The sequence below is a fragment of the Sturnira hondurensis genome, unplaced genomic scaffold (assembly GCF_014824575.4).
Source record: "Sturnira hondurensis isolate 20B ecotype Veracruz unplaced genomic scaffold, ASM1482457v3 Scaffold0017394, whole genome shotgun sequence".
Classification (NCBI taxonomy): Eukaryota; Metazoa; Chordata; class Mammalia; order Chiroptera; family Phyllostomidae; genus Sturnira; species Sturnira hondurensis.
The window spans coordinates 557,625-701,803 of NW_028090025.1; the positions used below are offsets into that span (position 1 = coordinate 557,625).

The window sequence follows — 144,179 nt, forward strand, 5'->3', positions numbered from 1 at the left end:
CAAGGGTCATACATATAAGTTCTTTGACTTCTCTATTTCCTACACTATTCTTAACCTCCCCCAGTCTATTGTGTGCCTACCAATTATCCTTCTTATTCTTTGAACTATTTCCCCCATTCTCCCCACCCCCCTCTCTGCTGATAACCCTCCCTGTGATCTCCATTTCCCTGATTCTGTAACTACAACCTAGATTACTCTATTGAGTAAAGCTATCATTTAGAATGTAAGGGCAGATAAAGTGCTTCGCAGATAAGGTCAAGTTAAAAGAGTTCATCACCACCCAAGCTCTTATTATATGAAATGTTAAAGGAGTTACCTAAGAAAAAGATAAAAAATATGAACAGCAAAATGACAACAAACTCACAACTATCAACAACTAAACTGAAAAACAAAAACAAAGGAACATTTTTAGTTTTACACATTCTCATCCAAGTGCTGATTTCAGATACATTCTATGGATACTCTTGACGTGAGCATAGTTCCAAAATGTATACGTATCATTCCCACAGATTTGCTATATGGCTTTGCATGTCTGACTCAATGGCATGTCTTTAGTTCTTTTCTTGAAATTCATTCATTAATGGTGCCAACTCTAAGAGTCAGTAGTTTCCTCAGAAGCTTAGAGTCAGCTGGGTCCCAGTAATAGCCTATGTTCTGGAGTAACTGGCTGGCACACCTCCTTTCTGCTCAAAGTTGAGCTTTGGGGCTTCTCATGCTGGTCATATTTACTATCCCTTTTCAGGTGTTTTATGTCAGCTGATAAAGACTGTTCTCTGTGGGCTTATACCATCATCACAGGAACAAGGACTATGATACTTAGAGCATTGCATCTGGAAAACAAAAAAAATTGATTTCTTTAACTTGTCCAATCACTAAATCTTTCCCAGGAAGATGGGATTATTTTTATTTAATGCTTGATGTTGAATGTCAGCATAAAATGGAACACCAGGATTTTCCCCTTCAAAAAATAATGATAAACTAGCAAAAACTCTTAGAATTGACCTTTTAGGAAATCTCAAAACTAATGAAAGGCTTTTAGCAGGATGAGGAGCACTTATGCAAGAAAAACAGCTGATTCTCAGAAAAAAAACCAGCAAGTTTTTCTGGTGTTTTAAGTTACTGTACACCCATGCCTTACCATGCAGCTCAGGGTAGCCTGGAAAATAACAGCCTACTTTCCCAATACCAGAGGGAGAAGAATACACTGTATTCACACACACAAAAAAAGCAATATTTACCATAGCTATAAAGTGGAAAGACTCCAAATGTTCAACAACTGATGAATGGGTAGCAAAATGTGCTACATTTGAACAATGGAATATTATTCAGCCATAAAATGACTGCAGTACTGATACATACTACAGCGTAAATTAACCTTGAAAGCAGTATGCTAAATGAAAGAATGCAGATACAAAAGACTACATGTTGTATGATTACATTTATATGAAATGTCCAGGCAAGGGAAATACATAAGGACAGAAAGTAAATGAATGGTGTCTAGGGAACAAGGGGAGTAGGAATTGGGAATGACTGCTAACAGGTAAAAGTTTCTTTTTGGAAAGATAGAAATGTTCTCAATTTAGATACTGGTGATGATTGCACAACATTGTGAATATGCTAAAAACTTTGTACATATTAAAATAGTAAATTTTGTTTCATTTGAATCTCCATTAAAAATTGCTTTTGGGGGAAAAATGGGGATACTATACTAGTTTCAACAACAGAAATAAGGTTAAAAATTGTGTGCACACACACACACAAAGTTCAAGGAGATCCATAACTTACCTATATCCCTATTAACTGAAGCTTCATGATTTCATCAACATAAAAAATCTGATTAAAGTTGTAGTAATTAGTAGAATTGTTTGTGAATGTGACTAAGATGTTGGCATGTAGAAGAAAGTGTGTAAGGACTTCTGGCCAAGTTGGAGACATAGGTACTGTGCCTCCTCACACAACCAAAAAGAAGGACAACAACAAATTTAAAAACAAAAATAACCAGAACTGCCAGAAACTGGAATTGTATGGAAACCTGACAACCAAGGAGGTTAAGAAACATTCATCCAGACTGGTAAGAGGGGCAGAGACAGGCAGCTGGAGTGAAAAGGATGCGTAGCTAGGTGACATCTGGAGGATCTGGGGAAGTGAGGTGCTGGCTGGCAGGTCAGGCACTCCAACATTTATTTGCAGATAAATTAGGAGAAAAAACAGGGGAGTGAAACAGACTGCTCAACCCAGGGTTCCAGTATGGGAAAATAAAGTCTCAAAACCTCTGACTGAAAAAACCTGTGGGGGTTGTGGTGGCACAAGATACTCCCAGCCTCACAGGAGAGTTCACTGGAGAGACCCACAGGGTCCTAGAACATACAAAAACCCACCCACTCAGGAATCAGCACCAGAAGGGCCAAATTTGCTTGTGGGTAGTGGGAAAAGTGACTGAAAACCAGCAGAGAGCAGAGCAAGCTGCATTGTTCCCTCTTGAACTCCTTCCCCACAGACAAGGTCACAACACAGCAATGTGGGTTGCTCAGCCCTGGTGGACACCTTATGTAAGGGCTTCATCCCTTACTACATAACAGGCACACTGAGACAAAAAAAAGGCCCAAATGAAAGAACAGATCAAAGCTCCAGAATAAATACAACTAAGGAATGAAGAGATAGCCAACCTATCAGATGCACAGTTCAAAACACTGGTAATCGGGATGCTCACAGAATTGGTTGAATATGGTTGCAAATTAGATGAAAAAATGAAAGCTATGCTAAGTGAAATACAGGAAAATGTACAGGGAACCAACAGTGATGGGAAGGAAACTGGGACTCAAATCAACAGTATGGACCAGAAGGAAGAAAGAAACATTTAATCAGAAAAGAATGAAGAAACAAGAATTCAAAAACATGAGGAGAAGCTTAGAAACCTCCAGGACAACTTTAAATGTCCTAAGATCCAAATCATAGGGGTGCCAGAAGGAGAATAGGAAGACTAAGAAATTAAAAACTTATTTGAAAAAATAATGCAGGGGAACTTCCCCAATCTGGTAAAGAAACTGGACTTCCAGGAAGTCCAGAAAGCTCAGAGAGTCCCAAAGAAGTTGGACCCAAGGAAGCACACACCAAGGCACATCATAATTACATTTGCCAAGAGTAAAAAGAAGGAGAGAATCTTAAAAGCAGTAAGAGAAAAGGAGGCACTTACCTACAAAGGAGTTCCCATCAGACTCTCAGCTGATTTCTCAAAAGAAATCTTGCAGACAAGAAAAGCTGGAAAGAAGTATTTCGAGTCATGAAAGGCAAGGACCTACATTCAAGATTACTCTTTCCAGCAAGGATATCATTTAGAATGGAAGGGCAGATAAAGTACTTCCCAGATAAAGTCAAGTTAAAGGAGTTCATCATCACCAAGCCCTTATTATATGAAATGTTAAAGGGACTTAGCTAAGAAAAGGAAGATAAAAAATAAGAACAATAAAATGGCAACAAACTCACAACTATCAACAACCAAACCTAAAACAAAACCAAAAACAAACAGCAAACAACCAGAACAGGAACAGAATTACAGAATTGGAGATCACATGGAGGGATATCAGTGGGGGAGTGGGTGGGGAAAGAGGGGGGAAATGTACAGAGAATAAGTAGCATAAATGATAGGTAGAAGATAGATGGGGGAGGTTAAGAATAGTATAAAAAATGTAGAAGCCAAAGAACTTATATATATGACCCATGGACATGAACTAAAGGTGCATGGGAAGGGGTACACAGGGCAGAGGGGAATAAAGGGGGGAAATGGGACAACTGTAATAGCATAATCAATAAAATATATATTTTTATTTTTTATTTTTAGAGGTATTTTTTATTTTTTAATTCTTTTTTTAAAATTTTAATTTAACTCTTGTTCAAGTACAGTTTTCTTTCTTGTATTCCCAGCCCTGCCCCACCCCAGTTCTCCCCACCTCTCTCCCATTTCTGTCCCCCACCTTAGTTATTGTCCATGTGTCCTTTATACTTGTTCATGTGAGTCCTTCCCCTTTTCTCCTATGATTCTCTCCCCTCTCCCCTCTGGTCCCTGCTAGCCTGTTCCGTATTTGAGTGTCATTGGTCATATTTTGCCTGCTTGTTTGCTTTGTTGTTTGGATTCCTGTTAACAGTGATATCATATGGTATTTGTCTTTCACTGCCTGGCTTATTTCGCTCAGCATAATGCTTTCCAGTTCCATCCATGATGTTGCAAAGGGTAGTAGTTCCTTCTTCCTTTCTGCTGCATAGAATTCCATTGTGTAAATGTACCATAGTTTTTTGATCCAGTCATTGACCGATGGACATCTAGGTTGCTTCCAACTCTTGGCTATCGTAAATTGTGCTGCTATGAACATTGGGGTTCGTAGGTTCTTTTGGATTGGTGTTTCATGGTTCTTAGGATATACTCCTAATAGTGGAATTGCTGGGTCAAAAGGCACATTCATTTTTAGTTTTCTGAGAAAATTCCATACTATTTTCCATAATGGTTGTACCAGTCTGCAATCCCACCAACAGTGAACTAGGGTCCCCTTTTCCCCACAACCTCTCCAGCACTTGTTGTTTGTTTCTTTGTTTATAATGGCCATTGTGACTGGTGTAAAGTGGTATCTCATTGTGGTTTTAATTTGCATCTCTCTCATAGCTAGCGATATCGAGGGGCAAAGGACTTGAACAGACACTTCTCCAAGGAGGACATACAGAGGATCCAGAGACACATGAAAAAATATATTTTAAAAAAATTACATTTTGTCCTCTAAAGGCAACCACAAGGCTGATGTAGCCCCCAGTGAAAATGAGTTTGATATCCCTGAACTGTAGACAAAACAGCCTTAGGTTGAAAGAAGACGCTATCTATGACTTTTGTAACTAGAGAGTAGTCAATGCTTGGCTTCAAAGCTTCAAAGGACAGGCTGACTCTTGTTAGGGATTAGTGCAGCTGGTAACTTTAATTTGAAGCTAATGCTCATTTCCCATTCCAAAACCCAGGTCCCTTAAGAATGATCCTAAATCTACTCTGCCTATTCTCTATAAATGGAACAACAAAACCTGGGTGACAACACATTTGTATATAACATGGTTTACTGAATATTTTAAGCTCATTGTTCAGAAACAAATGCCTTTAAAAATATTACTGCTCATTGATAATGCAACTGGTTACCCAAGAGCTCCAGTGTTGATGCACAATGAGAATAATGTTGTTTTCATGCCTACTAACACTACATCCATTCTGCATCCTGTGGATCAAGAGTAAATTTGACTCTCAAGTCTTATTGTTTAAGAAATATTTTATAAGGCTATAGCTTCCATAGATGGTGATTTCTCTGGTTGATGTGGTCAAAATAAAATGAAAACCTTCTGTAGAGGGTTCACCATTCTACATGCCATCAAGGACATCTGTGATTCATTGAGATCAAAATATCAACATTAACTGGAGTTCATAAGAATTTGCTTGCAGTCCTCATGGATGACTTTGAGGGGTTCAAACTTTACTGGAGGAGTTAACTGCATATGTGGTGGAAATGGCAGGAGAACTAGAATTAGAAGTGGAGCCTGAAAATGTGACTGAATTGCTGCAACCTTAAGATAAACACTAACAGATGAATTGCTTCTCATGGATGAGTAAAGACAGTGGTTTCTTGAGATGGAATCTAGTCCTGGTGAAGATGCTGGGAGGATTGTTGAAATGACAGTACAGAATTTAGAATATTACATAAACTTAGTTGATAAAGCAGCTCCAGGGTTGAGAGGATAAACTCCAAATTTGAGAAATGTTCTACTGTGGGTAGAATGCTGTCAAAGAGTATCTACTGCCAATGAGAAATCATTCCAGAAAGGGAGAGTTAATTGATGCAGCAAATTTAATGTTGTTTTAAGAAATTGCCACAGCCATTCCAACCTTCAGCAACCACTGCCCTGATCAGTCAGCAGCTATCAACCTCAAGGCAAGATCCTTTACCAGCAAAAACATTATGACTTAGATGATTAAGTCACAGATGATGGTAAATATATTTTAGCAGTAAACTACTTTTTAAAAAATATTTTATTTATTTATTTTTAGAGACGGGGGAAGGGAAAAAGAAAGAGAGGGAGAGAAACATCAATGTGTGTTTGCCTCTTGGGTGGTTGCCTCTTGTGCACCCCCTACTGGGGACCTGGCCTGCAACACAGGCATGTGCCCTGACAGGCTACTCTTTGGTTTGCAGCCTATGCTCAGTCCACTGAGCTACACCAGCCAGGGCAGTAAACTACTTTTAAATGAAAGCGTGTACATTGTTTTTCAAATACAGAAGTGTGTTATTGCATACTTAACAGACTATGGTATAGTGTAAACATAACTTGTGCATGCATGCACTGGGAAACCAATAAATTCATGTAACTCAATTTATTGCAATATTCATTTTATTGGGGTTGCTGGAACTAAACTCACAATATCTCTGAGGTATCCCTGTAGTGGAACATTCAGGTTACCTCAACTGGAACCAAATGAACATCACTAGGTGCTAAGTGTTGAACAGTATGCAACTCCTAATGTGACGCAATAGGAAATATACAGCACCATTTACAAGCACTCCTGCTTTTAAAAATGCACTGGAAATTAATGAAGTCTTTATAATTTATAGTTAAGTTACATTTATTCCCCTAACAAGAAGTACAAGCTAAATGACAACACAGAGGCTCAAATAGACAAATAAGAATGCAAGCATTCAACAGTACAAGTGACTGTTGACCCTCAATTCCAGCGTTGCCTGCCAGTCCACCCTTGTGCTCTCCAACCTGAGCACGACTGTCTGTGTGTGCAAGAGCAATCTTGTGGCAGCCAGTGCTTTCTAGCTCTCTAACTAAAAATAATCAAATTCATGTGATAGGGAGGGAAGATGGTGACAGAGTAGGACAGAGTGAATTCTACTCCCCACTACGCATGGGAGAAAAACCTGGCTAATCTATGGAGGAGCAGAGCCCCAGCATATATGAAAATAAGAGACCAGAAATTGTAGCGGACACAGAAAGACCAAACAGTAAGGAGACGACTGCAGGACAATAAGGACCAAGGGAGCAGATCAGAGACAAGCCACAGCCTCCCCCCCCCACCCCCCTGCACCTTGGCACACGGCATCCAGTACTGTGTCTACCACGGACTCTTTGGGAGACAAGGGCCAGCTTCAGGGTCCTTGGGAGAGAGCAGGGTCATCAGCTCTCTCCTTCCCAGGCCAAGCATGGTTTGAGCAACACAGAGAGAGATCTGTTTGCTTGAAGTTGCAGAGAGGGGAATAAGAAAGGCAAACACAAGGGCCGTAATCGCCCCAGAACCTGTGGTCACCAGCTTGGGAGAGTTGAGAGTCCAAGTTTCGAGCTCTGAACCCGATGGTCACTGGTCTGGCTGGAGAATTGGGACAAATTTCTCAAAAAGTAAACTGTTTGGGGGATCCTCCTCCTGTGACGGCGGCTTGGCCTACTCCCCAACCAGCCTGGCAGCGATTCCAAGGTTGGGTGGAAGGCCTTGTGTTTCCCCATAGCACTGGGAAGAGTTTGCACCCAAACTTGCAGGACCCAGGCAGCCTGCCCGGGTGCGCACCCCCAGCCCAGCCCACTGCGATGACTCCTGGGAAAGGAGTGCTCTGAAGAAGACCTGATCCCCTGAGTGAGGCACTGGGGATAGGCACCAGACTACCTCTTGGGAGTGTGCTCTGGAGACTGGCTGAGTACACATTGGGAAGGGAGAGGGACCACACCAATCGCCCCTAAACCTGCTGAAGCCAGCAAGACCAGAAAAACCAGTTTGGCCAGATGGAAACCAACAAGAGGTTTTTTTTTTTTAAAGTAACCTTTTAGTTTTTAAATTTTATAATTGTTTTATCTTCCAATACCTTTTTTCTCTCTTTCCTTCTTTCTTGTTTTATTTCTTCTTCCTTTCTTTCCAAACCTATCACTTCTTCCTCCCTTCTCCTGGCTTTTTTCCCCCCACAAGTGAGACAAAAAACTTGGAACTGTGAAAAGGCCAGAGTTGGACCCAAAGAGGGGGCATCCCAACAGCAGAAACAGAGAGACAAATTTCACTTTGCTATAGTAGAGAAGCTACAAATTACTGCATATTTGTACTATTATTTTTATTATTCTTACATCTTTTATTTTAATAGTATCTTTGTATTTCTCCTCTTTCTGTACAGTCTTCTTTGCCTTGGCTGGTTATATTGTATCATTTGACAGGTTTCTCCTGTTCTCTCTTCCACAGTGTATTGCTAATTTACTATTACTCACATCAAATTGCGTTCCTTTAGCACACTACTCAAAGTTCTATACCCCCTACTCATGTTATCCAGATCACATAGATTCTGTCATATGATTGTTGCTCTAATATTATTGTAAATAACAGCTGTTCCATTCAATTGTAAATACTGCACAACACCCCTCTCGGATCTTAGCCCACTTCACAGTTTCCTGAACTCTATTACTATACTGGTTAACTCTATTCTCTCACACACTACACATATTTACTGTACTTTACTCTCACATTACCCCAGAATCTGACCTCCCACAACCTCACTGCTTTCTACATCAAACTCACAATCCTTCCCTCACCAACAAGAATCTTATCTTCTTTCCATCTTTTCTAAAAAAGTGGCTAGTTGGGTTGAAGATTACAGTTAACACTATACATAGCCTAAATATCTCCTATCTCTTCTCTACTTGCTGCTACTGTAAATATCATAAAATACTCTACTGCTATCATAACCATTTTGCCTTCCCATCCAACCGATCACAAAAAAAGAGTAGGTGGAAGTGGCGAACACCAGGATACCCACTGGAAGTGGAAACCCAACAACAAAGGAACCACCAAAAGATAGCAACAGAAGAAGGTGAAGGAGGGAGTGGAAACCACACAAACCTCAATCCAAGACCTATCTGGAAATACAACTAAACAGTGAAGAAACTACCCAGTGCAAACAATCAAACAAGAGCAAAGAGAATCCTCAAACCTTGTACACACGGAAGAACTAGCTTCAAAACAACCTGCCATCACCAGCACAACAAAGTCCATGAGGTAGTGCAGAGAGTGACCCTCAGTTAACCAGCTGGTGGGAAGGACCCACAAAAGAAAACCCCCCAAACAACCAAAACCCAAAGACAAACACAGAGCCAACTTAAAGGACAGACCAAGACCAGTGAGCTTAGGAGATCGAGGAAAATAAACCCCTGAATATCACAGATATTTTACCACAGAAGTTCACATGACAGACCCAGGAAGCCAGAACAAATCAATTTAAGAAGCTGAAGCTAACAAGAAGAGTCTCACAAACAATGGGAAGACAAAGACACAATCCCCAAATATAAGGAAAGGAGGAAGCCTCAGAAAGAATGCTAGATGAACTAGAGGCAAGTCAGCTATCAGATATTCAAAGCACTGGATGAATTCAAAGCACTGGATATCAAGAAGTCCAAAGAGCTTACAATGAGCTACCAGAAACTACAGGGGAAACTACAGTGAACTCACTGCAAACTATACCAACATGAAAAAGGATATAAAAACTATCAGCAAGGGCCAAGAGGAAATGAACAACACAATTTCTGAACTGAAGAACACAGTGGACGAAATCAAAAGCAGGTCCGTAAAGCAGATGATCAGAACAGTGAGTTGGAGGACAAAGGAGAAAAAAAAACTCCCAGAAAGAGCAAGAAAAAAAAAGAGGCTCAGAAAAATGAAGAGGGATTAAGAGAAATGCAAGATAACATGAAATATAATAATAAACAAATAATAAGGACACCAGAAAGAGAAGAAGAAGAGCAAGGGATAGAAAACCTATTTGAAAAATACAACTTGAAAAAGTAGTGATGGAAAACTTCCCTAATTTGATTAAAAAGTCACACAAATCCAGAAAACACAGAGTCCCAATCAAAAGGAACCCAAAGAGGCCCACTTCAAGACACATCATCATTAAAATGGCAAAATTTGAAGACAAAGAGAGAATCTTGAAGGGAGAAACAAGAAGTAACATACAAGGGAGCCCCAATTAGGTTAGCTGATGAGTTATCAATGGAAATGCTCCAAAGAAGAAGGGAATGGCAAGAAATCTTCCAAGTAATGAGAACCAGAGGCCTGCAACCAAGGGTACTTTATCCAGCAAGACTCTCAATCAAGATAGGAGGCCAAATAAAGGGCTTCTAAGACTAAAGAAGTATAGAAGAATACACCTCCAGCAAACCAGCTCTGCAAGAGATGCTAAAGAGACTGCTATAAGGAAAGGAAGGAGAAGAGAGAGACAGAGAGGAACATAGGCAAAAAAAATGGCAATGAATAAGTACCTACCAATAGTAGCCTTAAATGTAAATAGATTAAATGCCCCAATCAAAAGCCATAGAATAGCTGAATTGATAAGAAAGCATAACCTACACATGTGCTGCCTACAAGAGACCCATCTCAGGACAAAAGACCTACACAGACTAAAAGTGAAGGGGTGGAAACAAATTTTCCAAGCAATTGAACAGAAAAAAAAAGGCAGGGCAGCAATTCTCATATCAGACAAAACAGACTTCAAAAAACAGGGCCATGAAAAGAGGCCCAGAAGGTCACTTCATAATACTCAAGGGAAGAATCCACCAAGAAGACATAAACATTGTAAATATATATGAACCCAACATAGGAGAACCCAAATATATAAAGAAAACTTTAGAGGACTTCAAGAAAGATATTGACAGCAACACAATTATACTTGGGAATCTTAACATTCCACTGTCAAAAATGGAGAGATCTTCCAAACAAAATATCAAAAAAGATATTGGGGCATTAAACAACACCCTAGATGAAATGAACTTAACTGATATATATAGAGCCCTTCATCCCAATGAAGCTAAATACACATTCTTTTCAAATGCAAATGGAATATTTTCAAAGCTAGACCACATGATAGGACACGAAATAAACCTCAACAAATTCAAGAAATTTGAAATCATATCGAGCATTTTCTCTGACCACAAGGGATTGAAACTAGAAACCAACCTCAAGGAAAAACACCCAAAACAATTAAAATTATGAAGATTGAATAACATGTTATTAAGCAATGAATAGGTAAAGAAGCAGAATGAGGAGGAAATAAAAAAAGTTCTTGAAAACAGCCCTGGCTGGTGTAGCTCAGTAGATTGAGTTCGGGCCTGCAAACCACATGATCAGGGTTTGATTCCCAGTGAGGGCACATGCCTGAGTTGCAAGCCAGTTCCCAGCAGGGGACTAATGAGAGACAACCATACATTGATATTTCTCTCCTTCTCTCCTTCCTTCCTCTCTAAAGATAAATAAATACAACCTAGAAAAAAAGTTCCTGGAAACAAATGAAAATGAATTCACAACAACCCAAAACTTATGAGACACAGCCAAGGCAGTCCTGAGAGGAAAGTTCATAGCAATACAGGCCTACCTAAAAATATAGAAACATTTCAAACAAACAACCTAACCCTACACCTACAAGAACTTGAAGAACAACAACAAAGACTGCCCACAGCAAGTAAAAAGAAGGAAATAACCAAGATCAGAGCAGAATTAAATGACATAGAGACTAAAAGCACAATTCTAAGGGTCAATGAATCCAGGGGCTGGTTATTTGAAAACATATACAACATCAACAAGCCCTTAAGCAGGCTCTTCAAGAAAAGAAGAGAGAGGACTCAAATAAACAGAATCAGAAATGAAAGAGGAGATATTAAAACTGACACAAGAGAAATACAAAGTATTCTAAGAAATTACTATGAAGAACTGTATGCCAAGAAATTTGAAAACCTAGGTGAAATGGACAAATTTCTAGAAAAACATAATCTTTCAAAACTCAAGAAAAAACAGAAAGCCTGAACAGACTAATAACAGCAGATGAAATTGAAGCAGTAATCAAAAAATTCCTGTCACACAAAAGCCCTGGATCAGATGGTTTCACAAGAGAATTCTACAAAGCATTTAAGGAACAGCTAACCCCTATTCTCCACAGACTATTGCAAAAAATTTGAAATGATGAAAGACTCCCAAACTCTTTTTTATGAAGCCAGCATCATCCTAATTCCAAAACCATATAAAGATACAACAAAGAAAGACAACTTCAGGCCAATATCCCTGATGAACTTAAATGCTAAAATCCTCAACAAAATATTGGAAAACCACATTCAACAATACATTAAAAAGATCATACACCATGACCAACTGGGATTCATCCAAGGGATGCAAGGATGGTTCAATATTCACAAATCAGTAAATGTAATACATCACATAAACTAAAACAAAACAAAAATCACATGATCATATCAACAGATGCACAAAAAGTTTTTGATAAGGTTCAACACCCATTTATGCTTAAAAACACTCAGCAAAGTGGGAATAGAGGGAGCATTCCTCAATGTAATAAAGGCCATCATATATGAGAGACCTAAAGCAGATATCATACTCAATGGGCAAAAACAAAAAGCTTTTCTACTAAGATCAGGAACAAGACAAGGTTGTCCACTTTCACCACTTCTATTCAACATACTATTGGAAGTTTTAGCCACAGCCATCAGACAAGAACAGGAAATAAAAGGCATCCAAATTGGAAAGTAGGAAATAAAAGTGTCATTGTTTGCAGATGACATGACAGTGTACATGGAAAATCCTATAGAGTCTACCAAAAAACTGCTAAAACTAATAAAGGACATAGAGACTAAAAGACTTTGTCAAAACAGCCGGTTACAAAGTCAATATCCAGAAATCAAAGGCATTTTTGTATACTAATAATGAATCAATAGAAGCAGAAATCAAGAAAAAATCCCATGTGATATAGCAAAAATAAAAAATAAAATATCTGGGAATAAATCTAATCAAGGAGGTAAAAGACCTGTATGCAGAAAACTACACAACACTGAAGAAAGAAAGCAAGGAATACACAAACAAATGGAAACATATACCATGCTCATGGATTGGAAGAATTAACATCATCAAAATGTCCATACTACCCAAAGAAATTTACAGATTCAATGCAATACCTATTAAAGTACCAATGGCATATTTCACAGACATAGAACAAACACTTCAAAAATTTATATGGAATCATAAATGACCCCGAATAGCAGCTGCAATTTTGAGAAAGAAGAACAAAGTAGGAGGCATCACAATACCTGATACCAAATTGTATTACAAGGCCACTGTAATCAAACCAGCCTGGTACTCGCATAAAAACAGGACCAATGGAACAGAACAAAGAGCCCAGAAATAAACCCAAGTCTCTATGGTCAATTAATATTTGACAAAGGGGGCAGCAACATAAAATGGAGTAAAAATAGTCTCTTCAACAAATGGTGTTGGGAGAAGTGCACAGCTACGTGCAAAAAAAATGAAACTTGAGCATCAGCTTATGCCATAGACCAAAATAAATTCAAGGTGGATAAAAGACTTAAATATAAGCTGTGACACCATTAAAGTCCTAGAGGAGAACATTGGTAGGAAAATCTCAACTATGTCACGGAGGAACATTTTTACTGATATGTCTCCTAGATCAAGGGACATAAAGGAAAGAATATACAAATGGGATCTCATCACACTTAAAAGCTTCTGCACAGCTAAAGAAAACAGTATCAAGATAAAAACAGAAGCAACTGTATGGGAAAACATATTTGCCAATGATACTTCAGACAAAGATTTAATCTCCAAAATATACAAAGAACTCACTTGACTCCACTCTAAGAAGAGAAGCCACCCAATTAAAAAGTGACTGAAGGACTTGAACAGACACTTCGCCAAGGAGGACATACAGAGGATCCAGAGACACATGAAAAGATGCTCAATACCGCTAGCTATCAGAGAGATGCAAATTAAAACCATAATGAAATACCACTTAACACCAGTCAGAATGGCTATCATAAACAAAGCAACAAACAACAAATGCTGGAGAGGTTGTGGGGAAAAGAGGACCCAAGTTCATTGTTGGTGGGATTGCAGACTGGTACAACCACTATGGAAAATAGTATGGAATTTTCTAAGAAAACTAAAAATGAACGTGCCTTTTGACCCAGCAATTCCACTGCTAGGATTATACCCTAAGAACCCTGAAACACCAATCCAAAAGAACCTATGCACCCCGATGTTCATAGCAGCACAATTTACAATAGCCAAGAGTTGGAAGCAACCTAGGTGCCCATCAGTGAATGAATGGATCCGAAAACTATGGTACATTTACACAATGGAATTCTATGCTGCAGAAAGAAAGAAGGAGCTCTTACCCTTGGCAACAGCATGGATGGAACTGGAAAGCATTATGCTGAGTGAAGTAAGCCAGGTGGTGAAAGACAAATACCATATGATCTCACCTTTAATAGGAACTTGAACAACACAATAAACAAGCAAGCAAAATATAACCAAAGACACTGAAATACAGAACAGGCTGACAGGGACCAGAGGGGAGAGGGGAGAGAATCCCAGGGGAAAAGGGGAAGAATTCATAGGAACAATTATAAAGGACACAGGGACAATAACTAAGGGTGGGGGGTGGAAATGGGAGGGAGGTGGGGATCACTGGGGGAGGGTTGGCAGGACTGGGAATATAAGACAGAAAACTGTACTTGAACAACAATGAAATAAATTGAAAATAAACAGAGAGTGAGGAGAGTGTGCTGGGATGGTGTTACCTGGGATCTGAACCATAGTCAAGGCTGCTGTGTCTCTCGTCCAGGGGCCTGGTACAGGATGTGGGGAGGAGAGTTAGAGCACCAGCTCCCTCCTCTACCAGAGCAGGGAGGGCAGCCCAGCACTAGGAGGGACCTGGGTGGTACAAGTCACTGGGGGAAGTAGAGATGAAGTGGGAGACACACAGAAGTGGTACACATCTGCTGGGACTGTGGACGCTGGCACCAGAGAAATTGAGGTGCTGGGCAACACCTGGAGAAAGGAGGAGTTGGGCCATGTTGTACCCTGACTTGGATAGTCTCTGACTAGTTGAAAAGCAGGGCTACGTAAAAAGCTGTGTGCTTGTTAAGAACAGAGGGCAGCTGCTCTGTAAGGAACTCTCCAGAAGTGGCTGGAGGGCCTCGAGGGATATTTCAGAATGGCAGAGGGGAACCATGCTCCTTGCCTGTCTGGCACAGAGCACCCAGAGCTAGTAGCCAACCTGAGCCATTTACCTCGCCTGTCTCATACTGCATGCAGCCAGAGTGAGTGGCAGAGGGTAACTGTGCATCCCACTAGTCTTTCACTGCACACCCACAGACAGTAGTAAAGGGGAACCACGTGCTGCACTTGTCTCAGGCTCCACGCTGGAGATTGACTCACACCATAAGCAGCTGAGTGGCTGATTTGAGCCTGGAAGCTCACAGGAGATTTGGGCCAGAGGTGGCCAGGAAACTGTGAATAGTGCTACCCAAACCTGGTCTTCATCTTCTCAGAACAAAAGGAAGGGAGAAAAGCAAAGTGCAGCCCCCTCTTCCTGTAGCATCTAGGAAGACCAGCAGAACTCACTGAACAGGTTAGCAGGAGGCTTATTATTATCTTTTTTCCCCTTTTCTAGTTGGACCTTCTCTTTCCCCACCCTCCACCCTTTTTTTCTTCTTCCAAGTGAGATGATAAGACGCAGAGTTATAAAGGTCCAGAGACAGATTGAAAAGTGAAGCAAAGGCTAACCCCCAAAACTGAGAAACAGACAAATTTCACTTTGCTATCCCACAGAGCTGGCATTTTATTGGGTATGTGTATAATTATTATCTTGCAATTATTTTTTACCACTTTTATTAGTATTTTTTATTTCTCTTCCTTATGTTTAGTGTTTTTTTGTTTTTTTAAAAATAATTTTTAATTTAACTCTTGTTCAAGTACAGATTTCTGTCTTATATTCCCAACCCTGCCTGCTCCCCACCCCATGCTCCCCACCTCCCTCCCATTTCCACCCCCCACCCTTAGTTATTGTCCATGTGTCCTTTATACTTGTTCATGTGAGTCCATCCCCTTTTCCCCTATGAATCTCTCCCCTCTCCCCTCTGGACCCTGTCAGCCTGTTCTGTATTTCAGTGTCTTTGGTTATATTTTGCTTGCTTGTTTATTGTGTTTTTCAAGTTCCTATTAAAAGTGAGATCCTATGGTATTTGTCCTTCACTGGCCTGGCTTATTTCGCTCAGGATAATGCTTTCCAGTTCCATCCATGATGTTGCAAAGGGTAGGAGTTCCTTCTTCCTTTCTGCAGCATAGATTTCCATTGTGTAAATGTACCATAGTTTTTTGATCCGGTCATTTACTGATGGGCATCCAGGTTGCTTCCAACTCTTGGCTATCGTGATTTGTGCTGCTATGAACATTGGGGTGCATAGGTTCTTTTGGATTGGTGTTTCAGGGTTCTTAGGGTATAATCCTAGCAGTGGAATTGCTGGGTCAAAAGGCACGTTCATTTTTAGTTTTCTTAGAAAATTCCATACTATTTTCCATAGTGGTTGTACCAGTCTGCAATCCCACCAACAGTGAACTTGGGTCCCCTTTTCCCCACAACCTCTCCAGCACTTGTTGTTTGTTGCTTTGTTTATGATAGCCATTCTGACTGGTGTTAAGTGGTATTTCATTGTGGTTTTAATTTGCATCTCTCTGATAGCTAGTGGTATTGAGCATCTTTTCATGTGTCTCTGGATCCTCTGTATGTCCTCCTTGGAGAAATGTCTGTTCAAGTACTTTGCCCATTTTTTAATTGGGTTGCTTGTCTTCTTTGAGTGGAGTCAAGTGAGTTCTTTGTATATTTTGGAGATTAAATCTTTGTCTGAGGTATCATTGGCAAATATGTTTTCCCAAATAGTTGCTTCTCTTTGTATCTTGGTACTGTTTTCCTTAGCCATGCAGAAGCTTTTAATTTTGATGAGATTCCATTTGTTTATTCTTTCCTTTATATTCCTTGCTCTAGGGGATATATCAGTAAAAACATTGCTGCGTGGAATATCTAAGATTTTCTTGCCGATGTTCTCCTCTAGGGCTTTAATGGTTTCACGGCTTATATTTAAGTCTTTTATCCACCTTGAATTTATTTTGGTGTATGGTGTAAGTTGGTGCTCAAGTCTCATTTTTTGCATGTAGCTGTCCAGTTCTCCCAACACCATTTGTTGAAAAGGCTGTTTTTACTCCATTTTATGTTCTTGCCCCCTTTGTCGAATATTAATTGACTGTAGAGATTTGGGTTCATTTCCAGGCTCTCTGTTCTATTCCATTGGTCTATGTGCCTGTTTTTGTGCCAGTACCAGGCTGTTTTGATTACAGTGGCCTTGTAATACAGTTTGATATCAGGTATTGTGATACCTCCTACTTTGTTTTTCTTTCTCAAAATTGCAGCTGCTATTCGGGGTCTTTTATGACTCCATATAAATTTTTGAAGTGTTTGTTCTATGTCTGTGAAATAGGCCATTGGTACTTTAATAGGTATTGCATTGAATCTGTAAATTACTTTGGGTAGTATGGACATTTTGATGATGTTAATTCTTCCAATCCATGAGCATGGTATATGTTTCCATTTGTTTGTGTCTTCCTTGATTTCTTTCTTCAGTGTTGTGTAGTTTTCTGCATACAGGTCTTTTACCTCCTCAGTTAGGTTTATTCCCAGATATTTTATTTTTGGTTTTGCTATATTGAATGGGATATTTTTTCTTGATTTCTGCTTCTGCTGCTTCATTGTTGGTATGCAAAAATGCCCTTGATTTCTGGATATTGACTTTGTATCCCACTGTTTTGCCAAATTCATTTATTAGTTCCAGCAGTTTCTTGGTAGAGGCTCTAAGGTTTTCCATGTACACTATCATGTATTCTGCAAATAATGCCAGTTTTGTTTCCTCCATTCCAATTTGGATGCCTTTTACTTCCTTTTCTTGTCTGATCGCTGTGGCTAGAACTTCTAATACTATATTGAATAGAAGTGGTGAAAGTGGGCAACCTGGTCTTGTTCCTGATCTTAGTGTAATAGATTTTAGTTTTTGCCCATTGAGTATGATGTTGGCTGTAGGTCTTTCATATATGGCCTTTATTATGTTGAGGAATGCTCCCTCTATTCCCACTTTTTCTGAGTACCTTTATCATAAATGGGTGTTGAACCTTATCAAAAGCTTTTTCCGCATCTATTGATATGACCATCTGGTTTTTGTCTTTGCTTTTGTTTATGTGGTGTATTACATTTATTGATTTGAGTATATTGAACCATCCTTGCATCATTGGGATGAATCCCACTTGGTGGTGGTGTATGATCTTTTTGATGTATTGTTGGATGCGATTTGCTAATATTTTATTGAGGATTTTAGCGTCTATGTTCATCAGCGATATTGGCCTGCAATTTTCTTTCTTTGTTGTGTCTCTATCTGGCTTTGGAATTAGGGTGACGCTGATTTCATAAAAAGAGTTTGGGAGTTTTCCCTCCTTTTGGATTTTTTGGAATAGTCTGTGAGGAATCGGGGTTAGTTCTTCCTTAAAATCCTTGTAGAACTCTCCTGTGAAACCATCTGGTCCAGGGCTTTTGTGTGACAGGAGTTTTTTGATTGCTGCTTCAATTTCATCTGCTGTTATTGGCCTGTTCAGGTTTTCTGCTTCTTTTTCACTGAGTTTTGAAGATTATATTTTTCTAGAAATTTGGCCAATTTACCTAGGATTTCAAATATCTTGGCATACAGTTCCATATAGTAATTTCTTACAATCCTTTCTATTTCTGTGGTATCAGTTACAATCTCTCCTCTTTCATTTCTGATTTTGTTTATTTGGGTTCTCTCTCTTCTTTTCTTGATGAGCCTACTTAAAGGTTTGTCTAACTTGTTTATCTTTTCAAAAAACCAACTTCTGGATTCATTGATCCTTAGAATTGTGCTTTTAGTCTCTATGTCATTTAATTCTGTTCTGATCTTGGTTATTTCCTTCCTTGTCCTTTCTGTGGGCTGTCTTTTTTGTTGTTCCTCGAGTTCTTTCAGGCGTCAGGTTAGGTTGTTTGTTTGAAATGTTTCTATTTTCTTTAGCTAAGCCCGTATTGCTATGAAATTGCCTCTCAGGACTGCCTTCACTGTGTCCCATAGGTTTTGGGTTGTTGTGAGTTCATTTTGTCTTGTTTCCAGAAGCTTTCTGATTTCTTCCCTAATTTCAATCTTGACCCATTCGTTGTTTAATAGCATATCATTCAATCTCCATGGTTTTGGGTGTTTTGGGTTATTTCCTGTGGGGTTTGTTTCTAATTTCAGTCCCTTGTGATCAGAGAAAATGCTTGGTATGATTTCTATTTTCCTGAATTTATTGAGACTCGTTTGTGTACTATCATGTGATCTATCTTTGAAAATGTTCCATGTTCATTTGAAAATTGTATTTAGCTTCTTTGGGATGGAGGGCTGTATATATATCAATTAGGTCTATTTCATCTAGGGTGTCAATTAATGCTGCAATATCTTTGTTGATATTTTGTTTCGAAGATTTGTCCATTTTAGACAGTGGGGTGTGAAAATCCCCTACTGTAATTGTGTTGCTGTGAATATCTTTCTTGAGGTCCTCCAGAATTTTCTTTATATATTTGGGTGCCCCTATGTTGGGTGCATATATATTTACGATGTTAATGTCTTCTTGGTGGATTCTTCCCTTGAGTATTATGAAGTGACCTTCTGGGTCTCTCTTTATGGCCCTTTTCTTGAAGTCTATTTTGTATGATATGAGAATTGCTACCCCAGCTTTTTTTTCCTTGTCCATTTGCTTGGAAAATTTGTTTCCATCCTTTCACTTTTAGTCTTTGGTGGTCTTTTGACCTTAGGTGGGTCTCTTGTAGGCAGCATATGTGTGGGTCATGCTTTCTTATCCATTCAGCTATTCTATGTCTCTTAATTGGTGCATTTAATCCATTTACATTTAAGATTATTATTGAAAGGTACTTATTCATTGCCATTTGTTTACCTGTGTTCCTCTCTATCTCTCTCTTTTTGTTCCATTCCTAAAGCAGCCCTTTTAGTAATTCTTGTAGAGCTGGTTTGGTGGAGGCTTATTCTTTTAGACTTCTTTTGTCTTGGAAGCTCTTTATTTGGCCTTCTGTGTTGATTGAGAGCCTTGCTGGGTAACGTAGCCTTGGTTGTAGGCCTCTGTTTCTCATTACATGGAATATTTCTTGCCATTCTCTTCTTGCTTGGAATGTTTCCATTGAGAAGTCAGCAGCCAACCTTATTGGGACCCCCTTGTATGTTGCTTCCTTTTTCTCCCTTGCTGCCTTTAGGATTTTCTCTTTGTCTTGGAGGTTTGCCATTTTAATGATGATGTGTCTTGCAGTAGGCCTCTTTGGGTTTCACCTGATTGGAACTGTCTGCGATTCCTGAATCTGTGTGACTTTCTCTCTCCTCAACTTAGGAAAATTTTCTGTTATTACTCTTTCAAGTAGGTTTTCTCTCCCTTGTTCTTCTTCTTCTCCTTCTGGTATTCCTATTATTTGGATATTATTACATTTCATGTTGTCTTGCATTTCTCTTATATTCTCCTCATTTTTTCTGATTCTCTTTTCCATTTTTTGGTCTGTCTGGGAGATTCTATCCTGTCTTCTGTCTCACTTATGCGATCCTCCGCCATATCGATTCTATTCTTCATACCTTGTACTGTGTTCTTCAGTTCAATAATTGTATTCTTCATTTCCTCTTGGCCTTTGCTGATGGTTTGTATTCCCTTTTTCATGTTGGTGTAGTTTGCAGAGAGTTCACTGTAGGTCCCCTGTAGTTTCTGGTAGCTCATTGTAAGCTCTTTGAATTTCCTGATAACCAGTGCTTTGAGTTCAATATCTGATAGTTGGCTTGCCTCTATTTCATCTAACATTCTTTCTGAGACTTCCTCCTTTTCTTTCATTGTGGATTGGTTTTTTGTTTTCCCATTGTTTGTGTTGCTCTTCTTGTTGGCCTCAGCTTCTTAAAGTGATCTGTTCTGGTTTCCTGGATTTATGGTGTGAACTTCTGTGGTAGGATGCCTGTGAGATTCAGTGGTGCAGTCTCCTGCAGGTATCTTGGTCTTCTCAACTTCCACCTACTCCTCTTGTTGGTTTCCAGCTGGTCAAACCTTTTCTTCTGGTCTCACTAGCTGCAGCAGCCTGAGGGGCTATTAGTGTAACCTTCCTCTCATCTCAGTGAAGTTAGCTGGTCTCGCCAGTGCCCTCCCAAGATCCCGAATGGTGAGCTCTCACGTGCCCCGCTGAGAGCAGGTTTTTCCCCAGGCTTCCCAGCTCTGGCCTGTCGTGAGGGTGCACATTTCCAGCCAGTCTTTCCTGGTCTGGCAGGCTTGGGCTTGGACCTTTCCCAGTGCTATGGCTGCACACACAGGGCAACTCACAATTCTTCCAAGCCTGCAGCCACAGCCTGACTCCTGGTGCTTCTCAGTCTGCGCCTGGCTGGGTAGGGAGGGTGCTGGTGACTGGTGCTCTTCCAGGGGCACTGCCAGTATCCCGAAGCTCCCCGAGACTGTGGGAGCACCGGCTCAGGCTTCTGGGAATGCCAGGCCCACTCAGTTCCCCAAACTGGCAACCACAGCCTGACTCCATGGGTTATCAGAGCTCTCTGGTTTGCTTCCCAATGCCCACTCCTCTGTCTGCCACTACAGGCAAACTGATCTCTCCTGGTGTTTTCCAATCTGTGCTCTGCTGGTTAGAGAGGTGACTACTTTTCTCCCAGGGTTGTTGTTGTTGCCCGCCTTGAGCTCTCAGAGATCAAGGCGGCCCAGCCAGGGCCCTGGTGCGGCCTGGCGGAGGGCCTGCAGCCTCTGCGCTGTTCCTTCATACCTTGTTGATCTGCGGTCGTCTCCTCTCCTCAACCTCTCATCATTCAGTGTCCGCTATACTTTCTGGGGTCCTGCCTTCCCATATGCTGGGTCCCTGTTGGGTGTTCGCTGTGCTCCTCTGCAGAGCATCCCGGTTTTTCTCCGGCGCATGAAGGGAAGCGAAATCCTTTGTCCTACTCCGCTGCTATCTTCTTCCTCCGAGTTGTTTGTTTGTTTTATTTCCCTGATTAGTTACATGGCTTGACTGGTTTTCTTTATTCTCTCTGTATTGTATTTTAGTTTTCCTTCTTTCAGTTCACTCATGTTCCAATAACACATGATTCTTGTTTAGGTACTTTCTATTCTGGTTATCCAAATCATATATTTCTTGTCTTATTATTGTTGTTGCAATACTATTGTAAATAATTGTTGTTCCAAACAGGTGTACATACTACACAGCAACTCTCCATGATCTTAGCCCACTTCACTTTAATCCTGAGTCTTAGGATTGTTGTGGTTAACTCTATTCTCTCTCACACTACATCTACTTTCCACACATTCATCTTACCATATCTCATCATTTAACCTTTGAAAAGCACTCTGTTTTCTGGATTCAGCTCACAATCATCCTCCCTTGTAACAAGAGTCTTATCTCTCTTTCACCTTTTATAAAAAGTCTCTAATTGGGTGAAATATCATAGTTAATGCTACACTTATCCAAAGAATCTCCTATTTTATCTCTACTTGCTCGTACTTTAAATCCCATAACATACTCTCCTGCGGTCTTAATACATTTTGCCTACCCCCTGCCATTGATCACATACAAGAATAGGTGGGAACTGTGAACATCGGAATACCTGGTGGAGGAGAAAAACCACCAATAAAGGAACTACCAAAAGGTATAAGCCCAAGTACAGCGAGAGAGCCCACACAAACAGAAGAAAGGGCAAACCTAAAGTGTCTAGTCAAGGAGATCAGAGACCACACCACTGTACCTCATAGAATTCCTACCATAGAAGTTCACCCTACAAAGTCAGCTAACAAAGCAAAACATCAGGAAGCCCAGAAACAAACAAAAAGTGTCAACTAAAATGGTGAGACAAAAAAAAAGAACATGAAGTCAAAAGGGATGGAAGGCTCCCCACTAAAAGAGCTAAAGAAAATGGTGGTAACCAAACTATCAAATACAGAATTCAAATTAATGCTTATAAAGATGCTCAAAGAGCTCACAGACAACTACAAGGAACTGAGTGAGAACTACATGAGCATGAAAAAGAAAATACAAACTATAAACAAAAACCAGGAAAAAATGAACAACACAAGCTCAGAAATAAAAACACATTAGAAGGAATTACAAGTAGGCTGGATGAAGTAGAGGCTTGAATTAGTAAGTTGGAGGACAAGGTAGGAAAAAAAAAACCTCCCAGATAGTGCAAGAAAGAGAAAAGAGACTCAGGAAGAATGAACGGGTGGTAAGGGAACTGCAAGACAATGTGAAACATAACAATATCCAAATAATAGGGATACCAGAAGGAGAAGAAGAAGAGCAAGGGATAGAAAACTTGTCTGAAAAGGTAATAATGGAAAATTTTCCTAATTTGATGAAAGAAAAAGTCACACACATCAAAGAAACACAGAGTCCCAACCAAGAGGAACCAAAAGAGGCCCAATAAAAGACATATCACAATTAAAATGGCAAAATTCCAAGACAAAGAGAGAATTTTAAAGGCAGCAAGGGAGAAAAAGGAAGTAGCATACAAAAGAGCCTTGATAAGGCTAGCAGGTGATTTTTCAATGGAAATGTTCCAAACCACAAGAGAATGGCAAGAAATTTTCCAAGTAATGAAAGCCAGAGTTCTGCAACCAAGATTACTCTAGCCAGCAAGGCTCTCAATTAAAAAGGAAAGCCAAATAAGAAGCTTCCCAGACGTAAGAAGTCTAAAAGAATACACCTTCACCAAATCAACTCTGCAAAAGATGCTAAAGGGTCTGCTTTAAGAAAAGGAAGGAAAAGAGTGAGAGAGAGGAACACAGGCACAAAAAATGGCAGTGAATAAGTACCTATCAATAATAACCTTAAACATAACCAGGTTAAATGCTCCAATCAAAAGACACAGAATAGCCAAATGGAATAGAAAGTGTGACCCACACGTATGCTGCCTACGAGAGACTAACCTCAGGACAAAAGACCTACACAGATTGAAGGTGAAGGGCTTGAAATAAATATTTCAAGCAAACGAATAGGAAAAAAAAGCCAGTGTCTCAATACTCATATAAGACAAAACAGACTTTAAAAAAAGAGCCATAAAAAGAGACCCAGAAGGTCTTTTCATAATACTCAAGTGTGGCGGATCCTGGCCTGCAGGATCCTTGTATGTTGTGGCTTCTAGAGAACAAATACACATGGACTACAGAAGTCCTGTGGAGAAAAAGGGATGGCATGGCCACTCTCTGAGAGAGAGCGAGCTAGAGGCCCTCAGTCCCTGCCTGGACAGGATTTCATTGCTTTTCTGGGTATATTACATGAAGGGTAGTTCTCATTTACTATGCACAGGTTCACTGCAGGGGACTACCGTTTACAAATAACAAAGGAAAGAATGCTGCTAATTACTTCAAAGAGAAAGATGTTGCAGAGGAGAAGGAAAATGGTTGAACAGGTCACACTCCACACTTGGGAGGTTTAGCACAGACTTCAGAAAGTTACGCTAAGTACTTTCTGCCTCAATTCAGGGAGTTTTAGCAAAAACAAGTCTCATAGCAGTCTAGGTACAATGAGGACTGATTCCCCACGGGAGAACCTCTCCATGGGCGTGGTCCTGCGTCCCACTCACTCCCCACTGTTTTTCCACATGAGTGCTGAACTACATTCCCATGTCACGCTAAGCAGTTTCCTACAGTCAAGGGAAGAATCCATCAGGAAGACATAAACATTGTAAATATATATGCACCCAACATAGGAGCATCCAATACATAAAGAAAATCTTGGAGGACTTCAAGAAAGATATTGACAGCAACACAATTATAGTAGGGGGTTTCACCACCCTACTGTCAAAATTGGACAGATCTTCAAAACATAACATCAACAAAGATATTGTGGCATTGAACAATTTCCTACATCAAATGAACTTAACTGATATGGAGCCTTTCATTCCAAATAAGCAAAATACACATTCTTTTAACATGCACATGGAACATTTTCAAAGATAGACCACATGATAGGACACAAAACAAGCCTCAATAAATTCAAGAAATTTGAAATCATATCAAGCATTTTCTCTGACCATAAGGGACTGAAACTAGAAACCAACCTCAAGGAAAAAACCCCAAAACATTTAAAATTATGAAGATTGAATAGCATGTTACTGAACAACGAATGGGTAAAGAAGGAGATTAGGAGGAAATCAAAAAGTTCCTGGAAACAAATGAAAATGAACTCACAACAATCCAAAACTTATGGGACACAGCAACGGCACACCTGAGAGGGAAGTTCATAGCAATACAGGCCTATCTAAAAAATACAGAAACATTTCAAATAAACAGCCTAACCCTATACCTACAAGAACTCAAAGAACAACAACGAAGACAGCCCAGAGCAAGTAGAAGGAAGGAAATAACCAAGATCAGAGCAGAATTAAATGACATAGAGACTAAAAGCAAAATTTTAAGGGTCAATGAATCCAGGAGCTGGGTCTTTGAAAAGATAAAAAAAAACCTTTAAGCAGACTCATCAAGAAAAAAATGAGAGAGGACCCAAATAAACACAATCATCAGCGAAAGAGGGGAGATTACAACTGATACCACAGAAATACAAGGGATTGTAAGAAATTATGAAGAACTATATGCCAAGAAATTTGAAAACCTAGGTGAAATGGACAAATTTCTAGAAACATACAATTTTCCAAAACTGAATGAAGAAGAGGCAGAAAGCCTGAGTACATGAGTAACAACTGATGAAATTGAAGCAGTAATAAAAACAAAACTCCTGACACACAAAATACTCCGGGACAGGAGTATTTTACAAAACATTTAAGGAAGAGCTTACCCATATCCTTCACAGACTATTCCAAAAAATCCAAGAAGATGGAAGACTCCCAAACTCTTTTAATGAGGCCAGGATCATCCTAATCCCCAAAACAGATAAAGACACCACAAAGAAAGAAAACTTCAGGCCAATACTGCTGATAAACATAGATGCTAAAACCCTCAACAAAATATTGGCAAACCGCATTTAACAATACATTAAAAAGATCATACACCATGACCAGGTGGGATTTATCCCAGGGATGTAAGGATGGTACAACATTCAGGAAATCAGTAAATGTAATACATCACATAAACTAAAGCAAAAATAAAAATCACATGATTATAGCAATAGATGCAGAAAAAGCATTTGATAAGGCACAGCACCGATTTATGATAAAAACACTCACCAAAGTGGGAATAGAGGGAGCACTCCTCAACATAATACAGGCCATACATGAGAGACCTACAGCCAACATCATATTCAATCGGCAAAAATTTAGAGCTTTCCCACTAAGATCAGGAACACAACAAGGTTGTTTACTTTCAGCACTTCTATTCAACACAGTACTGGAAGTCCTAGCAACAGCAATCAGAGAAAAAAAGAAAATAAAAGGCATCCAAATTGGAAAAGAGAAAATGAAACTGTCATTGTTTGCAGATGTCATGATAGTTTATACAGAAAACCGTATAGACTCCACTAAAAAATTGCTTGACCTGATACATGAATTTGGCAAAGCAGCAGGATACAATGTCAATATCCAGAGATCAAAGGCATTTTTGTATACCAATAATGAAATATGAGAAACAGAATTCAGGAAAAAATTCTATTTGATATAGCAACCAGAAAAATAATATACCTAGGAATAAACCTAACCAAGGAGGCAAAAGACCTGTACTCAGAAAACTACACAACACTGAAGAAAGAAATCAAGGAAGACACAAACAAATGGAAACATACCATGTTCATGGATTGCAAGAATTAACATCATCAAAATGTTCATACTACTCAAAGCAATTTATAGATTCAATGCAATCCCTATTAAATTAGCAATGGCATACTTCACAGATATAGAACAAGCACTTCAAAAATTTATACGGAACCAAAATGACCCCAATAGGAGGAGCAATTTTGAGAAAGAAGAGCAAAGTAGGAGAAATCATAATACCTGATATTAAAATGCATTACAAAGCCACTGTAATAAAAACAGCTTGGTACTAGCATAAGAAGAGACACATGGTCCAGTTGAACAGAACAGAGAGCTCAAAAATAAACCCAAGTCTCTACAGTCAATTAATATTTAAAAAGTGGGCAGCAGCATAAAATGGAGCAACAATAGCCACTTCAATGAATGGTGTTGGGAGAGCTGGACAGCTACGTGCAAAAAGTGAAACTGGAGCACCAACTTACCCCATATACAAAAATAAAATCAAAGTAGATAAAAGATTAAAATATAAGATTTAAATATAAGTGACACTGTTAAAGTCCTAGAGAAGAACATAGACAGGAAAATTTCAGATATTCCACACAGCAATATTTTCACTGATATTATTTATGTCCCTGGAGCAAGGGACATAAAGAAAAGAATAAACAAATGGGGTCTCATCAAACTAAAAATCTTCCACATAGCTAAAGAAAACAGTATTAAAATGAAAAAAGAACCACCCATATGGGAAAACATATTTGACAATGATACCTGGGACAAGGGTTTGATCTCCATAATATATAAATAACTCATACAACTCCACTCTAAGAGGATAAGCAACCCAATTAAAAAATGGGCAAAGGAGTTGAACAGACATTTCTCTAAGGAAGACATCCAGAAACATATGAAAGGATGCTTATTATCACTGGCCATCAGAGAGATGCAAATTAAAACCACAATGAATACCACTTCACACTGCTCTGAATGGCCATGATAAACAAAGCAACAAACAAGTGTTGGAGAGGTTGTGGGGAAAAGGGAACCCTGGTGCACTGTTGGTGGGTTTGCAGACTGGTATAACCACTGTGGAAAACAGTATGGAATTTCCTCAGAAAACTAAAAATGGAACTGTCTTTTGACCCAGCAACGCACTACTGGGATTACACCCCAAGAACCCTGAAACAGCAATCCAAAAGAACCTATGCACCCCAATGTTCATAGCAGCACAATTTACAATAGCCAAGTGCTGGAAGCAACCCAAGTGCCCATAAGTAAATGAATGGATAGAAAAACTATGGTACATTTACACAATGGGATTCCACGCAGAAGAAAGAAAGAGGGAGCTCCAACATTTTGCAACAGCATAGATGGAACTGGAGAACATAATGCTAAAATGAGCCAGGGGAGGAAAAACAAACACCATATGATCTCACTATTAACAGGAACCTAATCAACAAAACAAACAAGCAGACAAAGCATAGCCAAAGACTTTAAAATTGAGAACAGGCCGGACCATGGCTAGAGGAGAGAGGGGAGGGAATTTCAGGGAGGAAGGATGAAGGGTTTGCAGAAACAAGTATATAGGACACATGGACAATAACAAGGGGCGGTGGAAATAGGGGAGGGAGGCAGTGAGTGCTGGTATGATGGGGAGGGGTGGTGGAAAAAGGCAGAAAACTGTACTTGAACAACAATAAAAAATTTTAAAAAGAAAGAGATACAAATATACAATCAACATCTGAGAAATATTCAACTTTACTGGTAGTTGGAGAAATGCGAATTAAATAATAAGGAAACACTATTTTCATTTAAAACATTGGCAAAATAAGATTGGTTAGATTAGATCAGTATCATCTAATTCTGACCATTTCTGGGGAGGGGGTCAATTCTTCTCCTAGAATTTATTAAGTATAGAATTAAGCATTTATTAAGAGAAAACATGATATTAGACACAGCAATACTCTGTAGAAATAACAGTACCAGTAATTAATGATGTATACATGAGGATGTCTGAAGCAATGCTTATTGTATCATCAAATGAAAGTTGAAAACAACCAGAATTATCATAGAGGAATGGTCAAATTATGGTTCATCCATATCAGGGGACATTATATTTTTTTTTAATTAAGAAAACTTTTTTTTGTAAAATCAAACAGTGTTGTGTTTAATAGTATAAAATTTAGAAAGTACAAATAAGAAATAAGGGGGGGAAAATCAGAATTCCAGATCTGGAGAGGTTATCTTGGAGTACATCATTTCAAGGGTTTTTCAGTGTGTGTGACTGTGTGTGTATGTGTGTGTGTGTATGTAGGCATATGTATGTATTGTTTTTCCAATACTTTATTTACAAATAAAAAGGTATCACTTTACACTGTTGTAACCTCTTGTTTTCATTCTCTCAGGAAAAATTTCCACCTCAATATTCACTCTGTAACTTAAACAATCGCTATGTTGGGGTATTTAAGTGCATTGCACCTTCTTATTTTATAAACAGCCTATCTCCAGGCTTGCAAACTCTTAAGATGATCTGCCAATTGCCTTCTAGAAAGTTCTGGGTGTTTCCAGAAGTATTTGAGCCAGACTAGTCAGAATACTTTCTCCTCACGTGAGCCTGCTATCTACCTAGATGGCTCAGGGGGCTGTGGTCTTCAGAACTTGTAAAACCTGTCTCATCCTGCCGGTTAGCCCTGCAGCCCAACTGAGACTTGGTTCCAGAAATCCCTACACCGTCTCCCTCCCCTCGCCTCATTCCCTCCTTCCCGCCCCGCCCGGCCCCACGCACTCGCCCTCCTCCCCCCACGCTTTCCCGCTGGGCGTTCTGGCCTATTGCAAACGCCAAGAATTAATTAGGGGCGGGGATCAAGGAGCTGCTGTCAGGAGGTCGCCATATTTCTGTACAGCCCAGAGGATTTCAGGCTAACCGTGGGTCTGGGAAGGTGCTAACTGGGCGGGGCCGGGACTCAGCTTTGCCCGCCTCACCCCCTCCGGCCTGGGACAGGTGGCTGGAGCGAGCCCAGGTGGGAGTTAGGGAGGGGGGCCCGGGACTGTGGCCGCCAGCTGCTAGTGCCAGAGAGTGAGCTCCAGCCCCTGATCGCCCAGCGAGTAGTCCCGAGGCAGCAACCGAGTATCGAGTATCGTGGCGGCCAAAAAAATGCTCCTGTACCGAAGGGCTCCCTCGGGCCCTGGCACGCCAGGCAGCGGGCTGGCTCGTCCAGGCAGCGGCCCTCAGGCGTTTGGGATCCGTCTGAGCACGGTATGTCAGGAACCCTAGGGGCCTGATGCACGCACAAGCCCCAGGGATGCCGGGGTTGCGAAGGGAGGGCCCGGCGGGCCGAGGCCTCACGCGGGACGGGACCTTCTCTCGCCCCCAGATGAGCCCCCGATACCTACAGAGCAACTCCAGCAGCCACACGCGACCCTTCAGTGCCATCGCGGAGCTGCTAGGTGAGTGGCGAGGGCGGGCCTGGCCGAGATCGCCCAAGGCAGTGGTGCCAATACTGGTGGGGCAGACCTGAGAGGAATGTGCGGAGCGGCACAGTGTGGGCCAGGGCTGGAGTGGGGGCATCGGGACTGGCCCCCATTCCGCAGGCGGTAGAGGGGGACGGCTGTCTATCCCGGGACAAAGTTCCTGGAGTAAAGTTGAAATAACAAGGGGTGTCCAAAGAGTTAGGACTCCTGGGAGGTTTTTCTCTCAGTCTCATGTCCAAGTCATTTTAGGAGAGGTTAGTTAATAATCGAAAGGACCTGGTGCCCCTAGGCAGCTGGGCTCCACAGAGACTGGCTACTGACAAAAGATGCCAAGCTACCAAAGAGTAATTGTAGTGAACACAGTAGGGTCATGAGGAAAGGTCTGGAAAACAGAGTTCTTTAACTTTGGGGACCTGAGAATCTGGGAATGATGGGACATCTCTTAAAAGATGACACGAGTGCACTTGGCTCCCTGTGACAGCAGAGCACTGGGTACGTGGTCCATGAGCGCCCTCACACCGCTGGAATGAATACTGACCACTTAACCTCTCCTCTCCTTCCACGGATGTTTGCTTTTAAAGCATTTCCAGTTGATCCCTTGAAAGCAAGTACACCAGATTTTATAGTACTGTGCTTAAATACTGTGTGGAAAGCAAAGAAAAGCATTCATGGATAAAATGCAGCAGTGTACAGAGCACACTATAAATTTTACAAAAATACTTAAAGGAGGGAGAGAGATTTGTGGGGCAAGGTTTGGTTTCAGAGCTCCCCAAATGAGCTTCAGTTCCTAATTAAACAATCGCTGTGGCCATGTAGTGTGAGTTGTCTTGGGCAAGAAGTCAATGGGCAGCAGGAGGAGATAGATGGTCAGGAGAGTAATTTGGAAGAGTGACAGGGACCTTTGATGATTACTTTGACAATAAAACAGAATGCCTACAACAGAATTCTTACAAGTGAAGAGGAAAAAATGACAGTGACACATTCTGAATCCTAGAGAACAGGAACTATATCTTTAACGTTGTGCACCATGTGTTGAGTAAACTGCACAGTGGAGAGAGATCTATGTGCATGTAACTAAAAAAAGAAAAGAAAAAAGACAGGAGAAAGTAATAATTTGCTTAGTGGAGAATGGGAGGCAAATGTATTTTTCACTCAGCTCATAGTGAAGCTGTGCAGAACCATCTATATCTATTGTGTACTAAACTTTATGGGTGATTTGTAATTTTGTATGCATATGACTTTTTAAAAGTCATTAACTTAACCTAAGCCTGGCCTAAGATGTCTCATGTGAATACAAATTTTTATTAGTATTTTATATATATATTATATATACATAAACACATACCTACACACATATATAAAAACACAGAGATATTAAAACCAAGTCACAACTATTTGTCATCATATTAATAACAGGGAAAAGAGAGACCAAAGTGTTAACTGGTAATCCAAAAGTTTCATTGTAGGTTTTCCTTCAACAGTTTTCTCCACCTGTGCATTAATTTTCTAGTGTAAAACCCATTAGATACTTACCGACTACTCACTGTGGGCAAGGCCACCATGGTAGGTACAAAAACGTATTCCTCTAGTAAGGGAGATAAAATATATACAAAAGGTTTATGATTTGTGTAACAACAAAATAAAAAGGTACGTATCAGTGAAGATATAACATTGATTGTTCTGGGAGTTCAGTTGACAGAGGGATGACTTTCAGCTTACCAGGAAGAGGAGGGTTAGGAAGAGTTTTGTAAGCATGACATTTGAGCTGATAATTTGAAGGATTAGGACATGTGGATATGGGTGTGGGGAGGGAAGGGCATCCCAGGCAAAAGTAACAACTGCATGAACAAAGCCATGAAGAACACTGAGTAGTTGAGTTTAACAATAGTGTGAATTTAAAAAATAGTCCAAACTCTAGATTCTTAGAAAGCTTTCAAAGAACTTTCACAAATACATTTTTGACTTTACTCTTTGAGGTAAATAGTATTACTGTTGTTGTTGTTGTTCTCATCCTGCAGATGAGGATACAGAGTTTCAGAGCATTTAATTGACTTTTCCAAGGTTACATGAGTTACATGTGTAGTAGGTGGCAGATCCAGGTCTTTTTTACTCCAAGTACCAAGTAGAAGATGAGGTTAGAATGGTCCAGTGGGACCAGGGTGTGACTGGGAGGCTTGGATATTTGGCCTTTTAGTCTGACATTTTTGGAGCAGGAGGATGTCGTGATATGAGTTGTGCTTCAGGAGTTAATCTTGCAGCAGTGTTATAAGATGGATTGGTGAAGAAAGAGACATGACTTTAAAACACGGCTGAGTAGTTCATCACAATAATCCAGATAAGAAGGAATAAACTCTCTAAACTAAGAAAATGACAATGGGAATAGAAACAGCAAGATCTGAGAGAGTTTAGGAATATATAGGATAAGAGAGAGGGGGGATAAAAATGACTTCTGAATTTCAAACTTTTGGTACTTTGAATTCTGATATTCTGTGTCTTTGTGTCTTTGTGTGTGTGTGTGTGTGTGTATGGTTGGAGGAGGAAGAATAGGTTATGTCAGAAGATGATCTTAAATTTATTTTTATGTATTTATTTTTAAAAGATTATTTATTTATTTATTTATCTTTAGAGGGGAAGGAGAGAGGGAGAGAAACATCAATGTATGGTTGCCTTTTGTGCGTCCTCTGCTGGGAGTTGGCCTGCAAGGAACCGGCCTGCAACCCAGGCATGTGCCCTGACTGGGAATCGAACCGCGATCATCTGGTTCGCAGGCCCGTGCTCAGTCCACTGAGCTACACCAGCCAGGGCTAAGATGATCTTAATTTTAGATGAGAGAATACTTTTAGATACTTGCAGGATTTCTGTAGGGCAGCAGCCTAGCCATGATAATTTTAGGAATCCATGTAGGCCATCCTTCTGGGACAGGAGAAGATGGAAGACTTGTGAAGCACTACCTCAAAGCCATCTCCCCAGGGGGCATAAGTGGAGGTGGAAGGAGACTTGACTTGGACTGGTCAACACACAGTACAGTGTACAGATGATGTGTTAGAGAGTTGTATATCTGAAACCTATATCATTTTATTAACCAATGTCACCCCAATCAAGTCAGTTCTTTTAAAGGATTTTATTTATCTAATTTTAGAGAAAGGAAGGGAGAAAAATATCAATGTGTGGTTGCCTCTTGTGTGCTCTCTACTGGGGACCCAGCCCACAACCCAGGCATGTGCCCTGACTGGGAATTGAACCAGTGACCTTGTGGTTTGCAGGCCAGCACACAATCCACTGAGCCACACCAGCCAGGGCTGATTCAAAATTTTTTTAAAGCTATCTCCCCACTCACCAGCCTGTCTCTTGAGGGAGGCTGTCATGGGACAGTTTCTCATTGTTGTCCAGGTTCTGATGAGGAATGAGGCTTCAGTTACAATGCTTTTTTTTTTTTATTAGAAGATCAGGGAATACATGGACCAGGTTAGGGAATAAGATAGATTGTCTGCAATCTGGTTTTTCATGTTCTTGCCTATGTGGTAGGTAAGGAGAGGTAAAGATACTGTCCTCCCACTAAGGGTAGAATGGGCCAGGTTAGAAGACATGAGACTGCTTGGGATCTGGTAGCACATGAAACTATGTGGGCCAGATTAAAGGATAAAGACATCTCAGGATCTGCTAGTGCAGCTTTTGCCCAAGTAGTGGGAGAGGAGTAGGAATTCTCTCATTGTCCTACCTGTTCATAAGCCTGGGTGGGTTGGGCCATGGGAGAAAATAGATTCCCTGGTATCTGGCAGCCTAAATTTTTGGAAGGTTAAGCAGCAAGATATAGGATTGAAATCAGCCATAAGATCGGTGCTTTATTATTATTATTTCATTTGTTGAGACCAAGTGAAAGGACACTTAAAACTGAAAGTAAGTGCAAAGCTGAATTTAACCACTGTGACTGCCTCACTGATCTCTTCCCTGATGCTCCAAATTGACTCTAGTCTCTTGCATGCTCCTTCCTCTCCTGCAAGGAGATAAAATATCTAGCTGCTCTTGGTAGCTGCCTTGTAACTCTTAAAGTGCCTCTATTGAAAACTCTTTGGTGTGTTCCTGTAAAGAAGCACCTAGTAAAGTTTGGGCAAAATTTGCAGTAAAGAGGGGAAAAGTAAAAGTAATTTTAGAAAGGGCTGCAAGCTGATTTATTGAATGCACTGCTGTGTGAACATGGAATTGGGATTGATATGTTACATGTTTGAATAATGAATATTCAAGTGTTAGAAAAATAATTTCTCTACACATGAAGTTTTAAAATAGACATAATGTCCTGTTGGTTGACAAGTTAAAGGTATCATTCTCAATGGCTCTGGCTTTTTGCCAGCAGGAGTGACTGCTGGTAAAAAACAATTAGGTCCTAAAACAATTCAAGGCCTGCTTGCCAAGAAGTTTCTTGAAACAATGTAGGCAACTTCAAAATGCTGAATCCTTCTGTCAGTGAAAAAAAAACACCCTGCCACCTCTTATACAGAGTAAAACATGTATTTCTAATAAAACCACTTTTGCACATCAAATTTATAATTCCTGCCAAAGTTGGCCCACTTGATCTGCCACATAACACAGGATTTTGGAGCCATTGAGTCCTTAAAGATTGACTCCATCAGACCCTTTAACCCCCTTCTGAGATTATCAGTGATGCCCTACTGCTGTTGTGACTCTTTTAGGGTATAGTCAGTGACAGTTTTATCACTGATTCTGGCAACATCATTGTGGCGCTTGATATTAATCCATGTCTTGTTTTATTTGATGGGCATTTCACACATCCAAGTGGTTATAACCTATACTGTTAATTGTATTGTAAAAATTGATATTTTGAATATGTGTAATACTTCTCTTGCTTGTTAGGGATGTTCCCAGTGGATAAATCCCACAATTTGAATAGTGGTAATGGGACCAGTATATAGCCAGCCCCACACTGGATTGCTCAGTCCAGCCAGCATGGTATCGGTAAAGCAGTATAGTCTGCTAAGGAAAGGGAAATGGGTGGAAGGGAAGATCTCAGTCTTGATTAAAGAACTAGTAGGGACAGGAGTGCTTAAGGAACCTATCCAACAGATTGCATGAGTTGCCCTCCCACTCAGGCCACTGAGTCAAAATGAGACAGTTGCACCACATGTATCAGCGACTGACAATTGTGTGAACTGGCACCTGTGGCAAAAATATGTGGCCAGTAGACAAAGGCTCCCCCTAGGGTCGTGAGCATGCATATGTTAGAATATGGTTATATTTGCCATATTTAGAGTCTTAAATAATTAACCTATTATGAGAAACTAACTCAGGAGGAACTGTGAAACATTCTCTCTATATTTTTTCTACTTTAGTTCTATGTTCTCCATTTAATGAGGGTTGGACAGTCTCAACTTTGAGACTATTGCAGAATACCTCGGCAGAATCATTCTTTCTTACCAAGCCTGTTACCATCACTGGGGTCTAAACAGGCAATTAAGTGTTCTGATTTTAACCTCTAACTCTTTTAATGCCTCCTAGGCTATAAACAGGGATGGTGATAATATCCTGGTTCTTTAAAAAAATTTTTAGAGGGTAAGGGAGGGAGAAAGAGAGAGAGAGAGACAAACATCCATGTGTGAGAAAAACATCAGTTGGTTGCCTCTCACACACCCCCAAATAGGAACCTGGCCCGTCATCCAGGCATGTACCCTGACTGGGAATCAAACCATCAATCCTTTGGTTTGCAGGCCAGTGCCCAATCCACTGAGCCTCACCAGCCAGGGTACTGTATTCTTTAATGGAGGAGGGTGTGAAAAAAGTAGAAAATAAAATTTTCACAAGCAAATTGTAATGTGTGTAATATGCATCTATTTGTACCAAAATTGTGATTTAGCTCTTCTTTAGAGCCACATTTACTGTGTGTATTCATGAGCAGTAAAGTGGCTAAAAGACAGTAGTAAGATGAAAACAGAGCAAAATGCTTTCGTACAGGAAGAGTTATGTTTCTCACAGACCTTGAAGATTGAAGGAAGAAAAGCAGTTTGCAGATGAGGCATTAAAATCAGCTTGTAACCACATCTGCCATCATATTTATTGTTCTCTATATTCTAGTATGTGCACTACCATTAAGGCTTCCTGACCATCTTGTGGGACATCTGTGGGAAGGGAATAAGGGACATTTTCTATGTCTTAGGTGCACTGAACTAGAGATTTTGATAGAATAGTAGAAAAAGAGATGTAATATCACAGATTTCTACGTTTTGCAGATAATGCTGTAGATCCAGATGTGTCTGCCAGGACGGTCTTTATAGATGTTGAGGAGGTCAAGGATAAATTTTGTTTGACCTTTACTGATGATGGATGTGGAATGACGCCTCATAAATTACACCGAATGCTCAGGTAAAAATGTCTTCATTTTTTGTCTCTTCTCTTGGGTTCGTGAACAGTAGTTAAGGCTTAATGATTTTCTTTAATATTTTGCTTTCCCTTTATTCATTCAACAAATATTTATCGAGCATCTATTATGTGCCAGGGTACTGGTTACAAAATAGACACTTTTTGCTTTCACAGAATGTACAACCTAGCTGGCAATTCAGACATTTAAGTAGTAACCATAATAAAATGATAAATATAATGATAGGAAAGTATAGAGTGCAATGGGACAAGTGAGCAGGGGAACCCAATCTAATCCAGGAGGTCAGGAAAAGCGTCATAGATGAAGTGATATTTAAACTGAGATCTAAGGGTAAGTAGTAGAGTTTAGGTCAAGGACAGGGGGCAGGGGATGAGGATTTAAGCAAAGAGAAGAGCAAGTGTAAAGATGTGAAGGCTGCCACTGGTCTGAGATCTTCTGTAATTTATATTCACCTAAATTTACTCTTAGATTAGAAGTATTGGAATTGGGATGATCTTTTGATTAAAACTATGAATGCGCCTTGGTATAATCAAGGCCCATGAAAGATAAATAGAACGCATTTATACATGCAGTCTTTGAAGGCTTTACAGTAGAATTTCAAAGTCAGGAAATTATTTTTTCCAGCAGCTGAGGCTGGTGATATAGCAGTTCATCTAATTACTTGAAAAGGTTTCCAGTTGAGAATGTAAGTTTGTACTTCATTGTATTCACATGTCACTCAGTGAAAGATGAGTATTCTCTTAACTCTTTCCTTCTCTCTTCCTTTTTTAGCAGATGAGATTGATTGCTTTCCATGTGGCTTCCTGAGCTAGTGTGTGAAAGATGAGTAACGATGGAGGAGGGAAAGGGCTTCAAACTATTCAAATAGAAAACATTCATTTTGTTGTATTTCTCTTTGTAGGTATTCTAATTCTGTAACCCTGTTTGTAGGAAAATCCCTTTGATCCATCAAAGAAATGAAATTTGGGTGTAACCAATTATAAACTTGGTTATGTTTTGCCACTCAGTGGTCTATGTACCTTGTGTACCTTCATAATTCTTTAGAAGTGATAGAATGTGTCTAGAAGTGACAGAATGTGGCCAGTATGTCAGTGAAGCTATGGAGCTAGCCCTACCTTTTAACTTTTATCTCCTAAAATTAATATCATATATTAATGTAAATACAACTTTAGATGGTATGGAACCAAAATATGTATATGTCTAATTCTGTATGTACTAGTTTTTTTCTAAATCACTTACCTTCTTACTGACTCCTTCCATTCACACCTTATACCAATGACGTGGGTGTCAAATAGTGGGCTCAGCAGATGTTACCACTTTCCATTTTGTCTGTGGAAGTACCTCTGTGAAAGTTGGTCTTTAGAGTTAGTTACAAGGCAGGAGGAAGAAGGAGGATGGTTTCAAAATAATTGCAACGATTTTTGTTACAGATTCATTCAACATGTTTTTACTGAACACCTATGTGAAAGTCACTGGAGATAAAGTGGTGAACCAAACAGACATGGTTCTTGCTCTCAAGGGGCTGACAGTTTAGAGAAAAACATAGAAAAGGATTGACTAGTACTAATACAGCTAAATAGGCTATCCCACCTAGTAACTGCCATGAAGGAAAAGTACAGTTTCTATGAGAGAATATAACAGAGGGATCTGCTCTAATTTATGGTCTCCAAGAAGGCTTCCCTGAAGAAATGATGTTTGGGTTGAAATGTGGAGGATATGCATCATTCATGTAAAATTTCATTTCTTTCCTAAGGAACAAAACAGAGCTAAATAGGCAGAAGCCTCTTTAGACATAGCAGGTCTTTTTTTGGTATTATCATGTCAAATATGTCTTCCACTAATCTGAGCTGGGAAATTGTTCCTCATATTTAAAAGTTAATTTTAGAGAATTTTTAATGACCCCTGGTTTATGTATATGTGCTGGATTTTATTTCTGATTTTATCTTAAAACAAACTTGAATCTGTTAGAGGGTCCCATTTATTTAGAAGAGATCATTTAATCCCATCATAATGTCTACCCAAGGATTCCACTTACCACAATTTCTTTTTTTATTTATTTTTAAAAATTTATTTATTTTTAGAGAGGGGAAGAGAGGAAGGAAAAGAGAGAGAGAAACATCAATGTGTGGTTGCCTCTGGTGTGCCCCATACTGGGGACCTGGCCTGCAGCCCAGGCATGTGCCCTGAGAATTGAACTGGCAACCCGTTGGTTCACAGGCCCATACTCAGTCTATGGAGCTGCACTAGCCAAGGTTCTTTTTTAAATGTTGAATTTTAGAGGTACTTTTGCAAATTATTGTTAAGTATGTTAATTTTTCTTTTATTGGTTTGGGGGCATACTACTTTTATATTTGGAAAAATAATAGAGGTGGTTATGTAAAATGATTAAGCCTACAGAAGTTCTATTTGATTTGTAACATTTTTATTCTTTTTTAATTGTATTTTTCATTGAATATTACTTTGTGTTAGTTTTGGGGATACATAGTGGTTAGACAATCATGTACTTTACAAAGTGTTCCCACCATATCGCAGCACCCAGCATACACAGTTGTTTGAATATTATAGACTATATTTTCTATGCTGTAGTTTATACCCCTGTGACTACCAATTTGTATTTCTTAATCCCTTTACCCTTTTCACTTCCCCCATCCTCCCTTCTATGGGTGTTTCAATTTTCTTTGTTTATTTTGTTCTTTAGATTCCAGATATAAGTGAAATCATATGGTATTTGTCTTGCTCTGATTGGCTTATGTCGCTAGCATAACAAAAAGGAGCATTTCTATACCTGGAAAAGGATTTTGGGGAGCAAATCCAAGAAAATCTCACATCCATCTCAGTACCATCCTTATTCAGGTACCATTCAATTTCCTCAGTGTCACTGCTCCTACCAGCTCGCTCACTATGCCCTGTCCCATTACTAACCTCTGTTCTGGGCATGCCCTTTGCAGCTTTTTTTTCTTTTAAATATATTTTATTGATTATGGTATTACAGTTGTCCCATTCCCCCCCCCCTTTATTCCCCTCTACCCTGTACTGCCCATTCCCACCCGCCTTACCCCCCTTAGTTCATGTCCATGGGTTATTCTTTGGTTTCTACATTTCTTTCACTATTCTTAACCTCCCCCTGTCTACTATGTACTGTCACAATGCTTCTTATTCCCTGTACCTTTTACCTGTTCTCCCCTCCCATCCCACTGATAACCCTCCATGTGATCTCCATTTTTCTGGCTCTGTTCCTGTTCTATTTCTTTGCTTAGTAATTTTTTTTTAGGTTCTGTTGTTGATAGTTGTGAGTTTGTCGTCATTTTACTATTCATATTTTGATCTTCTTTTTCTTAGATAAGTCCCTTTAACATTTCATAAAATATGAGCTTGGTGATGATGAACTCATTTAACTGGACCTTATCTGGGAAGCATTTTACCTGCCCTTCCATTCTAAATGATAGCTTTGCTGGATAGGGTAACCTTGGATTTAGGTCCTTGCCGTTCATGCCTTTGAATAGTTCTTGCCAGCCCCTTCTTGCCTGTAAGGTCTCTTTTGAGAAATCCACTAACAGTCATGGGAACTCCTTTGCAGGTGACTGTCCCCTTATCTCTTGCTAATTTTAGGATTCTCTCCTTCATTTTAATCTTGGCTAATGTAATTATGATGTGCCTTGGTGTGTTCCTTCTTGGGTCCAACTTCTTTGGGATTCTATGAGCTTCCTGGACTTCCTGGAAGTCTATTTCCTTCACCAGATTGGGGAAGTTTTCCTTCATGATTTGTTCAAATAAGTTTTCAACTTCTTTCTCTTCTTCTTCTCCTTCTAACACCTCTATGATTCAGATGTTGGAACTTTTACAGTTGTCCTGGAGGTTCCTAAGCCTCTTCTCATGTTTTCGAATTCGTGTTTCTTCATTCTGTCCTAGTTGAGTGTTTACTTCTTCCTTCTGGTCCAAAGGTTTCCTTCCCTTCACTGTTGGTTCCCTATATACTTTCTTTACTTCATTTTTTCATAAGCTTTATTTTTTCTCTATTTTGTGACCATACTCAACCAATTCTGTGAGCATCCTGATTACCATGTTTTGATTTGTGCATCTGGTAGGTTGGCTATCTCTTCATTGCTTAGTTGTATTTTTTCTGGGGTTTTGATCTGTTTTTTTCATTTGGGCCATATATTTTTATGTTGGTACACCTGATACAATGTAAGGGGCGGAGCCTTACATGTTTACCAGGGCAGGACAACCCACTTTGCTGTGTATTGGCACTGTGTGTGGGGGAGGGGTCCAAGAGGGAACAATGCAGCTTGCTCAGTTCTTGCTGGTTTTCAGTCACTTTCCTGGCTACCCACAATCAAATTGGGCCCTTCCGGTAATTCTCATGTGGGTGGGTTTGCATACATTCCAGGACCCTGTGAGTCTCTCTAACAGACTCTCCTGTGAGGCAGGAGTTTCTCCCACTACTGCCATCCCCACAGGTTTTTTCAGTCAGAGGTTTTGAGGCCCTATTTCCTCATGCTGGAAACTTGGGTTGCACACTCTGTCTTGCTTCCCAGTTGTTCCTCCCAGTTTATCCACACACAAATATTGGACCTCCCATCTGCCAGCTGTAGCCTTGCCAGGAGTCCTTTCCATCCCACCTGCCTGTCTCTGCCTCTTCTGTCAGTCTGGATGAATGTTTCTTCTTTAACTTCTTGGTTATTGGACTTCGTATAGTTCAATTTTCTGGCAGTTATGGTTGTTCTATGTTTGTAAATTTGTTGCCCTTTTGGTTGTATGAGGAGGCACAGTGTGTCTGCCTATGCCTCCATCTTGGCTAGAAGTTCACTGGTTTATAACATTTCTTATAATCCTTTCCACATTTCTACCTCTTTATGCTAATCTTCCTATTTTCTGGCTAATAAAATCATTATGTAATTGCAGCAACAGTCTTTCCCATAAATGAAGAGTCTCATGAAAATTGGATTAAAAAGGATAAGCCAATCATTGGCTTTCTTTACAGTTCACAGTTGATTCTCTTTAGCTTCTACAGGTTAGTGTGTGAACCAGCTAGTCTATATATTCAGCTGCCTTTTTTCAGCAAGGTGGAAAACCTCTTCTTTCAGAGGTCAAGGGTTAGCCACAAATCCATGGATTGAAGGTATTTGCAAACTCTACTCAGAAGTACATTTCTTAGTAGGTCTTTTCTAAAAGAAAAACCAGAGAAGAGTAGTATGCATAGCAGTCTTTCGTGTTTTCATATTGTATATTATATCACCAATATATCTAGGAAACAGCAGTGCTCACCCTTGTATGTCCATGGATTTGCTAAGGTTTGTTTCATTGGTCAGAGTCCCACTTTAAATTCACCTCTCTATAGTCTAGAATCTTGACATTTTAATAAAGTCAGGAGCAAGCTGCTGTCTTCCTGGATTCTACTCAAAGAACTGCTATCCAGACCCCTTTGATGTATAAACACTGTTGTCTCTTACATGAGAGGATAGAATAGGACTTACTGAAGAGAAACCACCTATCTAAGCCCAGCTATCTCCATGGGAAATGACTATAAAATTCATCCTACAATTGTATTATTTATTGTGAGGGCTTTTATTTTAAATAGTTATTTGATTTGTATCTGGCATCCATTCTGCAATTTTCAGTTAAGTAGAATACCTAACATGGAACTATTAAGTGCAGACTAGTTCAGCCACTATGGAAAACAGTGTGGAATTTCCTCAGAAAACTAAAAATGGAACTGCCTTTTAACTCAGCAATTCCACTGCTGCGATTATACCCTAAGAGCCCTGAAACACCAATCCAAAAGAACCTATGCACCCCAATGTTCGTCACAGCACAATTTACAATAGCCAAGTGCTGGAAGCAGCCTAAGTGCCCATCAGTAAATGAGTGGGTGAAAAAACTGTGGTACATTTACACAATGGAGTACCACACAGCAGAAAGAAGAGCTCCTACCTTTTGTGACAGCATGGATGGATCTGGAGAGCATTATGCTAAGTGAAATAAACCAGATGGTGAAAGACAAATACCATATGATCTAACCTATGTTGATTAGTGGAACCTAATCAACAAAACAAACAAATAAGCAAAATATAACCAGAGATGTTGAAATAAAGAACAAATTGACAATAACCAGAGGGGTGGGGGGAGAGGGATAATGGGGCATAATAGGTGAAGGCCCATCAAAGAACATGTATAAAGGACATATGGACAAAGCCAACGAGGGTAGGATCAAGGGTGGGATGTGGAGATGGGTGGGGTGGAGGGGCATGGTAGGGTGAAAATGGAGACAAATGTATTTGAACAACAATAAAGAAAATTTTTAGAAAAGAACACATAGGAAAAATGAAGTTGAACATAACAGCGATATCAAGAAGCTTCCAGATTCTCTCTTCTCATTATTCTTATCCTTTTCTATTTCTGGTTCTGTCCCTCCCCTACTACTTACTTTCTCAACCTCGTATCGTCATTTGGTCTTCTAAAACTAAGTAACACAATCAGGGTTTATACTCACATAGAGGGAAAAGATGATAGGTGGCAGAAAAGGCAGGAATGTCTAGGAAATGAAGAGAGTACTATATAGTTTCTCTACTTTCACCACTTGCCCTTGACCACCTAATTAAAGCTTTTTGTAGCATAAGAGAAGGTTTAAGTTCCAGTAACCACACAGATTCATTTAATACAGTATGTTACTCTTTATACAGAGCCCTGAGTTTTAGATGTGATATTAAATCTGAGGTAGAGCTAGGGGAGATAGCACCTGACAATTCTCAGTAACTTCTAGAGTTAGTTTAAAATTTAAGTTTGAATACTACTTTATAATATATTGTACATACAGTATATGATTTAATCCTCATAATGACTGCATCTTTTCTAGCCAGTTTTCATAAGAGGAATAGAAATATCTGAATCTTACCAACTTCTCTAAGTTTATTTCCTGGAATACTAAGGGCCATAGTCAGCAGAAATGAAACATTCTTTGGGGATTTTCAAAGGTACTACTGCCCTAGAAATTACTTTTCTGTGTGGTTAGATTTACTTGTAGGATGCACAAAGCTCTTGTAACTCGTCTACTCTAGAAGGACTTAATGGTATTATTGTATAATGCTTGGAAATAGAAAATTGAAAGGTAGTATTCCTTCTTAGGAAATAAACACAGGCCACAGCCTTCCAGAAGTGGAAACCAGGCAACTGAATCCCACTCAGATGTGTAAGAGCCAAGGCTACACTGTTCACACATGCCATACAGAGTGTCTATTTTATTGATGTTGGAGAAGCATTTATTCTGCAATATATGAAAACTTTCCTTAGACTGTAAACCACAAGGGCAAGAATCATACCTTTCTTATCAACAGTTTTGTCTCCAGTATTTAGTATAATGCATGGCACATAGTAGGTACTTAGTAAATATTTATTGAATGAATGGTATATAACATTGTAAACTTAGTCAATATGGAGAGAAACAACCCTTAAAATTAGTTTTATTTGTAGTGAGGGAAGATATATAAGGAAGATAATCATCATTTTCTCAATTTAATATCTTTAATTTTTTGGTTCTATTATTTTGTTGCATGTCTAAGTGGAATATATGTTTTCTAATAATTTTTTATTTAATTCTTGTTCAAGTACAGCTTTCAAAATGTCCATACTACCCAAAGCAATTTACAGATTCAATGCAATACCTATTAAAGTACCAATGGCATATTTCATAGACATAGAACAAACACTTCAAAAATTTATATTGAACCATAAAAGACCCCGAATAGCAGCTGCAATTTTGAGAAAGAAGAACAAAGTAGGAGGGATCACAATACCTGATATCAAACTGTATTACAAGGCCACTGTAATCAAAACAGCCTGGTACTGGCACAAAAACAGGCACATAGACCAATGGAATAGAACAGAGAGCCTGGAAATAAACCCAACTCTCTATAGTCAATTAATATTCGACAAAGGGGGCAGTAACATAAAATGGAGTAAAGATAGCCTCTTCAACAAATGGTGTTGGGAGAACTGGACAGCTACATGCAAAAAAATGAAACTTGAGCACCAACTTACACCATAAATGGAATATAAGTTAAAGGGAAAGGATCTGGCTCCCAGATTAAGCTGACCATAAGGTGCTACAGAGATTGTTGGGGTGACTCAGTGAAATGCCTTTAACAGAATAAGAGAGACTTTATACTGCAGCTGTTTGCTGATATTCAGAGGCAGAACTACCTATTTTTATCCCTTGGCCACATTCCAATGAACTGTTCCAGCACATGGAGCAGAGGGTAAGAATTGAAAGGTTATCTTTCAAGTGGATAGTTGAAATTGCTAAGATATGTAACCTCTGACTCAGATTTGTAGAAGGTGATACAACCAGGTTTGGAGATACCTAGTCTGGTGCCTCTGACCAGTGCAGCTATCTGGTACTTTTGTTACCCTCTATACAGTGTACTTAGCTAACCACCCTTTTCAATGTACCCTAAACTTACTATTAGCAATCAAAGCCATTTTCTCCAAAAAAAAAAAAGGTAATTACCCATGGTCTTCAGCTGTTTTTATTAGCGAAAAGAAGCCACCTTTACGTTGATAAAATGTGAGTCTATTATATTGGAAGTGTTTATCTGCACACAAACCACACAGGAAAATTAGTTCCATTACCCCATAGTAATTTCCTGTGTTTTTAACTTAATATTTTGGCCAGAAATATCAAAAGAGAAAAAAGGAGGGACTTTTTACAAGTGTTAATGCATTCATAGCTAAACATTCTTCCTGCCGCCTATCTTAGGATGCTTTATACCTTTCTGGTTTCATTTTTTCTGATTTCCTCTTCCTTGTGTAATTACAGCTTTGGATTTACAGATAAAGTAATAAAGAAGAGCCAGTGTCCGATCGGGGTCTTTGGTAATGGTTTCAAGTCAGGCTCCATGCGACTAGGAAAGGACACTCTTGTCTTCACCAAGAATGGGGGTACCCTCACTGTTGGACTCCTGTCACAGACTTACCTGGAATATGTCCAGGCCCAGGCAGTTATTGTACCAATTGTTCCATTCAACCAGCAAAACAATATCCTTTCTGGAAATGGGGAATGTTGGTTTAAAATTAGTCTAATTTGACATTTTGATAGAAACCTTTTCAGGTCAAATCCAGCTATCAATTCAACTGTCTGAAATTTAACTTGAATTTCCCCTATTAAACATTTAAAAATATATAAGTGGACTATTGACAGAAACTTATAAATGTTTTTGTTGTATAAAAATGTCATTTTTATATTATTGATCTCTATCTCTCCCCCTTCATCACTCCCTTGGTAAAGTATCTCCTTTTTTATTTTTCTCCAAAGGGTAGCTACATTTATATCACACTCCTAGAAACATACTACTTATCAGTTTATCTGATTGCAGAATCATTCACTTTCCCATTCCTGGACAAGCTATTATTTCTGTTAGATAACAGGTCATCTTGACCCACAGAGTATATCAATAAAGTTTGAACTTATTGCTTCCAAAGAGTCTAAAAGTTCAGCCTTTGATTTATTTTTTAAATATAGAACTGTCTTTTTTTACATTGTATCTTTTAAGCTATATTCTGCAGGCGTAAGTAATTTTTGTATTTGTTTCTATAACCTTTTTTCATTTTGCCTTTTTCTTCTGTAGCAGTAATGCCCATGTTTTATATCTCTGTGTCTGTTTTTATCTAAACATGCAACTCAAAAGGCAGATCTTTCTAACTAATAGCATTCTCTTAAAGTATTATTTTTTCTTTGACTGTATTTGATTTTACAAAAAATGATTATTACTGAGGATTCCTTGCCCAGCCTAGAAGCCATCTTGAACTATTCAATTTTCAACAGTGAAAATGACCTCCTGTCTCAGTTTGATGCCATCCCAGGCAAAAAAGGCACTCGTGTTATTATTTGGAATATCCGCAGGTAAAGTACTTCATGGGTGAAAGATTCTGTTAAGCAAAGGTAGTATGATAAAGTATACTTTAATAAATCTTTAGAGACGCAGAGTAGTTAAATTTTGTTAGATATTTATATCTTAATGCATACTTTTTAACTTTCTTACAGCCACAGCTCTGTTTGAGATAGTGGTTCTTTTTTTAAAAAAGTTTTTTTAATCCTCACCCAAGGATATTTTTATTGATTTTAGAGAGAGAGGAAGGGAGAAAAAAGAGAACCATCGATGTGAGAGAGAAACATCGATCGGTTGTTTCCCATACGCGCCCCGACTGGGGATTGAACCCGCAACCTAGGTATGTGCCCTGACCGGGGATTGAACCCACAACCTTTTAGTGTATGGGATGACACTCCAACCAACTGAGCCATCCAGCCAGGGTGAGATAGTGGTACTTATTAGCAAAATGTGGAGCTTGATAAGGTGGAAACATGAATATCCTAAGGCTATTGCCATAAATAATCAAGACATTTCAATGTTATTCTAAAATCTTTAGAATCCATTATAAATATCTATTTTATATTCATGGACACTGTTTTGAGATAGGTAAATGATAGTCATTTAACTTATTTGACAATGAAAATAAAGTATGAAAAAGAGACATTAGGATAACGAAGCATGGCATGACCTTCAAAACTAAGGACCTCTGTGTTAGTGCTTTAGAGTAACTGAGTTAGAAGTAGAAAAACCTTTGCAGTAGATAAATTTGAACTGTAATGAGGCCAGCTTCAGGTCATGTGTTGAACACTAACAAAACAGTCTAGAAATACTCTAGAATACGTGATTTGTTTAATCTAGTTATGTCAAATGGAATATATTTAAGTGTCCACTAAAACCTAAAAGCCTTTCATATAAAACAGGTGTTTTTTATGTTTAATAGAACAGAGTATGAGGTATATTATATTTTTCTCTTTAAGTTAAGAATTTCACCTCTGTTCTTAGCTGGGCTAAACTTATATAAAAACCATGCTGGTTTGTATAGAAAGTACTTTCAACTAAAAACAAAAAAAAGTAAGGAGGTTTTTTCACACATTGCTAATTTAGATCTTCCTTTGTCCAATTGGGAAAACCTCAAAAATATTATTTATCTTATAAAGGATCATTTTTATGAGGTATTTTCAGTGGTTTAACATATTAAGTAGGCTTTTTTCTTTGTACATTGTTTCTCAATTACATAGTAGTAAGTGTTATGTAAATAAAGGATTCCATGTTCACCTAACTTCAGGAAAAGCTGGCTTGAACAAAGTTTGCCATGTTGCTTTATTGCAGCACTTCTCAGAGGCTTTAATATGCTAATGTTATTTCAATATGCATGAAAATATGCAAGAGCAATATAATATGCAGTATTACCCAATTTCAAAAAAATTTTCTTAAATCCTCTTTCCTTTGGATAGTGAATAGTTAGGGGCAAAGATAGAAAACCTCCTCAGTGTATGTATTCGAGTGGGGTTGGGTACTAAGAATCAGGATTATCTCGAAAAATCCAGAATATACTATTATAATGACATGGCCTTTATAAAAGCTACATATCATAATGGCCCTGGTTCAGCCTTGAAGAAGGAGCTACATTTCCATCACAGCAGCTCTGCTCTTGCAAGGCCTGAAGTATTAGAAAGGTATCATTAGATCTTTGAGGTGGCTCTGGGGGCCTGGAATTGTTTTTCAATTGTTTTCATTCATGCATCCAAGCTACCTTTCCTCCCTCTGTCCCTCCCTTCCTTCTTTGATTACTTCCTTCCTTCCTCCATTCCTTCCTATTTAAGAGTATTTTGGGGGACTACTGTTCCACAGGACAAATTTTGGAAACTATTGTTCTGATACATGTTTTCTCTGTAACCCATCAGGAAACAAAGATGGGTCTTGACTTTTTTCCCTGGCTGTTGTTAGTGGTATAACCCAGGATCTGGGAATAGACTGCAGCTAAGTGACCCAAAAGGATTATGAGAAGAAAATTCCTTATGAAAAGAATATGATTACTATAATATTTAAATGATAATTCCATAAATAATACTCTATAAAACTAGCAAATATATGCTATTTTTTAAAAAAAAAATTAAAGATTTTATTTATTTATCTTTAGAGAGGAAGGGAAGGAGAAAGGGAGAGAAATATCAATGTATGCTTGCCTCTCGTGTGTCCCCTGCTGGGAGCTGGCCTGCAACCCAGGCATGTGCCCTGACTGGGAATGAAACCTCGATCCTCTAGTTCACAGGCCCATAGGCCCTCTGGTTCGCAGGCCTGCACTCAATCCACTGAGCTACACCAGCCAGGGCCAGAAGAGCTTTTTTAAAAAGTTGTTCAATTACAGTTGTCCAAATCCCCTCACCTTCCTCTCCTCTGCCCTGCCCACCCCCCCTTGAAGAGCTTTTTACTTAGTACTGTGGTCTCTGGCCCTCAGCCAGTACTGAAAGTCATTTGTTGTGTCCTTGGGTTGGCAGAGCTGCTCCTGCTACAGTGCTTTCTTGAGTGCTCTGGAAACCCTGGAATGGACTGCAATGCAAGGCTCTGTGGGAGGGGAGGGAGCCCCCTAATAGACCTAGCAGCTCCTTCTTCTAATCACCTTTACTAATGAGGTTGAGAAGAGGGATTGCCATTCATCTCAAATGTTACTGCTACTTTTTTAAAATTTATTTATCTTTAGAGGGGAAGGGAAGGAGAGAAGGAGAGAAATATCAATATATGGTTGCCTCTCATGCATCCCCTGCTGGGAACTGGCCTGCAACCCAGGCATGTGCTCTGACTGGGGATTGAACTGTGATCCCTTGGTTCTCAGGCCCATGCTCAATCCACTGAGCTATACGAGCCAGGGCTGCTATTTCTATAATAACCTTTTTTTCCTTCTAAGAAATAAGATCTGGGGAAATCTCGGTATCTCATTAGTCCTTCCATAATTGCTGAAATTAGAAGAAGTAGGTTTTGATTCATCTGTTTATTCAGTTAGGGAAAATGACCTACCCAACAATACCCAAAAGTTGGGATCTATTATAAGGTCCTGCTTCAAGGATAGCAGACAACCATTTGATTTGTCAGATCACTTATACACATACCATCCTTTTTTTTCCTTTTGTACTTGGCATTACCACCTCTGTGAAACATAGCAGATTTGTTTAGGTTTGAGATACCCTTAATATTGTGTGGTCTTCAAACTGAGTGATTTGTAGCTTAGCACTGGTAGTCAGGGAAAGAAATAGATATGTGAGTTTTGGCTCATATTGTTTCTTTTCTCTTGGGTTCCTAGTGCATTTTTGTCCTTTGGAACCAGTTTTTGTTAGATTGGTACTTGTCTCTTTTACCCAGAAATAAAGATGGAAAGTCTGAGTTGGACTTTGATACAGATCAATATGACATCCTGGTATCAGACTTTGGCACAGAAGAAAAAGAGACTGGTGGTGTTAACTCTGAACTGCCAGAAACAGAGTATTCCTTACGGGTGAGTAAAAGTGGTTTTTCTTCAACAATGAGAGGTAAGAATTCTTGTAACATGAAAATCTATATAATAATATCTCATTTTAGTTGTATAAAAATGGCCACCTTTCAGCCCTATGTTAGGTTTCTTTTTCACTGCCTCCGCCAAAACAGCTTAGTGAATAGATTTAGTATCACTTCAGTATGGTAGTTGACAGTATAACATAGTGTGGAAACTGAGCCAAATCTTTGTCCAGAATACATCTCAGTTGCTAGCAATGTTTTAAGGAGATATCAATAGAATTGGCAATATTGTATAATAACTTTCCCTTCACTGTTCCATAGGCATTTTGTGGTATTCTGTATATGAAGCCACGAATGAAAATTTTTCTGCGTCAAAAGAAGGTGACTACCCAGATGATTGCCAAGAGCCTGGCCAATGTAGCATATGATATATATACACCTACTTTCACAGTATCCTTACAACTACATGAAGTTGACCTCTTCATTTCAGGATCAGATTTCAACATTGGCACAGAAAAACAAAAGCCTTTCCTTTGCATTTGTTAAATGCTGATCTATGTACTATTATTTATTTATTTATTTTTTAGAAACCACCTGGACATGATTAAAATAATATGGTCCTGAGACTTTGGAGATTCTGGTTCAGTAGATTCTGAAATCTCTTTTTTTTTAAAAAAAAATAAGGAATATTATGTATTTTTAAATTCTCAGCTGATTCTAATGGGTATCCAGGTTTGAGACTCTCTGCTTTAAGGTCCACACCATTTGATTTGTATTGGAATTTTGTTATATATTACATTGATTGAAATAAGCAAAATGTTGTCTAGAAATTGATAATCTTTTGGACATAGCATGATTTTCTTCATGACAAGTCCACTCTTACATTGATAGAAGTTAGGAAAGTGGAAATTAAATCTTCAACAGGTTTGATGTGGATTTCCTGGTACTTCTCATAGTAGCAGCCGCTCAGAGAAGTAAGTACTCATTTTCACTTCTATCTGCCATTGCACTAAAAATAGATTTCAGATACTTGAGAAAATCTTAAGATTATGGAGATCAGGTCTATATTTGTTAATAGTTTTAGGGCCAAAAAAAAGCCTTTGAGCAGCTGAGAACTCATAAGCAATTATGAAGAATTGCTGTTGTAATTTATTTTCTAGTATATAAGCACAGCTCTTGGAGTAAGAAACACCGTTTATCAAAAGTGTTATTTATCTTGCTTTGTCTTTCTTCCCCTGACCAAAAATTAGAAATTGTTTCTTTTTATAAAAAGCTACGTAGTTGTTACTATAAGCAGATTGATTTTCTCCTTTTGGAAATAATACATTATCTATTAGGAAAGTTTTTTTTAAGCCTTAAACAAGCCCAGCTTATAAAAGCCAAAGATAGTACCGTTAGCATCTGTAGGTAAATTAGTTATATCACTGTATGTAGGTTAGGATATTGGTGCCATAGGTTTAACAGAGCCAGTCTAAACAATTGTTTTCCAACTGCATATTTTTCAAATATGCCACATTTCTGTCACCAGCTTCCATTTTTTATGGGTTTCTGGGTTTCTATCAGGGTGACTCCTATACACACATTCTATATGTACCTTAACTCTTTTTAGCTGTCCTTCTAATTAAACTAGTTACCTTCTCTAATAGAATTTGGGCTAAACAAATTCACTATAGAGATGAGTAAAATGAAACTCCTAATAACATTTCCTCCAAGGTCACTGAGGGACAAGATCACTAACGCTGATTTATTTATTCCCCAGCTATCAAAGGCCTCTTCTCTCTTCTTGTCTTAATTTGAGGACTTTCCTTACCCCAGTTTACTCTCTCTCCATAATTAAGAATTATAAAAGTATACCATAGAAATAAAGTATTTAACAATCTTTATATTAAAAATGTTAATTTTTTGTGGTGGCTGGTGTGGCTCAGTGGACTGAGCACTGGCCTGCAAACCAAAGGGTCGCCAGTTTGATTCCCAGTCAGGACACATGCCTGGGCTGCAGCCTGGTCCCCGGTGTGGGGAGCGTAAGAGGCCACCACACATTGATGTTTCTCTCCCTCCTTTTTCCTTCTCTGTAAAAATAAATAAATAAAATCTTTTTTTCAAAAGAGTATTTCAAAAAAACTATTACTACAGGCTTTTAAAATTCCCCCTAGAAAGGTTGTTCCAATTTATATTGGATGTTCTTTGTTATAATAGAATGCAAATTTTTTTTTCTGAGAAAGCTGTGGGCATTTGTCTCCTTAATGATTTTCTTCTCAGAATAAGCAGGTGAAAATAACTTTTGGCTTCTCTTGCAAGAATAATAACCAATTTGGAGTAATGATGTATCACAACAACCGGCTCATAAAGTCCTTTGAGAAGGTGGGATGCCAGGTGAAGGTGAGTGATTAACGTTTTTTTTGTTGTTTGTTTTTTTGTCACAGAAGGCTGAAAACAATAGGAAGAGGATTTAAAATTTGCAAAGGGGATTAAGTCATTAATGACTTTTTCTCCTATCTTATGTTGGTGGTTAAATCTTACCGTAGAAGTTTATGTTACCAGTGAACCATCTTGTGTTGAAGAAATCTGCTTTTCATTCTCCATAGATATCAGTCAACATGGAAACTTTACTGCATGCATTTTCTAGGTAGCTGTTAATAAGAGAATCAAAACACCAGCAACTCTGTCCTGTGTAAGTTTATTAGTGGTAGCTTTTTATATTTTCTTGAGGAGACAATAAAGCATAGTGAGAGATGCATAAAATTTAGTGGTTGATGGCCAGGATTTGATTCCTGGCTTCTGTACTTAAAAGCTGTGCAACCTAGGCTAAATCACCTAATTTCTCTGAGGCTCAATTTCTTACCTGTAAAGTGGGAACAGCAGTAATAATTTTACCTGTTCTTCCTACCTTAGAGTTTACACAGTTGAGAGATTTAAATTGGATAAATTATATAAAAATACTTTATAAACTGAACCATACAAATATTACCATCATCTTTAATGTTTTAAAATATATTTTATTGATTATGCCATTACAGTTGTCCCATTCCCCCTTCATTCCCCTCCACCCTGCACGCCCCCTTCCCCACCATCCCCCCTTTAGTTTATGTCCATGTGTCATAAGATTTTTAGCTTCTACATTTCCCATACTATTCTTGCCCTCCCCCCTATCTATTTTCTACCTACCTAGGTAGTTTTCTATGCTACTTATTCCCTGTACCTTTTCCCCTTCTTTCCTCCTCTCACTCCCCTGTTGCTAATCCTCCATGTGATCTCCATTTCTGTGGCTCTGTTCCTGTTCTAGTTGTTTGCTTAGTTTGCTTTTGTTTTAGGTGTGGTTCTTAATAGCTGTGAGTTTGCTATCTTTTTACTGTTCATATTTAATGTTTTAATGACAATTTGAAGTGGAAATATCCACAAATATTCCATTCATTGCTATTTTACAGATAAGATTGCTGAAGCACAAAAATGTTAAAGTGCTTTATATTACACAGTAGAACAAACTTATATTAGACCCAGAATATCTAGTTTTCAGCCTATGTTGATTTTCCTTGTTATATCATCTCCACACGACTCATGTTTGTGTGCTAGTCTAATTATACTTAGTTCCTTTCATTAAAGAATTTTAAGAAAAGATTTTCAACCCCCAAATGTCTTGTATCAACTTGTAATTAATAACCCTTCACATCTGACTCACTTTAGTAGGTTGGTGGCCTACATATATGAAAATTATTTATTTTATTAGAGTGTGGTGGTGATGTAGCATCCTTAAAATATTTTGAGGTGAAATTTGGTTTCAGTACTCTAAAACAGTAGTGTATAACTTTGATTTTTTTAGCTGTATCACTTTTTGTTCAAACGAAATCTTATGGCAATCCCAGAATATAAAACAGTTGAAAATGGAGGTAGTGTTAAAGAAGTAGAGATGGTTATTAATACTTGGAAAATCTTAGCATATCTTTAGATCATAGTTTGAAAATCTTGCCCTAGAATTCGCCAGAGGTTCCAGTTCAATGTAATATTTGCTGTCTATTGAAGTATATTCTGAGTGTTTCTCTAGACCTTGCTGGTCTTACTTTGCCCATAAATGTTATATAACCTTTCTGTTATTGTTTGGAATCAAAAGGAAATACATCCAGGTAGTCAACAGTAATTTGAGTGTTTAAATTAATATTTTTTCTAAGCCAACTCATGGAGAAGGTGTTGGAGTAATTGGAGTCATTGAGTGCAATTTCTTAAAACCTGCGTACAACAAACAAGACTTTGAGTACACCAAGGAGTACCGGTGAGTCATTCTCAACCTGAGGGATTTCTGATAGTTTGTTCAGAAATGATTATGATTATGACAATAGATATGATTCTGTTCTATGAAACCTCTAAAAGCATCTCTATAACCCAGATAGATAAATTAACTGAGAATTTCTTCAAATCTATTTTCTAGGATGAGAGAAAAAATGTTTTGATTTTTATATTAAACCTTAATGATACATGATATATGGAGCTCAATTGAGATAAACCTTACCTTTAAAAATTGTATAAAGAGCATAGAAGTCATTTAGTAAAATACTTCTGGCAAAACAAAGAGCCTTGAAATTATGTTTTTTAAAAAATACATCATATATATTGTATTGTGTGTTCACCACCCAAAGTCAAGTCGATAAGGTTTTTCTTTTTTTGCTTAATGCCTTCACCTTTTTCACTCAGCCCCAATGCTCCTCCCCTCTGACAGCTTTCAGTCTGTTCTCTATCTATGAGTCTGTTTCTATTTTGTTTTAGTTTATTTTGTTCATTAGATTTTTATTTTATGTTTTTAAATTGTATTTTATTATTTATGGTATTACAGTTGTCCCAGTTTTACCCCTTTTGCCCCCTCTACTCTTTTCCCTCTCTCCCCACTCCCTCAGGCAATCCCAACACCATTGTCCATGTCCATGGATCATGCGTATATATTCTTTGGGTACTCTATTCCCTATGCTATACTTTACATTTGCATTACTATTGTGTAACTACCAATCTCTCTTTCTTAATCACTTCACCTTTTTCACCCATCCTACTGACCCCCTCCCATCTGGCAATCATCAAAACATTCTCTGTATCTATGACTTTGTTTCTGTTCTGCTTATTTTACTGAAAAGAGATGAGTGGATCTGAAGTTATTGAATATAATCAAGGGAAAAGCAGCAGTTTGAAGTTTGTTCTAAAACATTGTCTTGAAGCCAGTGAGTAGATTGAGAGGAAACTAATGGAGCAGCAGGAAAGACATGTATGTTCTCATGGAAGGATCTAGATTTAATAGGTAACACAGTAGGTAAGAATGAGAAAGGACTGGGCATTGAGGCCAAGCCAGCAAGGATGTTTTTAGGAGACCAAGAAAGGAGTTGTTGAAGCCAGGATATAATAGTTTGTTTTAAAACTTTGGGGAAGGAATGAGTCATTCATTTGTTCAAAGTTCATTCATCATATAGTTTGAGATATCTCCTGTGTGCCGTGTACTAGGGACATAATAATGAAAGAAGAATCCTTGATGTCTATGAACAAATGGGATGAAGTACATGCAAATAAGAAAGTTAAATGCCTATAAAATAATTGCTTTAATGGGGGAATATATGCAAAATAGGAAGAACCTTTAAATATTTCTATAGGAGTTGAAGAAGTCTTCAAAAAGCAGATTATATTTGAGCCTAAATTTTAAGGAAAATTGGAGTTTTCTAGGTGGACAAATAGGGCATTCTAGGCAAAGGGAAGTATATACAAAGACATGAAAGAGCATGTGGTATTCTAGGAGTATGGAGAAATAAGGTATGAGGTGCCGTGTTTGTTTTCCTTGAAGTCTCAGTAGCAGTTTTTTCTTAAATGTGGGAAAAGTAATTCCCCAAATCTCCTTTTTTGTGTGTTTGTGCATGCCCCAAACTGTTAAAAATTAGATAAGTCTTGTACCTTAATTTATGTGGAACCGTAAGAATTTCAAGATTAGTGCTTGACTAGCAGACAACTATTTGGATGGCAAACCGAATTAATTTTAGGGTAATTGGTTCTTGGTCAGTGGTTATGGTGACTGTGTGTCATCAGTTTTAAGTAAAATGGTCTTTTATATATGAGTCTGGCACATCATGGAGATCTTTGACTAGGACATGACTCTTAAGAGTGAAAGTTTAGAAATGATATTGGTTTGACAGGTGTCTCAGAGTCAAAGTCATTTTATTTCTTTTCAGTAAAAGGAATAGTGACTTTCTGGTGATTAAGCAAGTAGTTGTGATTTTTGAAATCCAACTGTTAAGATATCAAAACTTACTTAACATCTTCCTTAAAATTTTTTTAAACTTCATCCAAGGATATATTTATTGATTTTAGAAAGAGAGAGAGAGAAAGAGAGAGAGAGAGAGAAACATCGATGTGAGAAACATCAATCAGTTCCTTGCCTCCTGTGTGTGGCCAGACCAGGGATTGAACCCACAACCTAGGTATGTGCCCTGATTGGGAATCAAATGCACACAGCCCTTTGGTGTATGCGATGATGCTCCAACAACTGAGCAACCCAGCCAGGGCACTACTCATATTTCTTATATCACCTGTGTCAAACCCAATGTACTTTTTAAATTTTAGAAGTTTTAGACCCTTGGTTTGTGATGTTTATTTCAGTAAGAGTTTGTAGTGATTGCAGGGGATCCAGATGTAGTTCATCCACAGTAGGTTTATTTAGTTAAACATATAGAATTTCTGGCTTAAGTAGCTTAATAATCCGCTACACATTTTATTAAAAACAGAAAACTAGTATACTATTCTGCATATAGAATCTTTTGAGGATAAAAATTTATGTAACTCCTGTTCCATTTCTTGCATCAATTTCCGTTTTTACTCAATATATTTTATATAAAATGAAAAGGTGTTCATTTTAAAAATAAGGAAATTTCCCGGATGGTGTAGCTCAGTGGATTGAGCATGGTCCTGCGAACCAGAGTATTGTGGTTCGATTCCCAGTTGGGGCACATGCCTGGGTTGCAGGCCAGTTCCCAGCAGGGGACTCATGAGAGGCAACCATACATTGATGTTTCTCTCCTTCTCTCCTTCCCTTCCCCTCTAAACATAAAATAAATAAAATCTTTTAAAAAAATAAGGAAATTTGATTGGAGCATTAAAGAAGGTTGTCTGCTATCACAAATTTATCCTAAGAGTATGATAGATGTGAGAACTGAAAATAGCAACAGAGATAACCATCATACTGCTGGAATGTCTTTAAATAAATCAGCTATAATATCAGTTTTAATAGTTGTGGATATCAGATTTCAACAGCAACTATCAGGGCTCAAACTTACAACATTATTAGAGTAAATTTCAGCTTCACAAGTACAGTCAAACCTGGCCAGGTGGATCAGTTGGGAGCATCATCCTGTGCACCAAAAGGTTGCAGGTTTGCTCCCTGGTTGAGGTGTGTTCAGGAGGCAACTGATCAATGTGTGTGTGTCTCTCTCTGTCCCTTCTCTGTCCCCGCTCTCCTTCACCCCTCTCCTTTCTCTCTATAATCAATAAACATATCCTCAGGTGAGGATTTTTAAAAGTTCAGTCAACACGTATTGAGTACCCCAGTTTTGCATGGCACAGTGGCTGGGCTTTGTGGAATTTTCTGAAGAATTAGGGGAAAGTACATCAAAGAACATGTATAAAGGACACATGGACAAAGCCATAGGGGGTAGGTTTGACAGAGGAGGGAGGGGATGGGTGGGGAGCAGGGCGGTGGTGGGGTGAAAATGGAGACAACTGTACTTGAACAACAATTAAAAAAAGGAACTACTATAAAGGACACATGGACAAAACCAAGGGGGAAGGTGGGAGCTAGGGACAGAGATGGGTTCGGCTGGCGTGGGAGGGAGTGGGGGGAGAAAATGCAGACAACTGTAATTGAACAACAATAAAGTAATTTTAAAAAAGGTATGGTTCCTGTCCTTGAGGAGTTATAGTCTATATGTAATAGTGGATTATCACATACATGAAACAATTTAGAGAGTAATAAAATGGCTGTTTGATCAATCAAAACCTAAGTGGTATGGTGTAGGAATAATGTCCTGAGAAAAGAGATAGGGAAGGTTTTAGGTAGAAAGTATGACTTAAGATTTTCCTTGAAGGACACAGGATTTAGACAAGGAGGGAAGAGAACTCCAGGATGGAATTATAGCATGAGCTAAGGTAGTGACATGAATTCAGAATGGTAAAAATATGGGGAGTATGAGTAAAGGGATACAACTGGAAGTGAGGGAAATAAAGGCAAATGGATAGAGTAGGGCCATATTTTAGAGCATGCATTGGTAAACTTTTCCTGTGAAGGGACAGGAGGTAAATATTTTAGGCTTTGTAGGCTATGTGGCCTCTGTCACAACTACTCAATTCTGCTGCAGTATGAAAGCATCCACAGGCAAAAACAGGCGGTGGCCTGGATAAGGGCCACAGGCTGTAGTTTGCTGACCCCTGTGCTAGAGCCAGTCTCTAAACTATGTGCTGAGCTGTACATAATGAACTTGCAGTGGAGCCATAAGATATTTTAATTTTTTGAGGGAAATGCAGTGATATTTGACTTCTGTTTATAAACAATAGAAATTGTTTTCTATTGCTGTCATAACAATTACGACAAACTTAGTGGCTTAAGACAACATTGATTTTATCTTAGAGTTCTGTATGTTAAAAGTCCAACACAGATCCCATTACTCTAAAATCAAGGTGTTGGCAAGGCTGCATTTCATTCTGAAGGTTAGGAGAGAATGTATCTCTTTGCCTTTTTCAGCTTCTTGAGGCTGCTGGTATTTTTTAACCCATAGCCCTCTTCCTCCGTCTTCAAAGCCTGCAGTGGTAGGCTGAGTTATTCTCACATCGCATGACTCCAGTGACCTTGCTTCTGTCATCATATCTGTGATTCTGACTCTCTGCCACACTCTTCCACTTTTAAGGACCCTTGTGATTACATGACAATTCTATATAATCTCTCCATTTTAAGGCCAACTAATGAGTAACCTCGATTTCATCGGCAATCTTAATTTCCTCTTTCTATGTAACCTAATATATTTGTGGATTTCAGGGATTAAATGTCATCGAAGGACCCTTATTCTGCCTACCATATTTCACCCTCTGCCCCCCTAATATCTCATGCAAAATACACCCCATGCCAACATTCCCCAAAGTCTCAACTACTACAACTCAAAGTCTGAACTCTCAATGTCATCTGTTCAAAATTCCAAAATCTCATAATCTAAATGAGGTATGGACGATTCTCTGAATCTGATGCATCATGGAGTAATATCCCTCTCCATCTATGAGCGTGTCTTTTTAATTTTTATATTTTGCTCCCAAAATACAATGGAGGGACAGGCATAGGATACCAGGTATAGGTATTCTTGTTCAAGTGGGGAGAAAATTGAAGGAAAAAGGAATCTCTGGTCCCAGACAATTTCAAAATCTAGCCAAGTTAACTCCATTAAATTTCAAGGACTTGGAGGAATGTTCTGGAGCTTTCACCTCCACCCTCTAGATTTCTGGGCTGATGGCTCCACCTTCAGCATCATCATTCATTTTTCATGAAGGGTAGCATGTATTTATAGCTGATATGTTTCATCAGCCTGTTTCCTGACTGTAGCCTTCTTTCATTTTATGCTCTTTTCATCCCTTTCAGTCAGATCTAGCAGCTTTTGTGCTAGTATGCCATTCACTAGAACCTTGTGGGTCTCATAGGTATGTTGTGTATGTTCACTCCATCACACAAGGGGTTTCTGATAGGTTTTTCCTAAATAATCTTATTTTTTTTCTAGTTGCACTGGGGTTGCTCTGGAGATTTGAGTTACATGCTTAATCTTTTGAAAAAAGAGCTTTTTGTGTGACTGAATACTCTGGCCTTTGATCTTTCTGGAGTATTAGCAAAAGGCTGTCCAGTCACAGCCTTGTCTTTTTCCCTAGAGCATACTTTCCTGATAGTGAATCTCAAATTTTAGCATTTTTTACAGTCTGAATAGGCTGAAAATTTCCACACTCATTAAGTCCTGACTCCTTTTTGTTGAGTACCATATTTTGCTATGTATAATGCAATCCCCTGTATAATGAATACCCACACTTTTGGCCCAAACTTTCAGGGAAAAAATGTTTTGTTATAATTTTTTCACTCAATTATTTATTTATTTATATTTAGGAATGAAACAATTATCATATTCTACACTATTATTTTGCATACAGATATTGTTATTGCTTTCTAGAGTTGTGCTTTTAATGCATAAGCATAAATATAAGGATTAAAAGCATTTGTATAGATACAAAATTATTACTACCCATGTATCAATGCACATCCTCATTTTTTCCTAAAAAATTTGGGCAAAAAACGTACTCATTATATATGGCAAAATATGACAGTTGTTCCCTAAGTTTATTTCTTGCATCTCACACTTTACATAAACATCAAGAAGACACCAGGCCACACTTTCAACACTTTGCTTGGAAATCTCAGCCAAATGTTTCAGCACTTGTAAGTTCTGCTTTCTGTATGACTCTGGGACACAACTCTGCTAAGCTTTCTGCCACTATCACCTTTCCTCAAGATTTCCATCAACACATTCCTCATTTCTCTCTGAGCCTTGACAAGCAACACCTTTAACATATGTAATTGTACTAACAGTCTGTTTACAATAATTTTGATATTATCTAAGGGAATTTGTGTTTTTTTCTACCATGATCCTCACTTCCTTCAGAGCCTCAAATTCTTCCACCCTCTGCCCACTGTCCATTTCTAAAGTAACTCCCACATTTTTAGGTATTTGCTATAGCAGTGCCCCAACTTTCAAGTACCAAAATCTGCCGTATTTCTTTTGATTACACCATATGTTTGTGAACCTGGGCTTTCAGCAGTTGCTGTGAGACGAAGCAAGTACCATATTTTTTGGACCATAAGGCACACCTAGGTTTTAGAGGAGGAAAATAGGGAAAAAAATTTTGAAACAAAAAACGTGGTACAGTATTTAATAACAAATAACATAATATTTCACCAATGTCGATGTAAAGAGAACTCAACAGCAGCATTAACAACCATTATTCCTCCCAAATTTTGGGAGAAGGTGCATCTTATAGTCTGAAAAATACAATAATACATGACAATACATGACTATGAAATGAGGGAACCTGTGTCCAGTTTGATCCCAAGGTTTGAGATGTACATTACCCAATAGGCATACACATCCCATTAGTAGATAATTGTGGTTAAGAATAAAAGAGAAATCTTTTTCTAACTTATATGTATTTTTTTCAAATGGGTTCTAAATTTGAATTGATAAATACTTACTAAATTGTTTATTCTGGACTATGTAATAAATTGAAATAGTACATATTTATTTTCACTTGAGAGTGCCATGAAAAACTTGAGACATTAAGGGTGCCATGAACCTAGAAGGTTTGAGTATTTCTGTTTTAGAGGGACAGAAGGTAGAGTGGTTGATGCCTTAGGCAATAAGAATTCATTGTATGTTCTTAAATAGGGGAGTGGATGAAATGCTATCTTAAGAATCTAATACAGTCAACACTTAAACTATGAGGGGTTTAGAAGCCCAGACCACCCATGAAGTTGAGAACCTGCATACAACTTAAGTTGGCCCTCCAGATATACAAATTCCCACCTACAGATCAAAGTTACAGTTGGCCTTTGAACAATGCAGGTTTGAACTTTGCAGGTCCACTTATATATGGATTTTGAACAGTGTGGATTTGAAGTGGACCTTCACAGTTGAAGCCCACATTGTTCAAGGGTCAAGTGTATATTATACTTATGTATAGCTTTATGGTTTATACAGTGCTTTACACAGACTACATCAGTTGATAAATCTGACAATGGTGTAAGGTGTATTAAAGGTTACTAGAGTAATCTAGGTGTGAGGTGAATGTCTGAAATAAAAGTAGCTGTGTAAAATGAAATATATGGTAAATTCTATTAAAAAAATCAGAAAATTTTGGAAATTTATTGATAATGGGATATGGGAAATGGCAATACATTTTAATAACCTCCCAAATAAATCCCTTGTTCATTAGCAGTCACTCCACATTTCTCCTTCTCTTAAACCTCCGGCAACCAAACATCTACTTACTTTTTTTCAAATTTTTTTTTGGTTGTGGCAAAATACACATAACATGACCATCTTAACCATTCCTTTTTTTAAAAAGAGATTTTATTTATTTATTTTTAGAGAGAAGGGAGGGAGGGGAAAAGAAGGAGAGAAACATTGATGTGAGGGAGAAACATTGATTGGTTGCTTCTCATATATTACCTGACCAGAGACCAAAATCACAACCCAGGCATTTACCCTGACTGGAAATTGAACTGGCAACCCTTCACTTTGCAGGACAACACCCAACCAACTGAGCCACACCAGTCAGGGTTTAACTATTCATAAGTATACAGTTCAATGATATTATGTACATTCATATTGTTAAGCAACTGTCACTACCATCCATCTCCAGAACTCTTTTCATCTTGCAAAATGAAACTTTATACCCATGCAACAATAATTACCCACGCCCCACCACCAGCTCCTGGCAACCACCACTCTACTTTCTGTTTCTGTGATTTTGACTATTCTGAATACCTCATATAAGTTAAATCATACAATATTTGCCTTGTTGTGACTGGCTTATTTCACCAAGCATAATGTCCTCAAGCTTCATCCATGTTGAAGCGTGTATCAGAATTTCCATCCCCTTTTAAGACTGAATAATATTTCATTTGTGTGTGTGTGTATACACATACACATACATACATACACACTACATTTTGCTTTTCCATTCAACCATCAATGGACGTTTGGGTTGCTTCCATGTTTTAGCTATCATGATATACTTTCTACAGTAGTTCCCCATTAACCATGGAGTATATGTTCCAAAACCCCCAATGGATGCCTGAAACCATGAATAGTACAGAAGCCTATAAATACTGTTTTTTTTTCCTATACTCACATACCTATGATAAAGTTTAATTTATAAATTAGGCACAGAAAAAGATTAATAATAATAAAATAGAACAGTTATCACAGTATACTATAATAAAAGTTATATGGATGTGGTCTCTCTCAAAATATCTTATTGTACTATACATACAGTGTAGATATACTGATTGCTGGACAAAGGGAAGATTCATGTCCTTGGTAGGATGGAGCTGGACAGTGCATGATTTCATCCCACTACTCAGAACAGTATACAATTTAAAATTTATAAATTGTTTACTTCTTGAATTTTTCATTTAATATTTTTGGACCACATTTGACTGTGAGTAACTAAAACTGTGGAAAGCAAAACTACAAATAAGGGGAGGTACTACTTCCTTTTGTCTAATATGTATTAGTATAGCCATCCTTGCTGTCTTTGAGTTACTATTTACATGGACTATTCTTTTTCATCCTTTCACTTTCTACCTATTTATGCCTTTGCATCTAAAATTAGTCTGTTGTATCCCTGGCTGGTGTGGCTCAGTTGGTTGGGCATCATCCCACAAACCGAAAGGTTGGGGGGTTGATTCCAGGTCAGGGCACATGCCTAGATTGCAAGTTCAGGACCCATTTGGGATGCATATACAAGTCAACCAATTGATGTTTCTCTCTCACATTTTCTCTCCTCTTTCTCCCTCCTTTCCCCTTTCTCTGGAATCAATAAAAGAAAAAAAATAAAAATAATAAGGTTAGTCTCCTGTAGATAGCATATATTTGGATCATGTTTTTTTTTATTCATTCCACCAATCTCTGTGTTTTGTTTGGAGAGTTTAATCTATTTACATGTAATTACTGATAATGAGGTACTTCTGTTATTTTACTTTTTGTTTTCTATACGCTTTATAGATGTGATCCTCGTTTCCTGCATTACTGTCTTCTTCTGTGTTCAGTTGATTTTTTTATGATTAAACATTTAAATCTTCTCATTTCCTTTTGTGCATGTTTTATAGCTCTTTTCTTTGTGGTTACCATGGGGATTACACGAGCCTGTGATCAGAAACAGCACACAGCTATCAGAGCACAGATCCCTGATATCTGAAGGACAGAGTTCTTTTTGCCCCACCCTAGCTCCTGCAAGCTGCTGTTAGGACAGCTGCCTGTCATGGGGCTGGGGCAAGGGATGGTGTGCTGAGAGCTAAAATTTTACAATTTACCATCCAAGCCTTCCCTTGGAAGTTTCAATCCTTCAATAGACTCCACAGTTCCAAATAATTACATCAGATAGAGTCAGGCAGTGCAGTTGTCCAGGTGGAGAGTAAAATTCTTGGTCTTTTGACTTCACCATCTTCCCAGAATCTTGTCTAATTTATTTTTAAGTAGATTTAAAGTAGAATATTAATATAAAACAAGGAACAGTTCTTTATCTGTGGCTTGAGGTAAAGATATAAACATAGAGGTAGGAATATTATTTCATTGGAGGGGAAAAGGGGAGCTCATGTATAATAACCTTGATCTTCTCCGTGTAGTCAGAATCTAATTTAATATAAGTAAGGGGTTGGGGGGTAAGGAAGAATTCCTATTATGGAAAGAACAGGTCTATAAAAACCTTGGGAAACAATCCAGAGAGTCAGGAGATTTTAAAATACTAATTGAGTAATATTTCATGTGTGTACAGTTGTACATGGAAGTTATAAATCTGGGTTGTAGAATTAAATAAGAGTTAGTCATTGGAAATTGACAGTTTTTAAAAGTAAAGTTCTGGTTTTGACTTTATATACATTATGTTTTTGACCCTGGGTCTGCTGTTGTTAATTTGGGAAGAGAGCTAAAGGAGAAAGAGTACAGCCAAAACTGGGGTATAGCTTCCACCAACAGCTATGTAGTAGAAGGTTGAAGAGGACTTTGTTGCCCATTGGTGCTATAACTGCTCTGATCAGCATTTGCATGAAGAGGAACTGTATGGACATTTAAAAATTAATATTTGACTGACTTGTAATAGATAAGATGTAGTTTTTGATCCTATGACTTTCAGCTTGGTCCTGAATAGTTTACATGTAGTCACATGACAATCAAATAACATATCAGTGTTTGGCTCTCTCCTGTCTCTGAAATTTAGTCCTTTATTTCTCTAATGTCAACTCCTCACTCCCCTGTGATTCCAAAAACCTCGAAAATTTGGAGAACATGGTACTTTTTAGGACTTTTGACCATTTTACCTTTTTAATCAAAGTGACTATTCAGCATTCTGACTGTCATTTTGACATGTAATTTGAATGGTAGTGGATTCCCATTCTAGTTGCTATAAATGTAGTTGTTTAAACCTGAATTTTTGGCTTCTTTTAGATGGGAGTATCTCATAAGTCACAAAGTTGTTCAATAAATTCTCACTATTGACATGCTTCTTCTTGCTTTTTCTTTCAGGTTGACCATAAAAGCCCTTGCCCAGAAGCTCAATGCTTATTGGAAGGAAAAGACTTCCAAAGAGAATTTTGAGACCTCAGCCATAGCCAGGACAATACCGTGAGTAGCAATTATAGAATGTAAAAGTATTAAGGGTAATGTCCATAGAGCAAATGGAAAGAACAAGAATAAGATGGTTCTCTTCACTTAAGAAAGTTTAGTTAACTCAAACTGGGAAATCACAGGTACTAATTTTATTATTCTCTAGACCTCTTCATTCTGGTTTAAGACTTGTGTGGTTTGGATTATAAATATGAAGAATTTAGTATGTTCAGTTTATGCTATAGACAATATGATATAGACCATGATGGCCATTTAAGTCAGGTACTCCTAGGTTGGAAATCTGGTTCTGCTTCTTAATAGTTGGGCAAGTTTGGGTAAGTCACTTCACCTCTCTGAGTACAATAAATTAGATGTTAAAACATTTTTAGCACAGCACCTGGCATATAGTAGGTATTCAGAAATGTTAGCAAACTTTCCTTCTCTTTATTCCTAGAGGACATTGTTGGAACTGTACCATGGAATTTGACAGCAGAAGTAGAAAATCCGGCATATCAGAAAAAAGGTAGAATTTATTAAATCTAAGATAGGGAATAACACACAGAACTATGCATCAAGATGAACTGCCCCAGTAGACTGGGGAAAGAACATAAAGAGAGGATTAATATAGAATGTGTAATTCACATATGTAGTCAGTTATACCATCATTAAGGCAGAGATTTGGGTGTTAAAAGTGCATTTTGATGTAGGTACCCACCCGTGTTTATTTTTAATGAAAATTATCAAGAAAAGCTATGATATAACATTTTGTTTCAAATACAACCTAATTGCTTTATGAATATCACCATCTTATTCTAAATATCTTATTCATATCCAACTTCCATGGTTTTCAAAGACATGAAAATTAAGATAAGATGATATTTTTTGCTCTTTCAAATCAGCAATGATTAATTCAATAAAACAGATGTTTGTATATTGCTGGAATGTATATATGTATGTTATGAAATTTTGCTGGAAGCCGAATTGTAATAATCATTATTCTTTATTGACTACTTACTTATATACCAGGCACTGTTCTAAATTCTTTACTTGTATTTACATGTATTGGCTCATCAAATAACTGTATGAGATAGAGATTATTTCTTCTTTGCAAATGTAGACAGTGATACACTGAGAGCTTAGGTAACTTGCTGAGGATTAGACAGGTATAAAGGGGCAGAGCTAAGGTTCAAATATAGGCAGTTCAGTTCCAAAACCCACTATCCATGATGCCTTTCTGAAACAGTGCAATGAGGGTAATATGGTGTAGCCCCTTCAACTACCTATTTATCGCTAACACAAGCTAAAAAGCCTTTCTTGTCTGCCTTGATAGAAGTATCTACTATGGTCTGCATGTAATCTGAGGCAGGGAGTTTCTGACTTTAATATTTGTCCTCAAGAGTGTAATATTGACATGCTTCTGCCAAAGACTCCTCTGTACATGTGCATGTAAAACCAAAGCTAATACGACCTTTCTTTTTACCTCCCACTACTGCTGAAACTGCTTTTTGCTACTCTGGCTTTGAACAAAACAGTGGCTTTATAGAAATATAGAGACACCAGAGGTCAGGCCTGAGCTTAGAGTTTAGCAGTTGCAAGGCTGGAGCAGCCTGGAGCTATGAGATAGGAAGCTGTATACCCCAAAATATGTATGAATTCTCTGTTAAAACAGTTTTAAACAAGAAGAGGATATTGTATTTGAGTGGCAGAATTATGAGTGTCTTTTCTTTTTATACTTTTCTGTATTTTATAGCTTTTTCTATAGTGAGCTGATACTACTATTAAATTTAGGAAAAAAAGACTATAAAGATAAGAAACATATTGAATAAGACATAAAAAATCACAGCATTCTATTGATATATCTAGTATAAGAGCAATATAAATGTAACACACAGAACCGGCCCTAGGCTTAATTATGTTTTTCAAATTGGTCCTAGGTTCCCTGCTACCCTCTTTCTGTGTCTTTTCTCCAGCCTTCCCCCTTTCCACTCCTTTCACACCTTTGATGCTGACTGTTTTTATTATACATGGACCAGCTTCTTTCACAGAGAAACAAATTTTCTTTAAGGTGAAGGTGACTGGATATGCTTCCTAGGCAAGGGTGGGGAGTGGGAGAGGGTATGTGTATTAAGAGTAGAACTCTGGAAGAATTTATTTTAATAATTTAACCCAATTGTTGGGCTGGAGCCACTATTTCTAGTTATAAAATTTAATCAAATTTATATTACTTTTAAAGATTAACTTTAAGAATATCAACATAATAAAATTTTGATTAAAGTATACACAAAGACTACTTTTGAAAGGAAAAAAAGGGATTCTGTAGGGAAATGGAGAGGGAAAAGTTTTGATGATGATTCTTCCATGACTCCCACAATTGCATTTTAAACTTGTCACAGGATTGCATAGAATCAAATAAAATGATTCTGTGGGTTCTATTTCTTAGAGATATATATTATACACATACACACATAAATTTTTTGTTAATTAATTTTAGAGTTAAAATTATCTTCTTGCTTGCTTACTTAGATCAAGAGATTCTAGGATAAATATTATTGACCTCCATAAATACTGGTAGCTCACCATATTAATATTTTTACTACTTTTCATATCCATACCTGGCATAGTTCTATCATTTTTTTCTATGAAGTTCAAGATGTATACATTTTAGACACCTAGACTATAATAGTTATAACACATTTCATATATAAAATAGTGTTATTTCACTTTTGGGTGTGCCTTTCTAATGTAAGACACAGTACAAAGCTAGGGCGCACACAGTGATACTTCTGTTTTCCTTCGTTCAGGAAGATTCCTGACCAGACGTGGGTACAGTGTGATGAGTGTCTTAAATGGAGGAAGCTTCCTGGCAAGGTTGATCCATCTACATTACCTGCAAGATGGTTTTGCTACTATAATTCCCATCCAAAGTACAGGTATGCATAGGACTCAATATTGTGCCAGGAATAACTCCTGATTTCTCTCAACATTCTAAAACATTTTTCATCTCAAGTCCACATTCTTCAGCCTGGAATTCCAGCCTCTGTGCCAACTGATCCCACCCTCCCAATCCAGCTTTATTTTTCATTTATCATAACACAAACCCTATGCTTTAGCCAAGCCTGTGGCTTCACTATTCCCCCCATAAGCCATACTTATTTCCTCCTCCATGACTTGATAATGTCATTCCACTTCTTCTATAATGATTTTATGCATTCCATCTGCCTATCTAAATTGTATCCATCTGGGATGCTTAAGTATTTAGTGTAATACGTCTCCTGTTGACAATAGTTTACAGTATTTTACTCTGGATTCCTGTGGTATTTAATTCTTGACATTTGTTCACATAATGTGTTATAATTTTACAATGTTTTTCATATGTATGTACTTGGACTCTTCAAGATTATAAGCTATTTGAGAACAAGGGCTTTACCCTTTGATCAAGTTGATGGATTTCTTCATATGCTTCCTATACCTGAATCTCTTCTAGTACCTATTATACATAAAATGTTGTTTGTTTTAATGTCTGTCTTTTTCCCCATTTTCACCAGAGCACGCTCCACCCACTACCCATCCCTGCCTCCCACCCTCAAACCTACCCCCTTTGGCTTTGTCCATGTGTCATTTATACATATTCCTTGACGGCCCTTCCCATATTATCCCTTACTACCCATCTCCCCTCTCCTGTCTGATTACTGTCACTTTGTTCTTATTTCAATATCTCTAGTTATATTTTGCTTACTTATTTGTTTTGTTGATTAGGTTCCACTTATAGGTGAGATCATATGGTATTTTTCTTTCGCCACCTGGAATACTTCACTTAGCATAATGCTCTCCAGTTCCATCCATGCTGTTGTAAAGGATAGGAGCTCCTTCTTTCTTTCTGTGTAATAGTCCATTGTGTAAATGTATGACACTTGTTTGATCCACTCATTTACTGATGCGCACCTGGCTTGCTTCCAGCACTTGGCTATTGTAAATTGTGCTGCTATAAACTTTGGGGAACATAGATTCTTTTGAATTGGTGTTTCAGGATCCTTAGGGTATAATCCGAGCTGTGGTATTGCTGGGTCAAAAGGCAGTTCCATTTTTAGTTTTATGAGGAAATTCCACACTGTTTTCAACAGTGGCTGAACCAGTCTGCTTTCCCACCAACAGTGCACTAGGGTTCCCTTTTCTTCAAATCCTCTCCAGTACTTGTTTGTTGATTTGTTTATGATGGCCATTCTCAGTGGTGTGAAATGGTATCTCACTGTGGTTTTAATTTGCATCTCTCTGATGGCTAGTGATATTGAGCATCTTTCATATGTCTCTGGGCCCTTTGTATGTCCTCCTTGGAGAAGTGCCTGTTCAAGTCCTTTGCCTATTTTTTAATTGGGTTGTTTGTCTTCCTGAAGAAATCCTGTGAGTTCTTTATATATTTTGGAGATCAAACCCTTGTCCAAGGTATCATTTGCAAATATGTTTTCCCATATGGTTGGTTCTGTTTTCATTTTAATGCTGTTTTCTCTAGCCATGCAGAAGCTTTTTGCATGAGGTCCTTTTTGTGTATTTTTTCCTTATGTCCCTTGCTCTAGGGGACATATTAATGAAAATTTTGCTGTGTGGAATATCTGAGATTTTCCTGCCAATGTTCTTCTCTAGGACTTTAATGGTGTCACGACATATTTAAGTCTTTTTTCACCTTGAATTTATTTTTTTGTATGGCATAAGTTGGTGGTTGAGTTTCATTTCTTTGCATGTAGTTTCTTTGCATGAGTTTCATTTCTTTGTCCAGCTTTCCCAACACCATTTGTTGAAGATATTTTTACTCTATTATATACTTCTGCCCCCTTTGTCAAATATTAATTGACCATAGAGACTTGGTTTTATTGCTGGGCTCTCTATTCAGTTCCATTGGTCTATGTGTCTGTTCTTATGCCAGTACCAGACTGTTTTGATTACAGTGGGCTTATAATATAGTTTGGTGTCAGATATTGTCATCCCTCCTATCTTGTTCTTTCTCAAAATTGCTAAAGCTATTCAGGGTCATTTATAGTTCCATACAAATTTTTGAAGTGTTTGATCTATGTCTTTGAAATATGTCATTGGTATTTCAATAGGGATTGTGTTGAATCTGTAAATTGCCTTGGGTAGTATAAACATTTTGATGATGTTAATTCTTGCAATCCATGAACACGGTATATGCTGCCATTTATTTGTGTCTTCCCTAATTTCTCTCTTCACTGTTGTATAGTTTTCTGAGTACAGGTCTTTCACCCCTTGGTTAGGTTTATTTCTAGGTACTTTATTTTTTATTGTGAAATAGGAGATGTGTGATTTCTTGTGACTTCTGATTCTGATCTTTTGTTGTTGTTGTATAAAAAGGCCTTTGATTTCTGAATATTGAGTTTGAACCCTGCTGTTTTGGCAAGTTTGCTTATTAGGTCGAGTAGTTTTTTGGTGGAGTCTGTAGGATTTTTTCTGTATACTATCATATTGTCTGCAAACAGTGACAGTTTTGTTTCTCCTTTTCTATTTGGATGCCTTTTATTTCCTTTTCTTGTCTGATTGCTTTGGCTAGGACTTCCAATTTTATGTTGAATGGAAGTGGTGAAAGTGGACAACCTTGTCTTGTTCTTGATCTTAGGGGTAAAGTTTTTAATTTTTGCCTGTTGAGTCTGATATTGGCTGTAACTCTCATATGTGCCCTTTATTATATTGAGGAATGTTCTCTCTATTTCCACTTTGGTGAGTGTTTTTATCATAAATGATTGCTGTACCTTATCAAATGCTTTTTCCACATCTACTGATATGATTATATGATTTTTGTCTTTGCTTTTGTTTATGTGATGTATTATGTTTATTGATTTGCAAATGTTCTACCATCCTAGCATCCTGGGGATAAATCCCACCTGGTCTCTGGGTGGGATCTATGATATATGATCTTTTTAATATATTGTTGGATGTGGTTTGCCAGTATTTTGTTGAGGATTTTAGAGTCTATGTTCATCAGCAATATTGACCTGTAGTTTTCTTTCTTTGTTGTATCTTTATTTGGGTTTTGGGATTAGGATGATGCTGGCTTCATAAGAAGAGTTTGGGAGTCCTCCCTCTTCTTGGACTTTTTGGAATAGTCTGAGAAGGATAGGGGTTAACTCTTCCTTAAATGTCTTATAAAATTCTCCTGGGAAACTGTCCAGTCCAGGGCTTTTGTGTGCCAGGAATTTTCTGTTTACTGCTTCAATTTCATCAGCTATTATTGGTTTGTTAAAGCTTTCTGCTTCTTCTTCATTTAGTTCTGTAAGATTATATTTTTCTAGAAATTTGCTCATTTCACCAAGGTTTTCAAGTTTCTTGGCTTACAGTTGTATGTAGTAATTTCTCCATTGTATCTCCATGGTATCAGTTGTAATTATTCCTCTTTGATTTCTGATTTTGTTTATTTGGGTCCCCTCTCTCTTTCTGTTGATGAGTCTGCTTAAGGGCTTGTGAATTTTGTTTATCTTTTCAAAGAACCACCTCCTGGATTTGTTGATACTTTGGATTGTTCTTTTAGTCTTTATGTCATTTAATTCTTCTTTGATCTTGGTTATTTACTTCCTTTTACTTGTTTTGAGCTTTGTTTTTGTTTTTCCTCCAGGTTTTTTAGATGTAGGGGTAGGTTATTTATTTGAAATGTTTCTATCTGTTTTAGGTAGGCCTGTACAGCTATGAACTTCTCTCTCAGGACTGCCTTTGCCTGTGTCCCCTAAGTTTTGGACTGGTTGTCTGTTCATTTTCATTTTTTTCCAGGTACATTTTGATTTCTTCCTTGATGTCATTCATAACCCATTCATTGTTTAATAGCATGATATTCAATCTCTATGAATTTGAGTGTTTTTGAGTTTTTACCTTGAGGTTGGTTTCCAGTTTTAGGCCCTTGTGGTCCCAGAAGATGCTTGATATAATTTAAATTTTCTTGAATTTGCTGAGGCTTGTTTTGTGTCCTATTAAGTGGTCTATCTTTGAAAATGTTCCATGTGCATGGAAAAGAATGCATATTTTGCTTCTTCGGGATGAATGCTTCTATATATATATATATCAGTTAACTACATTTGATGTAGGGCATTGTTCAGTGCTGCAGCATCCTTGTTGATATTTTGTTTGAAAAAACTATCTATTTTTAACAGTGGGGTGTTAAAATTCCTTACTATAAGTGTGTTGGTGCCTATATCTTTCTTTAAGTCCTCAAAGATTTCCTTTACGCATTTGGTTGCTCCTATGTTGGGTGCATATATGTTTACAATGTTTATGTCTTCTTGATGGATTTTTTCCTTGAATATTATGAAATGACCTTCTGAGTCTCTATGGCACTTTTTTAAGCCTATTTTGTCTGATATGAGTATTGCTACCCTGGCTTTTTCTTCCTGTCTATTTGCTTGAATTATTTTTTCCAACCCTTCACTTTTAGTCTGTGAAGATCTTTTGTCCTGAGGCAGGTCTCTTGTAAGTAGCATATGTGTGGGTCATGCTTTCATATCCATTCAGCTATTCTATGTCTTTTTAAAAAATTTTTTTAAAGATTTTATTTATTTATTTATCTTTAGAGGGGAAAAAGAGAAGGAGAGAAACATCAATGTATGGTTGCCTTTTGTGCGTCCCCTGCTGGTAGTTAGCCTGCAAGGAACCAGCCTGCAACCCAGGCATGTGCCCTGACTGGGAATCAAACCGCTATTGTCTGGTTCGAAGGCCTGCACTCAATCCACTGAGCTATGTCAGCCAGGGCTATTCTGTCTTTTGATTTGAGCATTTAATCCATTTACATTTAAGGTTATTATTGATAGGTGCTTATTTATTGCCATTTTGTACCTGTGTTCCTCCCTGTCTCTCTCTTTTCCTTCCTTTCCTTAAAGCAGTCCTTTTAGCCCTTCTTGCAGAGCTGGTTTGGTGGAGGTGTATTCTTTTAGACTTCTTTTGTCTTGGAAGCTCTTTATTTGGCCTTCTATCTTGATTGAGAACCTTGCTGGTGAAGTAGCCTTGGTTGTAGGCCTCTGTTTCTCATTACTTGGAATATTTCTTGCCATTCTCTTCTTGCTTGGAGTGTTTCCATTAAGAAGTCAACAGTTAACCATATTGGGGCTCCCTTGTATGTTACTTTCTGTTTCTCCCTTGCTGCCTTTGAGATTCTCTCTTTGTCTTGGAATTTTGCCATTTTAATGATGATGTGTCTTGAAGTGGGTGTGTTTATGTTCCTCTTGATTGGGACTCTGTTGTTTCCTGGATTTGTGTGACTTTTTCTTTCATCAAATTAGGGAAGTTTTCCATCATTACTTTTTTCAAATAGGTTTTTTATCCCTTGCTCTTCTTCCTCTCCTTCTGGTATCCCTATTATTTGGATATTATTACATTTCATATTGTCTTGCATTTTTCTTAATCCCTCTTCATTTTTCTGAGCCTCTTTTCCTTTTCTTGCTCTTTCTGGGAGTTTTTTTCTACTTTGTCCTCCATCCTGCTGATCTGATGTTTTGCTTCATGGATCCTGCTTTTTATTCCTTCCACTGTATTATTCAGTTCAGAAATTGTATTCTTCATTTCCTCTTGGCCCTTGCTGATAGTTTCTGTTTCCTTTTTCATGTTTATATACTTTGCAGTAAGTTCATTGTAATCCCCCTCTAGTTTCTGGTAGCTCATTGTGAGGTCTTTGAACTTCCTGATAGCCAGTGCTTTGAAATCAATATCTGATAGCTGACTTGCCCCTATTTCATCTAGCATTCTTTCTGAGGCTTCCTCCTTTTCTTTTGTTTGGGGATTTTTTGTTTGTTTTCCCATTGTTTGTGAGACTCTTTTTGTTAGCTTCAGCTTCTTAAATTGAATTGTCCTGGCTTCCTGAGTTTATTGTGTGAACTTCTGTGGCATAATACTTGTGAGATTCAGTGGTGTGTGTTCCTTTATCTCCCCAGGTCACTGGTCTTGGGCTGTCCTTTAAGTTGGCTCTGTGTTTGTCTTTGGGTTTTGGTTGTTTTGGGGTCTTTCTTTTGTGTGTCCTTCCCACCAGTTGGTTAAAAGATGGTCCCTCTGTCCACCACCTGTTTCAATTTGTTGTGCTGGTGATGACAGGTTGTGTTGAAGCTAGTTCTTCCTTGTGTACAAGATTTGAGGATTCTCTTTTGCTCTTGTTCAGTTGTTTGCACTAGGTAGTTTCTTCACTATTTAGTTGTATTTCTACATAGGTCTTGGATTGAGGCTTGTTTGGTTTGCACTCCTTTCTTTACCTTTTTCTCTTGTTATCTGTTGGTGGTTCCTTTGTTTTTGGGTTTCCACTTCCATTGGGTATCCTGGTGTTCACCGCTTCCACCTACTCTTTTTTGTGTGTGATTAGTTTGAGGAGAAGGCAAAATGGTTTATGACAGCAGTAGAGTATTTTATGGTATTTACAGTAGCAGCCAGTAGAGAAGAGATAGGTGATCCTTTTGCTAGTGATGTATAGTGATAACCATATTCTTCAACCCAAGTAGCCAGTTTTTAGAAAGGATGGATAGAAGATAAGACTCTTATTGGGGAGGGAATGTTTATGATTTGGATCTAGAAGGCAGTGAGCTTGTGGGAGGTCAGATTCTGAGGTAAGGTGAGAATAAAGGATAGTAAATAGGTGTAGTGTGTGAGAGAATAGAGTTAACCACTACAGTGATATAGTTAAGAAAACAATGAAATGGGCTAAGATCTGGGAGGGGTGTTATATAGTATTTATGATAATATGAAACAGCTATTGTTTACAGTAATATTAGAGGAACAGTCATATGACAGAATCTATGGCTAATCTATGGGATACCAAGAACAGGGAGTATTGGACCTTCAATAGTGTGCTAATGGATCACAGGTGAAGTGAGGCACTGTAAATTAGCAATATACTGTGTATGAGAAGACAGGGTAAACCCGTAAAATGGTACAATATAACCAGCCAAGGCAAAGAAGCCTATACAGAAAGAGGAGGAATACAAAGATACTATTAAAATAAAAGATGTAAGAATAGTGAAAAAAGTAATACAAATATGCAGTACCTTGTAGTTTCTCTGCTATATCAAAGTGAAATTTGTCTCTCTGTCTCTACCTTTGGGTAGAGAGATGTCTCTACTGTTGGGTCAATGCCCCCTATTTGGGTCCAACTCTGGTCTTTTTGCGGTTCCAAGTTTTTTGTTTCACTTGTGGGTAAAAAAAAAGGCAAGAGAAGGGAGGAAAAAGTGGTAAGTTTGGAAAGAAAGGAAGATGGAATAGAACAAGAAAGAAGGAAAGAGAGGAAAAGGTATTGGAAGATAAAACAATAATAAAGTTAAAATAAAAGATCACTTAAAAAAACCCACCTCTTGTTGGTCTCCAGCTGGCTAAACTGGTTTTTCTGGTCTCACTGGCTGCAGCAGTTTGAGGGGGATTGGTGTGGCCTTTTTCCCTTCTCAGTGTACTCAGCCAGTCTGGTGAGCACTCTCCCAAGATTCATTCCAGCACCTCTCCCCAGCGTCCCACCCAGGGATTCCAGGTCCTCTTCAGAGCATTCTTTCCCCAAAGTCATCACAGTGGGCTGGGGTGCAGGCGGGTGTGCCTGCCCAGGCTTCCCTAGTCTGGCAGGCTTGGGAGTGAACCTTTCCTAGTGCTCTGGGGGATGCCAGGCCGTCTGCCCAACCTCGGGATTGCTGCAAGGCTGGGTGGGGAGCAGGCCAAGTGGCTGTCACAGTTGGATCCCCCAAGCAGTTTACTTTTCAAGAAATTTCTCCCAGTCAAACCTTCTACACAGGAGCAGGCCAGGCAGGGAGGGAGCTGGTGATCAGGCTCTCTCTCAAGGACCCTGCTGCCGGCCCTCAGCTCCCATAGAGTCCATGGCAGACCCGTGCTGGTTGCGGATGCCGTGCTGGTCCCTCGGACCTCATTGTCCTGAAGTCATCTCCTCACTGTCTGGTCTTTCGGTGTCTGCTACAATTTCTGGTCTCCTATTTTCTCATATGCTGGGGCACTGTTGGCTATTTGCTGTGTTCCTCCACAGATCAGCCAGGTTTTTCTCCCATGTGTGGGGGGAAGCAGAATCCTCTCTGTCCTACTTCACCGCCATCTCCCAGTCTCTCTCGGTCATGTTTTCTTATCCATTTAACTACTCTATGTCTTTTGATTGGAACATTTAATTTATTATCATTTAAAGTTATTGTTGATAGGTATTTATTCATTTTCCCTCTTTGTATCTGTGTTCCTCTCCTTCTCATTCTATTCCTTTCTCTTCTTATAGTAGTCCCTTTAGCATGTCTTTCAGTGCTGGTTTGGTGGAGGTGTATTCTTGCAGCCTTCTTTTGTATGGGAAACTCCTTATTTCACCTTCCATTTTAATTCAGAACCTTACTGGGTAGAGATCTCTTTGTTGCAGGCCTGTGGTTTTCATGACTGGGAATATTTTTGCCATTTTCTCCTGGCCTGTAGTGTATGTGTTAAAAAAAACTTCTACTAGCCTTATTGGACCTCCACTGTATGTTGCTTCTTGTTTCTCCCTTGCTGCTTTTAAAATTCTATTTTGGTCTTTTAACTTGGCATTTTATTATGATATGTCTTGCAGTAGACCTCTTTGGATTCACCTTGTTTGGGACCTGCTGTGCTTCCTGAACTTGCATGTTTTTTCCCCTCTCCAAATTTGGAAAGTTTTCCATCTTTATTCTTTTAAAGAGGTTTTCTATCCCTTGCTCCTTTTCATCTTTTTCTGGTATTCCTATGACTCGAATATTGTTGCATTTTGTGTTGTCTTGCCATTCCCTTAAGCTATCTTCATAGTTTTGAGTCTTTTTGTCTTGTAGATGCTTTACCTGCATGTTTCGTTTTACCTTGTCTTCCAGCTCACTAATTCATTCCTCTGCTTCATCCAGTCAGCTTGTAATTCCTTCTAGTGTGTTTTTTTAATTTCAGAAATTACATTCTTCATTTCTTCCTGGGTCTTTCTCTTTTGTTGAAATATTTTATTTATTTTTTGGGCAGGAGGGAGGGAGGGAGAAAGAAATGGAGAGAAACATTAATGTGTGGTTGCCTATTGAACGTCCCCTACCGGAGAGCTGGCCCGCAACCCAGGCATGTACCCTGACTAGGAATTGAACCAGCAACCCTTCGTTTTCAGGTTGGAGTTCAATCCACTGAATCACACCAGCAGGGTTTGGTTCTTGTTTATAGTTTCTATTTCCTTTTTCTTTTTTTAAAAAAAATTATTGTTGTTCAATTATAGTTGTCTGCATTTTCTCCCCACCACTCCCCTCCATTCCAGACAAACCCAGCTCCCTCCCTTGCTTCCATCCTTCCCCTTAGTTTTGTCCATGTGTCCCTTATAGTAGTTCCTGAAAACCCTTCTCCCAACTGTCCCCTTCCCCCTCCCCTTTGGCTATTGTTAGATTGTTCTTAATTTCAATTTCTCTGGTTATATTTTGTTTGCTTTTTTCTTTTGTTGATTATGTTCCAGTTAAAGGTGAGATCATATGGTACTTGTCCCTCACCACCTGGCTTATTTGACTTAGCATAATGCTCTGTTTCCTTTTTCATACTATTGTAGTTCTTACTCAGTTCCTTGTAGTTGTATGAGAGTTTTTTGAGCATCCTTATAACCATTCTTTTGAATTTTATTTGATACTTTGCTTGCCTCCATCTTATTTACCTCTTTTAGTGAGGAGTCTTCCATTCCTTTTGATTGCAAATTCTTCCTTTGTCTCCCCATTTTAGATGACTGTTTTTGTTCCTGTGCTTCCTGATGCTCTGCTTTGCTAACTGTCTTAGTAGGGCAAACTTCTGTGGTAGAAGTTCTATAGGATTCAGTGGTGTGGTCTGTTTGATTTACTCATCTGGATACTCTAGGGTTATCCTTTCTTTTGTTTGTATGGGCTCTCTTGTACTTGAGTTTTACCTGTTGGTGGTTCCTTTGTTGGGGGGTTCTCACCTCCAGCAGGTTTACTAGTGTTTACAATTCCCACCTTGTCTTGTGTGTGATCAGTGGCAGGGGGAAGGTGAAATGGAATAAGGTAGCAGGAGTGTGTTCTATGGAATTTACAGTGCCCACAAGTAGAGAACAGATAGAAGATCCTTTGGAGAAGTACAGTGATTACCATGATATTTCACCCTCCTACCTATTCTTTATAAAAAGTGAAAAAGAGGCCCAGGTTAGCGTGGCTCAGTAGATTGAGTGCCAGCCTGCAAATTAAAGGTTCACCATTTTGATTTCCAATCTAGGACACATGCCTGGGTTGTGGGCCTGGTCCCCCAGTAGGGGGACCACACACTGATGTTTCTCTCCATCTCTCCCTCCCTTCCCCTCTCTCAAAAATACATAAATAAAATATTTTTTAAAAGGTGAAAAAGAGATAAGACTCTTATTAGAAGGGAGAAAGAATATGAGCTGAATCCAGAAAACAGGGCACTTGTGTGTGGTTAGATGGTAAGATATAGTGAGAGTAAGGGATAGGAACTAGGCATGATGTATGAGAGAATAAAGTTAACCACAAGAGTAGTAAAGTTCAGGAAGACAGTGAAATGGGCCAAGACCAGGGAAGGGTGCTGTGTAGGATTTACAATAATATGGAACAACAATTACTTATAAAATTATTTATAAAATTATAGAAACAACAATAATAGGACAAGAAATATATGATCTGAATAAAAAGAATAGAAAGTAAAAGACCAAGGGTAGTATGTTATTGGAATACAAGTGAAGTGAGAGAAGAAAAATTAAAATGCAATGTAAAAGGGAGAACCAAGAATAGCAAACAATGCAATTAAACAAACAGATTGAAGAAAATTAAACCAAATGAAGAGAAACAAAAAAATAATAAAAGGAATAATAATAAAAATAAAAATAAAAAATAAAATGTAAGTTCTGTAGGATAGGAAAGTGAAATTTGTCTCAGTTTCCCATTTGGCATTAGACTTCTGATCTCTTTCTGGTTCTGTCTTTGGTTCTTTGGTCCTTTCACAGCTCCAGGTCTATTGTGTCACACTTAGAGCGGGGGAAAGCCTCCTGCTGACATTAAACCTGCCAAGCAAGTTCTGTGTCTTCCTTTTTTTCTATGGGTGGGCAGAGGGTGGCTGGGCTTTGCTCTTTTCTTTTCCTGTGGTTTTTCAAGGATAGAGGCTCAGTCTGGACTGCAATATTCCCAGGTGCCCAGCCTCCAGCCCAAGCCCTCAGAGTGCTGCACTGCAGCCACTGTCCATCTGAACCAGGCTGGCACCTTTAAGCCACCACGTTGTGCCACCTGTGAGGTTCACTGCTTAGGACCAACTTGAACCTCTCCTCCTTCCTCTTTGCTGGCTTAGGTACTGTACACTCTCACATCCTTTTAGGGCAGTTTAGTTCTCTATTAAATTGAGTTTCCCTGAGGAGTCCTAAGTCTCTGAACCCTTGCTGCCCTCCTCTGATGTAGGTGCCCCTCCTCCTCCCTGTTTGCTGGCCCGACTACTGAGCAGGAGAGATCCTTGCACAGCATCTTCATGCCATTTTCTCTGAGCAAATTTTGCCGGGTTACGGTTTGTGTTCTTAATAAGCACCTCGCTTTTCACATAGCCCAACTCTCTGACCAATCCTGAGACTCTCTGGGTCACAGTCAGTCACAGCCCAACACTTCTCCCATCCCTAGGTGTCTGCCTGCTCCCCGCTTTCTCTGGCACTGTCCTGGCCAGCGACCAGAGTCCAAGGTAGGGAATACCCCTGGCTGTGTGTCTTGCACTGCATCTTTATCCTCCCAGCGACTTTAAGCATCCAGGTCTTTCCTAGGCAGGACTGGCTTCTTTGCTGTCGGAGAGGAGGGAGCTGCAAAGTTAGGATCACTAACCTGGTTTTCCTCCAAAAGTCCTATAGCAGCAGGGATGGGAGCCACAGCCACCAGAGTGCAGTCCTAGGTTCAGAGCCCGGTGACTATCCCATCTGCCTACAAACTTTCCTTACCCTCAGTTTTTTAATGCCCTCTTCAATTTTGGCCTCCAAACTTCATATAAGCTGGGATTCCATTTGCTGTTCACTCTGTTCTTCGGAAGATCAGCTAGGGGTCCCAGTTGGGTATAGGAGAAAATGGGTTAAACTCCCACCTACCTTGCCGCCATCTTCCAAGTACCCCTACATGTTTGTCTTCTTAATGTTCTATATGTTCCTTGTAGCATTGAACATCTAGATAGTGCCTGACATATCCATGGGCATTCATTTCAATTTAACAGATATTTTTTATTTGATTCAGTAGTCACATAGGTTTAAAACAATAACTCAATTTGCTTCATTTCAGCTGAGATGCAGTTCCTTTTCTCCTCAGGACAAATGCTTATTGAAAAAAAAAAGTACTAGGTGTTCTCATTCCCAGGAACACAGCCAAGGCCATTCTTCCCTGTCAGGCGTGTACCTCATAAACTCTAAGGGTTTCCTAAACTTGTAACCTGGGGAGCAATGGGCAGTGGCAGCTCATCCTGAGCTAAGCCCCTGAACCTGTCTCCAGGGCTCTCTTTTTCTCTGACTTTCCATTGAGTCAAAGCAGCCCACCTAGGATATCTCCTGTTGCTTTTTCTATTCCAAGTCCTTCCTTTGTTTTGCTGTTCCCAGCTTTAATAAGAGTACTCTCAAGATTACAAAAAAAGAAAGAAAAATAAAAAAGGTACTAAAACAGAGTATGTATTTTAGAAAAAATGTTTCAAGTGCAGGAAATTGAGTAAAGAAAATCTAGGTCTGTAATGAGTAAGCATTCCTTCATATTCTCCAGCTGTGTCTAAGCATCTCTCCATGGAGAGAGCAATTGGGATCCTGATTAGAATATGGGACTGAGTGCTTAGAAGTTTCATTTCTTGAATCCTGTCTCTCCTATGGGTTTACTCTTAGTTCAGGAAACAGCCTTCCAGGATACTTTGCCACCCTATAAAATGGGTATAGGACAGGTTTTCCAGTTATTAGTAATTTTTATTTGTTTCTAGGATTTCTTTTGACCATTTAATGTTTTTTCTAGTACTACTTTGTTTTTACTCCTCTAAAATCCTCCTCATGCTTTATATATAGCAAATATATGTATATCTTCTCATTTATAAAATTCTCCTTTTTCTTCTCTTTGCTAGTCTCCCTCTGTTCTTTTTATGATATAAGCTCTTATTTCCTTATTGCTGCTTTCTATCAAAGCCTTTTCTTTTCTACTATAGGTATCTTTACCTGGTTTAGGAGTCCTCATCCTTGTAGCCTGAATCTTGGGAATTACTTTCTTAGTACAGGAGAGGCAAGAGCAATATTCTCTCTGTATGGAATCTCAAGCAAATATGTCATGTGCTTGAACTTAAGTGTATAGGAGTAGAAATTATGCTTTGCCATATCCACAATAATATGAATGTTGTAGCTGTCAAGTACTTTGAATATCTGGGGAGACAAGTGATATATACCCCCCCAAATAATTAGATGGTGCTATGCCTTGAAATAAGAATTGCTATACATTAACCTACGCACAGGTATTTTTTATTTAATTATTGTTCAAGTACAGTTTTCTGTCTTATATTCCCAGCCCTGTCCCCCCTCCCCTGCTCCCCACCTCCCTCCCATTTCCACCCCCCACCCTAGTTAGGGTCCATGTCTCCTTTATACTTGTTCCTGTGAATTCTTCCCCTTTTCCCCGGTGATTCTCTCCCCTCTGCCCTCTGGTCCCTGTCAGCCTGTTCTCTATTTCAGTGTCTTTGGTCATATAGTGCTTGCTTGTATGTTTTGTCGTTTAGGTTTTTGATAAAGGTGAGATCATATGATATTTGTTTTTTACCACTTGGCTTATTTCACTCAGCATAATAGTTTCCAGGTTCATCCATGATGTTGCAAAGGGTAGGAGCTCCTTCTTCCTTTCTGCAGCATAGAATTACATTGTGTAAATGTACCATAGCTTTGTGATCCATTCATTTACTGATGAGCATCTAGGTTGCTTTCAACTCTTGGCTATAGTAAATTGTGCTGCAATGACCATTGGTGTGCATAGGTTCTTTTGGATTGTTGTTTGAGGGTTCTTAGAATATACTCCTAACAGTGGAATTGCTGGGTCAAAAGGCATGTACATTTTCAGTTTTCTTAGAAAACTCCATACTGTTTTCCATAGTGGTTGTACCAGTCTGCAATCCCACCAACAATGAACTAGGGTCCCCTTTTCCCCACAACCTCTCCAACATTTGATGTTTGTTGCTTTGTTTATTTTTTGTTTTTATTTTTTATTTTTTATTAAACAAATTTATTTTTAATGAAAATAACTGTAAACACCATGAGCAACAATACAATATCTTTTCTTTCAGATTTCATGTCCTTTTTTAAATTTTTTTAAAAATTATTTAATTATTTTTTAAGAACAGTATTCTGTCCACTACTCCCATCCCATCCCACACCCCATGCTCACCCCCTCCCTCCCATTTCCACCCTTCTCAGTTGTTGTCCACATATCCTTTATATATGTTCCTCTAAATCCCTCCCCTATTTCCCCTGAAACTCCCTCCCTTCTGGTCATTGTCAGCCTATTCTCTATTTCAGTCTCTTCGGTTATATTTTGCTTGCTTGTTTGTTTTGTTGTATAGCTTCCTGTTAAAGGTGAGATCCTTTGGTATTTGTCCTTCAACACCTGGCTTATTTCACTCAGCATAATGCTTTCCAGTTCCATCCATGCTGTTGCAAAAGCTAGGAGCTCCTTCTTTATTTCTGTGGTATAGAATTCCATTGTGTATATGTACCATAGTTTTTTGATCCATTCATTTACTGATGGGTACCTAGTTTGCTTCCAACTCTTGGCTAATGTAAATTGTGCTGCTATGAACATTGGGGTACATATGTTCTTTGGGATTGGTATTTTAGGGTTCTTAGGATACAAACCTAGCAGTGGAATTGCTGGGTCAAAGGGCAGGTCCAATTTCAGTTTTCTGAGAAAATTCCATACTGTTTTCCATAATGGTTGTACCAGTCTACAATACCCCCAACAGTGGACTAGAGTCCCCTTTTCCCCACACCCTCTCCATTTGTTTTTTATTCCTTTGTTTATACTACTCACTGGTGTAAAGTAGTATCTCATTGTGGTTTTAATTTGCATCTCTCTGATAGCAAGCGATATTGAGCATCTCTTCATGTGTCTTTGGATCCTCTGTATGTCCTCCTTGGAGAAGTGTCTGTTCAAGTCCTTTGCCCATTTTGTAATTGGCTTGCTGGTCTTCTTAGAGTGGAGTCGGATAAGTTCTTTGTATATTTTGGAGATTAAACCTTTGTCTGAGGTATCACTGGCAAATATATTTTCCCAAACAGTTGCTTCTCTTTTTATCTTAATACTGTTTTCCTTAGACATGCAGAAGCTTTTATTTTGATGAGATCCCATTTGTTTATTCTTTCTTTTATATCCCTTGCTCTAGGGGACGTATCAATAAAAATTGCTGTGTGGAATATCTGAGATTTTCCTGCCAATGCTCTCCTCTAGGGCTTTAATGGTTTCACGGCTTATATTTAAGTCTTTTATCCACCTTAAATTTATTTTGGTGTATGGTGTAAGTTGGTGCTCAAGTTTCATTTTTTTGCATGTAGCTGTCCAGTTCTCCCAACACAATTTGTTGAAAAGGCTGTCTTTACTCCATTTTATGTTCTTGCCCCCTTTGTCGAATATTAATTGTCCATAGAGAGTTGGGTTTATTTCTGGGCTCTCTGTTCTCTTCCATTGGTCTATGTGCCTGTTTTTGTGTCAGTACCAGGCTGTTTTGATTAGAGTGGCCTTGTAATACAGCTTGATATCAGGTATTGTGATCCCTCCTACTTTGTTCTTCTTTGTCAAAATTGCAGCTGCTATTCGGGGTCTCTTATGGTTCCATATAAATTTTTGAAGTGTTTGTTCTATGTCTGTGAAATACACCATTGGTACTTTAATAGGTATTGCATTGAATGTATAAATTGCTTTGGGTAGTATGGACATTTTGATGTTAATTCTTCCAATCCATGAACATGGTATATGTTTCCATTTATTTGTGTCTTCCTTGCTTTCTGTCTTCAGTGTTGTGTTTTCTGCATACAGGTCTTTTACCTCCTTAGTTAGGTTTATTCCCAGATATTTTATTTTTGTTTTTGCTATATTGAATGGGATTGTTTTTTCTTGATTTCTGTTTCTGCCGCTTCATTGTTGGTATACAAAAATGCTTTGATTTCTGGATATTGACTTTGTATCCCATTGTTTTGCCAAATTCATTTATTAGTTCCAGAATTTTTTTTGGTAGAGGCTCTAGGGTTTTCCATGTACACTATCATGTCACCTGCAAACAATGACAGTTTTGTTTCCTCCTTTCCGATTTGGATGCCTTTTATTTCCTTTCCTTCTATGATCACTGTGGCTAGAACTTCTAATACTGTATTGAATAGAAGTGGTGAAAGTGGGCAACCTTGTCTTGTTCCTGATCTTAGTGGAAAAGCTTTTAGTTTTTGCCCATTGAGTATGATGTTGGCTGTAGGTCTTTCATATATGGCTTTTATTATATTGAGGAATGCTCCCTCTATTCCCATTTTTCTGAGTACCTTTATCATAAATGTGTGTTGAACCTTATCAAAAGCTTTTCCCACTTTGGTTGATATGCTCATGTGCTTTTTGTCTTTTCTTTTGTTTATGTGTTGTATTGTATTTATCGATTTGCGTATATTGAACCATCCTTGCATCCCTGGGATGAATCCCACTTGGTCATGGTGTATGATCTTTTTGATGTATTTTTGGATGTGATTTGCTAATATTTTGCTGAGGATTTTAGCGTCTATGTTCATCGGCGATATTGGCCTGTAATTTTCTTTCTTTGTTGTGTCTGTATCTGGCTTTGGAATTAGGGTGATGCTGGCTTCATAAAAAGAAATGGGGAGTTTTCCCTCCTTTGGGATTTTTTGGAATAGTCTTTGATGAATAGGGGTTAGCTCTTCCTTAAAAGCTTTGTAGAATTCGACTGTGAAACTATCTGGTCCAGGGCTTTTGTGTGATGGGAGTTTTTTGATTACTGCTTCAATTTCATCTGCTGTTATTGGCCTGTTCAGGCTTTCTGCTTCTTCTTCATTGAGTTTTGGAAGATTATATTTTTCTAGAAACGTGTCCATTTCACTGAGGTTTTCAAATTTCTTAGCACACAGTTCCACATAGTAATTTCTTACAATCCTTTCTATTTTTGTGGTATCAGTTGTAATTTCTCCTCTTTCATTTCTGATTGTGTTTATTTGGGTCCTCGCTCTTCTTTTCTTGATGAGCCTACTTAAAGGTTTGTCTATTTTGTTTATCTTTTCAAAAAACCAACTCCTGGATTCATTGATCCTTAGAATTGTGCTTTTAGTCTCTGTGTCATTTAATTCTGCTCTGAACTTGGTTATTTCCTTCCTTCTACTTGCTCTGGGCTGTCTTTGTTGTTGTTCCTCAAGTTCTTGCAGGCGTCGGGTTAGGTTGTTTGTTTGAAATGTTCTCTATCTTCTTTAGGTAAGCCTGTATTGCTATGAACTTCCCTCTCAGGACTGCCTTCACTGTGTCCCATAGGTTTTGGGTTGTTGTGAGTTCATTTTAATTTGTTTCCAGAAACTTTCTGATTTCTTCCCTAATTTCAGTCTTGACCCATTCATTGTTGAATATCATACCATTCAGTCTCCATGCTTTTAGGTGTTTGGGTTTTTTTCCTGTGGGGTTTGTTTCCAATTTCAGTCCCTTGTGATCAGAGAAAATGCTTAGTATGAATTCTATTTTCCTGAATTTATTGAGACCCGTTTGGTGTCCTATCATGTGATCTGTCTTTGAAAATGTTCCATGTGCATTTGAAAAGAATGTATATTTAGCTTCTTTGGAATGGAGGACTGTATATATATCAATTAGGTCTATTTCGTCTAGGGTGTCGTTTAATGCTGCAATATCTTTGTTGATATTTTGTTTGGAAGATTTGTCCATTTTAGACAGTGGGGTGTGAAAATCCCCTACTATAATTGTGTTGCTGTCAATGTCTTTCTTGAGGTCCTCCAGAATTTTCTTTATATATTTGGGTGCTCCTATGTTGGGTGCATATATATTTACGATGTTAATGTCTTCTTGGCGGATTCTTCCCTTGAGTATTATGAAGTGGCCTTCTGGGTCTCTCTTTATGGTCCTTTTTNTTTTTTATGTATTTTTGGATGTGATTTGCTAATATTTTATTGAGGATTTTAGCGTCTATGTTCATCAGCGATATTGGCCTGAAGTTTTCTTTCTTTGTTGTGTCTCTATCTGGTTTTGCAATTAGGATGATGCTGGCTTCATAAAAAGAGTTTGGGAGTTTCCCATCATTTTGAATTTTTTAAAATAATCTGTGAATGATAGGGGTTACCCGTTCCTTAAATGTTTCATACAATTCTCCTGTGCAGGCATTTTGTTTGTCAGGAGATTTTTGATTACTGCTTCAATTTCATCTGCTGTTATTGGTCTGTTCAGTCTTTCTGCTTCTTTCTCATTGAGTTTTAGAAGATCATATTATTCTAGAAATTTGTCTGTTTCACATAGGTTTTCAAATTTCTTGGCATACAGTTCTTCATATTAATTTCTTATAATTCCTTCTATTTCTGTTTTATCAGTGGTAATCTCACCTCTTTCATTTCTGATTGTGTTTATTTGTGTCCACTCTCTTCTTTTTTTTTAAAGATATACTTTATTTTTTTAAAATATTTTTATTTATCTTTAGCGGGGAAGGGAAGGAGAGAGGGAGAGAAATATCAATGTGTGGTTGCTTCTGCCGAGGACACACAATGTATTGTGTGTCCGCTGCCGGGAACTGGCCTGCAACCTAGGTATGTGCCCTGACTGGGAATCGAACCGCGAGACTCTGGTTCGCAGGCCCGTGCTCAATCCACTGAGCTACACCAGCCAGGGCATCTCTCTCTTCTTTTCTTGATGAGCCTACTTAAAGGCTTGTCTATTTTGTTTATCTTTCGAAAAACCAACTCCTGGATTCATTGATCTTTAGAATGGTGCTTTAATTCCCTATGTCATTTAATTCTGCTCTTACCTTGGTTATTTTCTTCCTTCTACTTGATCTGGGTTGTCTTTGTTTTTTTCCTCGAGTTCTTGCCAGTATAGGGTTTGGTTGTTTGTTTTAAATATTTCTATCTTCTTTACGTAAGCCTATATTGCTATGAACTTCCCTCTCAGGACTGCCTTCACTGTGTCACATAAGTTTTCGGTTCTTATGAATTCATTTTTTCTTTGTTTCCAGAAATTTTTGATTTCTTCCCTAATTTCAATCTTGACCCATTCGTTGTTTAATAGCATACCATTCAGTCTCCATGATTTTGAGTGTTTTGGGTTATTTCCTGTGAGGTTGGTTTCCAATTTTAGTCCCTTGTGGTCAGAGAAAATGCTTTGTATGATTTCAATTTTTTTGAATTTGTTGGGGCTCGTTTTGTGTCCTATCATGTGATCTATCTGTGAAAATGTTCCATGTGCATTTGAAAAGAATGTGTATTTAGCTTCATTGGGATGAAGGGCTCTATATATATCAGTTAAGTTCATTTCATCTGGGGTTTTGTTTAATGCCCCAATATCTTTGTTGATATTTTGTTTGGAAGATCTCTCCATTTTTGACAGTGGACTGTTAAGATCCCCAAGTATAATTTTGTTGCTGTCAATATCTTTCTTGAGGTCTTCTAAGATTTTCTTTATATATTTGGGTGCTACAATGTTGGGGGCATATATATTTACAATGTTAATGTTTTCTTGGTGGATTTTTCCCTTGAGTATTATGAAGTGACCTTCTGGGTCTTTCTTTATGGCACTTTTTTTGAAGTCTATTTTCTCTGATATTAGAATTGCTAACCTGTTTTTTTCCTGTCCGGTTGCTTGGAAAATTTGTTTCCATCCTTTCACTTTTAGTCTGTGGTGGTCTTTTGACCTTAGGTGGGTGTCTTGTAGGCAGCATATGTGTGGGTCATGTTTTCTTATCCATTCAGCTCTTCTATGTCTTTTAATTGGTGCATGTCATCCATTTACATTTAAGGTTATTATTGAAAGGTACTTATTCATTGCCATTTGTGTACCTGTGTTACTCTCTATCTCTCTCTTTTTGTTCCATTCCTAAAGCAGCCCTTTTAGTAATTCTTGTAGAGCTGGTTTGGTGGAGGCGTATTCTTTTAGACTACTTTTGTCTTGGAAACTCTTTATTTGGCCTTCTATTTTGACTGAGAGCCTTGCTTGGTAAAGTAGCCTTAGTTGTAAACCTCTGGTTCTCATTACATGGAATATTTCTTGCCATTCTCTTCTTTCTTGGAGTGTTTCCATCAAAAAGTCAGTAGCCAACCTCATTTTGGCTCCCTTGTATGTTACTTCCTTTTTCTCCCCTGCTGCCTTTAGGATTCTCTCTTTGTCTTGGAGGTTTGCCATTTTAATGATGATGTGTCTTGAAATGGGCCTCTTTTGGTTCCTCATGATTGGAACTCTCTGTGTTTCCTGGATTCGTGTGACTTTTTCTCTCAAGAAATTAAGGAAATTTTCCATCATTACTCTTTCACATAGGTTTTCTTTCCCTTGTTCTTCTTCTTCTCCTTCTGGTATCCCTATTATTCGGATATTATTATGTTTCATATTGTATTGCATTTCTCTTAATCTCTCTCCATTCTTTCTGAGCCTCTTTTCCTTTTCTTCCTCTTTCTGGGAGTTTCTTTCTGCTTTGTCCTCCAACTCACTGATACAATCTTCCTCATCGATCCTGCTTTTGATTCCTTCCACTTTGTTCTTCAGTTCAGAAATGTTATTCTTCATTTCTTTTTGGCCTTTGCTGATGGTTTATATTTTCTTTTTCATGTTGATATAGTTTTTGGTGACTTCATTGTAGCTCCTCTGTAGTTTCTGTTAGCTCATTGTGAGCCCTTCGAGTTTCCTGATAACCAGTGCTTTGAATTCAATATCTGATAGTTGACTTGCCTCTATTTCTTCTAACATTCTTTCTGATACTTCCACCTTTTCTTTCATTTGGGTATTCTTTCTTTTCTTCCCTGTGTTCGTGAGACTCTTCTTGTTAGCCTCAGCTTCTTAAATTGATCTGTTTTGACTCCCTGGGTTTATGGTGTGAACTTTGTGGTGGAATGCCTGTGAAATTCAGTAGTGCAGTCCCCTGCAGGTATCTTGGTGTTCTCCGCTTCCACCTACTCCTTTTTTTTTGTGGGTGTGTGATCAGTTGGAGGGGGTGGTAAAATGGTTTATGACAACAGAAAAGTATTTTATGTTATTTACAGTCACAGCTGGTAGAGAAGAGATAGAAAAATCTTTAGGCTATATATAGTGTTATCCGTAATCTTCAACACGTCTTGCAACTTTTAAGAAAGGATGGAAAAAGATAAATCTCTTGTGGGAAAGGGAAGTCTTGTGAGTTGGATCTAGAAATCAGTGAGGTTGTGGGCGGTTAGATTTTGAGCTAAGGTGAGAGTAAAGAATAGTAACTAGGTGTAACGTGTGAAAAAATAGAGTTAATCACTATAGTAATAGAATTCAGGAACCTGTAAAGTGGGCTAAGATTCAAAAGATGTGTTGTGAAGTATTTAGAGTTGTATAGAACAGGTATTATTTACTATAATATTAGAGGAACAATCATTTGACAGACTCTATGTGATCTGTCTGAATAGGTGGTATAGTGCTTGGAGTAGTGTGCCAAAGGAAAACCAGTGGTGTGAAGTATGGAAAATTAGCAATACACTGTGAAGGAAAGAGCAGTGGTAACCTGTCAAAGAATACAATATAACCAGCCAAGACTAAGAATCCCATACAGAAAGAGGAGGAATACAAAGATACTATTGAAATATAAAAGAAGTGAGAATAATGAAAAAAATAATACAACTATGCAGCAATTTGAGGCTTCTCTGCTATAGCAAAGTGAAATTTGTCTCTCTATCTCTGTTGTTGAGATGCCCCCTCTTTGGGTCTCACTCTGGTCCTCTCGCAGTTCCCAGTTGTTTGTGTCTCTTGTGTGTAAAAGGAAACAAAGCAGCAAAGAAACAAACAAACAAACACCAAAAAAGGCAGGAGAAAGGAGGAATAAGGCATAAGTTTGGGAAGAAAGGAAGAAGGATTCAAACAGGGAAAAATAAAGAAGAGGAACAAAGCATTGACAGATAAAGCAATAATAAAATTAAAAAAAATAAGGTTGCTAAAAAACTCCCCCAAAACAAAAAAACCTTCCCTTGTTTGTTTCAAACTGTCCAATCCGGTTTGTCTGGTTTCAGCAGGACCCCTCTGTGGGCTGGATTGTAGGTGCAGGTGCACATCCGCGTGCCAGCCAGGCTACCAGACTGGGGTGAAGGTGGCTGCACACCTGGCAGGCTGCCTGGGTCCTGTGGGATCTCGCACTGTCCTTCCCAGTCCTGTGGTGGGAGTCAAGTGCTTCCGTCCCTCCTCTGGATGGCTGCCAGGCTGGGTGGGAAGCAAGGGAAGCTGCTGTCGCAGGAGAACACCTCAGTCCACTTTCCAAAAAAAACTTCTCCAGGAAGCCTGCCTGTCAGCCGAGCCCAATCCCCAGCCAGACTGGTGACGACAATGCTCCTCTCAATTCTCCCGGGCTGGCAGGCTGGCGGGCTGGCAGGCTGGCGACCACAGAGTCTGCAGTTGAACACGGCCTTTTGTCCTTGTTACCTTTTCTGTAAACTTAAGCCAGACAGGTCTCTGCCTGGTATTGCCCAGCCTTGCCTAGACAGGGAGAAAGGGAGTCAGTTCTCTCCCACAGACCCTGCAGCAGGCCCAAGGCTCCCAAAGAGTCTGCTGTAGACCCGCCAGGTGCCCGGTTTCCAAAGTTCCCTCTGTAGCCGCCTCCCCCGGTGCTGGTCCCAGACCAAAGCCTCTGTACCCGGACTTCGGTGGCCGCACTGAGGCTTTTAGGTGAGGGCATGGGCCTGGTCCCTGCCCCCACTTTTGCCTTTACTCACGTCCTGGAGTCCCCACTGACCTGTAGCTTTCTGGTCCCTCCATCACAATCTCTGGTCTCTTATTTTCATAAATACTGGGGAACTGTTGGTTGATTGCGTTGTTCTTCAGTAGATCTGCCAGGACTCCCTCCCAGGGGTACGGGAACTGGAATCACTCCAACCTACTCCATCGCCATCTTCCCTCACTCCTACCCACAGGTTTTATAGTGTGGTTGGATCTGAGCTTTATAAGGTTAGAGGGTTATTAAGCTGCCTGTCACAATTGTGAGAAAGGAAAGGGTAAAGCAAAGGACACATTTTGTTTCCAAAAGATGATTTTTTCTCTGTACTGCAGGAGATGCTCTGTTCCAGAAGAACAAGAACTCACTGATGAAGATCTGTACTTGAACAAAGCTAAGAAACAGTTGAGTATACCTAAAGTGGTATTCTGTGTCATACAGTAGAGGAGGCTGACCCTTCCTAATAGAAAGGGAAGTTTGAAAAGGATGATTTTTTTCATTTTTGGTTTTTAATGATTTCCTTCCTCACATCTTTGTTCTCCAAGTTGTTTATTCCTTCTAATCATCTCCTGAGTTTCTCGACTAGTAATTGTCTTTAGTCTCTCTTCCTCTCCTCCCTCTCTCTTTTTCAGTGGGGCAACTGAAATTTCTCTTTAGTAGCAGAGTTTATGAAGGCAACATTAGCTTGAACTCAATGAGGCTCACACTATTTCTAATTTGGAAAGAACGTTAAAACCTAAATCTACAATTGGTAATTCATTTTAGACTGATAAAGTTCACGAGTAAACTAAATAGCACTTTTACCTTCTTCTAGAGATCAAACTGTTGAGAAGAAGAAGGTGCCAACGGAAAATGAGAACCACCAGGTGAGAGACAGTCCTCTCTCTTCCTTTTCTCACACAAAATTTTCCCTAACAGAGCATATAGGTTGAAGGAAGCAGCAGTCTTGAAAGCTGCATAGGAATAATGAACCATTTATTCTGGTGGTATTTTTTTCATTTGATCTTTTGATTTTTCTTTGATCTGTTGTTGCTGATGTTCAGTTCACCAAAAATAGAAGAGCCAAATCACTTATTTCCAAGATTTGGATTCAGTACTGATTCTGAACAGTGTTAATGTCACCTTCAGTGTAACAGAATGTTCAGGGTTATGTTCCAATCTCATACAGGCTGCTCCTGTTGAGTGTCTTGTTTTCCTCAGTTTTCTTTCTGCCAGGAGTAGGCAGGGGTAATTATTCCTCCTTCTTTTGGGGAGAAGGGGTGGTTCTTTGTACCTTTCCCCCATCCCTGCTTTCAGGCTGGCTGGCTTTATAAAGACTCTGCTGTTTTGAATTTTCAGGAGCACTGTCTCTCGGACATGGTTGCCCAGCTCCGGACGCTGAAGGGTGCAATAAGGTTGGCCGTCCTTTCAGGGACACTTCTTTCCTGACAGCCACCATAGCACCCATATCTCTCTCCCCGACAACCTTACCTTTCTGCATGATTTTACTGTTAATCCTCTTTCTCTGAGATATCTGCTAGTCGCATGTTAGATTCACCTTCCACCCACTCAATCAGGTTAGGTCAGACTGGTGAGGATAGAGGCAATTTAATAGTAATTCTTCTTTTGACAGTCTACTGAGACCCAGGTATATGAATATTCAGGTTTTATGCCCTACTGTCTTGGTTTAATAGTCTGATCTAGAGATTGGAAGATGTCCTGGTACTGCTCTGTCCTCATTCAGTTTGCCTATCCTTTATATTCCTCATCTTCATCATTCATACTGTTTTTATAAGCTGGCTCTCCCACAAGATCTCAGATGCATGTCTCTCTGTGTGTGCACTATGAATAAGTGTTAATGTCTTGCATGCGTTTTTCCAAACCTGCACCAACACATGCTACAATGCTTCTTCCTTCCATCCGTACCCTTGTCACAGATCTAAGAAGAGTGAAAATCCAGCCTTAAACTGGATCACAAGAGAGAATTAGACACTGACGATGGGGCCTGGGTTTATGTTGTGGGTGGGATGACTCTAGGAGCCAATAAGTGAGTTGGGAAGGTATGTTGGCTTCCAAGTGATAAGGTTATAATTGAATGTGCCTGGGTTCACTTTTCTAGTATACATTACTGTGTGCTAATTGTTCTGTGTATGAAACAGTTTCTAATTATTTGGCCAAGTGTTCTTTCCTAGCATCAGAAGGATAACTCATCCTTTGGTATTTAGTTTGAATTGGGATTTTTATACATTATATTTTTCTTTACTAGGTATTCACTAACCCACTCAATATCCCTACTATTCAAGATATGGATGAATTAAATAATAAAACAATTGGATATGAGGAAATTGATAGCCCTAGCCAGCTTCCATCTGTTGGAGAAGAAAATAAAACACCTGTTTTTCAACTTAAACCTCTGGATTCCAGTGTTTTTCAGTTTCCCAGGTGGGTAAGAAACATAGTCTCTCTTCGATAGTAAGCCTCAGGGCTTGTTTTCCTGTAAAGTAAATTGGTATGGTTATCATGTTTATGTTTTTACTAAGGCATAGCATGAAATTCAGAAGGATAAATATTATTTTGGGTTGATAGAATTCTGTGTTGCATGGACCCCCAATTATTCAACACTATAACTGCTATTTCAAATCTGTATATCATTTTAATTTACTTTTTGGGGGTGATCATTTGGTAAATGCTTTTTTATGTATTATATATTCACATCATGTAGGGGATTGTGTAAATGAAATAATAGACATGAACACTCTTTGAAAAGCATAATGTACTATTCAAATGTAAACTAAAGTTATGTAAATAAGCATTGTTTTTTTTTTCTTAAGTGTAGGAATATTGAAGTCCTGTGGGTCTCCACAGGTCTAGCACATTTTGTTCACATATAAAAATAACCATTACAAGTTTATGCATTTAGGACTATGCCAAGATGGAGGCATAGGTAAATACACTTTGACTCCTTGCACAACCAAAATAAGGGTAACAACATATTTGACAACAAATAACCAGAATTGCCAGAAAATCAAACTCTATGGAAGTCTGATAGCCAAGGAGTTAAAGAAGAAACATTCATTCAGACTGATATGAGGGGCAGAGATGGGCAGCTAGAGCAGAGAGGCTGTAGCAGATAAACCAGTAGTAACAACTGTTGAGTGAGACAGACAGCCCAACGTAGGTTCCAGCATGATTAAATAAAACCTCAAAGCCTCTGACTGTAAAAATTTGCAGGGATTGTAGTGGTGGGAGAAATTCCAAGCCTCATGGAAGAATTCGTTGGAGAGACCCACAGGGTACTAGAACATACACAAACCCACCCACCTTGGAATTAGCACCAGAAGGGCTCAATTTACTTATGGGTAACAGGGGAAGTAACTGAAAGCTGGTGAGCTGAGCAAGTGGCATTGTTCCTGCTTGGACCCCTCCCCCACATACAGCACTACAAAACAGCAATGTGGGTTTCCCCACCCTGGTGAATACCTAAGGTTCTGCCCCTTACAACGTAACAGACATGCCAAGATAAAAAATATGGCCCAAATGAAAGAACAGATCAAAGCTCCAAAAATAGAATTAAGTGATGAAGAGATAGCTAACCTATCAGATGCAGAGTTCAAAACACTTGTGATCAGGATGCTCACAGAAATGATTAATTATGGTCACAAAATAGAGGAAAAAGTGAAATAAAGAAAAATAAAAGAGGACCAACAGTAGAGGGAAGGAAACTGGGACTCAAATCATAGATTTGGAGCAGAAGGAAGAAATACATTCAACCAGAATGGAATGAAGAAACAAGAATTCAAAAAAATGAGAAGAGGCTTAGGAACCTCTAGGACAACTTTAAACATTCCAACATCCAAATCATAGGGGTGCCAGAACGAGAATAGGAAGACTAAGAAATTGAAATCTCATTTGAAAAAATAATGCAGGAGAACTTCCCCAATCTGACAAAGGAAATAGACTTCCAGGAAGTCCAGGAAGCTCAGAAAGTCCCCAAAAAGTTGGACCCAAGGAAGCACACACCAAGGCACATCGTAATTACATTTGCCAGGATTAAAGAGGAGAGAATCTTAAAATCAGCAAGAGAAAAGGAGAGAGTTACCTACAAAGGAGTCCCCATAAGACTATCAGCTGATTTCTCAAAAGAAACCTTATAGGCAAGAAGGAGCTGGAAAGAAGTATTTGAAGTCATGACAGGCAAGGACCTACATCCGAGGTTACTCTATCCAGCAAAGCTATCATTTAGAATGGAAGGGCAGATGAAGTGCTTCCTAGATAAGGTCAAGTTAAAGGAGTTCATTATCACCAAGCCCTTATTGCATGAAATGTTAAAGGGAGTTATCTAAGAAGAAGATAAAAAACTTGTACAGTAAATGACAGCAAACTCACAATTATTAACCACTCCTAAAACAAAAACAAAAACAAAAGTAAACTAAGCAAACAACTAGAATAGGAACAGAAATGGAGATTACATGGAGGATTATCAGTGGGGAGGCAGAGTGGGGAGAATGAGGGAAAAGATACAAAGAATAAGAAGCATAACTGGTAGGTACAAAATAGACAGGAGAGGTTAAGAATAGTATAGGAAATGGAGAAGCCAAAGAACTTATATGTACGACCTATGGGCATGAATAAGTGGGGTGGGTGGGGTGCAGGGCAGAGGGGAATAAAGGGGAGAAAAATGAGAGCTATAATAGCGTAATCAATAAAATACATATTTTAAAAAAGTTCATGTCTTTAAATAGCTTTTTAATTCATTGTTTACTGGAGTAAATTATTAATATAACTCTATTTTTCAGGTTTACTTGTTTGTCTTCTAGTTCCTCATCAATATTATTTTGTTAGTCTTTGTAACAGGAAAGCACATACCTTTTCTTTTTTTAAGATTTTATTTAATTATTTTTAGAGAGAGGGGTAGGAAGAGAGAGAGAGAGAGGGAGAGAAACATCAGTTGGTTGCTTCTTGTATGCCCCCAGTCAGGAACTTGGCCTGCAACCCAGGCATGGGCCCTGACCAGGAACCTAACTGATGACCTCTCCTTCCACAGGCAACACTCAATCCACTAAGCCACACTAGCCAGGGTGGTCTTTTCTTTTTCTTAAATGTCAGGAATATTTGAAGCATTGAAAGATATAACTGCTCCTATAATGACATGAGACTGGATGGAGCTCAGGACTCCTGAATAGGACTTGGTTTCTCCTCTCTGTTATGCTTCTCACTTCTTGCGAACTAAGCCTTAGGGCAGGTAGAGCTGTTTTCTAATAATAGAAACTTATACAGTCATCAATACTGTGACTATTACATAGTGAGTTGTGAATTTTCAATTGACTCTCTTCACTTTGGATATCTTAACTAAGGATAGATGCAATGGAATACATAATATGGTAAAAAGGACTCCTGTTTTTTCCCCAATGTTACTAATATTTTTCCTTGTTTCTTCCTTCTTGAGTGGGTCTTTTTGGCTCCTCATCTAGACAAACATTTCTACATGTGTACAAATTTCCCATTCAGTGATTCTTCCAAATTAAACCCTGTAGATATTGGAAGAACCCTATGACACCCCTGAACATAAAAAAAAGTCCCAAGAGGAAGTAAACCATTAGGAGCAAAACTAATTAAGCTCTAAAGGAATTAAATGAAAAATTATATGAAAATATTTAGAGATACTCAATAACTAATGATTGAATTTTAGTCATGTTGAAAGAACAATTTCTAAGATTTAACTATATAGTAAGGGAGTAAGAAATATAGTCTAGTCAGTATTGGGGGCTTGAATGTAATTCTTTTCTGTTCCCATCTATAATTTTCCAGCTCCCATTGTAAGTTGGGAAGGTAGTATAGTAAAGTGCTGTGTGTTTTTTTATTGTTGTTCAGTTACAGTTGTCCGTATTATCCCCCCTATTACTCTCCTTTGCCCTACCCATTCCCACCTCCTTAGTCCTATATGTTTTTGAAGCACATTATTACTTTTCTACCTTAGTCTTCTTGAGATGGTCATGTGTCAGAATTGCCATGCAGTACCAAGGTATCTTTGCTCTTGAAGGCTATACTTTCCCCTATGTGACCAATTTTTCTTTTTCATCAGTGTTTCTTTCATTACTCTATACTAACTTTTGGTAACCTGAAGGAGATTAAAAATGCTAACCTATGCATGTGTGTATTTTATGAGTGCAGTATATCAATACATCCATTGGGTAGCATACTTTATCAGTCTTTATTGAGATTTCTTTCTTTTTTGGCAGTTTTTAAAAATATTATGTATTTATTTTTAATTCTTGCTTATTCTATTACAGTTGTCCCATTTTTCCCCTTCACTCTTCCCACCTAGTCTACCCCCATATCCATAGTCAATCCCCATATGGTTGTCCATGCCCATGGGTCTTTCATGTATGTTCTTTGACTAATCCCTTCCCCTTCTATCCAAGATTCCCTCCTCCCCCTTTCCTCTCGCAGCTCTCAGTCTGTTCCCTGTTTCCAGGTCTCTGGTTCTGTTTTTCTCAATTTATCTTGTTCATTAGATTCCTCTTATAAATGAGATCATACGGTATTTGTCTTTCACCAACTGGCTTATTTCACTTAGCATAATAGTCTCCAGTTCCATCTGAGCTGTTGCGAAAGGTAGGAGTTTCTTCTTTCTTTCTGCTGTATAGTATTCCATTGTATAAATGTAACATAGTTTTTTGATCCATTAATTTACTGATGGGCATTTAGGCTGTTTCCAGCACTTTGCCATTGTAAATAGCACTGCTATGAACATCGGGGTGCAAAGGTTCTTTTGAATTGGTGTTTCAGGATTCTTAGGGTATAATCTCAGCAGTGGAATTGCCAGGTCAAAAGGAAATTCCATTTTTATTCCCCAATTTCTATATGAGTCTTTGTGGAACTGCTGTGCCAAGAGTTGGGTTTATCTATAGAGGACAGGTAAAGTACTTTGACTCTGCATTTGTAGTTTGAATTTGAGAATAATTTTCTCTCAAGAGAAATAAATACCTACTCATTGATGTTGCTACTGATGTCATATGTTTTATGTAAGGTCAGTAAATAATGATTATGTCATTTCAAACTACATATATAGAAGGATTCATAGTGATTAGAAGGGAAAATGAAAGTGCTCAAGAGTTCAGTGAACTACACAGGGTTTTCTAATAAAACAATGTTAATGTAATTATCAATTTAGTCAAGAGTTACAAAGGTTTCATTTGTTATTATAAAACCCTAAGGTGATAAAAGGGGCTTGGGGTCATGTAGTACAACTCTATAACTCTAGATAAAGCCTATACTATCCAAGAAAGGTTTTAAAATTTCTAGTACGGTAAGTTATATGACCTAATAAGGCCTCCTGAGGTGTTATTGGAAATAGTTATATGAGTCTCATAAATCTAACAAGGACACAGGAGCACTTGCAATAGATAATAGATTCAATCAGTATGAAATAGGCATAACCATTTAGGGGAAAACAACTTATTTCTTTTAAAGGAAACCATTCTATGTATATTTGACTAATGACTGTATGAAAGAGCATTCTAAGACAGTGATGGACTCAAAGTAAAGGAGCTTATGGTAGTCAAAGTTTTATATGTAAATATCCCCAATATATGCTAGGTTTCATATAAGTAGTACAAACTAAGGTCTAAAGTAGACATAAACATATGAACAAAGGAGAGAATTGGTGGTTGTAATTTATTTAGATATTTAGAGAGACTTGAGTGAGTTATATATAAAAGTTTAGTTAGTTCATGTTTAAGAGTATAACCAAAAAAAATCCAAAATTATATTGTAATGGTGGAAGAAAAGCAGAGCCATTCTAGTGTGTTTAAAGGAATATTTGAAACAAGAAATATGAGGTATAAATAAAAGAACAATTTTTCTAATGAATAAGTTGATTCGGGGGCCAGTATTAACATTTTAAAATATATTCTTTGAGAGAGATTTCCTGAATGGAGAAGTGAGGAGTGTAATACACACCTTTACCAACAAATAACCATTTAACTGGAAAAAGTATTAAACCAAAACAAACTAATTATTCTGAGTTCTTGGAAATTGTGCTAGGGGCATTCAGAAAATGAAGAAACATTTATTAAATCTCAGAAAGAACAGTAAGAGTCTTTGGCATTTAGCCCACTCTTATCCTTCTCCAAACTGTATTTTATGAAAAACACTCAGGGACCTCTAATCCAGGTAGGTGTGATCAAGAAGTTGGGCTTCCTTCTTCTTCTAGTTCCTAGTTTACATTTATGGTTTCGTTCAGGAGGGGCAAGCCTCTAACATTTATTATATCCCCCAGTTTCATCTTGTAGAATCTCTATTCCAGACAGACTCAAGAAGACTGGGTCTCTCTTCTCCTAAGCCAACTTTCTCTTTCCCCCTATCCAGCCCCAAGCCAGGGTGAAAGCACTCACTTAGAGAAGGCATGGTGAGAATACTGGAGTCCTTTTGCTCTAGCCCCAGCTTGTTTGAATGCCATAGGTTCATGCCAGAAGTAGCAAACCACCAAAAAACATCCAAGCATCTATTCATAAAACAAGGTTTCACTCTTGCCCTGGCCAGGTAGCACAGTTGGTTAGAGTCATCCCGTTACACCAAGGTTGAGGGTTTCATTCCTGGTGAGGGCACATACAAGAATCAACCAATGAGTAAGTGGAACAACAAATTGATGTTTCTCTCTCTCCTTCCTTTTTTCCTTCCCCTATCTCATTAAAATCAATAAATTTTTTTAAAGTTTTTACTCTTAGAGAAGTGGGCCAATTTTCTTGACCCTACCTCTTCCTTAGGGTGAGAGGCAGGCCTTAAAGATGAGCTCCTTAGCTCTACCTGAAAGAACTAACTTTATGTGTAACAGATCATGGAGAATTCCATTCCTAAGGGCATTGTCAAGAATAAGGGAAATCTGCCTTGGCTGATGTAGCTCGGTGGGTTGAACATGGGCCTGTGAACCAAACAACCACGGTTCAATTCCCAGCCAGGGCACATGCCTGGGTTGCAGGCAAGTTCCCAGCAGGGGGCACACAAGAGGCAGACATACATTGATATTTCTCTCCCTCTCTCCTTCCCTTACCCTCTAAAGATAAATAAATTAAATCTTTAAAAAAAGAATAAGGGAAATCTTGGTGGGGAACAATTAAGGGAGCACTCATAGCTCCACAATACAAGTTACAACGAGCAAAATAGCCAAGTAATCAGATGGTTGGTAATAGAGAGAATGAAGGAAATAATATAGTCAAGAAGAGCTCTCTTGGTCATAGTCAACCCTGGGGGTTAGGAAGGCCATGCATAAGCACAAGGCTACACTCTCTCAGACTGGGGAATATAGTGGACTTGAAAGCAGTCCCCAAACCTCACACAAATCAAACAACAAAGAACCAGAGCCTCAGTGGCAGTAGGGCCTTAAGCACAACCTCTAAACAACCACCAGCTGAACAGTAAGGTATTCTAACCCAGGGGCAACTCCTGGCAAGCCAGGCTAAAAATAAAATTACACATACCCTTGGTAGTCTGGAAAACTGGGTGCATGCTCAAAGCTGTACCTTCTCAGCAGTGATTGCAGAGGAAAAAGCCAAACTACTACTACATGGCTGAATGTGGGGTAGAAACATACATTTCTGTAACTGCAGTAGTAGCCTCTAAGCCACACACACAGTGATAAGGGTGAAACTCTAACTAGCTAACAGAGATTAGGCTAAACCTTTAACCAGTAAGTGGCCTATGCTGACCCAGGGGTGATTCCTAGGTTTCCAGGTACAAAATAAAAAATCAAGAAGAAATCTGAGCAGGATACTGCAGGAGAAATAGATTTCATGGATTCAGTTCGACCAAGTCAGTAAATAAAATAAACAAGCAAATAACCATTTAGGGAAGTGGAATCAATGTCCAGAGTTGCTATACTATATTATCTAAAATATCTAGTTGTAAACAAAAAATCGTGAGACATGTAAAGAAACAGAAAAATGTGACCTGTACATAGGGATAAAAAAAAAGCAGACAATGGAAACTGCTCTTGAAGAGACCCTGATGTTGCATTTAGCAGGCAAAGACTTCAAAGCAGCATTATACATATGTTCAAAGAATGAAAGGAGATCATGTCTCATCAAGTGGATAATATCAATAAAAAGACAGAAGTTATTTTTTGAAGAACTAAATGGAATTATGGAGGAGAAAATTACAATAACCAAAATGAAAACTTTACTAAAAGGACTCAACAGCATATTAAACTTAACTGAAAGATGAATCAGCAAACTTGAAGATATAGCAATTATAGATTATGTTAAGAATGGAGAGCCCTGGCTGGTGTGGCTCAGTGGATTGAGCGCCGGCCGTGAACTGAAGGCTCACTGTTTCGACTCCCAGTCAGGGCACGTGCCTGAGTTGTGGGCCATGCCCCCAGTTGGGGGCATACAAGAGGCAACCACACATTGATGTTTCTCTTCCTCTCTTTCGTCCTCTCTTCAATTCTCTCTAAAAATAAAATAAATAAAGACTTTAAAAGTTTTTTTAAAAAAAGAAAAAAGAATGAAAAAATGGACAGAATCTCAAACAGATGTGGGACATCACCAAGTGCTCCAACATATACAAATTAGGAATACAAAAAGGAGAAGAAAAGAGGGAAAGGAGTAGAAAAAGATTCAAAGAAATAATGGCAGAACAATCCCAAATTTGATTTAAAAACAATCTACACATTCAATAAGCTCAAACACTTAAAACAGGGCTTACAAAGAAATTCACAGCCAGATATGTCATCATAGTGAATATAATGAAGGCTGAAGGCAAAGAGAAAGTCTTAAAAGCAGAGAGAAAAACAAATACTCATCATATACAAGAGAATCCTACTAAGGATAACACCACACTTCTCATCAGAAGCAATGGGACCAGAAGGCAGTAAGATGACATTCAAAGTACTGAAAGAAAGATTATCAACCAAGAGTCTTTTTTATTAATTTTTATTTATTTTTATGTTTTATTATATTATTTCTATTACCATTTATCTCCTTTATGCCCCTCTTCACCCCTTGCAATCACCATACTGCTGTCCTTGTCCATGAGTCCTTTTTCTTTTTTGCTTGACCACTTCACCCCCTAACTACCCCACCAGAACTCTCAGCCTGTTCTCCATCTATAAGTCTGCCTCTATTTTGCTTATTTATTAGTTCAGTTTGTTTCATTAGATTCTGCATATGAGTGAAATCGTATGGTATTTGTCTTTCTCTGACTGGCTTATATCACTTAACATAACGTTTTCCAGGTCCATCCATGCTGTCACAAAGGTAAAATTTTCTTCTTTTTCATAACCAAGTAGTAGTACATTGTGTAAATGTTCCATAGTTATTTTATGCACTCATCTACTGATGGATAGTGGGGCTGCTTCCAAATCTTGGATATTGTAAATAATACTGCAATGAATATAGGGCTGCTTGTATCCCTTCAAATTAGTGTTTCAGATTTCTTCAAATTCCCAGAAGTAGATTGAACTCATAAGCCAGTTCATTTTTAATTTTTTGGAGTAACTCAATACTTTTTTCCACAGTGGCTGTACCAGTCTGCATTCCCACCAACAGCAAAAATGGTTCCCCTTTCTCCACATTCTCACCACAACTTGTTTGTTGATTTATTGATGATAGTCATTCTGATGTGTCAGGTGATGGCTCATTGTGGTTTTACTTTCCATTTCTCTGATGATTAGTGACATTGAGCACCTTTTCCAATGTCTGTTGGCCATCTGTATGCCCTCTTTGGAGAAGTGTCTGTTCAGGCCCTTTGCCCGTTTTTAATTGGATTGTTTATTTTTGGAGTGTTGAGTTTTGTAAGTACTTTATAAATTTTGGATATTAACCACTTTACAGGTATATTGGCGAATATGTTCTCCCATTCCATGGGTTGTCTTTTTATTTTGTTGATGTTTTCTTTTGCTGTGCAAAAAGTTTAGTTTAATGTAGTCTCATTTATTTTTTCTTTTGTTTCCCTTGCCCAAGGAGATATATCAGAAAAAAAATATTGCTACAAGCAATGCCCAAGATTTACTGCCTCTGTTTTCTTCCAGGATTTTTATGGTTTTCAATCTGATATTTAAGTCTTTAATCCATTTTGAGTTTATTCTTGTGTGTGGTGGAGGAAGGTGGTTTAGTTTTTTTTTTCCATGCATGCACTGTCCAATTTTCTCAACACCATTTATTGAATAAACTATCTTTATCCCATTGTATGTGCTTGTTTTCTCTGTCAAATATTAATTGACTATAAAGGCATGGGTTTATTTCTGGGCTCTCTATTCTGACCATTGAACTGTATGTCTGTTTTTATGCCAGTACCATGGTGTTTTGATTACTATGGCTTATAGTATAGTTTGATACTAGATAGAGTGATTCCTCCAATTTTTTCTTCTTTCTCAAAATTGCTGTTACTAATTGGAGACTTTTTTGGTTCCATAAAGATTTTTGAAATATTTGTTCTAGTCTTGTGAAATACATCATTGGAATCTTGATAGGAATTGTATTGAATCTATAGATTGCTTTGGGTAGTATGGACATTTTAATGATGTTAGTTCTTCCTATTTATGAACATGGCATGTGCTTCCACTTATTTGTATCTTCTTCAATTTCTCTCTTCAGTGTGTTATACTTTTCCAAGTATATGTCTTTTATATCCTTGGTTAGATTTATTCCCAGGTATTTTATTATTTTTTAAGCAATTGTGATTGGGATTGTTTTCTTAATTTCCCTTTCTGATAGTTCCATTATTGGTATATAAAAGTGCAACTGATTTCTGGATATTAATTTTGTATCCTGCTATTTTACTGAATTCATTTATCAGTAGTAGTAGACACTTGGTAGAATATTTAGGGTTCTCTATGTACAGTATCATGTCATGTCAATAATGACAGTTTTACTTCTTTCCAATTTGGATGCCCTTTAGTTCTTATTCTTGTCTTATTGCTGTGGCTATGGCTTACAGTACATTGTTGAGTAAGATGGGTGAAAGCAGACATTACTGTCTTGTTCCCAATATTAAGGAAAACACTTGTAGTTTTTGCCTGTTAAGTATGATGCTGGCAGTAGGTATGTCCCCTGTCTTCCCACTTAGCTGAACGTTTTTTAGCATAAATGGGTACTAGATTATATCAAATGTTTTTTCTGCATCTATTGATATGATCATGTATTTTTTACCCTTCATTTTGTTTGTGTGGTATACTACATTACATTTATTGATTTCAACCAAGAATCTTAAATCCAGTAAAAGTATCTTCAGAAAATGAAGATGACATATACAGGATACTTCAGCCTCAAGTAGTAAAATATATATTATTTTCAAGTGCACATGGAATATTTTCCAGTATAGAGCATATGTTATACCATAAAACAAGCCTATGTAAATTTGAAAGAGTTGATTGGTATTATGCAAAGGATGTTCACCAAATGTAATGGAATTAAATTAGAAATCAATGACAGAAGAAAATTTGAAAATTCACAAATATATAGAAACTGAACAACACACTCCAAAATAACAAGTAAGTAAAGGATGAAAACACAAGGGAAATTTTAAAATATCTTGAGAAGATCAAAATGAAAACAAAATATCCAAAAATTCTGACAGTAACCAGAGGGGAGGTGGGAGGGCATAACAAGGGGAAGAGTTTTCAGGAACAACTATAAAGGACACATGAACAAATCCAAAGGAGGCTTTCCCCCTTCTTGCTTTTCTTCTTTGGTTCTTTCCAGCTCAGCTTTCAGAATCTGGAATTCAGCTTGGCGATAGCCCATGTGTTTCTTGCTCCAATACAAGCCTTCCGTTTCCTGTGTACTGTAGGTCACCAATTCATGTTGGACTTTCTTGAATTCAGAATGCCAGTGATTTCTCTTCTGTTCCAGCTCCTCCACCTGCATTCCAAGAAATATAAATTCAATGACTACATGCTATGAAAGTGGGATGGTCCCACTTTCATGCTTCTTTAGCAAGAGAGGGAGTGGGGATGGCTGGGGTGTGAGGGAGTGGGGATGGCTGGGGTGGGAGGAGTGGGGCAGGGTGAATGCAGACAACTGTAGTTGAACAATAAAATAATTTTTAAAACTTATGGGATGAAGCTAAAGAAATGCTCAGAGGGAAAATTATATTTGTAAAGGCTTATATTAAAATTGAAGAAAGACTTTCACAAAATTTGGAAGGCAATCTTTACCTTGAAATTTCTTGGGTTTCTGCAGAGATGGCAGAATAGTTATAACGATGAAAATGAGGGTCCCATCCTACTGCATGATAAAAAAAATGCCTATGGATTTAACTGGTGACAGTTGTTTTTGTTTGTTCCTTCAAACTTTTGTGCATATAGCAGCCAGAAACTGAAGTGATTGAGGTCATTATCCTGGATTTCCCTTAAAAACTGATGGAGTGCCTATTTATCCCAATAGAGGGGATATATATATTTTTTGGTTTGGTTTTTGTTTTGCCACAGCGGGAAATGACTTGAATTGGCTGTTTTAGTTTCTTTGTTTATGACCAGGGCCCTGTGTTTTAATTATCTTTATAAGTGAATAATGGGCAATAGCCACAATCTAGTTGACTGGTAAAATAATTGTGTGGTGTTCACTACAGTATAAAAAAATGTGTGTGTCTTTGATACTGGAAAGTTTTGGTGACACTTTAAAATTAACGAGCTGACTCAGTTCTCCTCCACATATTCTGCTAGGCTTTTTATTAGGGGATTTTGTATGTATATATTTTTTGTTTTTCTTCCTTGACTTGAATTTCTGAAACTTCTAAGTCAGGCTGATTTCAATCCTATTTTGAGAATTCTGACCAAGGTCAACCTGGTCCTGTTATATCCAAATGCTGACTCTTTGTACCTTTTGGTTTCTTTTCTCCCTTAAGACCAATTGCTGCCTCAGCCAACTACATAAGTGAAAGAGTAGGGGTCTGGGGGTAAAGTTGTATTCCTAACTTGAAATGAGGTATGGATAATAGCTAAAGTCAGTTTTAGTATAGAAAATTTGAAGAGGGGCTGTATAGGATAAGATTATAGGTGGTTTATATTTTGACAGCTAAAATTTAATTTTCTCTTCTTCTTATAGTAAATACAAGTGGATTCTTGGTGAGGAACCTATGGAGAAACGAAGAAGACTCCAGAATGAGATGACAACACCTCCTCTAGATTATTCCATGTCTGGCTCTTACAGGAGGGTAGAGGCAGCTGTTACTTACCCAGAAGGGGAGAACAGCCATGATAAATCCAGTTCTGAGAGAAGCACACCACCATACCTTTCCCCAGAGTACCCAGAAGCAAACAAGAATACTAGTCAAAGTAGGGGGGGTTCAGTTCTGTATTCAGGAGCTCAAGAACAACACCAGGGGTCCCTGCTCCCTGAAGAATTAGAAGATCAGATGCCAAGATTGGTAGCAGAAGAATCTAACAGAGGCAGTACAAATATAAATAAGGAAGAAGTAAACAAGGGACTTTTCGTAGCTGTTGTTGGTGTTGCAAAAGGTGTTCGAGATTCAGGAGCTCCCATTCAGCTGATCCCTTTTAACCGAGAGGAGCTTGCGGAGAGAAGAAAAGCAGTGGAATCCTGGAACCCAGTGCCTTATCCTTCTGTGGCCTCTTCTGTAATCCCTGCTGTAGACCCTAGGGATAAAGGAAGAGGCTATGAGGAGAGTGGAAGTTGTCATATGTCAAAGATGAAGAACCAAAGACAGCTAGAAGAACTGAAAAGAACCACAGAAAAATTGGAACGTGTTCTGGCTGAAAGGAATTTGTTCCAGCAAAAGGTTAGGGCAGCACCTTACCACTAGGAGTAAGTGGTCATTGTAACCAAGGGACCAGAGAATTAGAATTCTGATGATTTCATGTTCTAAAGCCTTTCAACAAGATTAAGTCACTGAATCATTCTGTGGTATGTTTCAAATTAGGTGAACCCTAATGGGCTTCCTTCCCATATTTTGGGATAAGAAAAATCCAAAGTCAAGGAATATGTGTAGAGGAATAGCTGAGTGAATATATTAGGGACAATTTTTGCCACTTGGAATATATTAGGGATAATTTTTGCCACTTTCATAGACTGTAGTCATTGAATTTATATTTCTTGGAATGCAGGTGGAGGAGCTGGAACAGGAGAGAAATCACTGGCATTCTGAATTCAAGAAAGTCCAACATGAATTGGTGACCTACAGTACACAGGAAACGGAAGGCTTGTATTGGAGCAAGAAACACATGGGCTATCGCCAAGCTGAATTCCAGATTCTGAAAGCTGAGCTGGAAAGAACCAAAGAAGAAAAGCAAGAACTAAAAGAGAAACTAAAGGAGACAGAGATGCACCTGGAAGTGCTGCAGAAGGCTCAGGTCTCCTACAGGACCCCAGAGGGAGATGACCTAGAAAGGTTAATTACTAGGGTTTAGTTATCAGCTTGTGAGTGCTAATGGGAAGCATCTCTTAGGGCCCCAGTTACTGGTCATAGATAAGGGAGGAAGTGTGAATCAATTCATAAGCCACCAATGATTGAGGAATACTTCTTAGAGAGCTGCAGCCAATCTCCCTGTGCTTGGTGGCATTGTGTTTTCTTTTTTCCTTGTAGCTAGCTAATAGAAACGTAATTGTTGAGAATTGTAGGCCCATTTTTAAGGACTTTCATTTTGTTCTGTTGGCTAATGACTTCATGTCATCTCTTCTCCTGCCCCCTCACTCCATCATACAGGGCTTTGGCAAAGCTTGCGAGGCTGCGTATCCACGTCAGCTATCTCCTTACTTCTGTCCTCCCTCACTTGGAGCTTCGTGAGATCGGGTTTGACTCAGAACAAGTGGATGGGATCCTGTATACGGTGCTGGAGGCAAATCACATACTGGATTGAGCACTAGACCATATACTTTATCTACCCTTCTCTTTTCTCCCTTTCTCTTCTCTTCCCTCTTCTCTTTTATCTCTCTCCTTTCCTCCCTCCCTCCCCCACTTTACTCATGCTCTCTCTCACCTTTATGCCTTATATAGAGAATCTTTGAGTAAATCCTGCCTCTTAATCAGTCTGCTTCTTATTCAGTTTGACATGAGGAAAGAGACTAGTTCAATAGGCTTTTAAGAGTTCCAGCAACAGAAATGCAATAGTCACAAAACCAGGTGACCTGAAAGCTTTAGCTTTCATGACTTAGATACTTGGCCTTTTTTATATCCTTTCTGAAATGGTTTGTATTCATTTAGGTTAAATCAGTCAACAAATATCAGATTCAAAGTATTGGGCTGGCCAAAAAGTTTGTTTGTTTTTCTGTAAGATGCCTCTAGTAGCATTTAGTTGACTTTAACTCTTTAACTTCATTTCAGATGATTTTGTTAGATTGTATTGTGACAGCTATCATATCAGCATTCTTAAAAAAAAAACCTTACCAAAATTGGTGGATTTTTTGTTGCCATTTTAATATTTTAAATGGAAGAAAATACACAGTATTTTTGATATATTATGCCTTATTATTTCAAAAAAAGTAAAAACATAACTGAATGCAAAAAATGACTTGTCTAGTGTGTGGAGAAGATGCTATGACTGATCAAATGTGCCAAAAGTGATTTGCGAAGTTACGTACCGTTTTTTTGCGGGATGATGCTTCATGGTCAGGTAGACTAATTGGAGACCAGCCATCAAATCAAGACATTAATTGAGGACAATCAACATTATACCATGAAGGAGATAGCTGACATACCAAAAATACCCAAATCAATAAAGTTATTAGTGAAAATGAGAAATATGTCTTTTATTTTACAGGAAAAGCTAAATGGACTTTTTGGCCAACTGAATACTAAGTGTTCTGGAGTAAATTAAGAAGTATAACTCAGGGGTTCAGCCTTCAAGGATTGAAGAATATAGTTGGAAACACAAGATATGCACCAAATTAACTCGTACAAGAGAAAGTAGTACAAGCATGGTAGGGAAGGTCTGGAGGAGGAAGTTCAAGAAAGGCATCACATCAGAAATGGAACCTAAACTAAGGTTTGTTTAAAGAACAAGCAAGACCACACTTCAAAACAGTTGTTCTTTAGGTGGTAGGACTATGGTTGATTTTTTTTCTTCTTGCTATCTTCTTGCCTTTTTCAAATTTTCTATAAAAACCTGTCATTCCTCCATTGGAAAAAATAAATAATTTTTAAAAGAATGAGTAGGTTTGGATTTAGATATCAAATGAGAGACTGTGTGAAACTATAAGTTGATTTTATATTTGTAATTTGTTTATTTTGCATTCTGGAAGAATAGCATGAGCAAAGGCATGGAAAAAGCTGGAATGTGAAAAATGTGTTTAGTAAGAATGATGGGTTAATGTAAAGAGAACTAAGGTTAAATCATGGCCCATCTACCCACATCCCTCTGTGGTTTTTTGCATTTTAATAAGGAATTCTTGGAAAAGAAATCTTCAAAGCCCAAATTAAAAAAAAATAATGTATCACCAAACTGCCAAAGGGGAAAAGGAATATGGGTTTTCTTTACCACAGATATTCTTTTTTATTGAATTTATTGGGGTAACACTAGTTAACAAAATTATACAATTTCCAGGTGTACAATTCTGGAAATACAATACTTCATCTGTACACTGTATTGTACCACAGACACTCTGAATATCATCAAAAGGAAGCTCTTTATAAAAATGATTTTTTTAATTTATTTATTTATAGACAGAGAAGAAGGGAGGGAGAGAAACATCAATATGTGGTTGCCTCTGGCACACCCCCTATTGGGGACCTAGCCTGCAACCTACACATGTGCCGTGACTGGGAATTGAGCCAGTGACTCTTTGCTTCACAGGCTGGCGCTCAGTCCACTGAGCCACACCAGCCAGCCATGGCAAAAGGAAGCTCTTTAACATACAATGTTGAAATGTTGTTAATTACAGAATACAATCAGAAGAAGCCTATAAAGATCAGGTCTTGACAGTTAACAGGAACCTAAACAACGAAACAAACAAGCAAGCAAAATATAACCAAAGACACTGAAATATAGAATAGGCTGACAGTGACCAGAGGGGAGAGGGGAGGGAATTTCAGGGGAAAAGGGGAAGGGTTTACAGGAATAAGTATAAAGGACACACGGACAAAAACTAAGGGGGGGTGGAAGTGGGAGGGAGGTGGGGAGCACTGGGGGCGTGGGCTGTGATGGGAGTAAAAGACAGAAAACTGTACTTGAACAATAATTAAATTAAAAAGAGAAATTATTATGAAAAAAAGTAAAAGGAGAAAAAAATTTCTGAGGAGTCTTGCTCACTTTTTCCAAGAACAGTGACAGTTCATCTCAAGAGAGGAAAGAAGATCTGTCCATAGGCAAAGACCAGATAGAACAAGCTTCAAGGAAATAAGTTCCTGGCACATGTTAGGAAGGCAGAACATGCTTGTTAGATGAACAAACTGGCACCTAGTAGAGGACTAGGTCAGAGACTTTTTGGATCAAGGGAACAGGAAGATTCGTTTGCCCATGTCTAGAGATTGCAAATAATCTGGGTAACAAGTAGAGGCAGAGGCTTAATTGTCAGGCTCTCAGTTCCCAAGGGCCATGTCCAGATGGAATGTGTTTCAGAGTTTCGTGCTATGAATTAGTACACTATTCAAGTATGGAGGTATGCTCAGGAAAGCTTCAGGGGGTGAGCTTAGGTTTAAGTCAAAAGAAAAATTTGTGCTGTTGACAGGGACATTCCTAACTCAGGACTTATTTTAGGCAGAGCGGACATGCAGGAACCATTCTTACTGAATCAAAAGTCAGGGCAGATGTATAGTTTATAAACTAGATAATTTGAAAGAACTGCTTTAAATAATTTGAGTGTACATTAAAGCTTTAGTCATTCATTGAAATTGAGAACAAACTGATAGTAACTAGAGGGGAGGTGGGAGGGGATAATGAGGGGAAAGGGGGAAGGGTTTTCAGGAACATCTATAAAGGACACATGGGGAAAAAAGGCAGTAGGATCAAGGGTGGGACGTGGGGGTGGGAAAATGAAGATAACTGTATTTGAACAACAATTTTAAAAAGTTAAAAATAAATAAAACCAGAAAAACATTTTTAAAAAAGCTTTAGTCATTAAAGTTTTTATATTTTTGTAATGGAAAATAAAATCTGCAGGAGAAATGTGTTTTACTTGCCTCCACCTCAAGCCCAAAGTTTTTCATGTGTATCACCAGAAATCCCAAACCCACTTTTATATAATGACAGTTCAACTGTTTCTGATGCCTTCTATGCACCAACACATTCCATTCATCTGCCCGTTGAGTCCACAGGGGCAGGCAAAATGACTTTAGGAAGAAGGTCAGAAAGTGTTCCCCAAAGGCCTGATCTCCCAGTTGGACTATAGAAACTTGTAAGGACTGGGAAGATAGAGCTGTGGGGGAGGGGGGGGAGATTGTTCTATGTATAGGCAATAGTGTAAGCAGTCACAAGACTAGTTGGAGGGGAAGGGTATGAGGAATAGTGAATTATTTAAGTTGGAGCATAAGGAACAGAGTTGACCAAGGGCTTAGGATGCCAGCAAGAGGGAGGTTATGCTAAATTTGCTGAACAATGGAACTTTGTAGGCTGTGAATTAGGAAGTGGCTGTTGAAATCTCCCCAGTTGTCTCCAAGTTTAGGAAATTAAGCCCATTTTGCAGTTTCCTTGGGCTAAGGTTTTCTCTAGCATTGGAATCTCATTATTGATCATGGTTCTTTTTCACCTCAGATTTTCACAGATCTGAACAAGAGTCAAAGAGCCTTGACCATCCCTTTCTCTAGTTTCTGGAGTTGGCTCTTTTCTTGGCTTTTATAAAAAGATTTTATTTATCTTTAGAGGGGAAGGGAAGGAGAGAGGGAGAGAAATATCAGTGTGTGGTTGCCTCCTGCTGGGAACTGGCCTGCAACCCAGGCATGTGCCCTAACTGGGAATCGAACATTGATCCTTTGGTTTGCAGGCCTGTGCTCAATCCACTGAGCTACACCAGTCAGGACTTGATTTCTTCTGTTAATGGAATCTGAAAAATAGAAGCCTACTCAATGTCTTCAAAGTATTCGAACTTTTGGGAAGAATATTGAGTTTTTACCTGGGAATGAATATCCCCTTGCTTGTGTAGATTTAGATCTGTTGGTAGAAAATATACTTCATCATTTGCCCCCATTCTTTAAAGACACACATTTTGGAATTATTTTGACCTTTAGGTCACCAATATGCTTAGAATACAGTTAACCGGGACCTACTATCTCCCGTGACCACACTGAGAAGCAGGTGGCATCATTATTTTACAAATGAGCAAACTAAAGTGTAAAGAATTGAAGTGATACTCTCAAGTCTATATAGTTAGAGAATGGAGAGCCAAAACCAAATCCTTGTCTGGCTCCAAAGCCCATTTTTTTTCTTGCCACACCAAACTGCCTATTTTGGAGCTGATTAGTCTTGACTTCTTCCTTTTGATAAGAAAATGATAAATGTACCACAGCTTTTGTTTTTTTATTCACTCATCTACTAATGGGCACTTGGGCTGTTTCCACCCTTGGCTATTGTAAATTGTGCTACTATGATCATTGGGGTACATATATTATTTGGAATTGGTGTTTTGGGGTTCTTAGGGTATATGCCCCAAAGTGGGATCACTGGGTCAAAAGGCAGTTCCATTTTTAATTTTTTGAGGAAATTCCATTGTGTTTTCCACAGAGGCTGCACCAGTCTGCATTCCCAGTGACAGTGCACTAGGGTTGCCTTTTCTACACACTCAATTTTCAAGGAAGAAATTTCCACAATCCCATACAATGTTTAAATGCCCTCATAATCAGGAAATTGTCCACTTATGTAATAAATATCTCTCCACACAATATAGACATTCGTTTCTTCTTGACTGGATTTTTCACTCAGGGCTGTCACTTGGCAGCTTTCCTGATATCAAAACAGCCATCAGGAGGTCTTGGACTTCTTGGCCTCTGCCTTGTAATATTCTCATTGGCTTCTTTTAACCCACCCCAAGAGTGCTGAGTTAAGCAAGTCTCTTGGGGAGTGACACTTGAGAACATACTGGTTTATTATTACATGCAGATGAGTAAAATTAACCACATCAGCTACCTCTGGGATTGCCAAGAGGAAGATAGCACCACCTTTCTCATCTTGTCTGCCTTTTGTTTTTTAGATTTTTTGTTTGTTTGGTTGGTTTTTTTGTTTGTTTTTGTTTCTACTTTGTCTCTATTTGCAGAGGTGTTGAATCATTTAGTTAAAGAGTGCATATGTTACTCATGGAAGTCTCCTGCTCCCCCAAATTCCAGTAATCATTGTCTCTGGATCAGTGTTCTTTATTTTAAACACATTGGTCTCATCTCATTATGGCTGCTTTTAAGGCTAAACCAGGAAACTAGTGCAAATTCTGGTTTTGAGGGCTAATTTATTTGAATGTATTTCTCTTACCATAAAATATACTTACTTTTTCACCAAGGCATTCAGTGCCTTTAACTCAAGGGAGTAAGGTCTTTTTTTATTTTTATTTTTTAAAATTGTTATTGAAGTACAGTTTTCTGCCTTCCCCACCCCCCAGCCCAATCCCCAGCCCTTTTCACTTCCCTCCCATTTCCACGCCCCCTGCATCATTGTCCATGTGTCCTTTATATTTGTTCCTATAAACCCTTCACCCTTTTCCCCTGAAATTCCCTCCCCTCTTCCCTCTGGTCACTGTCAGCTTGTTCTCAATTTCAGTGTCTTTGGTTATATTTTCCTTATATTTTGCTTGTTTGTTTTGTTGATTAGGGTCTTATTAAAGGTGAGATCATATGGTATTTGTCTTTGACCACCTGGCTTATTTTGCTTAGCATAATGCTTTCCAGTCCCATACATGCTGTTGCAAAGGGTGGGAGCTCCTTCTTTCTTTCCACTGCATAGAATTCCATTGTGTAAATGTACCATAGTTTTTTGATCCATTCATTTACTGATGGACACCTAGATTGCTTTCAGCACTTGCCTATTGTAAATTGTGTTGCTATGAACATTGGGGTGCATAGGTTCTTTTGGATTGGTGTTTCAGGGTTCTTAGGATATAATCCTAGCAGTGGAATTGCTGATTCAGAAGGCAGATCCATTTTTATTTTTCTGAGAAAATTCCATACTGTTTTCCATAGAAAGAGCGAGGAAAGGAAAAGAGGCTCAGAAAGAATGAAGAGGGATTAAGGGAAATGAAGGACAACATGAAATGTAATAATATCCATATTATAGGGATACTGGAAGGAGAAGAAGAGTAAGGGATAGAAAACCTGTTTGAAAAGTAATGATGAAAAACTTCCCTAATTTGATGAGAGAAAAATCACACAAATCCAGGAAACAGAGAATCTCAATCAAGAGGAATACATATAGGCCCACTCCAAAACACATCATAATTAAAATGGCAAGATTCCAAGACAAAGAGAGAATCTTAAAGGAAGCAAGGGAGAAACAGGAAGTAACATAAAAGGTAGCTCCAATAAGGTTAGCTGACTTCTCAGCGGAAACCCTCAAAGCCAGAAGAGAATGACCAGAAATATTCCAAATAATGAGAACCAGAGGCCTGCGACTGACCGAGGCTACTTTACCCAGCAAGGGTCTCAATCAAGACAGAAGGCCAAATAAGGAGCTTTCCAGACAAAAGAAGTATAAAAGAATACACCTCCCCCCAACCAGCTCTGCAAGAGATGCTAAAGGGGCTGCTTTAAAGAAAGGAAGGAAAAGAGAGAGAGAGGGAGAGGGAGGAATACAGGGAGTAAGGTCTTCACAATATCATCAGATATCCTTTGTGGGGGATGCTGATACACCCTCTTGCATCCCATTATGTAATTTCAGAAATCAAATGAAAGGCTGCAAGAAGCATTCTCTCTCTCTCTCTCTCTCTCTTGTTTGTTTGACTGGCCTTTCTCCTGAGCAACACAATGGCACTTCATCAACTATTACAGACTCTGCAAGTGCTATTGGAGAAAAGGAGTTAACCACTGAAATGCTGGGTTGCTTGCCACAGTACTCATACTTTTTAGGCATCTAATTTTACATCGCATTACACTTTCTAATATCTCTTTGAAAGCATTTGGTTTTCTCAATGTTATCTATCTGTACAAGTCCATGTTTGTAAATAGAGAGTTCTTCAAATCTCTCCTAGGAAGTGACTTGGACACGTGGTCAGGGTGCTATTGTAGAGGAATGGGACCTTATGTATGACAGGAAAGCAGTACCTAATGATTTGCCCTTGTATGGTGACTTTCTGCTTTGTCCAGCCCTAAGACTTGTTTTGTGGAGCAATTTAGCACAGAGCAGGGAATGATAGTCAAGAGTTAAAGAATAATCCCTGAGCTGCAATTCCAAGAAAAGTGGTAGGTTGTGTGAGTGGAGGGGGGTGGTCAGATTACACCTTTGGTATTGCTGTGCCTGATAACAGCCTGTTAATATTTTATCAGCGATCACCTCATCGCATGCAGTGAGCCACCACTTCAGGCAAAAAAAGATAATTTGCTGGACTTTCTGTTTAAAGATCCCCATATCCCTCCCTCACCCCTGTTGAGATAACAGAATTTCTCATCAAAGCTAGAAGCTGCCTGGGCAGAGAGACGAGGCTGGGTGTAGGTCCAACTTCAGCCAGCTGAGGGGGAACACAGGTACTTTACATCCTGGGACCTCTATGTCCTAGAATGGACAGCTGAAGGCACAAAAAATCACCTGTCCGTGGCCCAGAACTGAGTGGGAGGGAACTGTTGACTCTGTAAGTCCTCATTTGTCTTCTTTTACCACTGGGCCCCTTTTCCCACACCTGCATTTCTCCTCTGGTCCAGAGCCAAAATGTCTCAGCTTACTTGAATGGACACTGTCTTTGCTGCCTATAGCAATTTCCATAGACCTGCCCCAGAAAAGGAAATGAGGGGGAAAAGGCTGAGCCTCAGGGTCACTCTCTCCATTAGAGCCATTTAGGGGTTTTGTGAGGTAAATACATAGGTGTTCTGGGTTAGCTGAGTAGTGTCTCCCTGTTTCTTCCTTAGCACTGCTGTCTACCCTATTTCACTATTTTCTATAGTACTTCAATTGGAAAAGCATTTTCTTTTGATCATTCTTCCCTTAGAAGCTCAAATAGTGCCTCAGTCTTGTTTTTCATGAATTAGGCTTTGAGGGGACTTACATGCCTTTTAAAACTAGCCTCTGGCACCCCCATTTATAGCACTTTTCATTTCTTACAAGACAGCCTATATTGTGCCTTAGACCACACTTAGGTGTGCATGTTTTATCTTCCCTAGATTAACTATCAACTCCTGTAAAGCACAGACTACCCTTGTTCACCCCTGTGGCCCTCAAAGCACACACTTCCTGACACAGACTAACAGTCCGGTTGGTGTGGGCTGGCTGGCTAGAGAACTGGTTGAATGGATGTTTAACTGGCTGGGTAAAGGTCTCACAAAAAGTTGAAACTTACCTTTCCACCAAGAAACCAGTTTCAGCCTCCACCCCTTCATTAATGATCACATAGCCATGGGTCACTAGAGCCCCAAGGAGGAAAAACATGAATCACTCTATTATCAAAGGAATGAAGGAGGGCAGAAACATCTCTCCTTGTGCAAGGGTCACAGCCATTAGGCTGAAGCATAAACAATGGCCTTCACTATCCCCTTGGTCTATGGCTAATCTAAATTATTTTATGATGCAAGGCAATGGAGTTAAGTTGAAAGCTGTTCAACATGGACCAAAATTCAAGGAGATTTCTAAGAAATTATTTAGATCAAGGTTTCTTTTGCTCAACAAGCCAAAGGGAAAACCAGTCAAAGGTTTTTCTTGCTCAACCAGTTGTTCTTTGTTGGATCTATACTAGTTTCTCTAGTTGAGGATGAATTTCTATCTCCTTCCATAGAATCCTCCCAGGTTAAAAGGAAGGAGGAAGCTTCTTTTTGGCTAGAACCACCATCTTCCAGTAATTCAACAAAATGACTAACACAAAGGGAAACAGGAGAAACACCTGCAATATATTTTTTAGAAAAAAAGGAGAAAACATGGTGTTGTCCCTTTGGCTACATACATATGAATCTAGAAGAAATGTGGCAGTATACATGGCTAAAGAAAACAGCATTAAAATGAAAAGAGAACCAACTATATGGGAAAACATATTTGCCAAAGATACCTCAGACAAGGGTTTGATCTCCAAAATCTATAAAGAACTCACACATCCCCACTCCAGGGAGACAAAAAAAAATTAAAAAATGGGCAAAAGTCTTGAACAGACACTTCTCCAGGGAGGACATACAGAGGGCCCAGAGACATATGAAAAGATACTCAGCAACATTAGCCAGCAGAGATATGCAAATTAAAACCACAATGAGATATCACTTCACATCAGTCAGAATGGCCATCACAAACAAATGAACAAATAAGTGTTGGAGAGGATGTGGAGAAAAGGGAACCCTAGTGCACTGTTGGTGGGAATGCAGACTGGTGCAGCCACTGTGGAAAACAGTATGGAATTTCCTCAGAAAACTAAAAATGGAACTGCCTTTTGACCTGGCAATTCCACTGCTGGGATTATACCCCAGAACCCTGAAACACCAATCTGAAAGAACCTATGCACTCCAAAAGCAGCACAATTTACAATAGGCAAGTGCTGGAAGCAACCTGAGTGCCCATAAGTAAATGAGTGGATGAAAAAACTATGGTACATTTACACAATGAAATTCTATGCAGCAGAAAGAAAGAAGGAGCTCCTACCTTTTGTGACAGCATGGGTAGAATAGGAGAGCATTATGCTAAGTGAAAGAAGCCATCCATGAAAGAGAAATGCCATATGACTTCACTTTTAATTGGACCCTAATCAACATAACTAACAAGTAAGCAAAATATAACCAGAGACATTGAAATTAAGAACAATCTAACAGTAGCCAGAGGGGAGGGAGGAGGGGGCTGTGAGGAGAAAGGTTTTCAGGAATTACTATAAAGGACACATGGACAAAACCAAGGGGGAGTGTGGAAGCAAAGAAGGGAGGTGGATTTGGCTGGAGTGCGAGGAGTAATGGGGGGGGGGTGCAGACAACTGTAACTGAACAACAATAAAGTAATTTTAAAAAAAGAAATGCAGCAGTATAGGCATCAAGGTAATGGGCACTGTTCAAAAAGGAATGCCCCACAATGTTACCATGGCAAAACTGGAAGATTCTACAATGTTAACCAGCATGCAGTGGGCACTGCTCTGAATAAACAAGTTAATGGCCAGAGCTGAGATAGCTTCCTGAAACGTGTGAAAGAAAATGATCAGAAAAAGAAGGAAGCCAAAAAGAAATGTACCTAGGTTCAACTGAACAGTCAGCCTGCTCCACCCAGAAAAGCATACTTTGTGAGAACCAATGGAAGGGAGACTGCCTGAGCTGGGGAACCCATTCCTTATGAATTCATGGAGTGATAAGTGAAAACAAACAAACAGACAACACAGAACAGCTTTGTACTGATTTTTTTTAAAGAAAGGAAAGAGGAACAGCACTTGATATCTTGCTCCTAGCTTATCTCATCAGTTTATCTCTAATATACTCTTATTTTTAAAAAGCAGGGGGCAAGGCTGGCTGGCATGACTCAGTGGATTGAGTGTCAGCCTGCAAACCAAAGAGCTGCCTGTTTGATTCTCAGTCAGGGCATATGTCTAGGTTACAGGACAGGTTCCTAGTAGAGGGCACGCAAGAGGCAACCACACATTGGTGTTTCCCTCTTTTTCTCCCTTCCCGTACCTCTGTCTAAAAATAAAATAAATAAATCTTAAAAAAAAAGAAAAGAGGGCCTCCTAGGTCAGCCTCTTCCTAAAATGTAGGGAAGGTCTGTGCCCTGTTTCCTTCAAAGGTCCTTAGATTCCAGTAGCAGACAGAGGCAGAGGACTGTAGGAACCTGAAGAGCATTAGGTGCTCTTATACCTTCTGAAGAGAATCTCAGACCCTGAGGGAAGTTTCCAAGCTTATGTTCAGCCCCTGACACTCTGTGACTTTAAGGAAATTACCTCTCTGAGCTTAGATTTTGTTTCCTGTAAAAGACCTGTTTCATTGGGGTATTTGGAGCATGCAATAAAATTAGTGGACCTGAAAGTGCTTTGGGTGCAGGTGGTGAGGCATCACAGCCCATACCGGACTGCTGCCCGCTCAAGCATAGCAGAGTCAGTTAGGTAACCTCATCTTCTAACCTCCAGTGGCCCCCAGTCAAGGGCACTTATGTTCTTGGTGCCAGACCAGAGACCTGACCTCTTATTAAACTTGTATTCATAGAGCCCCCTCTCTCTATGCTTCTTCCTACCTGTAGCCATTCCTTCTAAATATACTTGGATGTTGGGGTCTTAGCCTCTGCACTGAAGAAGGCCCACTTCAGGAGTGCAATGATAGTAGTGCCTGTATTACAGGCTACTGTGTGCTGAGGCCAACTAGTTTCAGGGGCTGGGTAAGGTAAATCCTGTGAGGCCCCATTATGGTCAGTGTTGACACAGGTAATATCTTCATGAATTAGGCTTTGTTAATTCCAAGTGAATTTGGAACAGGGCCAAATCATTGGTTTCCCAAACTCCCAAACCTCTAGAGTTAGGGAAATTGGAATTGAGGTGTTGTGACTTATTCAAATATAAACTTCACATGTCCCCTGATGGGACAGTTAGCGGGGTCCAGGCCAGCATGGCAGGAGGGGCAGTACCATGCGGTATACTAAGATCCCCCTTACAGAAGACCAGGAGAACCTACATGTCCCCAGTGTTACCTTGCTGGCAAGTTATTTCTCTTGGGCAGCTTGGGGTCCTGTGGTAGGTTCTTCCAACTGTCTGTAAATATTGTTGGACCATCAGAGTCCTATTTGGGGAGTCAGGAGATTGGTGCACTAACACCAGCTGCATGGCCCTGGGAAAACCTCATTAAGTATGTGGGCCTTGGTTTTCCCATCTGCCAAATGGAGACTATTAGATCTATTTCACCTTTCTTGCAACAGTGAATCAGAGAATTAAAGGAATAAACATATAGCAAATTTAGTAAATAACTTAAATGAAACAATTATTTTGAAAAGAAGGAGCCTTGGGCAAGGTGAACAGATTAAAGTTTCACTGGGGAGGAGGGGGTCTTACTTTCTTAATATTCAGAAAAGTCTATAATTTTCTATTCACCCAGTGAGTAGAAAGACCAGTTTCCATCTTATCCTATCCTTAGCCCAATTCTCTCCATCACACCTGCCTTGTATGGGCCCCTTTGAATAAATAAAACAGTTATTCAATCAACAAATGTTTATTGATCATCTACCATATGTCAAGCACTCTTACAGAATGTCTTTATTGGTAAGTCTTGAGGATACATGGAGGTTTAAGATATGGCCCCTACCCCTCAAAAGTTTACAATGTACTTGTGAAATCAGATATTCACACATGAAAATATAACTATGCATCAAAATTGTGAATGATAAGCATTAAAGAAGTGATTTGTACATTAAGGGAGGAGTAGGAGGGGGATGGAGTGGCCATAGGAGGTTCATTGAGGGAAGTGGTGCTCAAAAAGTTGTTCAAACATGAGGAAGACTTGGCAAAAGAGATAAAGCTTTCCAGTCTGGAAGAACACCTTAAATATAAGTGAGGAAGTAGAAAACATGCAAGTATACTAGAGACAATCAGTGGGCCCCTTCTGCTGACACTGAGGTTCAAGGACATGTTCTAAAGTTTTTCAGAAGTTGGTCATGCTTAGGCTGGTGAGGGAAAAATGTCTTTGGTTTGTTATGACTCTAACCCCCACCCCCACCCCAGAGGAAATGGAGTATTTTCAGGTCTTGGAGCTGGAACCATCTGGCTGGGGACCATTCTGTACTTTCCCACTTCACCTGTAACCCCAGACAGCTGCTCAGCTATCACTCAGATCATGGCCAAAATACTTTGGGTCTGATTACTCCATGCAGAAGCCCTTGGATGCCTTTTAGCAACTTTGGAATGTCTAGTGAAAGATGTAGGGGAATATGAAGGGTGACAGGAGGCCCACCTTGTGCTGTGGTCTTTCAGAGGCTATGTATTATGCTTTGTGGTAGACCCCTGGGGGCCTAATCTCAGCCTTTGGGCTGATTTTCTATTATGCTCGAAGACTCTCTGGGGGTCTGACTCTCTCTGGCCCAATAGAAACACCTAGTGGATCACCTCACACATTCACTCAGCTTCTTAGATACAAAGCCTCTTACTCTTTCTTGGGCAGCAGCATCAAGGAGTGATATCTTTTGCAGTCCCCCACAGCTCCCACACTGTCATCTCCCAGCCAAGGGCAATCTCTTGAAAAGCTAGTTTCCCACTCCTAAGGAAACCATTGTGTAGGGCCCTTAGCCTTGTTGTTTAGCAGAAGGCCAGGTCAAGTGTGCCAGAGGGAGGCAAGAACTTTAGTGAAAGTTGGAGCTGCAGTTTCTGAGGCAGTTCCTCCGTGGAGTAAGAGTCTGCTGCTGCCTGGAGCTTTCCATCATATCTTCTTTCCTTATGCTTCCTTCTACCTGTGGGATAGATCCTTAATTCACAAGTGTTAGGGAATTCTGAGAATTGCTGTAGCCGGTGGCTCTAGTATTTTTGGGTCCTCAGCTACCTTCCCTCCCTCTCCCCCTACATCCTGTTGCTTTCTGTTCCCTCAGTACAGTGGGATGCCTCTATTTCTGTTCACACACAAATCAGTCTGGACACTGTGGAATCGTAACAAGAGTGGGATGGAAGCTTCAGGGCCCATTAGTGGCCAGTCATTTTATTTGGAGAGAAGTTTGAGAAGGAGGTTAGAGTCATCTTCATAAAATCCACCGCTACTCCTTCTGCCAACTCCCAGTAATGAGCTGAGAGCCAACCTCAGCCAGAGGGAGGGTATTTGATCACAGAAAGGGTCAGCCTGTGGTATGTAATTAGTGAGTTTATGGATGCATTGGCAGGTAAAGCAAAGGGCAGATGGGAGTTTGTGGAGTCTGGCCAAGAGTAGGGGAATGGGGAGTTGAAGGTTGGGGGACTCAGAGTCTGGGGTGGGGAATCAAGGTGAAGGAAATAGAAAGGCTAGTTGGCATGCTTCTTGACAGTTCAACCTGGATACTGTCACACCAGCACCCATTTTTGCCTTTTCTTGATCCCATAGCCAAAGTCAGTCTATCCCCAGCAGCACCTTCTGACATGATCCAGTAGGAATGTCCCTCACCTGTGGCCCTGGCAGGGCTGTCCACTGGTTTTCACAGACCCAGCCACCACCACCCCCAGCTCTGGCCCCTGGTTCTTCACACATACCCTGTCAGGTTGTAGGAGTTAACCTCATTCTTGATTTTGGGTGGTTGATCAGGTCGTGGAGAGTTCCTAGTAGTAGTGAGGGGCTGAGCCTGGTAGGCATCAAAGTAGTTGGAGCGATTTCCCTGGGGTGAGCAAGAAAAGCAGAGGATGACTCCAGCTACCAGGGAGAACAGGGAGGAAATAATGCCCAGGTAAAGAGCCTCTCCAATTTCAAATTTCATACTGTCAGGCACCAGTGGAGAGTAGAATTCCCGTAGGATCCCATGAAGATTCCAGGCAACAGGAATGAAACTCAGGAGACCTCCAAGGATGAAGAAAACTCCACCCACTATCGCCACTCTGTTCTTGGCTCTGGAATCCTGACAGAAGACCGTGCATCTCATGCCCACCACAGAGATAATGCAAGCCAATGAGGAGATTGCACTGGATGTCACCATCATGGCCTGTGCAGCCTGGATGTCAGGGGGCAGGCCTAGAAGGGTGCTGTAGATGTCACACTGGGTGATGCCTGTGCTGTGTGTGGCACACTCCATCCAGAGTCCTTTGGAAAATCCAACTGCTGTCACAATGCTGGCACCGACATAAGAACTTGTTCGCCAGCTGGGAAGAAGCATGGCCACCAAGGTGCCCAACAGCCCCAGAAGGCCCAGGATATAGCCTATAAGTTGGATGCCAAGAGGGGCCATGTCAGACCTCTCAGTAGAATTGTCTTCAGGGCTTGCTCTCTTGTGTTCCAGCTGCAGCTCTTGCTCCTTGAATCCCAGTCTCTATTTCCTCATTTCAGAGTGTCTCTGATACACTGACTTCTCTTCTCCTTACAAGTGCCTGTGAGTGGCCACAAGCAGGCTCAAGAAGGCATCTAGAAGACCTAAAAAATCCATAAACCAGATTAAATATTGACCAGAAGGTTATGAGAAACCACAAAATGCTGGGTGCCTTTTGACCTTTGTTATCTTTAGAAATAACACACGAGAAAGGGAAAAAAAAAAACTTTGAAAGTGGAGCCAAAACTTCATCACCTCCCACGTAGGCACATGACTTAGACTGGCAGCCAGACAAAATCAGGGACCAGACAGGTGGTTGCTTTCTGAGAAGGCAGTGATGGCAGTGGCAGTGTGGTGGCCATGTTAATTCCAGGTTGGAGTTAGTTGGAGCAGTTCCATCTCCAAGGCCTTCTGTTTAGCACATTGCCCAGCAACAGTGTCACAGGGCCCCTCAGTTGCAGACTGAGGCCAAACTCCATGAGATTGATCAGGAGGAACAGTTCCTAGGATATAGCCTTGGACTACAGGTTATTAGAGGCCTCTTGAATCTTCAAGGGCCTAGAAAGCATTGGTTTAGCTTTGGATCTCTGCTCATGATGAAAATCTACTCCAGGGAAGGTTGGGGCAGGCAACAAGTTCTGTCTATACTCTAAGAGTTCAGGACCTCCAGGACCTGCCTAAACCCCCTTCCACAGGCTAACATCAAGCGTCATGCATATAAAATACACCCAGACATTTCCCATCTGTTCTCCTAATAGATGGCCACAGCAGCCCTTGACATCTCAGATGATGTGGGAGGAATCTGGAGCAAAGGTTATTCTAGGGCCTGGATGGAGACCTGATACTCCCTGTTAGACAGAGGAAACAGAAGCTGAATAGAGGACTTTTGTAAGTGGAAAACATCTAAGTAAATCCTTTAGAATCTCAGAGCTGTCCATGATTTTGCAGTGTTAAAGGAGCCCCTACTCTTGCTCAAGACACTGAAGGTCAAAGACACATCCTTCCTTTCATCCTCTGCAAGACCCTCCTGCCCACTGACTTTTCAACTCACCATAATCTGGCTATTTCATTTTAGCCATCTTCAAAATTTCTTCTTACCTTACCCATCTCTCAAATGTGAGTTTTCTTCAGACATCCATCCTTTTTCTCAATCAACACTTTGTCCCTGAGCACATTTATGCACCCCCCTGACTTAATCTCACACCCATTTACTGTCATTCCCCAATCTGTATTTACAGCATAAACTTTCCCTCCCTCTGAGCTTCAAGACTGCCAAAAATTACCTATTTAAAATGTCCATTTGGAAATCTCATAGGCACCTCAAATTCAAAGTGTTTATTTTTAAAAGATTTTAAAAGATTTTTTTTTATTTTTAAAGGGAGGGGAAGGGAAGGAGATAGAGAGGGAGAAAAACATCAATGTGTGGTTGTCTCTTCCATGCCCCCTACTGGGGACCTGGCCTGCAACCCAGGCATGTGCCCATGTGAATTGAACAAGTGACCCTTTGGTTGGCAGGCTGGCATTTGGTTCCCTGAGCCACACCAGCTAAGGCTCAAAGTTAATGTGTTTAAAAGAGAAATCATCATCTCTCCCATTGCACTCCTCCCAAAATAGTTCTTTCCTGGGTTCTCCATGGACAGAGAATGATATCTCTATCCATCTCCTTATGCTGGACCAAAATTGTGGGAGTCATTCTTTACACCTCTCTCACAGTTATCCCTCACTTTGTATTGTCACTGACTCACCAATTCTACCTCTTGACTATACCTCAAATCCAAGGATCTACCTCTCCATCCCCATTGCTTCTTCCCCAGTTCAGGACTTCTTCATGCTCCCTCCCTTGGACTTCCTAACTAGTTTTATTTTCAATCTTTCCTCCTCCAATTCATTCTCCATGCTGTTGCTAAGGTGATCTTTCAACACATTAATGTGATCAAGTCAATACTCTACATAAAACATTCCAGTAGCTTCCCACCATGTAAAGAATAAAGTTTAAACTTATTTGTATTGTATGACCTCTCAAGCTTCATCTCTTGTCATTCTCCTCCTCTTACTCTACGCTCTGGCTGAACTAAATTACTTTCAGTTCTTCAATCAGATCATGTTGTCTTTTGTTTACAAACCTGAACCTAGGATGTTCCTTCTATGCAGCATTCCTGGCATTCTTCTCCCTCTGTTTAGCACCTTCTCATGCTTTAGCATTCAGCTGGGGTGTCTCTTACTTTAAACAGGGTCAAGTGTCTCTCTTCCATGTTCTTACAATATCATGTGTTTACTTACCTCCATCATAGCAATAAGCATAATAGAAGCACTCATGTAGTGTTTCCTGTGTGACCATTATAAGCACTTCACAAGTCTTAACTCAATATCACAGTACTGTTTTGCGGTACAAAAATCCCTATTATACAGATGAGGAACTTGTTTAAATTTCTTGTTGAAATCCTTATTCTCCCCTACTACTCCATGAGCTACTTAAAGCCAAAAACTATATCTTATTTGTCTCTGTATATCAGGTGCCTTAGAACACCCAGAGCGGTGACAGAGAGATAAAGAGAGAGATACAGACAGAAAGAGAGACAGAGAAAAACAAAAAGTTTCACCATTTTATGTGTTGTATATACATTTGTTGAATATCTTGTCTCTTCAACCAAACTCTAAACAATTTGAAAGAGGAAGCCATGTATTAAACTTGTTGTGCCTCTGCAATATTGGGCACACATTTGATAGTTAATGGTATTCATCTATGGTGGATATGGCAATGCCAATGTTGATGCACAGTAGTACAGAGCAGGGGCCAAGAAACATTTGATAGGAGGCGGGAATGGAAATCTAGTTTGAATCTCAGCTCTGTTGCTTACCAGCTATGACCCTGTGCAAGTCCTTTCCAGGTACTGGTTTTCTTACTGCTAAATGGGGCACAATTCCTGATTCTGACTGCGCATCCCACTGGGCCTTCAGTGCTGCCTGGAAGTCTTTCTACATCTCCCTGGTGAGCATCTCCAGGTGACTACTTCAAAAATTCACTTTTTTTGAGCCACTCTCAATTTACCCCTTGCAGGTATTACCTTATCCAGAGCATTCTCTTTGTAGCCAAGATTCTTAAGCAAGCTGGTTAATATTGATGTCTCCACTTCTTCCCTCTTCTCAACCCTCTGCAGTCTTGCTTTTGCCATTAGCCCTGCATCAAAATTATTCTCACTAAGATTACCAACAATTTTCTTATCCCAAAGTCCAATGCTCATATCTCTGTCATCTTACCTTGCCCCTCTCCTTCATAAAGCTGTCTTCTCCCTTGCTTTCTGTAATACCACTCCCAGTTTTCCCTGCCCCTCAAAATGATTCTCCTTTATTAGTTCTTCTTCTTCTGCCCATTTAATAAATCTGACTATCCCACCCAATGTTTCTTTGAGACTTCTAGATTTTTCATTCTTGCATTCTCCATGGGTGAGCTTATCCACTCTGTCTCTATGGCAATGACTTCTAAGTCTAGACCTCTAGCACAGATCTCACTCCTGAACTCAAGATTTGTATATTAATCTGCACTTAGAATGGAATGACCCCAACTGAATGTTTTAATGGTACTTCAAACTCAATAATTGCAAAGCTGAATTTATCTGCCCTCTTCTCTGTGCACCCCCAAACCTTCACATGGTGTTCTCTATTTCAATGGGACTATCACACATTCAATAACCCAAGCCAGTCACCCTTGATTTCTCACTTCTTTTTGACATAGAGTCATTTATGAAGTCCTATCATATCTTCTGTCAAAATACATCCTGAATAAATCCACTTTTTTCCCATTTGTATTGCCTAAATTCTAGTTCAAATAATGCAACTATTATCTCTTGTCCATTTGGAAATCCAATAGGCACCTCAAATTGGTCTCTATAATTCCACTTTTGCCCTGCTTCTTCAATCAACTATCCATCCACTAGTCAAGGAACTTTCTAAAATGGAAATCATTAGTGCTACCTCACCTCTTTGTTATGCTTTAAAATATTTCAGTAACTCTTACTTTCAGGATGAATTACAACTTTCTAGCCCGGGAGGCCAGGAAAGCCCTCTGTTTTCTGACTCCTGCTTTTCCTCCCAGCTTCAAGCCATACACACACATATACACACGCTCACACACACTCTGGTCATACCTGAATACATGTGTTTCTCTGAACTCGTCTTTCTCTCTGACTCCAAGCCCCTAGGCATGCTATTCTACCACCCACCCTTTGCCTGACTAATTGTTAGCCATTTGTCAAGATTCCTCTGTTTGAAACATTCCTTGGACCCCTCTTCCTACCCAGGCTGGGTTAAATACTTTTCCTTTGTACTTCCTATCTATGTCGGGGCTTTGATTGAATGTTGGTGAGCTACTTTGAATTCTTTGGGGGAAAGACTTCCTGCCTCGCACAGGAGCAGTTCCTGCTTCAGCCCTTTTGAGATGGTGGCAGAAGAGCCCAGCTTGAGTTTCCCATGGAATTCAACAGTGTCCCCAACAAGAGATTCTCCCCCCAGAGCCCAATCTTGACTTAGTTGAAGTAAGTATGAAAGTGGTTTGTCACAGGGAGGAAGGCTAAGTCAAAAATACCATCACTGAGGTTTGGAATCTCTAAAGAATCTGACTTAGCATAGCTGGGCAGGAGGAAGAAAAAGTTGTCGAAGCTTATTCAATTGGGAGAAATGGTCCAATGCAGGTCAGCTTTCAAGCATGGCCAGGAATGCAGGGGTGGACAAAATGGCAAGTGGCTGGGTGGTGGTCCTGGCTAGATTCTATTTCTGTTTGTGTGATGAGCAGGAGATGGTTTAGAGAAAGAGTACTGGCCTGAGAATCAAAACACCTTGGAAATTCCTATCATTGTGAGCTGGCATAAGCATTTTTGTTCTTTTTTTAAAATCTTTTATTTATTTATTTTTACAGAGATGAAGAGAAACACCAGTGTACGGTTGCCTGTAGCACACCCCTAATGGGGATCTGGGCCTCAACCTAGGCATGTGCTCTGACTGGGAATCAAACCTGCAACCCTTTGTTTAGGAGGCAGGCACTCAATCCACTGAGCCACACCAGTGAGGGCTATTTTCTTTCTTCTTTGAGGTGGGTGAGTATTTTATATACTCTTTATTGCATTTTTTTCCAATACCTTTTAGTCCCTTTATACCCATCCCTAACAATCACCATACTGTTGTCCATGTCCATGAGTCCTTCACCCTTTTGTTCAGTCCCTCTCCTCCCTACCCTCTCTCCAACACTAGCTGTCATCCTGCTCTTTTTTGAGTCTGTCCAAAGAATGAAGCTGAGACTAATTGGCTCCAAGATAGACAGTATGGTGTGGCAGGAAAAGAGCCTGAGCTTTGGAGTCAGACAAGGATTTGAATTTGCCTCTGCACTCTCTAGCTGTATGGTCTTGGGAGACTCACTTCAATTTTCCACACTTTAGTTTACTCATCTGTAAAATGAGAATGACACCTGCCTCTCAGTGTGGTCATGGCAGATAGTAGGTCCTCAACAAATGGTTAACTGTATTCTAAGCATATTGATGACATAAAGGATAGAATGAAAGTCACACCAAAATGTGTGTGTCTTGGTTCTTCCTAGAACATGTTCAGAAAGTCCCCTAACATCTCCAGGCCCTAATGTGTTCCTCTCCAAGATTTCAAGTTTCAAGTAAGGTAGTGGGGACAGGAAGCCACTTTGACAAATATAGCAGACTGAACAGCTGTTAGTAGAAGCAGGCAGCTCTAAAAGAAACTCCTCTCTGTGAGGAACCCTCCTAGAAGTCAAGACCCAGCTACTTTGGAGTAACAGAGAACTCTAAGCCTTGCCAGCTGAACTTGTTTTCTGGTCATAAGACTCACACTTTCCATGGCCCAAAGGTTGGGCAAGAAGGCTTCATTTAGCAGTTTCTAAGTTAACCATTTATTTCCTGGAAACTTGCTCCACTAGTCCTCCTATATCTTTCCCAAGAGTTTTCTGAATGGAACCCATTCTTTGGGAGCACCCTTATAAGACTGAGTGGGACAGGACAGGTGGGTGTCCACACTGAAGCAAAGACCTTATGTGGCATTTGCGGGGTGATGGAAGTCACCAAAACCCTCTTCTGCCAGTCAGTCTCCTTTTTCTATCCCTTGATCTCATAGCCCATTACAAGAATATGAGACACTTGCTTTCCTCTCTGAATCACACCCCCAGGTGCTGAAGCCTGTAGTAAGTGGTGAAGTCATCCCTTTGAAGCCCTACCTTGTGGAAAGTTTGTCCTTGGAGCAGTTCACCTTCCTTTCTACATCAATTGATTAATCACAGCTCAGGGAACTGCAACTGTATTGAGAGAATTTCTAAATGCTTTAAAATAAGTTTAATTTTTCTTTTGTCAAATATTAATTGACTATAAAGGTGTAGGTTTATTTCTAGGTTATCTATTCTATTCTATTGATATATGTGTCTGTTTTATGCCAGTACCATGCTGTTTTGATTACTATAGCCTTATAGTAATGTTTCATATTAAGTAGTGTGATTCCTCCAACTTTGTTCTTCTTTCTCAGGATTGCTGCTACCGCAGGGGGGTGAGGGCAGCTTTTGTGGTTCCATATAAGTCTTTGAAATATTTTTTCTAGTTCTGTGAAATACATCACTAGAAACTTGAGAAGAATTCCATTGAATGTACAGATTGCTTTGGGTAGCATGGACATATTAATGATGTTAATTCTTCCAGTCCATGAACATGGTATGTGCTTCCACCTATTTGTATCATCTTTTATTTTTTTTCTTCAGTGTCTTGTAATTTCCCAAGTACAGATCTTTTACATCCTTTGTTAGGTTTATTCCTAGGTATTTTATTCTTTTTGAAGTACTTGTGAATAGAATTGTTTTTCTCAATTTCCCTTTCTGTTAGTTCATTATTGGCATATAAAAATGCAACTAGCCCTGGCTGGTGTAGGTCAGTGGATTGAGCGCAGGCCTGCAAACCAAAGGATCATGGTTCAATTCCCAGTCAGGGCACATGCTTGGGTTGCAGGCCAGTTCCCAGCAGGGGACACACGAGAGGCAACCATACATTGATATTTCTCTCCCTCTCTCCTTCCCTTCCCCTCTAAAGATAAATAACTAAAATCATTTTTAAAATACAACTGATTTCTGGGCCCTGGCTGGTGTAGCTCAGTGGATTGAGCACAGGCCTGCGAGCCAGAGGATCGCGGTTCGATTCCCAGTCAGGGCACATGCCTGGGTTGCAGGCTGGTTCCCTGCAGGAGAGCCTCCAGCAGGGGATGCATGAAAGGCAACCATACATTGATGTTTCTCTCCCTCTCTCATTACCCTCTAAAGATAAATAAAAAAATAAAATAAAAAAATAAAATACAACTGATTTCTAGATATTAACTTTGTATCTGGCTACTTTTCTGAATTCATGTATAAGTTCTAGTAGTTTCTTGGTGAAATTTTTTTGGGTTCTCTATGTACAATATCATGCCACCTTCAAATAGTGACAGTTTTACTTCTTTCTTTCCAATTTGGATGCCTTTTATTTATTCTTCGTGTTTGATTGCTGTGGCTAAGACTTCCAGTACTATGTTGAATAAGAGTGGTGAAAGCAGACATCCTTGGCTTGTTCCCCCAGAGGAAGCAAGCACATACAATGGGCTAAAGAGAGTTTATTAAATACATTATTATGGGAAGTTTGGACAGATACACGCAGAAAAATGAAACTAGATCACCTTCTTACACCACGCAGAACAATAAATTCAAAATGGATCAAGTACTTAAATGCTAAGCCTGAAACCATAAAAATCCTAGAAGAATACACAGCCAGCCAATCTTGGGCATTACTCATGGGGATTTTTTATAGGGTATATCTCCCCAGGCATGAGAAATCAAAGAAACAATAAATAAATGGGATTTCATCAAACTAAAAAGTTTTTGCACAGCAAAGGAAACCATCAACAAAATAAAAAGACAGCCTACAGGATGGAAGAAGATGTTTGCTGCTACATAAGATAAGGGGTTAATACCCAAAATTTATAAAGAATTTACCAAACTCAAAAACAAAAAAACAAACCCAAGTAAAAAATGAGCAAAAGACCTGAAATGGCATTTCTCCAAAGAGGACAAACAGGTGGCCAATAGACATAAGAAAAGAGGCTCAACATAACTAACCATCAAAGAAATGCAAATTAAAACCCCAATGAGATACAATTTCACCCCTATCAAAATGACTATCATCACTAAATCAACAAACAAGTGCTGGCAAAGATGTGGAGAAAGTGAAACACTTTTGCACTGTTGGTGGGAATGCACACTTGTGCACCCACTGTGGAAAGCAGTATGGATATCTCAAAAAATTAAAAAATGAGCCTGCCTTTTGACTCAGCATTCCCACTTCTAAGAATGTAACTGGAGGAACCCAAAACACTAATTCTAAAGAACATAAGCACCCCTATGCAGTGTTATTTACAATTGCCAACATATGGAAGTAACCCAAGTATATCATCAGTAGATGAGAGGATAGAACTCTGGGACATTTACACAACAGAATACTACCCGGCCATAAAAAAGAAAAATGTACCCTTTGCAACAGTATGGATGGACCTGGAAAACATAATGCTAAGTGGAATAAGCCTGTCAGAGAAAGACAAATACCATATGATTTCACTCATATGTGGAATCTAATGAACAAACTGAACAAAGAAAATGGGGACAGACTCATAGATGGTGAGCAGGATGATAGCTATGGGGGGTTGGGGGTGGAGGGACTGGGCATAAAGGAAAAAGGACTCATGGACATGGACAACAGTGTGCTGAATAGTGGGGGTGGAGTATAAGGGGGCTAAATGAAAAATGGAAAAAATACAATTAAATTTAAATCTAAATAAATAAATAAAATTTTAATTTTGTCCTGATCATCAAAGTAAAGCACTCTCATTTTTTAAAGCTAGAACATTCAGAAAGGAAGAAATCAGAAAACAAACATCACCTACAATCTTCACAGCTAAAATACTGTTAATGTTTTTGTTCAAATTCTGTTTTCAAAGAGGATACTTGAAAAGAATAATGACTCTATTCAAAGAAGGAATTTCTTTTGTTTTTATTGAGATATAATTGACATAAAGCATTGTATTAGTTTTTGGTGTAGGAAATAATGATTTGATATATGTATACATTGCAAAATAATCACCACAGTAAGTTTAGTTAACACCCATCACCATATAGTTACATTGTTTTGTCTTTTTTCTTGTGATAAGAAATTTTAAGATCCACTGTCTTCATAACTTGTAAATATACAATACAGTATTGTTAACTATAGTCTTCATCACTGTACATTACATCTCCAGGATTTATTTAACTTATAACTGGAAGTTTGTACCTTTTGACTGCCTTCATTAATTTCACCCACTCACTCCTACTCTATTCCTGCTTCTGGCAGCCATCAATCTATTCTCTGTATCTGTGAGCTCATTTTTTTTCAGATTTCACATGTAAGTGAGATCATACAGTATTTGTCTCTGACTGGCTTATTACACTTGGCATAATGTGCTCAAGGTCCATCCATGCTATCATAAATGGCAGGATTTCCTTCAAAGAAGGAATTTCTAATGACAGACTTTTAGACCAGTGGGGAGAGTTATTTAAGGACTTGAAGGGGAGACTTAATGACGTCAGTCAAATTCCCTCTCCTGCTTACTCCCTGAACCTTCATGCTGAGGACAGCACTGATCTAGGCTATGAGGGAGCACTCTTTCCAATCCTGCTTAGCCACCTTGCAAGTTATACAGAGGGTTAAACTGTAGCTCTCTTCTTCCCATCCTTGTATCTCAGCCCTTTTGCCCTCAAAAGCACCATTCAGAAAATATTATCTGATTTGGAGAGTGCTTCTTCTAGCCCTGTAGTTTCAAAGACTGGAAACTTTGTGGTAGCCTTGAGGAAACAAATACTACCAACTCATGTACTACCTGAATTTTCCGTCTTGTGCCCTTCCCTCAGAAAACCAAGGTGGTCCAGTGAGACTGCACCATGGGCCAAATTGGCAGCAACTAGGAAGCAAGAGACCACCTAAGTGAGCTTAAAAGGCAGCAAATGAATCAGAATTGAGATACTTACAAAGCAGTTCTTTTGCAGAACCTTGGAGACGTACGACCCTGGAGAGAATCCTGAAGAGATTCTGAAGGAAGGGAGCAAGGTGCAAGGGGCCCCAGGCTGAGGTGATAAAGGATTTCTAATTGTTACCAACAAGTTTGCAAAATCCATCTGCCAATCTCAGCCTTGGATCAGAAACTTATTACAGATCAGAATTAAATCCCTGGAGGCTGCAGAAGATTGAGGTACTTTTAAAAAAGTGTGGTGAGTTTTGTATTTTTCCTGTCAAAAACTCCAACTGGGCTTTTGTGTGGTGACCTCTGTGAGCCCAGGAGAGGCTTTGGGGGGAGAAATTTAGCCCAAGGAGGAATTTGGAACATTTCAGCTTTGGGAATGGGGAGAGGAGGGTGTTCTCTTGTGCCCATTAGGTGTCCTGGCTAGTGGCCTTACAGCCCAGCAGGAAGTAAGCCTCATAACACAGCCAGTGAGCTAGTACCCAAGCAACCATGTGCTGCCTATAGCCCACAGACTCTTCCACTCAGATATGTTTTTCAGCAAGGCCCCTGACCCTACCCCACTCCTAAGGTTGACCCCAAGATACAAGGGCAAAAATGTTTACTTGTATTCAAAAAGGTGAGTTCAAAAAGCAGGTCCCTACAGGTTGGGACAGAGGTGTCTATGAAAACCATGGGCCTCCCCTTTGTAACACACACAGGAGTACCATTCTGCATATTATTTCAGTCTTTCACAAGGTTTCTGGAGTGAAGTACAGAGATTCTTTCCTCTCCAAATGGAAAAACAAGATTTCCTGTTTTTTTTTCTGATAAAAATACTAAATATTAATGCAAAGTATTCAGAAAATAAAGTTTGAAGAAGAAAATAGAGGTCTTGATAATACCACCAGGTATAGGTATAATGTTAATCATTGTTAACATTTTGACATACTGTAAAAGGCATGAACAGAAACATTTTTTACAAAATTGAATCGCATTATATCCTGTAATTTTGTAATCCATCATTTTTAAATAATGTAATGATATGACACTGACATGGCCCATTGACATTGTCCTATTTCTACATCAATTAGAAAAAGAGATTTGGATCATTCTCTTATGGCTGCATTGCAGTCTATTATATAGAAATACAGTTTATTTCACCAGTAGATATTAGACATTTTTGTTATTTTCATTTTCACTATTATAACCTACAATCTTTTTACATAATACTGACAAATTCCCAGGAATAGAATAGCTAGGACAAAGGGGATGCATGTTTTAAAGGCAAAACAACATATTATGTAAGTAGGGTAGCTATTAGTGTTTCCAGATGAAAAAGCTTAAGTCCTGTGAAATGAAATGAATGAGTTACCCAGCATCCCTAGTTGAGTAATAATAGTTAGACCTAGAATCTAGGTCTCATGACGTCTGGTTCAGTAAACTTTCCAACATACCACACTGACTTTCTCCCAAGGATTCCTCTGTAAAAATAAGAAGACTAGGATTTCCAGTCAAGATGGAGGCATAGGTAGACATATCTTGCCTCACTACACAACCATAAGAAGGAACACAACTAACTTAAAAGTTAAAAACACCCAGGACTGCCAGAAAATCACTCAGAACTATGTGGAAGTCTGACAACCAAAGATTTAAAGAACCTATATTTCATCCAGACAGGTAGGAGGGGTAGAATGGGGAACCAGGGGCAGAGAAGCAATGAGGTGACAGCAGCCAGAAGAATGGGCAGGCCTACATTCACATGTGGTGGATAAAAATTAGAGGGACTGCTTGTGAGTGAGCGAGCTCAGCCCCAGGACAGACTACACAGCCCAGGGCTCCAGCACCTGAAAGGAAAGCCTCTTAACTTCTGGCTGTAAACTGAGTGGGGGTTGGGGTGACAGAAGACATTGCCAGAGCACCCAGAATGTATGCCAACCCACCCACCCTGGGAACAACAACCAAGACAGCAGCCAAAGGGATGCTAGTTGCTTGCAGAAGTAGGTGAAGTGACTAGAAATGGTGTGGGGGTTAGGAAACACCCCCATAAGTCAGCCAATGTGGCATTGTCCCCCCTCTTCAACCCTTCCCCCACACAGAATTACATTTACCCCACCCTGGTGAATATCAAAGGCTCTACCACGTATGACTTAATGAGTGTGCTAAAATAGAATCAAAGCAACTCTACCTAGTACACAGACACAGGGAGGCTGCCAAAATCAGGAGACAAAGAAATATGGCCCAAATGAATGAACAGAACAGAATCTCAGAAAAATAACTAAGGGATGTGGAGATAGCCAACCTATCAAACTCAGAGTTCAAAACACTGGTGGTCAGAATGCTCAAAGATCTCACTGAACATGACAAAGGCATAAAGGAAAACATGCAAGCTCTACTAAGGGAAATAAAGAAAAATCCACAGGAAACCAACAGTGAAGGCAAGGAAAACTGGGATTCAAATAAATGACCTGGAACATAAGAAAAAAATAAACATTCAACCAGAACAAAATGAAGAAGCAAGAATTCAAAAAAACAAGGAGGGTTTAAGAAATCTCTGGGACATCTCCGAAGGGGCCAACATCCTATGCATAGGATTGCCAGGAGAAGAGGAAGAGCAATAAATTGAAAACTTTTTTGAAAAAAGTAATGAAAGAAAACTTCCCTAATTTGGCAAAGGAAATGGACATAACAAATCTAGTAAGCACAGAGTCCCAAACAAGTTGGACCCAAAGAGGTCCACACCAAGACACATCATAATTAAAATACAAAAGATTAAAAATAAAGAGAGAATCTTAAAAGCGGCAAAAGAAAGGCAGAGAGTTACCTGCAAAAGAGTTCCTACAAAACTATCACCTAATTTCTCAAAAGAAACTTTGCGGGCAAGAAGGGACTGGCAAAAAGTATTCAAGGTAATGAAAAGCAAGGACCTACAACCAAGATTACTCTATCCAGCAAAACTATCATTTAGAATTGAAGTACAGATAAAATGCTTCCCAAAGTAAAGCTAAAGGAGCTTAAAATCACCAAGCCCTTATTATATGAAATGTTAAAGGGAGTTATTTAGAAAAAAAGATCAAAATTATGAACATTAAATTTACAACAAACCCACAACTATCAACAACTGAATCTAAAAAATAAAAACAAAAACAAAATAAGCAAACAATTAAAACATAAATAGAATCAGATGTGGAGACAATTTGGAGGGTTATCAGCTGGGAAAGTGTGAAGGTAGAATGGAAGAAAAGGTATGGAGAATAAGAAGCATAATTGGTAGGTATAGAATAGACAAGGGGACTATTCTTAAGAATAGTATAGGAAACGAAGAAGCCAAAGTACTTATATACATGACACATGCACATGAACTAAAGCAGTAGGTATTCCTGGAGGGAAGGGAGAACTAGGTGGAGGGGGAAAAATGGGAAACACTGGCACAACTTTAATAGCATAATCAATAAAATATACTTTAAAATGATAAGACTAGTGGTCACTATTCATTGGACACTTTCTAGGTGTCAGGTGCTGTGCTTAGGTTTTTCTATATATTGTCTAACTGAGCCACTGCAAAGTCAGGACTGGGCACCAAAACTGGCCAGCTCTGGAGGTGAATCTTAATCATTATTCTCTATTCTGTTTTTGAAACAATCAGTCATATTTGTTGCCTAGTGTGAATTCAATGAAGCAAATCAGAGAACATCGTCCTTCACAAGGTGGCCCATAACTGTCTTGCAGTTGCAAATGGAGTACTGACACCTGGCAGTACTCTCAGGGTGCTACTGCTTGGTAGGCTGGGATAAGCTAAAAAGGAATCTATTCCTGAGTTCAGGTCTGTGGATCCTTTGAGCAGGAAAGCAAGCAAGACTGAATGGGTGAGAGGGATAGCAAGTTAATCCTCTAACCAACGGTGTAACCTGGAGCAAGTCTTCATATCCCCTTTTTCTAGGCTTCAACCAGCTAATTTCCCAAGGTTGGGTTAATGAATATGAAAGCATTTTGAGAAATAAAATATGCTGGTTGAGTGTAATGTAGTAGAGGGGCACCTTATCAGCTTACATTGACACTATGCAATTAAAAATAGGGAAAGGCAGAATTTTAGGAGCAGATGTCAGGGTGGACGAGGATACTGTGTTGGTAGGATGTGCTACCAGACTGGCAATCATTCAAGGACTAGGTTCTAAAACTCTGTTTCCTATGGGTTGGCACTGTCAGATCCTGGTGGAATCATGCCAAAGACTACAACTCAGTGTTCAACCTGGAAGTCTCCTTAGTAATCTGCTGGGACCCCTGATGAGATACAGAGAGCTTAGATAGGTGGGGGAATGGAGAGGGGTCTGAAAGAAGAAAAGAAAAAAAAAGTATCTAATTAAGGCGAGGAGAGGGAAGTAAGAAAATACAAGGAGGAAAATGGGTAGAGATGGATTAAGCAAGAGAACAGGAGAGGTAGGAGAGGAGTCTTTGAGGAAGAAAATCTAAAAGAAGTCTCTATAAAGCAAGGTCTTAAGAGAGAAGGAGGAAACAGTGCTGTGAGAAGAGGAACATAGGAGAAATAAGAGTGTAGGGGCAAATAAGCAGGGGCGAAAGAGCTATGGGAGAAGGATTTGGGGTCTAAGGCAGAGAGAGGATTAGTGACATTCCATCCCCACCATTCCACCAAACCAAGAAGTTCTCATCAAGGTTAAAAATGACCCCATATCATCAAATCCAATAGCCACTTTTCAGTCATTAACTTCTTTGACCTCTATTGCAACATTCAGTGTTCTTGATAAATTTGCCCTTCTTGAAATGTTTTCTTCTCTTGGCCTCTGTGATACAACTCACCTCTCATGTTCTTCCTATCTCTCCAGCTACTTCTTCATTGACTCCTCCTTCTCTGCCAGATCCTTAAATATAGATGTTTCCAGGAACGTGACCTAGGTCTGCTCCCCTTCTCACTCTGCATTCCCACTATTGAAAGTCTCACTTATCTCTCATGGTTTCAATTATTGTGTATATTCTAATGACATCCAAATGACACCCAATTCGCATTTCCAGCCCAGACTTCTCAGAAATTTAGACCCTTATATACCGACCTCTCCATTTGTATAGCTCAAAGCATCTCAAACTCAAACATGTCCAAAATTATATCCATAGTTCCCTGGGAACTAAACCAATCCTCCATTGGTGAAAACCAGTTGTTAGAGCCAGAAACCTGAATTAGACTTAATTTCACTCTTTTCTCTGACCCTGAACATCCCATCTCATCTGGTGTATATCTTTTCAACCCTACCTCCAACATATAGCTCTTTCCTCCATGTAATGGTTTCCCAAATAAACATGATACCTCTATTATCATCATCTCTTAAATTTTGTGGTCTTAGGACCACTTTACACTTTTAAAAATTATTTAGAGCTGAGGAAACAGATAAAGAATGGTTAAGTAACTTGCCCAATAATGCCCAGCTAGGAAGTAACATTATCAGGATTCAGACCCTTGGGGCTCTGAACCCTTCCTCCTACACCTTCCTGTAACTCCCTGTGAGAAAACTGACCTAGTTGATGATTATATGTGCAAACATGTGCACTAGGGTAAGTATATACATTCCATACTTCTGGCTGTACTTGTTTAACTAACAAAGAAACAAGTCATCCTAAACAGTGGTATATTCACAAGTGGCAAAGTGACTTGCTCAAGGTGTGGATTCTCAAGAATATGGTAACATTTCTTATCCATAGATTTATAAAATCTCAGCCTTCCAATTGGGGATAAAATTCCTTCAGAAGTACAAATGTAACAGGTTTGAGATTCTAGAAAGCTGTGAAATTTGACTGTGGACAGTAAATGTAGTTTTCTTATGACAGAACATTTAGGGCTTCTATTTTGTCTTTGCTTATTTTCATTTTTTTTGTTCAATGAATAAAAAGTGATTTACTGAGAAAAATACTTAGGAAACAGCCTCATGAACTTTAACTAGTGAATGGATAAACTATCTGTGGCACATTTTATAATGGAATACTATTCAGCAATAAAAACAAATATACTATTGATACAGACAACTACATGGATGAAGCTCCAGTATATTATGCTCAGTAAAGCCAGATCCAAAAGTCTGATAACTGTATGATTCCATTTACATGATATCCTTGAAATGTCAAAACTATAGGGATGGAGAACAATTCAGTGTCTTAAAGGTTTTGGGGATAGTGGAAGAGATTGTCAACAACGGTGTGGCATAGGGAATTATTCTGGGTGTTGGGATGGTAATAATTGTTGCATAACTCTATGTATTTGTCAAATTTCATGGAACTATGTCTCCCCTCAAAATTTATGTGTTCTTCCACATTTTTTTTCACACAGAATATTAAAATTACATGTACAAAAAATAAATAAATAAAAACAAAAAGACATGTATATATATACTTATAAATAAAAAGTATTAGTTACGGGACTTCCGCCAAGTTGGAGGCATAGGTGGAAACACTGTGCCTTCTCCCACAACCAAGTTTGAATACAACAAAGGTTTGGAGAACTAGGACACACCCAAAGACTAGAAAATGGAATTATACGGAAGTCCGACAACTATGAACCGTTCTACGGGACGGTAAGAGAGGCAGAGCCAGCAGTGGAGCAGGGTCGGGCTGGACTGAGCACCCGACCTAGGTGTGCAGGCAGCCCAGAACCAGTTGGGTTGTGGGGCAGACTGACCGCGGTCGCACATTCGCGCACAGTGAGACGGACCACGCAGGCCCCAGGGGGCGAACCCAGTGGTGGAGGACTGATGGCGGTGGCACACTCGCGTGCAGTGGAACGAAACGCGTGGGCCTGGTGACAGTGGTGGCTGTGGTGCCGGTGGCAAGCGGCAGAGGGAAGCCATTGTCCCTCTTTGACCCCGCCCCCACATACAACGTCACAACCCAGCGACTTAGTTGCCCTACTCTAGTGAACACTTTAGGGCTCCGATCCTGCTATGGAACAGGCACAAACAGCCCAAAAGATGGCGCAAGAACTCAAAGTCCCAGAGCCAATAACTCTAAGTGACCGAGAAATTGCCAGCCTCTCAGAAGCACAATTCAAGACACTATTATCAGGATGCTCACAGAACTGGTAGATTATAGTCACAAATTAGAGGAACATATGAAGGCTAAACTAATTGAAATGAAGGGAGATGCACAGGAAACCAATAGTGATGGAAAGGAAACTGGGACTCAAATCAATGGAATGGACCAGAAGGAAGAGCAAAACATCCCACCAGAAAGGAATGAAGAAATGAGAATTCAAAAAAATGAGGAGAGGCTTAGGAACCTCCAGGACATCTTTAAACGTTCCAACATCCGGATTATAGGGGTACCAGAAGGGGGAAAGAAACAGCCACAAGTGGAAAACTTATTTGAACAAATAATAAAGGAGAACTTCCCCAGTCTGGCAAAGAAAATAGACTTCCAGGAAATCCAGGAAGCTCAGAGAGTGCCAAAGAAGTTGGACCCAAGAAGGAACACACCAAGGCACATCATAATTACATTAGCCAAGATTAAAATGAAGGCGAGAATCCTAGAAGCATCAAGGGATAAGGGGACAGTCACCTACAAAGGAGTACCCATCAGACTGTCAGCAGATTTCTCAAAAGAGACCTTCCAGGCAAGAAGGGGCTGGAAAGAAGTATTCCAAGTCATGAAATCCAAAGACCTACAGCCAAGATTGCTTTATCCAGCAAAACTTTCATTTAGAATGGAAGGACAGATAAAGTGCTTCTCAGATAAGGTCAAGTTCAAGGAGTTCCTCATCACCAAGCCCTTATTATATGAAATGCTAAAGGGACTTATATAAGAAAAAGAAGACAAAAAATGTGAACAGTTAAAGGACAGCAAACACACAGTTATTAACAACCACACCTAAAACAAAAGCAAACCAAGAGGATAGCTAGATCATGAGTGGAACCATAGAAATGAAGAACACATGGAGGGTTAGAAACAGGGGGGTGGGAGGAGGAGAAGGGGGGAGAAGGCACAGAAAATAGCATAGATGGTAGGTAGAAAATAGATAGGGGGGAGGGCAAGAATAGTGGGGGAAATATAGAATCTAAAGAACTTGAGACACGTGGTTATAAAGTAAGGGGGGAGAATGGTGGGGGAGGTAGTGTGCGGGTGGAGGGTAATGAAGGGGGAAATAGAACAACTGTAATGGTATAATCAATAAAATATATTTTAAAAAAGTATTCGTTAAAAATAAAAAAATGGAATATTCCAAAGAACTTTCATTTTTGTGGGTTATATCTATTGATATTTAACAAATTAGAAATAAATATTGATAAATGTATACATTTATTTTGTTTCTTTTCTCTTTTCTTTTTAATTTAATCTTTATTGTATTTTTAACACTCTCTTTTAATCCCCTATACCCCCTCCCCACAGCAATCACCACACTGTTGTCCACGTCCATAAGTCCTTTTTCCTCTTTGCTTAATCCATCCACTTGCTCACCACCCCCTACCACTAGCTGTCATCTGCTCTCCATCTATGAGTTTGCCCCCATTTTCCTTGTTAGTTCAGTTATTTTGTTTATTTCTGCTCTGATTTTTATCACTTCCTTCCTTCTACTTTAGACTTTGTTGTTCTTTTTCAAGTACCTATAAGTATGAAGTTAGACTTTTTTATTTGAGCTTTTTCTTATTTTTTTATATAGGCATATAATGCTATGAATTTCCCTCATATGATTGCTTTCCTACTGTTCCACAGATTTTGGATTAATTCATTTTCACTTGTTTCAAGGTATCTTTTGATTTCTTCCTTGATCTTGTTCTTGACCCATTCATTGTTTAATAACATATTATTTAGCTTCCATGTTTTTGTGTGTTTTTCAGTGTTCTATTTGTGACTAACTTCTAATTTCATAGCAATGTGGTCAGAGAAGATGCTTGATATAACTTCAATCTTCTTAATTGATTGAGACTTGTGTCCTAACATGTGGTGTATCTTAGAAAATGTTCCATGTGAACTTGAGAAGAATGTATATTCTGCTGCTTTGGGATGAAATGCTCTGAAGACATCAATTAAATTGATTTAAGGCCGCTGTTTCCTTGTTGCTTTTCTGCCTGGAAGATCTGTCCATTGAAGTCAGTGGGGTGTTAAAATCCCTGACTATGACTGTATTTCTGTCATTCTCTCCCTTTATGTCCATCAAGATTTGCTTTACATATTTATGTGGTTATATGTTGGTTGTGTAAATATTTACCAGGGTTTTATCCTCTTTTTGGGTTGCCTCCTTTATCATTATGTAATGTGCTCCCTTGCTTCTTACTATAGTCTTGGTTTCAAAGTCTATTTTGTTGGATATAAGTACTGCTTCCCTAGCTTTTTATTCTTTTCCATTTGCATGAAATATATTTTTCTGTCCATTTACTTTTAGCCTGTGCATATCTTTCTATCTGAGGTGGGTTTCTTGAAGGAAGCATATATATAGGTCTTGTTTTCCTTTGCATTCAGCTACCTTATATTTTTCAGTTGGAGCATTTAATCCATTTACATGTAAGGTGATTATTGACAGATATGTGCCATACTTTGGCACAAACATGCAGGAAAAATATTTCATTTCAATTTTTAATTCAAATTTTTATTCATTTATATTTAGAAACGAAACCAATTATCATCTTCCATGGTATTATTCTGCATACAGATATTGTTATTGCTTTCTAGAGTTACACTTTTAATTCACAAGTATGAATAGAAGAATTAAAAACATTTATATAGATACAGAAATTATACTATCCATGTATAATGTGCATCCTTATTTTTCTCTAAAAATTTTGGGTGAAAACGTGTGCATTATTGCATGGTAAAAATGGACATTTAGTGCCATTTTATTGTCAGACTATTTTTATCTGTTTTTTTCTTTCTCCTTTTCTTCTTCTTGAAGCAAACCCTCTAACATTTGTTGCAATACTGGTTTGGTTTTAACAAATTCCTTTAGCTTTTTCTTGTCTGGGAAGTTCCTTACTTCTCTTATTTATCCTTCGATTTTAAATTATAGCCTTGCTGGGTAAAGTGCCATTTCTTGTAGGCCCTTGCTTTTCATCACTTTGGATATTTCACACCACTCCCTTCTGGCCTGAAATATTTCTATTGAGTCATCACATGTCTAATTGTTCTCCTGTAGGTAACCACCTGCCTTTCTCTTGTGGCTTTTAGGATTTGGTCCTTGTTCTTAAGCCTTGTCATTTTGATTATGATGTGTCTCAGTGTAGGCCTCTTTGGGTCCACCTTGTTTGGGACTCTCTGAACTTCCTGGACTTGTGTGTCTTTTTCTTTCACCAGATTAGGGAGGTTTTCAGTCATTATTTTTTCAAATATATTGTAGATCCCTTGCTCACTCTCTTCTCTTTCTGGTATCCCCATGATGCAGATGTTGTTACACTTCATGCCGTCCAAAATGTTTCTTAAGTTCTCATTTTTTTAAAAAATCTTTTTGCTGCTCTCTTTTTCTACTTTGTCTTCCAAATCATTGAGGTGATCCTCTGCTTCATCTAACCTACTGTTTTTGCCTTGCAGTATGTTATTTATTTCAGATATTGCATTCTTTATTTCTGACCGATCCTTTTTAATGGATTCTATGTCTTTTTTCATGCTTTTGAGTATCCTTATAATCATCATTATAAACTCTCTATCTGATAAAGTGCTTGCCTCCATTTCATCTAATTCTTCTGGGGAATTCTCTTTTTCTTTCACTTGGTGTGTTTCTTTGTCTTGCCAGTTTGGCTGCATATTTGTGTTTTCTACCTTAGTAGTTTAACTAAACAGCTGTTAATACATTCAGCAGTTAAGCTAATCAAGCTGTGATCCATATCCTGGCTTAAGCACCACAGGGTGGGGCAGAGTAATCCCTGCAGGCTGTGGTCTTCTCTTCTGGCTGATGACATGGGGAGGAGTGCTGTGCCTGAGAAAGATGACTCCTGAAGTATGGGAAATGATTCAGCACAGGGATACCGGCAGCTGTTCCTTCGCTTCTCTCCCCAGAGCCACCAATCCCAGGGTCTCCTCAAGTGTCTCTCATGCACTCTGCCCTCCCCCTGTCAGAGCCCAGGGTAAGTGGCTACATGTGAAATTTTGTGCATTGGCTCTTT

The 144,179-nt window shown here is 39.0% G+C and overlaps 2 protein-coding genes across 6 annotated transcripts; one reads left to right on the forward strand and one right to left on the reverse strand.

Moving 5' to 3' along the window:
* The first annotated feature begins 29,525 nt into the window (after positions 1-29,525).
* MORC4 (MORC family CW-type zinc finger 4) lies at positions 29,526-108,479 on the forward strand. Of its 5 annotated transcripts, none has more exons than XM_037067671.1 (18): positions 29,526-29,914; positions 30,033-30,105; positions 36,369-36,501; positions 45,330-45,547; positions 46,265-46,412; positions 49,738-49,870; positions 50,191-50,319; positions 52,129-52,248; positions 54,033-54,133; positions 65,205-65,303; positions 65,740-65,808; positions 68,087-68,215; positions 91,481-91,549; positions 91,960-92,011; positions 93,391-93,566; positions 106,169-106,862; positions 107,188-107,471; positions 107,787-108,479. In XM_037067671.1, exons 1-18 carry the CDS (start codon positions 29,813-29,815, stop codon positions 107,938-107,940), a joined length of 2,883 nt encoding a protein of 960 aa, XP_036923566.1. In that variant the 5' UTR covers positions 29,526-29,812; the 3' UTR covers positions 107,941-108,479. The 5 variants fall into 5 exon arrangements, with proteins under 5 accessions (XP_036923566.1, XP_036923569.1, XP_036923568.1 ...); XM_037067674.1 differs by having other exon boundaries at positions 107,188-107,433; XM_037067673.1 differs by lacking the exon at positions 65,740-65,808.
* Positions 108,480-120,857: 12,378 nt separating this feature from the next.
* On the reverse strand, positions 120,858-133,232 carry CLDN2 (claudin 2). The gene is made up of 2 exons (XM_037067727.1): positions 133,124-133,232; positions 120,858-123,146 (listed from the first exon to the last, which is right to left on the reverse strand). Exon 2 carries the CDS (start codon positions 122,962-122,964, stop codon positions 122,269-122,271), a length of 696 nt encoding a protein of 231 aa, XP_036923622.1. The 5' UTR covers positions 122,965-123,146; positions 133,124-133,232; the 3' UTR covers positions 120,858-122,268.
* Positions 133,233-144,179: the final 10,947 nt, after the last annotated feature.

What these genes read in the sequence shown, in the direction of transcription:
- MORC4 (XM_037067671.1), top strand. Translation starts at nt 29,813, where the DNA reads ATGCTCCTGTACCGAAGGGCTCCCTCGGGCCCTGGCACGCCAGGCAGC. An exon ending in AAACAGAGTATTCCTTACGG is followed by an intron (nt 49,871 to 50,190) that starts GTGAGTAAAAGT and finishes ACTGTTCCATAG; the next exon opens with GCATTTTGTGGTATTCTGTA. An exon ending in TCCGGCATATCAGAAAAAAG is followed by an intron (nt 65,809 to 68,086) that starts GTAGAATTTATT and finishes TCCTTCGTTCAG; the next exon opens with GAAGATTCCTGACCAGACGT.
- CLDN2 (XM_037067727.1), bottom strand. Translation starts at nt 122,964, where the DNA reads ATGGCCCCTCTTGGCATCCAACTTATAGGCTATATCCTGGGCCTTCTG.